Source organism: Nelumbo lutea, chromosome 2, assembly GCF_056320005.1.
Source record: "Nelumbo lutea isolate HS-2025 chromosome 2, American lotus-T2T, whole genome shotgun sequence".
NCBI lineage: Eukaryota > Viridiplantae > Streptophyta > Magnoliopsida > Proteales > Nelumbonaceae > Nelumbo > Nelumbo lutea.
In genome coordinates this window covers 28,146,541-28,290,719 of record NC_142685.1, presented here as the reverse complement: position 1 = coordinate 28,290,719, position 144,179 = coordinate 28,146,541, and the positions used below count along the sequence as shown (strand labels likewise).

At 37.4% G+C, this 144,179-nt stretch overlaps 8 protein-coding genes and 1 long non-coding RNA gene across 15 annotated transcripts; 3 read left to right on the top strand and 6 right to left on the bottom strand.

Moving 5' to 3' along the window:
• The first annotated feature begins 4,672 nt into the window (after window positions 1–4,672).
• LOC148869458 (seed dormancy control protein) lies at window positions 4,673–6,479 on the top strand. The gene is made up of 4 exons (XM_088967401.1): window positions 4,673–4,856; window positions 4,933–5,060; window positions 5,443–5,941; window positions 6,101–6,479. Exons 1-4 carry the CDS (start codon window positions 4,828–4,830, stop codon window positions 6,264–6,266), a joined length of 822 nt encoding a protein of 273 aa, XP_088823527.1. The 5' UTR covers window positions 4,673–4,827; the 3' UTR covers window positions 6,267–6,479.
• Window positions 6,480–34,516: 28,037 nt separating this feature from the next.
• LOC148869457 (adenine phosphoribosyltransferase 5-like) lies at window positions 34,517–40,272 on the top strand. Of its 3 annotated transcripts, none has more exons than XM_088968824.1 (7): window positions 34,517–34,869; window positions 34,999–35,109; window positions 36,424–36,516; window positions 37,600–37,719; window positions 37,861–37,919; window positions 39,303–39,369; window positions 39,854–40,272. In XM_088968824.1, exons 1-6 carry the CDS (start codon window positions 34,779–34,781, stop codon window positions 39,366–39,368), a joined length of 540 nt encoding a protein of 179 aa, XP_088824950.1. In that variant the 5' UTR covers window positions 34,517–34,778; the 3' UTR covers window position 39,369; window positions 39,854–40,272. The 3 variants fall into 3 exon arrangements, with proteins under 3 accessions (XP_088824950.1, XP_088824949.1, XP_088824951.1); XM_088968823.1 differs by having other exon boundaries at window positions 37,570–37,719; XM_088968825.1 differs by lacking the exons at window positions 34,517–34,869; window positions 34,999–35,109 and adding an exon at window positions 36,085–36,307 and having other exon boundaries at window positions 37,570–37,719.
• A 1,995-nt stretch (window positions 40,273–42,267) lies between these two features.
• On the bottom strand, window positions 42,268–50,200 carry LOC148869456 (uncharacterized). The gene is made up of 3 exons (XM_088968822.1): window positions 49,870–50,200; window positions 42,730–42,829; window positions 42,268–42,660 (listed from the first exon to the last, which is right to left on the bottom strand). Exons 1-3 carry the CDS (start codon window positions 49,930–49,932, stop codon window positions 42,530–42,532), a joined length of 294 nt encoding a protein of 97 aa, XP_088824948.1. The 5' UTR covers window positions 49,933–50,200; the 3' UTR covers window positions 42,268–42,529.
• Window positions 50,201–53,946: 3,746 nt separating this feature from the next.
• Window positions 53,947–60,182, top strand: LOC148869455 (uncharacterized). 2 transcript variants are annotated; one of them, XM_088971560.1, is made up of 5 exons: window positions 53,947–54,523; window positions 56,832–56,982; window positions 58,582–58,802; window positions 58,900–59,073; window positions 59,908–60,182. In XM_088971560.1, exons 1-5 carry the CDS (start codon window positions 54,302–54,304, stop codon window positions 59,992–59,994), a joined length of 855 nt encoding a protein of 284 aa, XP_088827686.1. In that variant the 5' UTR covers window positions 53,947–54,301; the 3' UTR covers window positions 59,995–60,182. The 2 variants fall into 2 exon arrangements, with proteins under 2 accessions (XP_088827686.1, XP_088827685.1); XM_088971559.1 differs by having other exon boundaries at window positions 58,579–58,802.
• Window positions 60,183–71,391: 11,209 nt separating this feature from the next.
• LOC148869454 (Protein kinase superfamily protein) lies at window positions 71,392–76,719 on the bottom strand. Of its 2 annotated transcripts, XM_088973656.1 has the most exons (6): window positions 76,582–76,719; window positions 76,386–76,493; window positions 75,238–75,611; window positions 75,034–75,125; window positions 74,411–74,884; window positions 71,392–72,688 (listed from the first exon to the last, which is right to left on the bottom strand). In XM_088973656.1, the coding sequence occupies exons 3-6, from the start codon at window positions 75,601–75,603 to the stop codon at window positions 71,728–71,730; spliced, it is 1,893 nt and encodes a 630-aa protein (XP_088829782.1). In that variant the 5' UTR covers window positions 75,604–75,611; window positions 76,386–76,493; window positions 76,582–76,719; the 3' UTR covers window positions 71,392–71,727. The 2 variants fall into 2 exon arrangements, with proteins under 2 accessions (XP_088829782.1, XP_088829783.1); XM_088973657.1 differs by lacking the exon at window positions 76,582–76,719 and having other exon boundaries at window positions 76,386–76,547.
• An 8,473-nt stretch (window positions 76,720–85,192) lies between these two features.
• Window positions 85,193–86,278, bottom strand: PDE334 (ATPase, F0 complex, subunit B/B', bacterial/chloroplast). The gene has a single exon (XM_088968665.1). It carries the CDS (start codon window positions 86,070–86,072, stop codon window positions 85,410–85,412), a length of 663 nt encoding a protein of 220 aa, XP_088824791.1. The 5' UTR covers window positions 86,073–86,278; the 3' UTR covers window positions 85,193–85,409.
• Window positions 86,279–92,503: 6,225 nt separating this feature from the next.
• On the bottom strand, window positions 92,504–97,143 carry LOC148869452 (uncharacterized). Its single transcript, XM_088968664.1, has 5 exons — window positions 96,502–97,143; window positions 96,300–96,399; window positions 95,903–96,002; window positions 94,137–94,213; window positions 92,504–93,081 (listed from the first exon to the last, which is right to left on the bottom strand). Exons 1-5 carry the CDS (start codon window positions 96,680–96,682, stop codon window positions 92,796–92,798), a joined length of 744 nt encoding a protein of 247 aa, XP_088824790.1. The 5' UTR covers window positions 96,683–97,143; the 3' UTR covers window positions 92,504–92,795.
• A 4,159-nt stretch (window positions 97,144–101,302) lies between these two features.
• LOC148869451 (uncharacterized) lies at window positions 101,303–108,085 on the bottom strand. Its single transcript, XR_016106992.1, has 4 exons — window positions 107,680–108,085; window positions 104,640–104,723; window positions 104,350–104,462; window positions 101,303–101,696 (listed from the first exon to the last, which is right to left on the bottom strand). It is a non-coding gene; the product is annotated as an uncharacterized LOC148869451 (long non-coding RNA).
• A 14,390-nt stretch (window positions 108,086–122,475) lies between these two features.
• Window positions 122,476–139,114, bottom strand: LOC148869450 (Nucleotide/sugar transporter family protein). Of its 3 annotated transcripts, XM_088968084.1 has the most exons (11): window positions 138,778–138,915; window positions 138,276–138,455; window positions 129,016–129,092; window positions 127,579–127,740; window positions 127,348–127,481; window positions 126,855–126,985; window positions 126,708–126,752; window positions 125,741–125,838; window positions 124,981–125,088; window positions 123,186–123,242; window positions 122,476–123,074 (listed from the first exon to the last, which is right to left on the bottom strand). In XM_088968084.1, the coding sequence occupies exons 2-11, from the start codon at window positions 138,367–138,369 to the stop codon at window positions 123,000–123,002; spliced, it is 981 nt and encodes a 326-aa protein (XP_088824210.1). In that variant the 5' UTR covers window positions 138,370–138,455; window positions 138,778–138,915; the 3' UTR covers window positions 122,476–122,999. The 3 variants fall into 3 exon arrangements, with proteins under 3 accessions (XP_088824210.1, XP_088824212.1, XP_088824211.1); XM_088968086.1 differs by lacking the exon at window positions 138,276–138,455 and having other exon boundaries at window positions 138,778–139,114; XM_088968085.1 differs by lacking the exons at window positions 126,708–126,752; window positions 138,276–138,455 and having other exon boundaries at window positions 138,778–139,058.
• Between the last annotated feature and the right edge of the window lie 5,065 nt (window positions 139,115–144,179).

The window sequence follows — 144,179 nt, the reverse complement described above, 5'->3', positions numbered from 1 at the left end:
TAGATAACTTGCTGTTACTAATAACATTTTGTTTCACATGCTTTTTATTCCCTTTTTGTCGTATCATTTTAACGCATTTTTTTCCCCGAATGCTTTGGAAATTTTCTCTCTGCAGCAGGAGAGAGCATTGGAAGCTCGGGGAGGGTTTAGTTACTTTGTGTTGAAAAATGTTGTACGAAGAACGCCAATTTATATGCAAAGCTTCTAAGGCTTAAGGAAGAATTCCCAGAGCTTAATTTCTTAATGCAGTTTATACTGTACACTAATCTAAACAATGAAGTACGCAGCCAAAAAGCTGTCTACGGTTGATTGGCATAGGAAAAGAAACAGTATACAGGAATGATCAATGAAGTACCGCCCATAAGCAAGAGAATGCCAAACTGATCAATCACCTTGTTGGGGCTGAAGGCTCTTGGTATCAGAAATCAGAATAGTTGTTTCTTGTTCCTGCTTTTGCCCAAGAATTTGAAGAGGGAAAAAGTAAATGAATGTATATATTAGCTCAAACATATAACACCTAAATGGAGCAATTGAAACAAAGAAAAAGAAGATAATACCTGTGTTACAGATACAATCATCATGTGGAAGAAACCTTGGAAACAGAGGAACTCTCTTCCTCCCAGCATCTTCTGGCTCTACTCCTTAGAAAATCGACTCCCAAGGGTCACCTCCGGTGCTTTACTGAGGATGTTTGCTGATATATACCTATCTTCGTCCATGTCGCATATATTAAACGCATCAACAAGCACCATTAAGCATAGCTCAACTTGTCGGATTATTGTTGTAAAATATAATAAACGGAAGGTAGAATGGAACTTATCAGTCAACGCTTTCCAAACCCGAAGTACAGCATTGTTGTAGAGTCGTTGTTGAGAAAGTGAGAATTGTAGTGAGTAGGAGGGTTGATCATGCCACTTGGTCACTCTCCTTAAAACTGCATTTGCCCCCTATGGAGCAGTCGGGTGAATGTAAATCAATTATCAAGATAAAATAGCCCATAGGCTTCTACTAGGCGTGCACTCACTTTCCAAACCTGCGCAAACCACTTAGAGATAATGCTCAAAGATGGACAAATGACAGAGAAAATAAAACTATGTTGCGTGTACTAGTATGTGTCACTAGGTTGACCAGCACTCTATTTAGAGTGCTCTCAATCACTCAAATAGACATACAAATGTGTCTTTTCAGAGAAATGTCTCTTCAAAATAGTGCACCTATTTGAAGATACACAAACTCAAAAGCCACCAAAAAGAAAGACGTTTAAAAAATAAAATAAAATTTCAAAAGTTAAACCGGTTAAAACGGTTAAAGGATAAATCATTATGGTGTAGTGCGCCCGTACACACACATACCCACACCTATGACCCAACTTAACTCAACATGGCTTAGCTCGACGTATAGTGCTTTCCTCCTATGGATCCCTACGCATAGAGGAAGCAAGTCTACTATTATACTCAAGTGGGACAAGAGCCTTTTACCCACATGCAAGAGATAAGAGAGAAAAGACAAAAAGCAAAAGCAAAGAGGAGGGAAGTGAGATTCTGCAAATTTTGAATCTCCCTCCAACAATACCCCACAAGATTAAAAATTGCAAGAATAACTGGACAGCCTAAGCATCGAGGTGAGATAAATGTGACAAATTATGTTATAGAGTATGAATAGAGTGACTCCTTCAACCTTTTCTCTTTGTTGTAACTAACTAATCTACCAACCAACTCAACTCACTAATTCCTTAGTGGTTCTTTTGTTATGGAACATTTCAGCCTTGTTCCTTTCTTGGAATCATTAGTGTTTTAGAGAGTCAGTCCTTGGAGCTATCATAGAAGCAGTTGAATAAGAGTCTTGCACTCAACCTCCTCATTTTGCAATATAAGAATTAAATAATTGATCGAATTCAGATATTTATTGAATTGAATCAAGTCATATTTGAGTTCAAATTCAATTAGCTAACCGGTATGAATAGGATATCCTAATTTGACCAATTACGACATTTGATCTATTCGAATTCGGTTCGATTATGTTGCATCTCGATTTTGAAATCGGATTTTCAAATATTGTTGACACACCTGATGATAATGTCTAGTTCACTCTCTATCAATGGCTAAGATGGGATAAAAACATATTATTAGTTATTGTTTTCAAGAAATAAACTTGAAGAGAAGTAGGTTGGTTGGTTCTAGTTCTTGGACTAGGGATGGCAATTGTCTCTATCCTTAATCGCCAATGCCTGACTTCCTCGACCTAATGGGGTAGAGGATGGGGATTGTTTTGTTAGGGTAGGGACAGGGATGGGGATTAATAGGAATCCTCGATTGGGGTTGGGGTTGGGGTCGAGGTTGGGGATGGGGAATGAAGTCAATACCCTACCCCAACCCCAATGATATATTTTAAAGTTTTCTTTTATTTTAAGTAATTTTATTTTTCAAAAATTATGTTGATTAAAAATTTTGAGGACTTGGGTCCCATGGAGAATCCACCTCTATTGGGGGTTGGGGATGGAGGGCAATTTTTATCTCTGACAAAGATCAAAGTCGGGGATGGAGATTTATCTCTAAATCAGAATCGTGGATGGGGAATGTGATCCCCACCCCATTGCCATTCCAGATTTTAGATCCTAATAGCACTCTTTTAGCTTTCTCTTCAAATTAATTTTTTAGTAGTTCACACTCCATATAAATTATCACAGTGTACCAGAGAATGACCATGACCATCTTGTACTAAGTATGGAATTTGTATTCTAATCAATTTTGTTTGATTGCCATTATTTATATTGTAAATTTAGGTTAGTTTTTTATTTGATACTTTTTAGATGTAGATTTGTTATTTAATTTAAGAGTTTAAATCAAATTTTACTTATAAACAATAACCCATTTTATGTATCCTATGACATTATTTGACATGAGTTTTTTTAGTGAAGGTAATTACCATTAACTTTTTTGAGAGTAGAGGTGATTACCATTTGAAGTTCATCTTTTTTTGTTTAATTTTTTTGAGAGTGGGTGGACACATGCCTGAAAAAAAAAGTTTCTATATTGGAGTGGAAATAACCACTCTTCAAATATCAATGGTAGTGGACATTACCATTGACCTTTTGATACTCTTTCTTAAAAAAAAATACTATGCTATTTGCCTGAAAGAGAAGGCCTCCAATAGATAAGATCCCGTTCAATTTTGAATATCAATAAATCAAATTTGGGTTTACCTATCATCTATTTGCAGCCCTAACCCAAATAATAAAGTATTCTTCATGTTTCCATCAATACCCTATGCACATAATGCAAAATGTGGTGTGCCCATATAAGATTAAACCAGTCGTGGTGTGCCCATATCAAAATAAATTGCCCAAATGTGGCATGCCCAAATCATTTTTATTCGTTCAACATTTCAACTTATAAAGGACCATCCATTCTGTCTACCTGACCAAACATTAAAAGCTTTTAATATTGGAATTTATGCCAAAAGAGTATATTTGAGTGAGGAGTAGGAGTGTAGAGCTCCAGTCTCTTATCCACAGCTACTGATACTACAGTTGTATATTGGAAACATCTTCGTATTTACATGTTACTATTCACTGACGGGGAGATGTTCCCAATATACAGTTATGGTGCCATGTGAGTGGGAGATTCAGATTAAGGAGTGTAGGACCATAATTATTTATCTTGCTTACTATGGTTAGTAATTTAATATATAAGATAGCTTGTTTGTGCTTTCTAACTCTGAAATTAGAAGTCAGATTCATTTCAATCTCAACCAGCCACTCATAGTTTCTTACTAGATATTGCAAAGCCTAATAAAACTTCTTTTTGATTTGTGAGTATCCAAAGTTCCCACATATTAGTAAATTCGGTACTGTTGTCACCGTTATAAAGGTCAAGCAATAATGGATTTAAATTTTATTAGAAACAATTAAGATAAGAGAGTTTTTTTTTTTTTTTACTTTTATATTTTGATGATTTAATTTTGAAGTAACTAAACCTCATGTATGAGAATTAAAAGTTTTTTCCTTTGAGCATTCTTCATTTTTTTTTTCGAAAAATAAGCAATTTAGGATGTTTGTTCTCCGCAAAAATCCAAACAGACCTGTATTTGATCAATTACAATTACAAATGGACATGGAAAATTTTGACCCAGCCCGCTGTAATAAAAAAATGGGTTAGGGTCTCTATCTAGCAATACAAACCGGAAGGAGTACGCCCCTGACCCGACCCGAAAATAATTAAAGTTTGATCAAGTACAATTACAAATGGACCTGAAAGAATCGACCCAACCCACAAAGGCACAAACGCGACTTGACCCAACCCAAAAAAAGAGGGCTACGGTCTCCTAGTCCTATCTAACAAACCGAACTAGAAGGCAACATGACCCGACCTGACCCGAAAAGAATTTGGGTTCGATTGGGCCGTGGGTCACCTCTTTTCAAACTGGAATTGATCCGATATCCGAATATTTGAATTACTAGACCCATGTGAATTGGATAGATAAAGATGTTTTTTTTGTAAGAAAACGTTGATATGGTCAAAAACCAGCTCACCCATGCGGTTGATCCATTGATCCGTATTACCCGTGAGTCAACCCAAATCTGAATATTTAGTGTTTGGGCCTTCTACCGATCCGAATTACCCAGATCCGACCCGATTTTCCAGGCTAATTACAGGCACCTCACTGTGACGGTATATTCTTGCGGATTCAGATTTTGCAAGTGACTAAATTATCCCTTCACGTCTCGGTTTCTAATATATATGTTTTCCCGCTCCTCACCTCTTCCATTCACCATTTTACGGTTTTTCTGGTGACAAAGCGAGAGAAGAACGAAGAAGAAGAAGCGCAATGAAGAGATCAGAGTCACAACCTCTCATGTACGATCTCTTCCTTTCTTTTTCGTTGTGTTTTCCTGAACCTGAAGAGTAATCGTTAATCGGATGTGTTTTGCAGGAAATTTCATCGAGGGAGTGAAGACGATGAAGAAGGAATAGAAGTTGAAGAAGAAGCAGATGGAATAGATGATATAGCAGAGCGGTTTAAGTGTATGAGCCTCTCTAAGTGCGACGTTTCCAAACGAGGTATTCAACTGTAAACATCCATCCACGTTCCTTCTCCGCCTCTTTCTTTCTTTCTTTCTTCACCTCCTTTCCCTCTCAGTTCTCTGCTGCAAAGATTTCCACCCAAACAATTAAACCCACATATAGTCCTCTTTTTTCCTTCTTTCTTTTCTTTCCCCACCACAGTCCCTCACTTTTCTTGCCGGAAAATGTTAATTTTTCTAGGCCGGAAAACCAAGAACTTAATCCTTTCTTGACTGGAAATTCGTTCTTTATTAAGAAATTTAAAGCTACCCAATGAATTATCCGCTCTCTCTCTCTCTCTCTCTCTCTCTCTCTCTCTCTCTCTCTCTCTCTCTCTCTCTCTATCTATCTTTCTGATGAATGGTGTGTGCCATGTCAGGGGAGAAATACGGGCAGTGGAGGCAAGAGCAGAGGATACGAGCGGCACAGTTGGAGAAGCGGCTCAAGGCAAGGTGGGCACTGGAGGAGTTGATAGACGAACAGTTGAGAGGATTCGACGCCCACTACAACAGAGCCATGGTTCCCTCCAGGCTCAAGGAGGTAGCCCACCACCTCATGCCCAAATGGACACCTCCCTTGGAGATGGCCTCCCTTACATGGCTTGGCGATTGGCGTCCCTCCGCCATTCTCCACCTGCTCCGCTTACTCTCCTCTTCCTCTTCTTCTTCATTCAGCGGGAGAGTGTTGTCACGGTTGATTCATGAAACACGCATTGAGGAGGCTGTGCTGGACGAAGAGATGGCAGAGATCCAGGCCAACTGCATCCTCCACCTCCCTTTCATTGGCCCAAAAGCTAACAACAAGGGTACTGCCTTGGCGTCTGTGCAGTTTGAGTTTAAGAAGATCAACCGAGTCATCACAAAGGCTCAGCGTCTCAGGTCTCTTTCTCTCTTCCCTGTTTTACTTTACCAATAAAGGTTTTCATTTCAAGCATTCTGCCATGGGTAATTCTCAAATTTTCAGTAGGGGATGGATGGATGGATTCCATTTTCATGGACCCAGAAGAAGACTGATCACTGATGGAAAATGTGTAACAGGTACAAAGCACTGGAATTGGTGGTGAAGAAGCTGTTGAACCAGACAGATGCTGCTCAGTTTTTGGTGGCCTTCGCTGGGATTCAAGATTCAGTCCACCGGTTTGCTACCCAACAGAGGCTCCGGAGAGGTCCTGTCTCCTTGACCATCAAGGACTTGGGTATATAATATTAGCAAGCATTAATTTGCAAAGAGAGGATCCAAAGCAAAAGGAAATGCTGAGAATTCAAAAAGAAAAAGTATAGAACTGATTATTTGTTCATTGGTGACATGCAACTTGGAAATTGCCACTGAGTATTAGTTCAGATTTTGCAGATTTGATGTATTTTGACTATCTTGGTGAAATGTAATAACTAAAGAGATGTGTCTAGTTCACGAAAATGTGCAGATGAAGGCAGCATTTCACACAATTGCACTGAAACGGAGTAATAGGAAGTTGCAAGAGGAGCAATTTAATGCAAAAGAAGAGCCAACTCTGATTCCCAATGCTTAAAGCAAACAAAGAAGGGAAGTAATGTATCATCATATATCAGTATCAGTATTACTGGGGTTCAGTTCATCTCAGTTCCCAAGCTTCCCACGATACAAATATCGAAAAGCTAAGAAGAAATCGAATAGCCACTACAAAATTTTGTGATTTTGCCTGTTAGGTTCTTAGAAGTTCTAAATAATCATCAAATTAAACCAACAATTTTGAAACTTTACCTTTCTTTTAGATGGATTGTGATGTAACCGTTTTCGGCCACGTACCAATGTTTTGTGATGTAAATTTTTTTGGCTAAGTACCTCGTTATTTGACCCGGTGGTGGCGTGCCTTAGTGATGAGCTACATGGTGGTGAACTGCCTATTGGCGAACTGCTTGGTGGAGAACTGCCTGGGGGAAAACTGCCTGGTGGCGAACTGTCCGGTGGCGAACTGCCTGGTGGCGAGCTCCCTGGTGGCGAACTGCCTGGTGGCGATCTGCCTAGTGGCGAACTGCTTGGTGGCGAGCTGCTCGGTGGCGAACTGCCTGGTGGCGAATTGCCTGGTGGCAAACTGCTTGGTGGCGAACTGTTTGGTGGCGAACTGCCTGGTGGCGAACTGCCCGATGGTGAGCTGCTCGGTGGCGAATTGCCTAGTGGCGAACTGCCTGGTAGCGAACTGCTTGGTGGCGAATTGCCTGGTGGTGAACTGCCTACTAGGCGGCCAGTGACTTAGAGAATACTGGAGCTCCCTAGTGCGGCGCAATCCGATTGCCCTCAGCATGAGGTGGTCTTTTTCCTTTGTAGGCAGCGAGAGCTGAGGGACTTGCGAGAACTTCATCTTTTCCTCCTCTTTGTAGGTGGCGGGAGCTAAGGGACCTGCGAGAACTCCATCTTTTCCTCCTCTTTGTAGGTGGCAGGAGCTGAGGGACCTCCGAGAACTCCATATTTTCCTCCTCTTCGTAGGTGGCGGGAGCTGAAGGACCTGGGAAAACTGAATTAGATGTCCCGGGGGTATTTTCCCGGTGGGGGCTCTCTGACGCTTAAGTTAGCACTCTTATTGTAGAGAGCTTTGAAGATAATATGAGAGTGCTAGAGAGCAAGGTTACTTCCCTTTTTTCATCCCCCTCCCCTTTGGGGGGTGAGGTCTTTATATACCGGAGTCCTCACGAAAATGTGCAGATGAAGGCAGCATCACATAATTGCACTGAAACAGAGTAATAGGAAGTTGGAAGAGGAGCAATTTAATGCAAAAGAAGAGCCAACTCTGATTCCCAATGCTTAAAGCAAACAAAGAAGGGAAGTAATGTATCATCATATATCAGTATCAGTAGTACTGGGGTTCAGTTCATCTCAGTTCCCAAGCTTCCCACGATACAAATGTCGAAAAGCTAAGAAGAAATCGAATAGCCACTACAAAATTTTGTGATTTTGCCTGTTAGGTTCTTAGAAGTTCTAAATAATCATCAAATTAAACCAACAATTTTGAAACTTTACCTTTCTTTCAGATGGATTGTATCCTCTAATATCCATGAATAGCTAATACAGATGCTCATTAAACCTTGACCAACAACTTTTAAGTCACAATATTGCAAAAAGGTCAAGCCCTAATACAACGAATTCCTCACTATACCACTGGCCTAGAAATCTGCTAGATCACTAGCTTGTCACCTAACTCCTATCAGAATTTTTCAGTAAAAATCTTATTGAGGGTCAATAGCCATGATACCTGAATTATAGAAGAGACAAGCTCTGGTCAGTAACAGTCTCTGGTAGACAAGGACTTAAAGCCCCTCTTTAGTTCTCAGTAAGATTTATTAATTAGAGATAGATAAAATTTCATAATTTGCACAGAACCAAATAAGAATTTCAAATCAAAATTCCACATTGTTCAACTATTTCATTATTTGTTGAGCCATAAACATGACTGGTTCTTCTCCATGTTGTTCAACTATTTCATTTAGAAGCATAGAACACAGAGCCAAAGAACCTGAGTGACAGTAGGATCAATAAAAGAGTAGGTTTGATTCTCCATTGAATCAATCTACTAAACATGGTCAACTAACAATGAAATAAACAAATCTCTATACCTCCTGAAGCCATTGCCACTTAATGAGTCATCTTGCTCCTTTGCAGTTCAAAGTTTTTTTTTTTTTTTTCTCTAGCCAATACTTTGATCGACTTAGCAGAGACTGTATTTATCTCTTTTAGTATCAATTATCAACTATTATTCTCTTACACAAGATGTTGATGGACACGTCTCTCAAAGAAAAACAAGAAGTAGATTGCTCCATTTATCCAAGTTCCAGATTTTCAGTTCTAAGTCCAATTTTTTAGGTCCGATAATAGTTGAGTTGCAACCATGGCACAAACCGACTGACCATACCCACGCAAACCCCCTTCAAACCAGGTTTAAAGTCTTCTACAAACTCTTAATAATGTAAATTAATTTAAATATAAGCGAAAATGATATTTGGGAGGTTAATATTAGCATACTCATTAAAAAAAAAAAAAAAACAATCCAACCCGACCCAAATTGCATCCTTAATGGGTTAGACACAACAAGCCAATTTAATAGAGTCGTCGTTTTGGACCAATTATCTCCAAACTATATTGAGCTAGGGTTGGTATCATGTGTTGCTTCCCCATGTGGGTCATATGGCCCGAACCTAATCAATCGACAAATGAAAAAAAAAAAAAAATAGTGGGAAGAGGACTTCTGAATGTGTGGATCATATAGAGAAAGCTTTGGCTATCCACGTTAAATATAGTTTGGGCTGTCAACATTGCTCTCCATATGCTTCCTTCCTGACACAGTTTGCCCAACAATGCGTACAAAGAGATTGTGTGAACTAACATGCCATATAGGGAGAGCTTTCTTGACCGCCTAGGCTGTTTGAACTTAGACAGCCATACCCTGCCGTAAAGCAAATTAAGCAGAGTTTTAATAGGTAAGGAAGGACTTTGGTTGGTTGAGTCCTACTACTACTCTGGATCAAGAAACAAGAAGTCAAGAATGCAGTAAACAGTTCATTATTTAACTTAAAACGATAAGTTAAAAGGATGCGTTCTGGAGTTGGATTGTTATCAGTTTTTGGAATAAGCAAGTGTGGAGTGGGCAAGAAGATGACCCATGCATGCAGCAGGTTTCATCAGTGTTAAGGCCTCGGAAGCCTCTTTGGAGCAGCGGTAGTATCCACCACTCCACCCACAGAAGCTTTCAAGGTCTTAACGTTGATGATGAAGGACCATGATCAAATACCTGTAATCTTCGATGGCAGGAATATCTATGATCCTGAGACATACGCTCACAGAAGCAAGAGACAACTGGAGACTGCTTAATCTGAATAGACCCGCACAAGAGGCTTTTAGTCCATCCAAAATGCAATGTATTTTTCTTGCATCTTCATATGGCTGAGAGAGCAATATTTATAACAGCAGTACCCGACGTTAACTTCCCTATTTCCAGGAACGAAAATAACTGAATGAGAACGTTGGGTAGATTGCTCCCCAAGAGACTGAATGAAGGCCCATCAGATTGAGAGTCTAGACCCTAAAATTTGGGGGGTGCAAGTTGGTGGGTTGGACCGGGTTTATGGTCAACCCAGGCCCGGCCCTAAAATTTGGGCTTAAGGCCTGAGTCCGGACCTTTGATGCATTCGGGTTGGGCTTGGATCCAAGCCGGGCTCGGGTTGATTAATGAACCTATTCTAAAAGTATACATACACTATATATGTAGGGGTGCTCACGGTTCGGTTAACCGAATTGGTACTACCGGTTTTTGGAAAATTGGTAACTGAAACCTAACCAAAGTGAGTCGGTTAATCGGTTGACAGGTTTGGTTAACCATTGGTTCAGTTTGTCGGTTTTTCAATTTTTTAAAATTTATAATATATTATAAAAGTATATAATAAATATATAATAAAACTTATAAATATATATTTATATATAATGCATATTTAATAATTTGTAATATATAAGTAATATAAAATATATATAATATACATAAATAATATAAAACATATATAATATACATAGATGTATATAAAATATATAGAAATATATGTATATCGGTCGGTTCAGTTAACCGTCGGTTTTCTATATTGGTTAACCGAAACCGAACTGGTAACTTCAATTTTTTAAAAACACAGAACTGAAATCCAACTGACGGATTTGGTTAACCAATTTTTCAATTTGATTTCGGTTGATTTGGTTTTTCGGTTTTTTTGTTCACCCCTATGTGTATCTATATATGTATATATGTATGTGTGTAGTTGGATTGGACTTGAACCAAGTTTGAACTACCTAAGAACTAAGCCCCGACCTGGCCCAAAAAATAAAAAATGCCCGACTTTCTTGGGCCCAATTCCAGCCTGTGTATAATTTTGGGATGGATCAATTCGGGCTCGGGTAGGGTCTGCTGAAGTTGCACCTCTACAAAATTATGAGTGAAACATGGGAGCAGCTAACTCAACTCTAGCGGTCCCAAATGGCTCGGTTTAGTCCTCAAATCAAATCTATATTGTGGCAAGTCATGACCCAATGAGCCATTTTAACATGTCTCTAGGATTATCATTGAGTTGGGTCTGATTCGGGACAGCCGTGCCAAATCAATTATTAATCAGGACAAAACCATAGACCCAAAACATCCAAATTATTAATTGGGATAATCATGTGACCTTGAATATACTAACAATTATAATTATTATTTATGTAAATAACAACTTAAAATTTGATTGTTGATAATATAATCTTAACAAAAATCAAAGTAAAATAGTATATTATTTGTATATTAATAAATTAAGTGTTTTAACCAAAATTATAATATATATTATCTCTCAAATTTATTTGACAAAATTAATAAAATTACAAGAAAACTAGGAAACATTTATATATTATTAAGAAGATAACTAGTTCAGATCTGAATCAGTTAAAAACAAGTAAGAATCAAAATCGACCCAATTATTAATCAGGACTAAATCACACAACCAGAACTGAAATAATCAGTTTGGTTCAATTTGGTCGGTGGAGTAGAACTACTTGTTGCTTCATCGGCATTTGTTGCAATTTTTTTCAAATGAAAGAAAAATGAGAATGGCAAGAGTAGTACTAGGATGGAGAGTATGATCATATCAGCACTAACGCATTGGATCCCATTAGAACTTCGAAGTTTAAGTGTGATTGAGAAATAGTCAAGGTTTTAAAAACCGACCCAAAACAGAATCACTCTGGCCACCAATTTTTGAGTCAGTAATTCGACCATCCGAGTCAAACGGTTCAAACGGTCTGATTAGATTGAAAAATTATGGCTTTATATCCTTAATGAAGGAAGGAAGAAGGATGAAGGGGAGGAGGAGCACCCTATGTTCACCAGCAACAATAGCGACGATGGCAGTGGTGTCTACAAAAAACGCAACGGCGCTGGCAACTTCGGATCTTTCTAAGATCTCAAATATGAAATCTAAGAACTGAGATCTCAGATCTCAGATCTCAGATCTGCAATATTTCTTCTCTCTCTCTCTCTCTCTCTCTCTCTCTCTCTCTCTCTATATATATATATATATATATATATATATATATATATATATATATGTTCCTGTTCGTGGGATCCAATCTCATATTCGAGTCTTAGTCTCTCCCCTTTTCTCAATCTCTTTCATCCTATAAAAATGCAAACTGCCGCCCAAGTTGAATAAGTCAATGTTTAAACTGCCTGGGTCAGCAGTTCTCTTACCCGAGAACAAGTTAAGGGTGAAATAGGACCGGTTGTCTAGTTAGTTTTTGGGCTGAATAGTCTGACCGTCTGAGTCAACAACGGTTTGAAAACATTGGAGAGAGTAATACTAGGATGGGTGACCTCATGGGAAGTCCCCGTGTTGCATCCCAACTTTTAAATTAATAAAAACAAAAGAAAAATGGGAATGACAACAAGAACAAATCAGAGAAGAACAAGAAATCCTCAAAGGAATCAAAAGAAAAGGCAAGGAAGAGACGAGAGAGAACTCAGAACAATGAACAAAGGAATGGAGTTGTTTGGGGAGGCATCATCATCACCATGCATCATTGAAATTGGGATATTCTCCTCATAGCCACATCTCGCCGTGCAATGGGAACATTTCCTATGAATAATAACACATAAGTACGAGAGATGTTCCCAATGTGTTACTGGTACAAGCTCTGAGGTTAGAGTAAGGAGCACTCTGTGAGTTTCAGATCCACTTCCACGTTGTTCTCACATGAGAAAAGTTTTGGCTATCTAAATTCGAATGTTGTGTCATAGTCCAGGTTGCGGAATCTTGAACATGGACAGCCAAAGTTTTTCTCTGCCATATGTATTTTGCGTTCAACTATGATATGGAAAAAATATGATATCCGAAAAACAATTGACAAATAAATTGGAATCATAAACCTGGTAGCGAATCAAGTGTTGTTTATCAAAATTCATGGGTGGATTTTGATTGATAAAGACTCTTTCCATATCATATCTTTCTTGTATCATAGATTTTCCCACTAATTATTAAAAGCTCACTTTTGCAAGTTCATTTTTGCTACAACAGTCATGACCTTAGATCTATTGCATTGGCACCACCCATATATCAGTTCATCTAATTCAAGGTGGGGGCCATGCAAACAAATCAAAGAATTTAAGGGTCCATTTGGTTTCCAGTTGGAATCGGAATGGTCTAATCCCATAGTCTGTTTGGTTTAGATAGAGATGGGAATTGGACTATGCAGGAATGGGATTTCATTCCCAAGAAAAGAACGGGAATGGGAGTTTGATTCCACCCAACCAAATAGTTGGAATCGGAATAGCTCATTCCAATTCCGATTCTAGACCCCTATTCCTGTGAACCAAATGGGGCCTAATTTATCTTTTTTTATAGTAGAGCTACCACACTATTGTAGCACATTTGCTGAGATAAAACCGAAAATCATGGCCTTAGGTTTAAGTTTATTATGGTGGCCCCACCAACACAGTGTCTAATTCAAGGCGGGACCTTCAGTATGTGTGAAAAGAAAATGCATGGACAAATCAAGCAGAACAGCATGCCTAAGGCGAGAGCACCAAAGGGAGGAACCAGCGGTCCGAACTACCTACCAGCGGTCCGAATTCCCTACTAGGAGCCCAAACTCTCCCTTAGGCCCCGAGCTGAATTCAAAGGACAGTAACCCGAACTGACCTGCCCTATGGCAGTTCAGGACACTCCTCTCCAAACTGGCCTGCCCGATGGCAGTTCGGGACACACCTCCGAACTCAAGACTTCACCTCGCTCACCATTCCAGCACTTCACCTCCAGGACACCAAACTGAACAACCGTACCATGCCTGACACCGAGGAAGTTCGTATCCAGGGGCGGCGCACCTGACTGACTTGGGATCCGACGCTTGACAGCCGCACTCCAAACGGCCACATGCCACTGCCATCTCCAGTTACAGAGACGGCTCCGTCAAGGAGCAATGGCGGTTCTGTCTCAATAGAAGGGATGACACCCGCACTGGCAGAAACACAGAAGTAATCATACCTGACCTAACAACAAGGTATGAAAACTTTGTGCCATCTGGTTTTATCTTGCCTTTGAGAGAATACTAACTTGAGCTTCGGACCAATCTCACCGGGTTCCCCCCGGAGTTCCCTCATCTTCTCCGTTTCAGGCTCCCCGCTGCTCCAGTCAGAGGCAAGGTCGTTGACAGCTAGGACCGGTCGGATTGTGCACCATCAATTGACGCCGTCTGTGGGAATGCTTCTAAAAGCCTCCCTATAAAACTCTCTTACCTCTCTTACATCCTCTTCTTCCAAAAAACTCCAACACCCATGGCTTCCTCCAACAATGCCGGACGTCGCACAGAAATGACCACCACCGGGGAACAACTCCAAGTTCCCGTGGTGTGCATCGGGCAGTGCACCATCCCTCTTTCAGTGGATGGGATCCCCAGCTTGAATGCACAAGTAGTGGTGCCCCTGAACCTTCCACTCCCTATCGAAGCAACATTTGCTAAACCAACTGCTGTCCCACTAGCAACCCGCCAGAACCAGCTGGACGACCTAATGCAATGCATTTGGGCAATGCAAGCCCAAATGCAACAATTCCAGCAGCACCAGGTACTATACCACCTCTCCCAACACCATTATCAGCAGTAATTCCCTCAGCTACCCCTGAACCAGTCACTGCTTCCACCTCGGCACCCTGTTCCGAAGCCGGTTAAGGCCTCCTTCAAGGTGGACGCCCTCACCGAGGAGAAGCTTCCCAACTCCAGAACCCCCCTAATAGCCAGGCCTCATCCCCAGGCTGAAAGGAAAGAAAAATTACCCTCGCCTCGCAGCTCGCAGGTGGGTCGGGGACCTCGCCCACAAAGCCAACACCTCGGTGCTCCAAGCCTGAGTTCCCGCTCACGGAGAGCCGGTTCAGTGCCCTAGCAGCAGACCAACATTCTGGGCCCATCAAGCTCGGCAACACAGAGGCCAGCAGCGCCAGTACCAGGCCCGCTCAACGAAGGCGCCGACGAAGTCGCCGAACTGCCACCCATGTCCTACCCGAGCTCAGAGGCAAGGAAGAGACGAGCTTGGACTAGGTAAAAGCTGCCTCAATTCTCTCGGTTCCTTCCCCCCTCATATCAGAACTCCTAGCAGTCCCCATGCCCAAAGACTTCAAGCTTCCATCTTTGGACAAATATGATGGGTCCTTTGACCCCAACGACCATGTCGATGCTTTCCAGTCACAAATGCACCTCGCAAGGGCCAGTGAGTCATGCATGTGCGTGGCCTTCACCACCACTTTCAAGGGGTGGCCCGCACCTGGTACCGGAACCTAGCCCCCGGGTCAATAAGAAGCTGGACCTAGTTCATGCAGGTCTTCACCGCACACTTCGTTACCAACAAACAATGTCCCAGAACCGAGGAAAGCATCTTCGAGGTAGTCCAGAGGGAAGGAGAATCCATAAAGGGCTACATCAAGCGGTTCAATGAAGCATGCTTGCAGATACCACGATTAGACCTCGCAGTACAGCTCACGGCGGCCAAGAGAGGAGTAACACACAAGGAGTTCAAATGGCACATGGTGGCCAGCCAACCCACGATCGTGGCCGATTTCCTCAAGCTCACGGACAAGTTCATGAGAACAGAGGAAGAAATCAACCAAAGAACTAAAGGTGGGGTCGAGAAAAGAAAAAGAAAAGGTCAGGCCTCCAACCTAGGCGACAGAAGAAACCAGGCCCAAGAGGCGAAGCCAATCCAGCCGTCCTGAGCTCCCTTAGTAGTTCGGATGGATTACACGCCGTTAAACACAAGGCGGACCGAGATCTTGATGACGATCAAGGATGCCCCATACATAAAGTGGCCGCCTCGCCTAAAGAGTAATCCAAGCGAGAGAAACAAAAATCTATATTGTAGTTTTCATAGAGATCATGGTCATAGTACCGAATAGTGTAATAATCTCCGGGATGAGATAGAGAGACTCATCCGTCGCAAATACTTGATAAATTTTGTACAACATAATGATAATAATAATAAGGCAGATTGGCAAGGGGAGCACATAAAGGATGCCTCTGAATCCAGCAGCAGACCGGCCGAAGCCTTGCAACGACCGCCTCCAGAAGAGAGGCCAGTTCAGGGAACCATCCATGTGATAGTGGGAGGTTTGGTAGTAGCAGGGTGCACTTCGGCAACAGCACAGACGTCAGTTTGCGAGGCAGCCCGAGAAGAAGAGAACCCTCCAAAGAGGCCGAAGACAGAAGAACCGATCTTTTTCACGGAAGACGATGCGCGAGGTGTCCACTATCCCCACAATGTAGCCAAGAGGGTGCAATGCCAGGCAGCCAAATATGTCATAATAGACGAACGGTTGTATCGACAGTCCTACACGCTCCCCTACCTGCGTTGCTTGCGACTTGCCGAAGCCGAGCTCATACTCCGCGACACTCATGAAGGACTCTGCGGCAAACACATGGGGGGCATAGCACTCGCCCAAAAGGCACTTCGACAAGGATACTACTGGCCAACGATGAAGACAGAAGCCGTCGAGCTCATCAAAAAATGCGACAAGTGCTAGAACCACGCCAATATCCACCATCAGCCTGCTTCCGACCTGAAATACCTCACCAGCCCATGGCCCTTTGCGCAATGGGGCATCGACCTCCTGGGCCATTCCCGCCAGCAACAGGTGGGAGAAAGTTCCTAGTGGTGGCAGTAGATTACTTCACAAAATGGATAGAAGTTGAACCTCTGGCAACGGTTACAGCCCGAAACATACAGAACTTCTTTTGGAAGAGCATAGTATGTCACTTCGGGCTACCTTGGGTACTAATCTCCGACAACGGCAAACAATTCGATGATATCAAGTTCCAAGAATGGTGTCAGAATATGGGAATTCATCAGAACTTCACATCGGTTGCACACCCGAAGGCAAACGGTCAGACAGAAGTAATGAACAGAGCCATCCTGCGCGGACTGAAAGCACGACTAGACCGAGCTAAAGGGTTGTGGGCGGACGAGCTACTAAGTGTTTTATGGGCTCACCAGACTACAGAAAAAACCGCCACGAGAGAGACCCCCTTCAACCTCACCTACGACACTGAAGCGGTAATCCTAGCAGAAATCGAAATACCTACACTGCGACTAGAAGCATATGACGACCAGACAAACGGAGACAAGTTACGTATCAACCTCGACCTACTAGATGAGGTAAGAGACCTCGTGCACATCTGAACAGCGGCCTGCCAGCAGAAAGTAGCTCGGTACTACAACGCTAGAGTAAAAAAGTGGAACTTCCAAGTCAACGACCTAGTTCTCCGTAAGATTATGGTGTCCGAATCCGGCGTGGTCAAACTTGGACCAAATTGGAAGGGTCCTATAGAGTAAAGAGAGAGCTCGATGGGGCATACGAGCTCGAAACCTTAGAGGGCAAACAAGTACCTTGAGCGTGGAACATCGTTAACTTAAGGCGATACTACCTATAGACGCCAAGCGAAGTGGACGAAATCGCTACAAGAGCCTAAGGGCCAGGATGCCGAGCTACGGAGGAACCTTGGCATAGGCAAGCAAAGAAAAGTCAGCCAAGAGACTCAGGCGAAGTAGAGACTAAGTATTAAACACCGAAACAGGTCGCGTGAGTGCAATAACCCGGGCAAGAAACAAATCGGGCATATTATCAATTCGGCAAATATGTCAGTTCGGGAGAAAGAGCAACCAACACTTAACCAAAAGAAAAGTCCATTCCATTACAAGATAAGGAAGAGTACATTTGATAAAAAAAAATTGGATTTTCCCAAGCCCAGAGCTACTTCTTCATTGTTAGAAGGCACTTCAACGACACCCGAAGGTCCTACCTCGCCCTCAAAATCCGGCTCACCATCGGCAGCGTTGGCCATCTCCTGAGTTATGCATGAAGTGGATATGGCGCTGATATCAAGCAAGGGGTACATGTTCCGGATCATCCACCAGCTCAGTTTAAATCCCCTTCTGTACGAGTCCACCATCAGGTCGTCGAAGCGCGGCGAGACGATGTACTCATCAACGGGCTTCTTCTTGGCATCTTTGATGCCTTGGGAAAAGATCTGCGTTTTCTCCCTTATGTCCTCCTGAAGGAATTCGACCTGATGCTGCAGATCCAGCCTCAAGACCGCCATATGCTTCACAACCACCCCCATGGCCTCGGCATCCCTCTGAGACCTCGCCTGCCTGGCCATAGCAACACCAGCATCCTCCTCAGTAGCATGAGCAGCTGCCTCAGCAGCTCGGGCAATCGCCTCGGTGGCATGGAAAGCCTCTTCGGCAGCTCGTGCCTGCCTCGAGCTCCTTTCCACCTAGGCCGCCAAGGCGTGAATAGAAGAGTTCACCTACCAAAAGGAACAAGTGATTAAGAGAATGACAGCAAGGGGGATAAAAACAAAGAGGCTCGACAAGAAATCTGACTCACCACCATAGCATGAGTAGCGACACGACAGGCGATCTGGTTCAAGGGAAGATCAGTCCACATTGCAATCTCCTCGGGGAAGGTGACCTCCCTACTTTTCTGAAGAGCATAGTTCGGCAACAGCACACTCCTAAATTCCCCTTGAGCTCCCGAGCCTAAAGGCCCAACTCGTGTATGAGCGGACCCAGAGTAAGCGGGAGCACTAGAGTAGGCGGGGGCACCCGTGTGAGTAATCTCGGCATAAGGGGCCCCTGTCGCTTCTTTCATTGAAGGTGCGACCTCGGGCTCCCTGGGCGGATCCTCTGACATGTAGTCTGGTACATGAGGCTCCGCATCCTGGGGCAGCTCGACACGAGTTCGCTTGGTGACCCACTTCCTCCTCTTCATACCTTGGAACAGGTGCCCACCACGAGTCCTCACTGAGTCCATCACTCCTACAAAAAAAAGAGTTCGGCATCAGAAAAAAAAAAATGAAAGAACAAAGCAAAACAAAACCTCTGAGCAAGGAACCTACCCGAACTTAGTGCAGTTGCAATGAGCTTGGCCTCCGTCAGATACTGATGGCATTTTAGCCCTAGCTGTGCCCATTGTTAGAGGCCCTTCACTGTCTCTTTATCAAGAGGGACACCGGAGTCAGGGGCGGCCATCCCCCACCCAGTCTGAAAAGGCCACCCTTGTGCACTTGGCACCCCGAAGTAGTCTCGCTTCCATGTCGGGACCTTGTTGGGAAGTTCGTGCAAGAGCTAAAAACCCGGATGAGGAGATAGGTAATACGTCCGCCTACTCTCGGGAAGAGGACCCGCTTGTTTCTTGAGCATTAAAATAGAGGAGAATATCTCCAAATCTAAAGGAAAGCCCTGTTCGCAAAAAAGGGGATTGTCCCCACCAAGTTACGAATAGAGTTCGGGTGAAGCTGGTCGACGGTAACGCCGAAGTGGTTTATGACCTCGACAATGAGGGGGTGGAAATGCAATCGCAGCCCCACAGCAAGCTGCTCCCAAAATATCACGATCTCATCAGGACCGTGTTCCCAAGGAAAGCTACCCGAAGGAATGAAATAGGCGTACTCCCCAGGAAAATTGTAAGAGGTAATAAGGGATTGGGCCCCTCAGGCGTCATGGTCAAAGGACCAAACCTGTCTAGCATCCAACCTCGATGAGAGGTAGACACCAAACTGCCCGAAGTGGCTCGGCCTACGGGTTTGAATTCATCCTCAAGTTCTACCTCAGGTTCGCTAAGGCCATCGAGGGATGCAACTCGGTTCGTAGAACCTGCATCAGACCCACTAGGAGATCCATCTGAGCTATCCAAGCTAGACATCTTGGAGAAAAGGTAGATTCTAGGAAAGTAGTCACCCGAAAAAAAGTTTGAACAAACTCCGGACACTGGAACAAGCAAAAAAACCTTGAAAGCGAACTAAAAGCCTGGACGCGAGCTAAAAGACCTGGACGCGAGCTGAAACTTGGATGCGAGCTCAAGAAGCAAAGCGCAGAAGTGACAAAGCGACCGGGGTCCCCTACTATTTATACCCACAGTAACCGAGAACCAATAGTGCAGATCAGAGCCAATTTGATGGACCGCATTCGCGCTGACCGCACGTCCCCTGAGACCGAGATGTGATTGGCGCACGTCTTTCTGAAACTGACGAAACGTCGGCGCACGTCTTTCTGAAACTGACAAAACGCTGCGCACGTCTTTCTAAAACTGACAGAACAACCAGCGCACGTCTCCTCGCCTTTCAAATGACAGCAACGCATTTTTTCAAAATCGAAAAGACCCGCTGTCACGTTTCCCAGCGGCGCACTTTTTTGAAATTCGAAATAAGCGTGCGCCACCACGCCTGTCAGCATTTGTAAGCAGGTAGGCACGTCTCCCGCCTTTTGGGCACTCGAGAAAACCAAAGAACCTTGACAAGATTCGAAGTACGGGACAAATCCACCTACCACCTCGCGAAACTCCCCGCGCTAGGGCAAGACCCTTAGCACGAGGAGTGGGGGGCAATTGATGAAAGAAGATTTGGCCCGACCTCGTAATTACGCAACACGTGGCAAAGGCAACAGCTCGACACAACAATGTGCCTAAGGTGAGAGCACCAAAGGGAGGAACCAGCCGTCCAAACTCCCTACCAACGGTCCGAACTCCCTACTAGGAGCCCAAACTCTCCCTTAGGCCCTGAGCCGAACTCAAAGGACAGTAACCCGAACTGGCCTGCCTATGGCAGTTCGGGACACTCCTCTCTGAACTGGCCTGCCCTATAGCAGTTCGGGACACACCTCCGAACTCAAGACTTCACCTCACTCACCACTCCAGCACTTCACCTCCAAGACGCCAAACTGAACAACCGTACCATGCCTGACTCCGAGGAAGTTCGTATCTAGGGGCGGCGCACCTGACTGACTTGGGATCTGACGCTTGACAGCCGCACTTCAAACGGCCACCTGCCACCGCCATCTCCAGTTACAGAGACGGCTCCGACAAGGAGCAGTGGCGGTTTTGTCCCAGCAAAAGGGATGACACCCGAACCGACAGAAACACAGAAATAATCATACCCGACCTAACAGAAGCCACGGAGCGAGTGCACGAAGTGGTTATAAAAGGCCCCCTACCCCCAACAACAAGGTATGCGAACTTTGCGCCATCTGGTTTTATCTTGCCTTTGAGAGAATACTAACTTGAGTTTCGGACCAATCTCACCGGGTTCCCCTGGAGTTCCCTCATCTTCTCTGTTTCAGGCTCCCTGCTACTCCAGTCAGAGGCAAGGTCGTTGATAGATAGGACCAGCCGGATTGCGCACCATCAATTTTGGTGGTCCAACCCAAGTAATCCTACCCAACACACTATTTCAAGGCAAAAACTTTGTCGTCGAAAAATCCAGAACAAGTGCTGAAATGAACAAAGCTATGTTTGGTAAACAAATATAGCGGCACAAACATGGTTTGTAGAGTAAAATAATGAAGATAAATACTTTCCTACTACATCCCTCTTCACGGATAAGAAAGGACAGAAGAGCTCATGTTGGTGGAAACATGCTTACCGACGGTGTCAAACACTGAAGTCCAATATGCTCTGGGCCATCAAAGATGGCTCAAATATTTCAGCAGTAGCCAATCCTTGGATTCCATCCATACCTGGCCATATTCCTCATACTGCTATCCCACATAACACAAATAATAGCTCATACATCAAAGTGGCAGAACAGCTAAATCCCGACCACAGTTGGAATCTCACAAAGCTTCAAGAGCTTTTTGATGAGGAAATCATTGCTCACATGCAAGCAATTACACCTCAACCCAATCAATCTGAGGATATATGAGATATGCAAGCACAACAATTCCGGAGTTTTCTCAGTAAGATCAGCCTATCAATTCTTTAATCGTGCAGAAAGTTCAAGCTCAACCACACAAATTTACTGTGGAAACTTTAAAGTTCCCTACCGTTTCCAATTATTTTGGGACGGATTGCTCACGAAAGATAAAAGTCATAAATGGTTGAGCCGTTCTGATCAGGTATGCAGTTTCTGCAAGGAGAGAGAAGAGACAACATTTCATTTATTCTTTCTCAGATTGGGTTCAACCCAGCTTCTCTTACAACCCAACCAGTTCACATCAGCATATCAGAAGGGTACAAAACAATGCAAAACCAGTTTGGTAGCTCTGTCAAGTTTAAGCAAATTTAGCTCAATCATCTACTTTATTTGGAAAGCAAGTAACAAGTTACTCTTTCAAGGCACCAACACCGATCCACTCCTGGTCGTGCAAAAGGCTCTCCAACACTGTGTTCAAAATGCATCACCCAGCATCATATCTCAATCTCACCTTTATTCTCATTCTACAATTCCAGTCAACTCACTTACCCCTCCATGTATATTGATGGCTCATTTAATCCAGCTACAGGAAGCGCAGGACGAGGATTCATCACACTACAAATTGCAAAAGGAAGTTGATGCTGGGTCATCAATAGCTATAATGCCGAAATACGAGCGCTTCTAATGGCCTCAAAGCTGCAATTTTCCACAACATCAGGCATCTTCTGCTATTTTCGGATAGTACAGAACTAATAGACCTTGTAAATGCAGATCGTCCAGCTAAGCATTGGGTGGAACAACTACAGCGCATCGCATCGCATCGCAGGCATCTCATTGCTGACTTTTTATCTATAAGCTTTGTCCAGTGGCAAAAGTAATTTATTTTTAAATGATTCATGGGCTCAGCATTTCATGGGCCGTGATAGGACTGCAATTAATTGTCGACCTGGGTTAATATGGGACTATCTCCTCGGGTCCAAGCCTAATATGTCATTTATAGATTATAATTCACGTAATTTTTTTTTTTCTGCTAAAAGGATTCACGCACTGTTAACTTCTTTCATTAGACCGGGTCAACCAAATAGACCTGGCTCTATTAGGGGAAACCTGGATAGTTCCAACTTCCAGCTTTTCGGTTTTCAGTCCAATTTTTTGGGTCCGATAATAACTGAGTTGTAAGTTCCAGCAGGCTTAAAGTATTGATACATCCTTTCCGGCACAATCAAGGTGTATAGATATTTTGAACCTTGATGTGAATTAACGTATCAAGTAGGGAGTCTTATTGACAGACCAGGCTGTCAAATTTAGACAGCCAAAGCTTTTGTGAACCTATCGGACCACTACATGCCATAGTTTCTAATCTTCATTATTTCACTACTTTGGCCTAAAAAAAAAAAAAAAAAAAATCAGAGGCAGATTCACATGAACAACAGTGTGAGCAGGTTTCTGATCATTAGACTCCTCCTATACCATCTTTGGATTTAGACATTTTTAGGTAAGAACTTAATTGTATTAAACCTTTGTTTCGAATTTATTCTAATAGGAGGTGATAGTTAAGAACTTAAATGTCCTTTCTTTTTCTTCTTCTTCTGCTGCTGTATTGTTGTTGTCATGGTTCAAAGTATAGATATGCGTGACAGCACCTAGATCTACTGCCCAATCTACCCAGAGCTAGCTTACATTAGGAACATCTCCCCGTGAATAACAACATACAATTAGAGATGTTCCCTATTTACGGATGTGATGTGTTGTAGATAGGCGTAGATAGCATTGTGAGAGTCAAAAAGGCTCATACACACAAAAAGCTACTTCAGGTGTGGAGATTGGGTCATGTTCATCAATGGGCAAGGTATTAACACTGAATATGGGTGCTTATACTAAATTCGATAGATATCATACGATACACACCAATAATATTTTTATTTTTGGAGCATAGGGTATTTATTTGTATTAGTAGTAATTAAAAATACCTAGGTAATAAAACATGTAAACATGAACATGTGATATGATTAAGAATCACATGTTACAAGATTTGTAGTGGTACTCGATAGATTTGTTGTACCCACTGGCTTGGCAATAAAAGGCAAAGATCATCAAAGATGAATCCAGAATGGTATAAACATGCATGAATCTTCTACGTACCATGTGCGCACTAAAAATTTTCATGTTTGGTAGGTCTTTCAATTGATTGCTAAAGGCCAATTTGATGAGTCATTTAACTATATATGTATATATGAGTGTTCCATGTGGCCTTATTAATTAGGTGATAACAATCAACACATTACAACTTTAACTTTTATAGGTCAAAATCTGTTGATTGCATGAACAAATCTGCACAATTATGAAAAGTCATTATGCAGTGACCTAGGTGGTTAGGAAAGAACCGATCGGTTCAAACCAAGAAAAAAGTAACATCTCTACATAGTCTACTGTAACCCAATCACCTTCACATGCATCTCCACTATTCTAATCCCACTAACTATTGCCAACCACAGGTCTAGTATATAGCATTTCTTCCCTATTGGTGTTAAAGCCACAACTGCGATATCAAAAGATAAATTAAAAGAGCCACATTGGAGCTATGCCCAAAGTATAATATATAATATATCTCTAGTGTCATAGATTGTTGCTTTGTTACTTTTTATTCCTTTTTAGGGGTGTTTTTTTTTTTTTAGATTTTGAGAGGGGGGAAGTTGGTCAATGGGATTTTGATTCCCATTGATCAAGAAACCCATATTCATTTTTTAGATTTATGTGGGGACTATGGAAAGTTTATTTTCCTAAGTATCACTTATTCGGATAAGTAATAACCATTTCCTACTCAAGGTTCAAAGTATCGGAAACACCAAGTGTATCAGAAAGACAATTTTAATATATATATCGGGATACGTATGCATATCAGAGAAAAACTAATGCATAGATATGCTTGGAAGCACTATAAATACTTTAATAAATTATAAAATATGCACCAATAACACTAAATATAAGACCTTAATGAGGTGTGTATACATTAAATTAATATATTTTAATGGTTTATGACAAAATATATTGTAGTTAATTACAATTTCATTAAAAATCCTATGCTTAAGTATAATTCTTAAGTTTTAATGTTTTATGGGATGGGAAAAACCCAACTCTCCTATCCAACCATAAAACATTGCATTCGAACAACTTCTAAGTGAAAATATAATCAATAATTATTTATTATTTGTTTCCAAAAATTATAAAAAATAAATAAACATTATATAATATATTCAAAAAAATAGTTATTAAAGAAGAAATTTTAATTGCTTTATGGATATTATAGATCATCTATAGAATTATAATATATTCAATCATTGTGATCAAATGATAAATAATTAATTATTTATTTATTTTTTAATTCTAAAAATATAAAAAATAAAAAATTATTAAATAAGAAATTTCAATTGGTTTGTCAATATGATAGATCATCCATAGAATTATAATATATTCAATTGTTGTGATCAAATGATAAAATATAATTAATTATTATTTATTTTTTAATTCTAGAAATATAAAAATCAATAAATAATAACAAAGAAAATTTCAATTGCTCTATGGATATGATAGATAAATCCATAGATCTAAAACATATTTAGTCTTTAAAGGTAGAGAAAAATTATATTTTCAGATTTTTTATTATTTTATTTCCCCAAATATCTTCATGAAATTTCCATAAATTTATTAATAACACAAAAAAATAGGGAGAATGACCAATACCCCCAGTGTCAGAATTTGTAGGTTCAATATACGGTCAGGGTAGGTGCCAGCTCGGAATTGATGCCAATTCACAAGCGGGCGTGGGCACATAGAGTGTGGATATTGGTCCATTTGAATGTTTATAGCCCTGTAGTGTAAATCAGAAATCTGCATTGGGCAAATCCGTACTTTTTTGAAAAAAATATGATTTTGAATGTAATAAATGTAGATCAATATAAAATTAAACATTCAAGAAAAAAAAAAAGAAATCACGAGATATTATAAAAAAATTGAAAAAAAAAACTTACCTATTTTTGCCATATTTTTTCAAAATTTCAAAAAAATTTCAAAAAAGTTAACGATTCACACTTTTCTTTCAAATTTTTGCAAATATAGCATTCTAGGAATGAGATTTGGGGTTTTAGAATCATTTGAGTGTGAAAGAATGCTTACTTCAGGGAAAAGAAGCTTACTTTTCCCCTTTATTTTTTTTTCAGTTTTTGGTTGTATCTTTTTTGTTAATATGCTACCGATATGCCCTAATACACCCTCAATATGCCTCGATACGGTCCGATACACATGAAAAAAAGACAAAATGTCCGATTTTCATGCATATCCCGTATCTATTTTTTGAAAGATACAATACGATATGCCTTATACTAGGAGTATCATATTGAAATTTTAAACCTTGCTCCTAGGTGGGTAAATTAACTTTGCCATTTAGAGGAAAGTTGCCAATACATGAATGGAACAAAAATACCCCTTTTAATAATGAAGTTTTTATGACTAAAATTATCATTGCCTCATTTACATGGGAAATAAAAGAACATGGGTTATGCACTTACTTGGGTAAGTCTTTCCTAAAAAACACTTGCCCAAATAAGTGAATTTACGTGGGTAAGTGACTTAATGAAAATAGAATGGGGCATTAATAATGTTTTACTATTGCAATACTACACTACTATATTTGGTTTAATAGAAAATAATAGAGAATCGCAAAACTTTGCAAAATTTGTTAGCAACTTTTCCTTAACTTTCTGCTTTTCTCCTCCTTTTTATCAAATCAAGCACATTCTAAGCAAAAACAATTTGCGGATCCTCACAAAAGATGGACTATTATGTGAGGAAGTTCCAAACCCCACCCCAAAAGATTCAACTCAACATAGCTTTGTCCCAACTCTATCAACTCTATGATATAACAATCCTCCACAAGAAAAAAGAAGATGCTGGCTAGTCCGACAATAGTACGTAGCATCAGCCTGACGTGATATATCATGATAGGATCTATATTGGCCTGAATCAATCCAATATATGAGAAATCAAAAGATATTTTTAGATTTAAATGTTGAAATAATGTAAAGTGGGCTGATTATTTTATTGGTTTGCAACTCATGTACATGTTTGAAATGTGGATTATTAATGGGTGTGGTCCATTCGGATGTTAGCGGATGGGATGATATTTGACCAACATTCAACTCAACCTGACCCATATTCTCACCCTAGTTATTTGTCATAGGTAGAATTGTAAACAACATGATTCAGCTATATGGGGTTCGTCAACGAAGAGGTGACTCGATTGGTATGTTAGCTAATTTATTCTAACAAAAATGATCGAATTCTACTATCACCAAATTTGGGGAGAGGGTTTGATTTGAACGTATTACCAAATATCAGGAAAAAAAAAAAAAAGGAAAACTCGTTCCAAGAAGGATAGCCACATAAACAAACACCACTATTTTGTGTCAATGTCACATATTCACACTAAAGACAATTTTGAATAGGTGGCACTTGGGTTCACATTTGAAAATTCATAACCACTATAATATCTATTGACCTAAATGGTCAACATACAAATCATTACATTACATTGATTTTATAACATTATATGCCACATCCAATAATGTATGTGAGCAATCTCTATTTTCAAGTTTTCTAAGCAAACTGTGATTTTAAAAGCTCAAAATGACATTTTGACAATACTAGACACGTAGACATACATGGTTTAACAAAATGGAGTGGGTCTAGAAGACCATGCTATGTATTAAGCTAGTTTCTATTACGAATGACTATGGTATTTAGAGGTGGCAATGGATCAAGGTTGGGTGTGTAAGGTGTCAACCAAAAAGCAATTCAAAAAGCAGCTTATGATGTTTTTAAAACTTAAAAATATAAAAAAAATAAAATCGAGATAAAAATGGCCCAAAAAACCATTATTCACTGGTTTGCAAAATTTTTAAGGGAATATTCCTTATCAGTACCTCTACTTTGGGGGGTTGTGTAAAGTGATTCTCTGAACTTTTAAAACGTATTTCTACAGTATCGTGAACTTTCAAATTGTATATAATAAGTCTATTATCAGTCAATACCGCTACGTGACATCATGTGTGCATTAAATAATTTTAAAATAGCAAAATTATCCTTTATAGTATTCCTTTTACCAATTTATCCGTTTTGTCTAAGTTTAAAAGAAGGAAATGAGAATAAGGGTTATGAGACCAAACACCGATCAACTGTTGAAGCTCCTACTTCCCAGATGTGCAAAAGAACTCAATATTAACAAATGTGACAATTCTCCACCATAGTCGTCCCATATGAAGCGCTACCATTTCAATCTGTTCAGCTCTTGAATTGGTTCATGTGCAAGTGGCAGATAAAGAAAATTAGATGACACTTAATGGATATTTCTATCATTTCACTTATCTATTAATACTAATTAACAGATAGGACCTATTAGACACAATTTGTAAGTCCAAGGTACTGCAGGAAGTTTGGGGACTGACTTGACACAATCCCTAAAATACAGAGTACCAATCTGAAAATTTTCCTATTTTTAATAGCTTGAACTTTTGGAACCTTCTAGTTCTCACCAATATAAATGAAATTATATTTCCTTATTGCTCCTTCCCTTTAAAATTTGTTTAAAATTATCTAAATCAATATAAATATTTTTTAATTGATCAAAAACCTTGATTTGATATGGTGGGGCATGATTGGAGATGTAAAAAGTTAAAAAAGGAAGAGGAAAGAACATGGGGAAAACTGGAAAAAAAAATGCCATTACTCTATGTTAGTCGTGGCTATTTTGGGTCTTGATCAGAGGGGTAGTCTAAGTATAGACCTATTGTTTGGTATATTCTTACATGAAATGACCACTCTGAGAAAATACATTGGAAATGCTAGTACTTGTGCATGCATCCCTATCACCACTAACCCTTTTGATTGGGTCTACCATACAGCACCCTGCCCCTATGGGGTCAACGTTGCATAACATTTACAATAAATAAATAAATAAATAATCTACATTGTTATGTTTGCCTTGCCACAATCTTAGGCTGTATTTGGTTTGAAAGAAATTGTATTTAAACCTGTACAAATTCTTCCTTCTGCTACTTCTTTTTTTACTCAAACACATTATTCAGTCCAAGCTTTTCATTTCTTTTATGTCTTTTATTTTATAGATGGCCCAAACTTGTTGAGGATTCAATTTTCACCATCCTATACCCAATCAAGGTTCAAAGTATTGATACTTAAAACTATGCACTTTTATAGTTTTATTACTTTTTTGTTTTATTTTTTTAAATATGATTTTTATTAAAAAAGGTGGGGTCCTGAAAACCTAAAAGATATGATCAATACTTTGAATCTTATACTTAATATGGTCTTACTCTCAAGTAGAGGTGTAAAGTGGATCGTGTCGAGCAAGCAGCCTATGCAAAGTGTGGGCCGTGCTGTGTTGGCCCACGAGCCGTGTCGCCCTCCCCAATGAAAGATTTGGGAGTCGGCCCAGCATGACCCACAGCATAGGCTCATGCAGGCCCGTGAGCCAAGCCTTGGGCCTGGTCGGGGGTTGTGCATCAGGCCAATGCTATTTATTTAAAAAATGACAAAAAATTTAAAATTTTTATATTTATATGAGTTTGTGTATACAATTGCTTATATATTCAATAATTATATAAATTAGTATATAAAAATAAAAAAAAATATTTATTTTATTAATATATTATATACTATATATTATTATATAATTATAATTTATTATATATAATATATATGGGCCGTGCCACAGACAGGCACAGCTTGATCGATCGTGTCGTATCGTGCCAGTCCATGAACCTAAAACCTCAGGCCCAACATGACCCATGCCAATCCGGCCCAAATTCATGCTAAGCCACGAAGAACATGACCCGATTTACACCTCTACTCTCAAGAAACTAACAATCTCGTTACCATCCTGAATGTAAAATTGCATCCACTGGACCCTCGGGTTCAGCACTTACTTACATGAAAAGAGTACATACACAAAAATATCCTATTCAGTTTGTTATATTTGCAGCATCATATAAAAGCAAGTTCTTAGTGAGCTTAAAAGGAAGGGAGCCTAGTGGACGAAGTTAGGGCTGTATATGGCCTGGGTCTGGTTTGGGACAAGGTATACCAATCCCATTCTGATTATTAATCAGGGCAACAAAAGAGACCCAGAACTGAACCAGCTATTTAACTGGGACAATCGGGTCTGATCCGTTACACTTACAAATTGGTTATAAATTGACCCTTTTAAACAAAAATATAAGGAAATTTGCATAAACAAATGAAATCTGTATATACTATTATGGGTTAATTATTTATATACCCTGTATAATTAGGAAACTACTTAGATGTGGCCAGAACTGTCAAAATCTATGTATACATATTTTGTTGAATCACCCCACATAACATATCTAGGACCACTGTTAATACCTTGTTCCCAATGTTTTTGTAAATGAAAACCCAAAAGTGTTGTGTTAAATGTTCATGTTCTTGGAACCCTCAATAGGGGAACAAGAGAAAGCGAGGAACACCATAAATAAGAATTCAGGAAAAAATTAAAAGAAAAAGACTTTCTTTTTTTTGGGGCTTCGCTAAAGAAACATATAAATTAAATAATTAAAACTTGAAAGAATTAAAAGGAAAAAATAAGCAAAAATTTAAGAAAGGTTGACGTCGTACGCAAAGGGGGCGGAAGGTAGAGTCTCTCTCCCTCAGTCGTTCTCGTAGTCGTAGGTGCTTGGGTTGCAAGGTTGCAGCTACTGCTCTGAGCTTCCCTTTGACTTCAGAACTTTATTATCTAAGGGTGTCGAGGCCTGATAATCGATTAAAACTTTCAGGGTTAAAATGCCCGACAGATCAACCAATTAAGTGGACTCCTTGGTTGAGAGGTCGGATTGGTAGGGAATAATGAAATTGAAAGTGCATTTAAGTAATTAACGCTATTATTTTCTAGGTTAGTAACAGCAAGAACCAGCCCCGGCTTAATTCATAATCTAGACATAAATTACATAACCAGAACTAACATTATCATCAGTTCAGAACTATAGCAGCAAAGTGGTTTTCACATGAACTATAGCAGCAAAAGTGTAGTTTGATTTTGAGTATTCCCAATCTTTTGGGAATACAAATACAAATACATATAAAATATTTGACTCAATTCGGGAGGAGTATAAATACAAATATGTAGAGTGTAAAATCTTGTATTTTATATTATTTTGTATGTAGTAATTTTACTGTACATATTTGAATTTGTACTCTTTTCAAATTGAGCCTTAGGCAGTATTTGGTTGCAATGCATATAAATTTGTACTGATGCAAAACTTTGGCTGCGTAAATAATCTTAGTGTAAATTCTAATATATTTTTGTTTCAAATTTTAGCTTATTTTATTTGATTCCAATATAAATAAAGTAAATTAAGACATGAAACAAAATAAAGTAAAACACAAAACGAAATTAATTGAGAATTTATACACACAATAAGATTAGGTTGTCCCCTTACCCATAACCCCTCAACCCTAGTGATAATACTATTAAATACAACCAATCATAGACTAATAGGTGTTCTCATAAAAATGGTGTTAGGAATGTAGAGTTGTAAGTACTTTTTTTTCTCTTAATTATTTTTTGTTTAGAAATAATGCTGCCACATAGTCGTTTTCTAAGAAAACAACACTCTCTTTTTTTGGTACTAATGCTAGCAGTAACATTTCAACATTGATCTGTATTATCTAACATCCAGGATGATGCCACATCAATGCACCAAAAGTAGCAATGCATCATTTTCTTAGAAAATATTGAATTTTGCGTTATTCTAGACCACATTTTCTTGATTTCCAAAGCGTGGTCTAGAACAATATTTTTTTCTATAAAAACGGTATGAAACAAGAGAGCGTTGTTTGAAAGTACCACTTTCTCTTATTTGACACCTACATGGCGTTGTTTTCTCAGAAAATGCCATCGATGCCAAACACCCACATTATCAACTAAGCTAACAGATAAGTTTATATTTGTTTATGGTGTTTTCTTTTGTATGTTTTGGTTGTGGGTGTATGCATATTGGTGGTGACAAACTGCTACCTAGGGTCTCACACAGCTTAAGGTTGTAGGTTGAATGGTTTCTTTACATGGTATTAGAGCTTATTGGACTAAATGGTCTATTGTTCAATCATTGCCACCCATTACAGTCAATTGAAATTTAACACAAGGTATTGACAGATTGGTACTTGTTCATGCTTTAAACCCAATAAAAGCCAATTCAATAAGCTCACCTAACAACTTAAACTTTTTAAGCACAATATTTGACGGAATGCCATGAATCTCTCCCAATCCAATCTAATCTAATACTATTTAAACAAATATTATAATTGATCATTATCCACTAAGGTTTTTCCCTACTATTACATCAATTTTATTTCTTTAAACCAATCTATTTAATGCAATATCCATTGGATCTGATTCATCAAAATCAATAAAAAAGCGAATTGGCCACTGATGAATTTCTAAGGTTAAAACATGACTTGTAATGCTACTCATAGGTAAAAAACATGACTCCCTAGAAAAGGGGAGTAATTCTAAAAGTCATTTATGACATGGTACTGAATAGGAAACACATAAAAAAGCTACGCTGTTAACTTACATTATTCACCCAAACATATTTTCCCATACAACACCAATGATTCAAAGCAAAAACTATTATTGGAGGAATGAATTCCTCCACCAAACACCCATTGCCATTTTTATTGTCCATGTAGGGTAATATTATTATCAAGCCACCCTGACGTGGAAAGACACAAAAACCCTTTACATGGCCGTATGTAAATTGTAAAGGCAATGATGACAGGGTTAGAGTAGTTCTTTTATTGTACTTGTAGAAGTATAGCTAACATAAAAAAAAAAAAAAAACTATTAATTTGATATTTAAATGCTTGTTTGGACAAAAAACTGATTATTGCTAATGTAAACCCATTTAGCATTAAAATATTATTAAACAGGAAAACATAATAAAACAAAGAATAACAATTAACAAATCTCATTATTCTATTAACTAGTTTACTTTTAAAAGAAAGAAACTAAAATATTAATTTATTATTATTATTATTATTATTATTATGATTAGAGGGTAAAACGAAGTGAAGTTAATAGTTATTGCCATGTGGGGTATTAAAACTTAAAAATACAAACATGTGAGGTTAACTTAAGGTTCCGTTTGGATAGTTTTCAACATTTCTGCGCTAACATGTGAAGTAATCCAAACAGGATTTACTGAACAGTTGTCTGAATAAACCAACGGAAGCTTCTGGGCCGCCCCGGTTCAACCGTTGGTGTCAGCGGGCCGAGACTCTTTGGGGTTTGGAGTTTGGAGTTTGGACACCCGAATATACAAAACAGAGCCAAGTGTCAAGACTTGACTGCTCACTATAATTTGGTGAATACGGTCGAGATCTCATGACAGTGACTATCCATTCAGCAGGTTCAGATGGAAGATCCTGACCGCTTGATCGACAAGGTTTCATTGTAATCAGTCCATAAATACGAAAGCAACATGGCTGTAGTTATCCGATGGGTAGCGTGACACAGGAAAATTACGCTCCCTCTATTCTACGGGTGGGCCCGCGATGGACTGTCTTATTCAATGTGGCATCTATTGCCACGCTCACTAAATATAAATGTGGTACCCACTGCGCTACCACCATCACGGTCCACTATTTATGGTGCTTTGATCGACACCGTACGAGTGGTCCAGGGGACGGGACCCACTCAACATCTAGGAATGTTTCTTACGTTATTGCACCAACTTCAAACGAGACGATCTAAATCTTTTGTGGGTCCCGGTTTATACATATAAGCAATTCCCATGGATTTACGGTTGGCACGGTAAGTAGCGCCGATATTAATGTCGCGTACTGCACGTTGGCACGGTAATCGGTGGGCGATGACATAGATTCCAATCTGACGTCAATCAGCAGAACCCAGCGATGAAGCCCACGGTTTTGTTAGAAACAGGCAAAGGATCTCACAAGATCAGCTTGATATCAGCTATAGAATTCTACCGTGGGATTGGGATCATCTTCTGATGAGACACTCTTTTGATCCTTTCCAGGCGGATCCAATGGTCTGGAAATGATCCGCTCCTGAGAACGTAACTGTGACATTGTATGTTTGCCACGTGTACAAACGTTTTACTGGGACGCCGCTGCGTAACCCTGGGTGAGGCCTATACAGATATAGGCATTATTAAATGCCACGTCAGCGGGGCTACAGAGGAAGACGAAGCTGGGTCCCACCAAAAAATCCCGGATCTTCTGCCATTGGATTTTCTCTGTCATCCAACAGCCGTAATTCGGTCAAATGTCGAAAATGCCCTTACCTCGTTTTTCTGAAAAGGCGAAAGATGTTATAGCTTCGATGCTATTGTACACCCATTTGATACTCCGTATCCCCATCATACAGTTACTGTGGATTCTTCCGAATCTGAAGCATCAAGCCAGTGGGGCCCATTCCGTGCAGGGGGGCCTCGTCGATAATAGCATCGGATTGCCTATTCTTTGCTATGAATGGCTCGGATCGGCATAAAAGTCCGAGACTTTCTTTATATGGAATCTGTAGCAACAAAATTCGATAGATCTCGATGTACTTGATATATTCTCGGTCTGAAAATTCAGAAATAGAAAATTGGAAAAAGAGGATTTATAAGCACTGAGCACTCAGATCTTCTGCAGCAATGGCTTCCCCAACAAAAGTATAGTTTTTAAAAGTACTCAAAATACTCATTCTCTTCTTCTCGCTCACATGAGATAAATTGGATTTCGACTGAGGGAGTTTCAAGTTTGGAGGGAAAACCTGAAAAATTCACGAGCGAGAGCCAGAGCTAGAGCCCAGAGCGAGAGAGAAAGAGAGAGAAGAGAGACAGAGAGGAGAGAGGGGGGAGAGAGAGACAGACAGAGAGGAGGGAGGGAGGGAGGGAGAGAGAGAGAGAAATGTTTGCAGAAGAGAACGGACTTCGGGGAGACCCAAGGCTGCAGGCCATCTCTGAAGCGATTCGAGTGGTTCCTCACTTTCCAAAACCAGGTTTCCGATTGGGTTTTGTTGTATTTCTTTGTTTCTATTGTGTATGCCTTTGAGCTGTAAATCGGCAGCAGCTCTATTTTCTCATTTTATTATTTTTTTCTTGTTTCTCATTGTTGCCTTGTGTTTCAGGAATCATGTTTCAGGATATAACAACCTTGCTACTCGATCACAAGGCGTTTAAGGATACTGTTGACATATTTGTTGATCGTTACAGGGACATGGATATCTCCGTTGTCGCCGGTATTCTTCTCTCCACCTCTCTCTCTCTCTCTCTCTCTCTCTCTCTCTCATACACAAACATATTCCGTCTTTGTCTTTGGTCGTTGGGGTCTCCCTCCCCCACTGCAAAGAGCTGTGGGTTCTGTGATAGATTTGAGTCTTTTATTTGAAAATTGTTGTGGGTGGCTTGAAATGTGGGTACATTGGGTTTGGTGAGTGTTATTTATTTTAAAAGAAATATTTTTAATCCATGGGCTGATTAGAACTGGAATTGCATGTTTGTTCTTTGCCCTGGTTTCCCTTATCTTTTTCTTGGCATTCGCTAAACAACGTATCTCAAGAAATTTCCAATCTACTTCGTGTTTTACACCCCACTGAACCATCGATTTTTGGTTCCCTCTCTCTCTCTCTCTCTCTCTCCGTTTTTAATCAAAATAGAAACATGCAGACTGAATTCGGTTCCTCCACCACCTTTTTTATTATTATTAAATTATAAAAAAATTATGAGTCAGAGACTTAATCTGAGTTCTTTGAACGATTCCGACTCGAAGTTCAAAATACTTTTTCTGGTAATATTTCAGAAGCCTTCATCGCTTCTGGTTCTGTATGTGGAAAGTTCAATTCTTTACAAGTTTTAGGGAGGTTGGTCCTGGGCTACTTTCTAGACGTCACATTTTTGCCACGTGGAGGGATGAACTGGCTTTTTTAATAGCCACGTCATCCCTTTATTTCCGCCTGAATGACAGCGCAGTTAGATAATTTAGAACAACGTTTTTTCGTTCTCTTTCCTTCATATTATATTATAATTTTTTTTTTTCTCTTCAAATAAAAACTTTTTTTTTTTGGTAAAAGTGGGTCGTACTTGGGTTTTCACAATTTCACCACAGGCACAAGATTACTCGGGTCTCCTGGGACGTCACCTGGTACTTGGTGTTGGGCCCATTCAAAGAACTCTCCTAGACGGGCCGTCTAGATAATTCCTCCGTGTCTCGAGTTGCTTGGGCTCTTAACTTTTCAGAATTTCATTTTGTTGTTCACTTTTTCATGTGAAGTTAATTTTTCAAATACTAGTCTATCAATCATGTTTTCAGACTTCCCTGAAATCTTCACTCTGTAATCATGTCTGATTTTCGCAACCATTACATGTATCAATGCAACATCGGTTCTTTGTTTGTGCCTCTGATTGAATCCAATCCCAAGGGGTTTCATGTACACAGCGGTGAATATTAGCTGTATTTTAGTTAGAAAATGTTGTGGCAACTATAATCATTTTGATGGTAATTCAATTACTTCTGTTTTTGACTACCTGCTGGCACTGTTCAAATCTAATTGTAGGAGTGGAAGCTAGGGGATTCATGTTTGGCCCTTCCATTGCCTTAGCTATTGGTGCAAAGTTTGTTCCTCTACGCAAACCGAGAAAGTTGCCAGGTAAATATGTCTTGCATTGATGTTGAACCATGGCTCACCACTACATGCTTTCATAGAGCAGAGACCCATGTATCCTTTATAAATTACAGGCTTGCTTTCCAAGTTGTTTTTCCTGACTCCACTTCTGGTGTTGATGGATTTCCTTTCTATATGTTCAAAGGAAGAAACTTGTTTTTTTTTTTTTTTTTGGGGGGGGGGGGAATTAATAGATTTTAATACAAAAGAATCTGCTGTAGGAGACAGAGTCACAGGTGGTCCGTAAATGTTAAGTTTTGGCATGTATTGTCCTATTGAACATGTTTGATTTACTTCTCTCTTCATATGAAATTTTCTCCTTAAGTAGGAGTTCCGTTAAAGGCACAGTTGATAAGGCATCTGCATTAAATTGACATTAATGGTGGACAGTAAAATATTATCTTCATTTTATATGGTTTTTCTATTGAATGACGGTGTAAGGTTTGCTGTTTTTCGTTCACTTCATTTTCCCATCCGTATTATTTTAAAGATGAGTCCTATCGTCACAGGCTTAGTTCATAGAGGAGCTCATAAACCACAAGACAGAAAATTGAGCCCGAGCCAGACTCTTGTCTTTTTGCACGAAATCCCATGTTTTAATTTGTCCTCCTTTGATTCAAAGTTCCGTGTTGTTCCTGCTCATGATGCCAGTATTTGTCTATTTTATTTGTAATTTGTAGATGCTGATACATGTTTTGGTATTTCGTTAATATTGCACAGATTTGCTGCTGTGGCCTTTTCATATTTGCCTCTGTTTCTGACATTGGGCCTCATATTCATCCTTGAGTTAATATACTTCTCCTACTACTCCTTCATCAATTGTGTGTTGTTAATCCCTTCTTTTATTGCTGACGGGTTTTAACAATGCTTATCTTTTCTATCTAAACCTGATGCTTGCCTTGGCCTTGTGTATGTGTTCTTCTCTCTGTGAAGTGTCTGTGATATTTGAAAACAGTCTACTGTTGTCATCGTTTGATTTTCCTTGCATTTTAAGATTGAAGATTACTTCGTTGACCCTTTCTAAATTTCTATCTGTAGGTGAAGTAATATCTGAATCTTATGTATTAGAGTATGGAACTGATTGCCTGGAGATGCATGTTGGAGCTGTTCAACCTGGCGAGAGAGCACTAATCATTGATGATTTAGTAGCTACTGGTGGTACCCTTTCAGCGGCAATAAGGCTTCTAGGTAAGATTTTCGGTTGTGTTGTTTGTTGTTGCAGACATTGTGCTTGATTCTGTTTTTCTTCATTGTTATTTAGTGAAATATCATTTTCTTTTATCATCTCTTGCTAATTATTTTCGTCTCAATGGATTGCTGTTTTACTAGAACGTGTAGGGGCTGAAGTGGTTGAATGTGCATGTGTTATTGGATTGCCAGAGAATAAGGTAACGGTTGAACATTGTAAACTTAGCTCATCTGTTTCACTTGTTATCTCAAATATTTTCATTTATTTTTCTTGTTACCGTATTGCATTTGTTTTCACCTGTTGAATTGATTATTGGTATTCATAGAATGTCAGCTGAAATGCCTTATGCTTTGTTTCCATTCCCATTATTTTGTAGCCTTCTATCTCTCTCTCTCTCTCTCTCTCATTTTGGGTTCTTGCTTTCCATGTTGCCATTTGATTGAAGGTGTAGACTTGATCTTGGCATGCTGTGACTGTAACTATGTTAATATCGTTTGGTTAATTTTATTTGGTTGAATGACTGTTCCAAATGTTATTCATGTGACATTCAGTCATTCTCCACTTAAGTACGAAACTTTGTCTTAATGAATCTTCCATTAGTTTATCATTGGTTTAAGATTCATCTTTGTGGGTTAGTTGATGGGTGTTGATTTTGTTTGATTGTGAGATCCAAGAGATTGACTGCATTCTCCTACCTGAAATGTCAACCTGCCGTGGTCTTTCAGCTGCCTGGTGTTCTGTTAAATGGCAATGTGTTTTTCTTGCGATGACCACATTCATGTTTTATCAATTTTTAGAACATACAGAATGTGGAGAGGAGGTAACTTCTTTGGTCATTGAAAATGATTGTAGTTTGACCCTTTTCCAATTTCTGATAGCCTCCAGTTAGTAATTGTTTATCTCCCTCATGTGTCCTTCGGTCAGGTTGTCGTGATAGGATAGGCTATTTTAGACTGTGGATGCAGGATTAAGCTTGAGATTTCATATTAGTTGGACCTTTTATTTGGATTCTGAGCCATCTGATATTGGAAGGTAATTAAGAGGAATAGGAAGAGCAATTTATAGCCTACTCTGCTGAGGTGTATGAAGCTTTTGTTTGTTGGACAGAGACATGTACTTTGCTCAAGGGTTGGACTCTGATTCTTTGATGTGGGTAGGATTTCTGGTAGGTGAATAGTGAATACCAATGAAAAAGGATCAGTAGTAGATGTCTTGACTGTTCATCTGATTGGTGAATATTATAGCCACGATCCTTGGAAGAGCTTTACTTGAGAGAAGCTGCAGCTTTGTTTTAAAGTTGGATTATGTGTCTTGGATTTTCTTTTGTTTTAATGGTCGGGGGTTCTGTTCTATTGGTATGTTTGTTGTTGGGGTGTTGGTTGTCAATTGATATCTTGGTGTTCTTCTTTCTTGTTGCAGTGACTTTTATTTTGTTTCCGTTGAAAAAAAAAATAGAGAGAGGATCCATTTGTTGTCCATTTGGAAATTTAGATTTAGTACTATAACTTCTCTTCTGTGAGGCTGCATAATTGGGTTCTTTAAAGTCATTCTTATATGCTTATCGAAGTTGCTTGTTATGCAGGGAGAACGCAGGCTAAATGGAAAGCCATTGTACATCCTTGTTGAGCCCCGTGAACTTTGTTGTTGAGGTATCACTCCATTTTCTGTTGAAAATATGGTTTGGACCTTTGTTTTATTGCATACTTATGTGGTAATTGATTTCTGTTTTATTTTTTACCTCAACAGTTTGGAATGAAAATCAATTTATCATTAATGGTGTTCATTCTTGTCATGCATATAACAACATAAAGTCGGAAGAGTTTAAATCTTTGTCTGATAATGTTATTTCAAAATTTCTTATGCAAGTCATCGGTGATCTCATTTTGCTAGCAATTTTCTTCCTCCATGTATGATATATGTGTGCAGATGTGCATTTTTATAGATTGATATGAATGTGTTGTTCAACACTCTTCTACTTTACATTTCCGTCATTTAGAAGGTTGATGCAATTTCACCTAAATATAGAAGTCATGAAAAGCATTAGTTTTAATACATGGTATCCTGGACTATCCCTTCCCGAATGTTGGTTGCTTTCTCTATTGTCCTCATTGTTTATCTGTTTTCATTTTCCAGTTGCATTCTGTTTGGGGGATACACCGCGGACGGACGGGCTATGATCGGACTATGGGCCCAGTCTCTGCTGGATTCCTGTTGCTAGTCATGGAGCCTTGTAAACAAGCTTAAATCTCAATTTTCTTCCTCTTGTATGAGGTTTGTGTTTGCATGCTCCTTTGTACAATTTTGATTTTCATAATAAATTTCCATAGGAGATTTGCAACATTTTAGGCATTTAAATTACATTCTCATTTCGAGACAAAACAAAATAGAATCAAGTTATTCTTGAAGGGAGATTGAGTAGGGTAATTTATGCTGGATGTAATCTCATAGCTAAATTCTTGAATCAGAAAATTTTCAACAGCCCATATCTATATATCTATGGGCTTTCATTGGGTATGGAGAAATATATTCTCGGGCATTCGGCTCCTCAAAAATGTGTTCCCAGTCTTGTGGGTGTCAACCACTGGATAGATTTTTCGGTCTCTACTGACTTGTATTGTCGTAACCGGTCTGTGGCTGGGCCCTGTATTTTGTGGCTGATCCAGTAGGGCCTTACCGCTCAAGTGGGCTTGAGATTATTTGTATGAATTTCGAATTATTCGACAGTGAAGCAATGCATAGACCATGATGCTGATTCTTCTTCGGCATCATTTGTGCCATGTAAGCCTGTTTTTGAGAAATCGGCTTTTAATCTGGTACTAATTCCTAAGGTTCGGTTATTATTCAATGCCACCTTGGGTGCCATGTCATCATCCTTAAAAAATTGCATTAAGTTAGAAATCAGGAAATCCCCGAAAATGTTGTATCCCCAAAGAATGGCCAATTTTAAGAATAGATTTTTGAGATCGGCGCAAATCTGTGCCCACACCGTTATAACAGCATATTTTAACCTTGCATTGGGAATAATTTCCTCGTGAAATTAAACACACAAGTACGGAGATATTCTCAATGCAAGTCAGTAAAGTCTGCTTGAATGTGTTTTGCGCTGATTGAATCCCAACTCTTGAGTTTAGGCCAATTTCCTGAAATCACCAGCCAACCAAACAAAAATTTCAGCATTCATCCCTCCAGCGTTACATGGCAGTGGTTTCCGGAAAATCAACATCATCCCTTAATCTTCGGCCAAAAGCCATGGGTCAAAATTTACTTGACCCATGTGGTTGATTCATTTGCCTGTTTGACCCAATCATTGGGTCACAAGTTGTACCAATGTTTTTAAAATTGGATCGGACAGAAAACCGTTCTGGGTCTGGTTCTCAGGTTGAATGGTCTGACCATTCAGTCTGAGTGAGCGGCCCGCTCTGATAAAAAAAAAATTAAAAAAAATCAACCAAAAAATGGTATCAGGGTTGATGGATTGATGTTCAACTACTCAGATCAATGGTTTGCTGATCAAATCAGTGGTTTTTGGCTAAAAAATGGTTTTGGGGTGGAATGAAATCAATCAGGTGACTGGTTTCTAGTTTTTCTAGTTTGATCATTCGGTCCAGTCTGGTTTTGAAAACACTGGGTTGTATATTAAATGTTTTTACAAATTTTTTAAGGCTTTGTTTTTGGGAAATTTCTTTCATTATTATCATTTCTCAATTTTCCTTAAATACCTTTTTTTTTTTGCTTCAAATGCGGTTTTTAACATTTTTTACTAATAAGCAATTTTGTATTATAATTCAAAAATGTATAGGGATGATTTGGTGAATTTAGGAAAAACATCTAGAGAGAATTAGAAGTTTTTTTCTTTTCAAACATTTTTAATTCGTTTTTTACCTATGGGAAATCATACTATATCGGCTAATACACCTAATTACACTTAAATATGGGTTGGATACGCCCCCGATAGAAGGTCGGTATGATAAAAAAAATACAATACAAATGATTTTATAGTATTTTCCATGCGATGCTTTAAAGATATGATACGTATTGATCAATACAAACTAAATACATAAGGCTACGGAATGGAAATAGCACACGAGATACTTGTACAAATGTAGGGCAACGCGCAAAAGTATCTGATTGTCCAATTAAAGGTTGATACTATATGTCCAATTTGACGTGGCATCATTATCTTAGGGTCACTGAATCATTAAATACATGGAGCTTAAGTAATTAGACCACATTTTTGAAACCATTTATCTAAGTTATTAATTCAAATTCAATCCAATTAAGGTGATCCGAATTTTGAGTTCAATTCATTTTACTAACATGTATTTATTAGTAAAGTTGGTCAGTAGTCAAGACTCGATCTCAAGAGTCTCACAGGATTTATTCCGATCATCTGCTCTGGCTAGTTTAATTTGAATCCAACATGTTATGCAGCTTTGCACCTATGTTCAGGATGCTACCATCACCATAAAATATGAATTCACATGGTTTCAGGCAAAAACGATCTAGTGGACCCATCCATTGTAAAAACAAGGGTCATAACAGATTGATTAACATTCTAAAATTAAGAACAGCTCATATCATCATCAGGGATAAAGGAATGAATTCGTCATCATCATGACTTGCAATTTGCAAAGCCATGCTAATAAAACTTGGAGGCTAAACAAGTTCTGTCCAAGCAGAGAAATTGTGAATTTGTGATACAGGATATCAAGGTAAAACTTTATAATCCTAGGAAAAGGGTTAGCTTCTTCAAGATTCAGCCATTCAGTGCTATAAAAAAAATTCAGTCATTCAGAACTCAGAACTGGACTAAACAATAAAATTCTGGCGGCTAATGGGGTTCATCACCACCGGCGGTCCTGCTGTACGAGGCCATGCTTGGAACTTCTTATCAGTTTCTTCCCACCAGTCCTTGCTAGTAACAGTTTTGGGGGTGGTGCCTGGATTCAGAACCCAGTTATATTAAACAACCGTGAAGCAAGAGGTTCAATAAGATAAGACAAAGTTACCTCCGAAAATCTTTTGGTCAGCAATTGCATCATCCAGTGCATATGCCACTGCAAAAGATCCCAAAACAGCACCCACAATGTACTTGGCCGCCATGTCACACTGCAACGATTTATAAATTAACCCAATGAAAGAAAAAATGGTTATTCAACAAATTCTAAAAAGCTCATCATATACCAAAATTCAGTGGAAATTGTGCTAAAATGGAGGGACAGATGGAAATGTAGAAGTTTGCCCACAAGGAACATTGCAAGAAAAGGATTCCCAGAATGAATAATAAAAGCACCAAATTTACCACTCAGGGGCTTAGCAATTTAGAGGGAGAATACAGAAAGAAAGCCAAGGTCCCAGTTGAACATTCTTTTTTGTTTGGTACCCAGTCCCAATCCAATAATTTTAGCAAAGGAAGACAATCTGTATGGTTGATTCTCTAGCCAAACAAGGGGTAAATAGGGGGCAGCTATACTGGGTTATCTATAAATTGTTGTATTGTGGAGAGGTAGGTATATTCACCTCCCCTTGGGGTCCTATTATGTACATATACTCTGTTTATATTAATGAATTTTGCTACTTGTTACCTATAAATAAATAACACACACACAAAACCTGTATAGCCTGCAAAAGGAGATGCCAGTGCAGGGACTACACCAGCCACACCTCTCAAAAAAAGAAACATGGTTCTTAAACATTCATATCCAATAAAAAGAATACCTTAGTGCAGTGATCTAAAAGGCACGCCTCAGGCCCACAGGCAAGGCGCATTTCAGGGTATGCGCCTCGCCTAGGTCCCAGGTGCAGCCCTTTCAAAAGGTGTACGCCTGGTGCACCTAGGCGTGCGCTTGATGTGCCTTGCGCCTCAGCCCAGGTGTGCATCTTTTGAAAATTTGATGCCTTTTTGCTTTTTTTGGACGTAGCGGCGGGGCCTAATATGGACTTGTTTGGGCTTGCCTCGAGGGGTGTGGCACAAAGGCAGCTCGTAAAATCAGGAATGTAATATGTTTTACGTTACATTAGCTACGTGAAGTAATGCAATTGAGTGAAAAAAGAGATTGGAGGTTTTAAATGCTTGAAAATGTTTTATATGTTTGATTTTATTTTTAAATTCTCATTTGAATATGCTTTACATCTTATGTTTATGTATTTTAATTTTAGATAATAGGTTTTTTAAAACATTATTTTAAAATTTAAGTTTATATTTTTATTAATATTATGTATAATATTTTTTTAATTTTCTGACATTTTTTTAGCATTTCTTTTTATAATTTTGTGCCTTGCTTCAAAAAGGCACGCACCTCGCCTTGCGCCTTGCACCTCATGTGCAAATTGACCCCTGCACCTTTTTTGCACCTTGCGTTTTTAAAACACTGACCTAGTGGTATAGTGGTATTTCAAAGACTTTTTTATTTAAGACAATATTTTTTTGATAAATTTTACTTATTTAAGCCAATATTATACAACACTAAACATTTTTCATGAAATAAAAGTAGAAATATCAATAGATCCAAAGCGCCCGGTCCAGATGGCTTCACAATGGCTTTTTATTAGGATTCTTGGGATGTGGTTAAAGAATATCGGGGTGTTTTAGGAGTTTGCAGATAAGAAAAAGGTAATCCCTAATGCCACTTTCTTAGCCCTAATTCCAAAGAAGATAGATGCAAAGGACCCTAAGGAGTACAGGCCGATTAGTTTAGTAACAAGCATCTATAAAATCCTGGCCAAAGTGTTGTCTTTAAGAATTCGAGTAGTACTACCTCCACCATTAGTCAAGCACAAGGTGCTTTCATGCAGGGAAGGCAAATAACAGATTAGATCCTAATAGCATATGAATGTGTGGAGGACATGAGAAAGTCGGGGAATCAAGGTTTTGTATGTAAGTTAGACTTAGAGAAGGCTTATGATCTTGTGGACTGGAGTTTTTTACTAGAGGTCCTTGGATGCTTCGGTTTTGGAGATAGATGGTGCAACTGGGTAAAGGGTTGTTTTAGCTCCTATCATTACTTAGTCTTGATGAATGGGGTGGTCAAAGATTTTTTCTCAACTTGTAGAGGCCTTAGACAAGGTGACCCACTCTCCCCGTTTCTTTTCACCTTAGTTGCAGATGTCTTCAGTAGATTAATCACTAAGGTAGATAGGGAAGAGGAAGTGAGTGGCTGGAGGATAGGAAGGAACAATATCCGGGTAACCCACCTACAATTTGCTGATGATATCATAATATTTTGTGAAGGGGGTGACAGGCAAAAAGTGAGGAGGTCTCCAATTTGAAGATAAACTTAGATAAGAGTTGTAATGGTAGGTGTTAATATGAGGGGATTATTCAGTTTGTGGCAGATTGTTTAGGTTGTTCCGTCTCTTCTTGGCCATTGTAGTACTTAGGTCTCCCTCTAGGGGCTAACCCAAAAGAGAGTAGTTTTTGAACCCTAGTGTTGGAAAAGTTTGAGAAAAGATTAACTACTTGGAAAAAGAACTACATCTCTATAGAGGGTAGAGCGACTTTATTGAGAGCTACCCTAGCAAGCCTACCGGTCTATTTTCTCTTCGTTTTCAAGATTCCTAATAGGGAAGCTAAGAAGTTGGAGAGATTAATGAGAAATTTCCTTTAGGAGCCAGGGGAGGAAAAGAAAGACCACCTAATCAACTGGGAAATAGTTTGTAGGAGTAAAGAGGAAGGTGGCTTGGGACTAGGAAGGTTAACTCTCAAGAATAAAGCTCTTTTAGGAAAATGGTTGTGGAGATGGCCTAGAGAAAGGGAGAGGTTGTGGCATGAAGTGATAGCTAGTATACATGGTAGACTGGAAAAATGGATGGGATGCGGGTGTATCACGTCAAGCTATGTTGGCATCTCCTTGGAAAGCAATCCAGAGTATCCTCCCTCAATTTCTCAACTTTGTCAGGTATGATATCAATTCCGGCATCTCTGTTTTATGTTGGGAAGACACTTGGGTGGGTACTGTTGTCATTAAGGACCAATTCCCATCTATCTATTCTATTTCCTTTACAAGGAAAAAGCAATCTCTCATTTTCTCCCATCTCCTATTTCACCCCACTCCTTAATTTGAGACTTTGGCTTTCGGAGAGGCTTGAGGGATGATTAACTTAACAATGTTTCAGGTCTATTGTTCCTTCTTGGCAGTGTCTTTCTGGACCCTCTTAGCTTGGATGTGAGATTATGGTCTCCTCACCCAAAAGGCTACTTCACTTGTGCTTCCTTTTTTAAATCTCTTTGCTCTTCTCAGGGACAGTGGGGTTTTCCAACCAAGGAAATATGACCTAGAGCGGTTCCACCTAAAGTTATTATTTTCTGTTGGGAGGTGTTTTATAGGAAGATTAATACCTTGGACTGCTTGCAGAAGAAAAGGCCTTCTTTGTGTTTGTCCCCTAACTGGTGCGTACGTTGCAAGGCTAGTGGTGAGGATTGCTCTCACTTACCTGCATCTTGTTCCTTTTTTTATGCTATTTCGAGTTGGATTTTCTCTTTGTTTGGAATGCAGGTGGAATCTGTCCACAACTTTAAGTCAGTTGTTTGATCCTTCCTTTTTTGTGTGGCTTACAAAAAAAAGAAAAATAATGTGGAGATGTATTAGAGAAGCTGCCTTGTGGACAATCTGGGAAGAAAGGAATGCAAGGGTATTCAAGGAAAAGGAAAAAAACATTCAGGCTGTTGAGGATAGTATCTTGACTAGGGCCATTCATTGGTTAAGAACTATGGACTTATTTCATACATTCTCCTTTGATGATTTTTGGAGAAACTGGATAGTGGTGGCTAACAGCATACAAGGAAGGACAGGGAATCTGTAGTGTGGATGCCTCCGCCTAAAGGATGGGCAATGCTGAACTTTGATGGAAGCAGCCAAGGAAACCCAGGCCCATAGGGGATAGGAGGGGTGCTAAGAGATAAGGAGAGCAAAATATTAGAATTGTTTTCAGGCCACGTGGGAATAGGAGACTCAAATAGAGCTGAGATGTTAACGGCGGTACAAGGTATTCAAATTACAGAACAATTAGGAGTTCAGCACTTGGTCGTTGAAGGGGACTCTAAGATTGTTGTGGGATGGTTGACACACCCAACTTCAACTATGTGGCGACACAGAGACCTGTTAAGGAAAGTCAACTGGCTCATAAGAAACATGACTGTTACCTCTCTTTGGGTGGGAAGGCCAACAAATACCTTAGCAGATGGGCTAGCTAAACGGGCTTCTAGGGAATGTTTATTTTGGACTGCTCTGTAATTCTATTTCTGGTTATTTTTGTTTTTAAATTGATGTAATACTTGCTGGAAGAGGTAACAACTCGTGCCTCCTCTAGGGTCTCCTGTATTGCCTCATATTTCTGGTTTAATAAATTATATTCATTCATAAAAAAAAGGGTAACTGGCTATAGTGTGTGTGTGTGTGTATACGAGTGCATCTATCTATAATTAAGGGGATACTTGCTGCGGTTTTTGTGCAGTTCATAAAAATTAAATCTGATAACATAATGTTAGCTTGTATCTTTACCCTTACTTGCACACATGCATAGGACATGCCCTTGCACTAGTTTAATAAAATGGAATACATCTACAAGGTACACAAATATGCAAGGAGTTGCCCAATTGAAGCAGCAAAAAAATGCCACCCACAGTCGGGGGGGGGGAGTCTTAAGACGTGGCTTAAACACAACACAAGAACCCATTGATGTAGATTTTAACGATAGATAAATCCAAAAGAAAAATACATCCAGCAGCCAATTACAAACTACTGACATAGCAGGGCCATTTGGCCCCACAAGAAACCTAGAATAAAGAACAGAGAAACCATCCCCTTCAGAAAGGACAATCTACCACCCAACTAAACTCCTAGGAATAAGATGAGGGAAAATGCATAGATCTAATCATCTAATAAACATCTGATAGCCCTCAATCCAAAAATTATGGAAGCACAACCAAAACAACTTCTGGTAATTTATATCTTCAAATCCTTTAAAATGGCAAACCAACTTTTCTATGGCCACCTTTGCTTGCCACTAGCCCCAAATTAGAAATTCTTTCATTTTGTTCCTTCTATGAGCTCCAAAAATCTCCCAGATATAAAACTCTCACAAGGTCCTAACTTAAAGGGCAAAAACAAATTCTCCAACTTCTTACGAAATCTGCTAAAGATCGCAAATTGCAGAATGTAAAGGATCATTGTTTACATCAAAGCCACCATGAGTGTTTCAATGCAATAGAAGATGACCTGAATCTTCATATTTACTTCCACCTCTAGCAATGGCAAGCATGTGAACATTTGTCATAAAACTCCCACCTGTCAACCAAACTATTAGTTGATTACATATAACTCTGTAAGTATATTGTTATTGGGCAAATTCCACATGAGAAAGGTCTTAGATAAAGCAATGTTCTTCCAAATCTTGGTCAATAAAGTCCTTCAGCCTGTCCCACAAAAGTAGCAATGCTTAACCAGGTAGGATCATATATCCTAGTCGAAACTTGTTTTCCATAAACAGCAACCCTAAAAGGTAATACTAATAAAAAACAAGTCTAGAAGGTATTCCAACCATATTACTCATAAAGACTAGAAACTGAAAGATTCTCTATCCTAGTCCAAGCTTGTTTTCTATAAATAACAGTTCGGAAAGGTATTCCCTTTTGGCCTTCTTATGAATCATAAGGACTCCAAATTGTCTGGGTGTTGATAAACTGAATTAAGATTTCAAGCATATGAATGTAAGATGCTATCATAAGAAAAAAACGTTAAATATTAGATTTTTAAGAAAATTCAGAAACTGTATCCAGGGATAAGTATACTAATAGTACCACAATAACTTCGGTTAAAGGTGAAAATGAATGGTTAAATAATCTCTATGAGAAATTGAAGCTCAGCCTCAAAAATAGCCTATGGTAATTTACACCTTTTAACTTCTTCAGAATGGTAATACCAACTCTTAATGACTCATAATTTTCTTTCAACCATATCTAATGCATTTCAGTTACTTAAAAAATCTCTGGTTTTCTCCCTTCCACACCACAGGAATCCCAAAATACAGTAACCCATTAAGGTCCTAACTTAAACGGCAAAGGAACTTCTTATCAAATGTATCTAAGAATCTCACATGGCAAGCATGTTGTCATAAATCAGACATGGCCAACCAAGACATTAAACATGAGAATTTCATCAAGAGATGTATTCAGCATGTGTAAGGAAACCTAATACGTGAATCTGTCCTTCCAAATACTGGCCATAAATAGAAGTCCTTTGATGTGCCTGTCTAAAAAGCATGAAGACTTAAATGGATAAACTTTCAAATTTCCCATCCAAACATTTTTTCCCCCAAATAATAATCCTAAAAGGAACCTTTTTTTTTTCTGTTCAGGATACAAAGTTCAACATCAAGTCCAACTCCAACTACAATAATTCTTCTAAGAGTATACAAAATGTCTGAAAGAAATATGAATGGTTGCCAATAACAAAAATGAAATTATAAAAAACAGCAGAAAAAATAAGTTAATAACAACAACAACAACAACGTAGATACAGATGTTTTATAGTTCATGAAGCAATAAATATCATATATGTACCATATAAGGTTTTATGTATATTTGGTGAGGCTTGTATGATTGCAACGTAGCTGAATGGCTGGTTTCTATATGTCTACATTTTTTTATCTCGTGTTTGGGTTGGGGGAGGGGGAATTAGGGGGATAAGCTGTAAACGGGTCAAATTCAGAATGGTATACCTAGAACCAAAAATTGATACAATTACATGTTTAGTATATTATGATTTTTCTTTCAATCTGCTTAATTGGATTCCAATAAGACTTGACTTGAGTTCTTATATCATAAGAATTGAACAGCTAAGTCAATTGGAAGCTCAAAAGATACAGCAGGAATTACAGGAATTTTAAATCAAAATATAAAGTGAAAAGACAAATGATATAGGAAGAGTCGAAGAGAGAATCCAATTCCTAATCTCTCCGCTTCAAAGCCTTTGCTAAAGGAAACAAAGGAACAGCTCAGGACCCAGTTTCCATTAGCAGAAACGAAAAGAAAAATGAAAGGGCCGGAGCCACTTCTGGTTGAAAAATAAAATGAAAGAGGGTTGCGTCGCCTTATCCGTTTGCAGAGAAGAAGAAGAAGAAGAAGAAGAAGAAGGAAGAAAGTTCCTTACCAAGTTTGGATCAGTGGGATCCCCAAGCTTCTTGGCTGCGGGAGAAATTCGATGAAAAACCATAGTGAAACCCTACTTTTATTTTTCTTTTTAAAATATCACAAATTTCTTCCATAAATATAGTTACGTGGCTGCGGCTTTAACACGTGTAAAAATATGACTGAGAGTACTGAGTGGAAAGCCGGATATACTCCTCACACCGACCTCACATGCACATCTCACCGTTCCCAATGCAGGGTGGGATGTGTGTGAGGAGCAGATCCCAATTCAGTGAGAGTGGTTGACGTTCACATCTGCCACGATTCCGTGGAGAATTAGAAAATGAGGTGAGAAAGGGAAGGCTGATTTCTGACAAAGATAAAGGAGTTGTGGGAATTCAACAAAATGGAACCAAATAAAAGGGTGTTGTTGGAATTCCATTTTTTCTGATGTAGCATTTACGTGACATCATTTTCTCAAAAAATAACATCCATGCCAAACACGATTCTAATCTTTTCCGCGCTAAAGAGCAATATGTAAAAAGATGGAGGCTCTTAAAACCTGTTGAAATGGCTGAAAAGTTTTTCTTAAGAAGCGACTGAAATATTTATATACAACTTTTTCTCTTCCTGCTTGAATGGTTCTTAGAACTTGATCACTTTTTTTCTCTACTTTGGGTAGGGAAGAGATGTTGTAATAAATATATTTTAATGATTTGTTGCTGTAGTATTGAAGGACATGATGGATATGTTATTAGTTGCAATGTTGGATTATAGATCTTAGATTGCATTTGATGAGTGATATCGATTTCCAATTGTGCTGCTTTCTTCCTCTTGGTGTTTCTCTCTTGAGTAGAAAAGAGCATATTGATTTATCAATTTCAAAGGGTTTAAGCATCAGATTTTGAAACTGTATTTAGTTTTCCAATAATGAACAGATACATTATCAGTATTTTTTTTCTTTTTTTTCTTTTTGAATCATATGCTAATAGATGCTAGAAATTCAATTAGATTTTTAATTACTTATATTAATTTTTTCCTTCATTTTTAATCTCCCAGATATTCAATCAAGAATCATCCAAGCTTGTGCCCATAGCTTTCCATATAACACTCGCCCTGCATATGCATAGCAAGGCCTCGCACGCTAGTTGTTTTCTTTCTAAATGAATCATCGTTAAATCTACCACATTAGCTTTATCTTCAATATTTCCCTTTTTTTGGCAAGTAGCAATTAAGGGGTGTTTGATAACATGGTTGGTTTTGTTCTTTCTGTGGTGCATCTTTAAGGGCATTATGGACATTTTACAGACCTCAAAGGGAATAATAGAAATTTCCTGTTCTTCCTGTGTAACTTGGTCTCTACCTCATGGCTTCCTGATTCCCAATCTCGAATATGACGTAACTGAATAATTTGTTGAATGGATTTGATTAAGGGTGTTTTCAAAAAAAAAAAAAAATTGTTAGAGTGATATTTGACCACAAGGTGCTAGCTCGGACAACATGGGAAGATGTTATTGAGTCTCTCAGCTTACATTCAATAATCATATGCAAGGAGAGAGAGAGGGTATGGCTCTCTTACGCATTTATACCTATTCATTGGCACTTTCCCCACCTTGGCATATAGGGATGGCAATAGGGCAAGTTCATGGAGAGTTTTGTAAATTCTAGACTCCACCCGCCTCCCTAAACCTCCCAATCCGTACCCTTCCCAAAACTCATAGCATGTTAGATTTTGAGAATCTAAATTCTTTTTGCATATGAAAATGCAAAACCCTTCCTCACCACCCTCCCCATAGAGTGTGGGGTGGGTCGAATTGGCAGGTTGAGTCTAGAACTTGGCAACCTGCACCTAATTTTTTATTGTTTCTTGTATTATATAAGAAATAAACAATTAAAATAGCATGGACAAACATTAAAATTCACAATTATTTAATTAAACATATAAAAACAAATAAACTATTAATTATCCTTCACATAAAATTCAAAATATTATTATAGACAACATATAGTACATAAGTTCATATGTCTTCCAACAATATGTGGGTTGGGAAGGGTCGGGTTTAGCCTAGTACCTTATTCTACCTTAAAGGTTTGAAGCAACAAAAACAAAACCAACCATGTTGTTAAACACCCCATAATGGTTTTTTGATATTTGAAAATAGTATTAAATCTTAATTTTTGTTTGTTTATCATGCAAATTTCTATACTCGTGCAAATAAGTTCACTTAAATTGTGCTCTATTTTTGTTTTAGGTTATACATACTTTCTTTTGTTTGTTTTGAAGGAATACAATTGAAAGAAAATGATGTGATCCCCACCTTATATGAGAGTAAATGAATATATAAGGAAGGTTGTTTGTACGAAATGAGTAGAATGAGACGTAAATTGATGTGGTTCTACTTTTTCAACCGGAGGAAGGCGGTGCAAGTTTTACATTAGTTTTTGAAGTGCAATATTTGCACTTCTATCCATGCAAATGAAACTAAAGGTGCAAATTATGCATAGGCAAGGGTTCAAATCATATTTACAAACACTCGTGTAAATTTAAATCAGATACAAAATTCACATATACTTCGAATTTTCATAGAACCTAACTTGATACAGCTTCCTCTTGTATTAGACCATATGTTCTTACCTATGATATAAGTATTTCCTTCATCTAGCAAACAAGAAAAAAAAACTTGATACTAGTGCTTTCAACTTTTCCTTGACTCAAATGGTTGAAATTGTTTGAACTACCTGGCTATTTATTTTGGTTTAATTTCCTGAAATCCGGGGTTTGATAAAAATCGTTGATATGGTCATAATCTGACTATTTATTTTGGTTTAGTTTCCCTAAACCTGAGGTTTAATAAAAAAAATCATTGACATGGTCATAAACTGTCTGACCTTGGTGATAGAGCCATTGATCCGTTTAATCCATTCACTAGGTCACAGGTTGCATACCCAATATATCTTCAAACTTTTTGAGGCCATAGCTTTGCACTCAATTGTCTGGTTTAACTAATCTTTATATCGATTTGGAGTAACTTTCCAAGATATATGCATTCCAGGGATTTATTGGGCCTTGCCTCGCTATTATTATTATTTTTTTTTGCCAAAACCTCCATTTTTTGGTATCAAATCCCAAAATTTAATATTTTTATAAATAAAAATATAAATATAAATTAAACATAAAATGATACATATATTATGTGTAGAATATATACTTATATGTATGTATCTATGTATATATGCTGACATATCATAGTTTGACATAATTGGTTAAACCATTGATTGCAACATGGAGGCATTCAGCCTCAAAGTCAAATTTTAAAACACTTATCCAATTACTTTTTTTTTTAGTAAGCTCAGTTTGGAAAGAATACAAATATAAATATATATACAATGCAAATACATACACATTAATACAAAATATAAGGTTTTGCACTCTGCATATTTACGTTCATACTCCTTCCAAATTAAGCCTTAGGCTCAGTTTGTTTGTAGTGGTGTAAATGCAAACGAGTGTAAATGGTTGAATGCAAATTCTGGTTTATTTTGCTTTTATTTTATTTGTTTGTGGGAAATAAAATAGGAAATGGAGGTCAGGAGGATGACATCAAATAAAAAAAAGAAAGAATGGAGGTAAGAGGGTTATTTGTTTGAGGATTAGGTAAGTAGCAAGATGATATGTCCCCACTACATGAGAGTGGGGACAAATTTTGCATTAATTCTTGAGATGCAAAATTTGTATTACCAATGAATTTAAATGAGAATGACTGGCCCATCTGGACCGGATCGGAACAAAAACACCCCTACTAGGTATTAGCATCTACACCAAACAAAGAATGATAGGCGGCAAATTTGGGCCCAGAAGCCCAAACCCATCTCTCCTCATTATGCATTAGACCTAGATTTACTTGAAATTCATAATCAATCGAAGCCGTCCAATCAATTGAATTTCTGTGGTTGACCAAAACCTAATAGTCCAGATTGATGACAAGTTAAAACGTTTCTCAGTAACTCAGTATTGAGTTGACTATCGAGTCGAGTTAACCCCTGACAAGGCACCGCTTAGGTGCTTATCGCCTATAAATACGGAAGGCATCCGTTCAAGGAGAGAGAGACGGAGGGCGAAAGCGAAAGCGAAACCTGGAGAGAATAAAAAGTTGAGAAGCCAAACTTTGATTCTGATGAACCAAAAAGCTTTGAATCGCATTTAACTCGACGGACCAAACGAAGAAGAAGAGTTAAGAGTTAAGAAGCAGCTTCTCAGAAACCCTAACGCCCCCTACCCTCCCCGATCGTCATCGTCTTCGTCGTGGTATTCAAAGATTGAGAATAAAAGTCGGAGGAAGAGGAGGGAGGGATCATCGACTGTGAATCTGCATGGACGAGGGGAGACGGTTATAAGGGGGGGGGGGGAGCGAAGGATTCGCTGCGAGTTCAGAAGACGAGCAGACTATAGCAACATGTCTGCCATAGTGTGTGGCAAGAGATCTTTCTTTGAGGACCTGCCAACAACGACCCCTGTTTCTTCTTCTAAGAGAATCCGTTGCTCCTCTTCTACTTCTCCGATTAGATTCTCTCCCCCTAGACCCATCTCTGCTGCCTTGTCGTCGTCTCCTTCGTCGGCCGATTCTACGCCTTTGCTCAATCATCTCAGAGCTATTTTCCCTGGCATGGATGATCAGGTTGCTTATTTGTTTAATCTCTATCTTTCTTTGTTCAATTTTCTTTTTGAATGTCAGTTCTGATTGCTCGGGGTTTGTAGCTTTTTATTTTATTTGATTTATTTTTTATTGCGTTCGTTCCGGCGTTAGATTATTTTCGAGGAAAAAAAGAGCCTTATAAGGTCTTTTCAATGTTTAAAGTTTAAATTTTTTCGTATGAATTGCTGATGACGAAAAAAGGGTTTTCCCCCAGTATGATAGAAATGATAGAAAATATTTATATATATTTTTTGAAATCCAATAAAAATGTTTTTTTTTTTTTTTTTGCAATTTTCCTCCTGCTTGGCTGCTTCTACTTGTATTTAGATTTCCTGAGGAACAAAATTGGTGCTTATGATCTTTTTAAACCTCTGTTTAGACATGATGCGCTAATATTTCCAGGGTTCTGAGGTTTGTCATGCTCTTCTGATAATTATCCCGTAGAAATGAATTTAATTAAGAGAGTTATTGAGGGAAAACAATTCTGGAGACATTAAGAGCCTTTGGAAGCCTGTTTGCTTCGCGATGGCTTTATGTGGGTGATGGCGCTTGAAAGTTAACTCGTCTTTTTAGCTTTTATTCAGGAAAGTGGTGAAGCTGTAATTAGTGAATAGTTTCTGGGTGTACTTTGTTTTTGTGCCCACAACTCTTTGTTGCATCTCTATTTTTAATCTAATGAATCAATTTTGTGTTGCTGATAAAAAAAAGTGGTGAAGCGGGGGGGTGCTTTCTCCAATGATGGCAATGGCATGATGCCCTGCGAGGAAATACAACCAGTGGATCACCTCATTATCAAGTGATTGGTCGCTAGGCTAGGGAGTAGCAAATTAGAGTTGGTTCTGTAAATATACTTGTTCTCTTCTTGTTTATTGCTTTGGTTGTCCAATTGCAATGGACTATATCTTGGAATTGTGGTATATCTTTCAGAAATGTTAACTTCTCTTATTATCTATGAGTCACTTGAAGATGAGAACGGATTGAAGGTTTGAAGTTTAATATTCTGGTGCCTTTTGTATTTGGGGGGAGGGGGATGTGGTGTTTCTTAATGGTTCTTGCTTTAGAGGGGTCCAATGTTTGTTAGATGTTGTAGCATCAAGAGGGTTAAGAAGAACTAATATTGTCTTCCTCTTTACTCTTTCAAATAAGTTTGATCTCTCTCTCTTCTCAAGAAGATTCATGAAGTTAAGTTTTGATGATTTCCGACTTGGCAGCTGGAGCTTCTTTGTGATTGGGGATGGCTCAATTTATTTATTTATTTATTTATTTTTGTTTTGTGATTCGATTCCTGTAGTTGAGGTAACTAGGTAGCGCTTTGTTATTTTGGCCTGCAAGGTGAGTAGATGTTTAGGTGAAAAAGTGGATATATAATTTATCAAAAAAAGTGGATATATAGTTGTATACTTATTTTACGAATATGCTTTATAAAAAAGGCATGCATATAACCATGTATAAACATTATGGAATTTCTTGTTAATTATAAACTATTAAACTACAACTTAAATTAATAAATGATGAGATGTCAACTTACTCTGTTTTTTTTTTCATAAATAATGACAAGGTTTTTTTAATAATCTTTCCAGTTTAAAGGAAAGCACATTATTATAGACATAAGAACTATGAACATCAAGCTTTTTCCTTACATTCACTCTTATTGGCTGGAAATGGGTTACACATACTCGCATCAATACATGAACATGGTGTAATTAAGTATTTCCCTCCATTAAGATGCTTACATCCACAATATACTTGTAGTTGGTTGCCTAATTGAAAGGGCTCCAAAATGCCTAGGCAATTACATATTAGATACCTAAATGATTCTTCAACTGCACTGATTAGATTTAGCTTTGTTATGCTAAATATACTGAACCTTCTCAATGTTTTGAAATTTCTCAATCTTCATGGTGATGAATTAATGATAATAACAGCAATTATGTTCTAAGTATTTTCTTGCCTTTCATCTAGCTGTTAATCTCTTGAGAAAAAAAATTCTGGTGGTTTAATCCTTTAAGATCTTTTGGTAGACAAATATTGTTTTTGAATGTTGTCGTTTTGTGAGAAAAGGGATATGCCCCTGTAGTTTGGAAAATGTGAGATAATTACAAGGGTGATATCACTTTTCTCAAGGCTTTCTCTGTGTTAGGTGGCATGATTTAGTTCTTCTTTTCTTTCTTTGAAAATAGAATTGTCATAAACTCATGGAGAGAATATATGACATGCGAATTTACTGTGCTAGTCTGCAAATATTTGGGTGCTTGGTTTGAATAACTAATCATTTAATATCCATTTACAGCTTCTTGAAAAAGCACTGGAGCAATGTGGAAATGATCTAGATTCTGCTATCAGGAGTCTGCATGAACTTTGTTTAGAGTCCGGGGATGGCAATTTGGGTGCTGCTGCTGAGCCTGATGGAAATATTGAAAATGCTCAATTATCACCACAAGGTATGCAAATGATAGTTTGGTCTAATTAAGTAGCTCAATTGAACATAATTTTTTGATTGTAGGCTTTTCTTCTACATAAATATTTTACACTTCCCTGCTGGATATTGGTTTTTGGTTTGTAACAATCAAGTGTGAGGAGACTTTGACATTTATTTGCCTATTTAGCCCCATTTTGTGCTTATATGGAAAACATAAGTTTTTCTTAATGGGGTTTTTATCAAGTTAGGAAGAACAAGAAAATTTTCACCCTAATTGTACGATGATGGATTCATTGAGTTCATTTGTTGTTGTTATGGTTTTCAGTTGAACTATTTTGATTTTGTGGCCCTTTTGTTTCTAACTTTCAATTGATTTTTATCATCCGTGATCTGAAGGAATTTGACCAAGCACGTAAAATTCCCATTAAGATCTTGTTTTGCAATTGTTATCTGGTGGCTATTTTTCCACCTACATGTTTTTAATTTAGTTTCAAATGAGAAAAGGAATGTCTCATATTTGAGGTGCTACTTCGATAAGAAACTTCTAGTGATTTTTTCAACATATTAATTACTATGTTACTCAAATGTGGTGAGGATATGGTATTGGATACAAAATTTATACTTGAAGTTGAAGTATCTGACATGATGACACACACTTGTACAGGTATCCAGGTATCATAGGTTATTTACTAAAAAAATATGATGTCTGATATCCTAGCAATGCAAGATATCATTAAATTAATCAGCATGCCTCAGTCTCCCATTCAAATTTGTGCATTGAAAGTTTCAGAGCCAGATGAAGAAACTATAGAAAACAATGCTAATCAATATATTTCTGTCTAAATAGTATCTTTGTAAGGCGTGTTTAACAATATGCATATTTGCCAGGATTACAGAAGGATCTTTATGGGAAGCTTTGAGATAAACCTTGTTTACAATCCTTAACCTGTTTAGTTCTCATATCATCTGTGTGGTGGTTAGATGATTGTATATCCAGAATACTTGAGTAAATTGATTCTCCATGATCTGGTTAATGAAAGAAGTTGATGTGTCTAAACTATATCCAGAAGAATCTTTATGGGAAATCTTGAGATAAACCTTGTTAACAATCCTTAACCTGTTTAGTCCTCATCTAGGAAGTGCTTAGATGATGATTGTATATCCAGAGTACTTGAGTAAATTCATTCTAACTTGATCTGGTTAATAAAAAAAAAATCATATTAAAAGTTGATGTTAACTATTAAATCATGGTAATTCAACTTGCAATTGATCAGGAGTATTTGTTCTCAACTTGGGAATCCTTTAAGGTATGGACACTTATACTGACCTGCATCTTATATAATGACCAAGAACCAAGGTGAATGGTTGTCCTACTCCAAGAGTATTTGAGAGAGGAACGTCTTATAGGAAGAGTTAGACTCCAAGAAATATAATCTAGTAGTCGAGTTAAAATCTGCAAACATAAGGATTTTGGTGACCTAGGTTTTTTGGAGATTGAAACTGATGAGATGAGCTTCTTCTTCAAAGTGCCTTTATATATTAGAACCAGATCATTTAATGCATTCACTGTTTAGGATTTGCATCTTTTTACTTTTGACTGAGGAATGATAAAATTTAGCAGGTGTATTGAGTACTGCTGAAGATATTGTATCTTCTGAGGAGCCACTGCCTTCAAACAACCTCCTAATGGATGGCGCTGAGTGGGTGGAGCTGTTTGTTAAAGAAATGATGAGTGCTTCTAATATAGATGATGCCCGGGCCCGGGCCTCTAGAGTGCTTGAGGTTTTGGAGAAGAATATATATGCCCGTGTGGGTTCTGAGGCAGTACAAAGTTTTCAAAAGGTAGTTATTTGTCGTGTCCATACCTTTCAAAACTTTGCTGTTAAATGCTTTACTTTATTTTCCAAGGCATAGTACTTATATAGTGTGCCGTTGTTAGGAAAATATGATGGTGAAGGAACAGATGGAAGTATTGATTCGAGAGAACAACATTCTCAAGCGAGCAGTGGCTATCCAGCATGAACGTCAGAAAGAGTTTGATGATCGAAACCAGGAGTTGCAGCATCTGAAGCAGCTGGTGTGTCAGTGCCAGGAGCAGTTAAAGACGCTTGAGGTCAGGATATTCAATCAAATTAGAATGACTATCTTGGAATTTTATGATTTATAGTTCCTCCAGAAGTCATGAATCAAATACAAGAGAGGCTGGTCATAGGTCTTCTATTTGGGACAACTTGTAGACCAGCCAATGGTCAAGGATCAAAATATCTGCGTTGGTGGTAATGGTGACCCATGACCACCAACGCCAGATCGGAGGGTTTTTAAAGTTAGGGATGATAGAAGGCATCTCTCTCATGCTTGATAAAAACAAGAAAAAATAAAAAAAAAAGCAATAGTATTAATTCGATATTTTGTTCCATGCCCATGACTCCATTACATGGGTGTTCTGCGTTTCTTTCCTGACTTGTCACATCAAATATCTACTTAAACCTGGATTTGGTCCAATCCCATCCTGTCCAATGCGAGTCCATTACAAATGGACCTGGTCCAATCCAGTCCAATGAATATTTTGTACCATTTTGGACCGGTCCAGTTCAATGTCTGAGACTGAATCGTCCAATCTGTTCAAATTCATGTTAATTTAGATTGGTTCCAACTTAAACCTGGTCCATTGACACCTGTGTTCTTATCTTTCTATCAATGAATCAGATATTGGCTCAAACCAATATAAATTCATTAGGGACGGACTAGGTCCAATCCAATGTCTTATTGGTTCAAACCAAAACGGGTCCATTGACACCCCTACTCACAAGCCTTTTAAGAGAATTCCAAAGGTGGAAGGGGGAAAATGTTCCCCCTTACTGCATTCTTGCATTTTCATATGTGTGCATGTTCCTGGCTACCTTTATTGCTGATTTCTGACATCAGGGTTGTTTCCTTGTCATTGCAGATAAATAACTATGCGTTGACAATGCATCTGAGGCAGGCTCAGCAGAGCAGTTCCATTCCAGGGCGTTTCCATCCCGACGTATTTTAATAAAGAAATAGAAACTGGAAGAATTCCGGTTCCTAATTTTAGTTAACGTTTTATTGTTTGGGAAAGGATCAAGTGTGTGAATATTCATTTGTATTAAAAAAAAGGCGTAGTGGTCATTGCTAATTGATGCTGCTTTTAGGTTTTATGTGAAGGCAGGTTATAAAAAGTTCATATTTTTACATTCTCAATTGGATTTTAGCTTTGTATAAAAAGTTTTTTTTTTGGGTAAAAAACAAAGAAAATGAAGGAAAATACAATGTCAACACACAATAATAGAAAGGGTCATTTACTAAAATAATTCTTATAGTTTTATGGATTTATTAACATTTATTTTATAATTAAAATTTTATTAAAATATGACTTATAATTTATAATGGATTTAATCAATTTTTCATTAAATGATAGTAAAAATGACATTGTTGACTTTAATATTTAATATATTTTTTATAATACAAAAATAATAATATTTAATTTTAATTAAGTTTATTCATCAAATTGATCAATTTGATCAACTTGACTTTACTTGGTTTTCTAGTATTTTAGGTTGGTTTTGGTTAAAAAAGTTCCCAATTTGACCAAGTTGGATCAATTTCACTTTGGCCATTTGTAAATCAATTAAAATCGAATGACCTATCCATGGATATATATTAATATTTTATATTTTAAATATAATTTTTAATATGGAAAAGTGAGAATTTTTTCATATTTTTTAGTTTAAAAGGTTGTATATCAAAAATCTAATTTTTAAATATATTTTTTAATAATTACATTATAATTTTTAAAATTTAATTTAATTTTTACGTTTAAATCTTTTGAACTGATTGACCAAACCAAACAATCGATCCAAATTGATACAATTTGAGTGGGTCGATTTTCACAAAAGGTCAGTCGGTTTCAATTGACCAACTCCTTAACCCGACCATGTTAATTTGGTTGGCCAACGACCAAACTAAATCAACTCATGAACATTTATAATTTCATCTAAATTAATAGTCTCATATTTTGATAAATAGTAATTGTTTAATCTCCAATAATTATTGAAAATTTATAACGAAAATACATAATAATTGAAAATATATTGATAATGAAAAAATACAATAAATACTAAAAATATATTAATTTAGCCAATAAATTGTATAATCTCAAATAACAGTTTAATCTCTAATAAATATTAATCAATTTAAAATTTTCAATAATAGTAATTTAATCTCCAATTATTATTGACAGTTTTCTGTTAGATAACAAAATAAAATAAATTTATACATAATCATTGAAAATACACTTATCACAAAAAACAATAAATAAGTACTAAAATAAAATAAATATAGATTAAGAGTTTAAAATTATTATTGATAGATATTACTTTTTTGAATGCTATTTTCTCGAATGATGACTTCATATAAGTGAAATTAGTTATTTATAACATTATGTAAAAATATTAAATTTTTATTTAAATACTTAAATAATATTTAAAGTATTTAAAATTTAAAATATTAATTATTTATTGAAATTAATTATCCATAAAATCATAATTTACACTATTATTACATAATTTCTTATTAATTTTGCAATATATTAAAATATTATTAATTTCAATATTATGTTATAAATATTTTTCTACTTTGAAAAAAATTTCAAAATTTATTACATGTTTTTTTTTTAATTTTAACTATTTAAAATATAGTTATGATAAATATTTAGTTATTTAAATATTTAAATGATCTATAAATATTTTAATTTTTTTTATTTTAATTTTATTTATTTAAAGCTATTACATATTATTAAACAGTTGAATAACATTTAAATTGATAATCTAGAAAAACATAATTTAAAGTTGTTAGTACATTATTTCGTGATATATTTTGTAGCAATATAAAATTATTATTTTTTATATTTTAAATAAATATTTTAAATTTATTATATAGTTTTATAGAATATTTAAATAATTATTAAATTTTTAATCAAAACTTTCTCTAGATACATATATAGATAAAAATTAGGGGAGAGTATAAATAGGAATTATAGATAATTTAGGAGAGAAACTCTACTAAATTAGACATAATTTTGGAGATAAATAGGAATTAGAAATAATTTAGAAGATAAATGGGAATTAGAGATAATTTTGGAGAAAGTGGGGATGGTAGTTTAGGAGAAATTTTAAGAGAAGAGATTATTTAGATTATTGAGAAGGTGCATCTCATTGGTTGTTTTGAAAATGACATCGAATAAAAAAATAAAAAAAATCAAAAAAGGAGAAAATTTCCTGATCGTTTTGTTTTAATATATATACTAGCAGGGACACATTCGGTGAACGGGATTTATTAAGAGAAAGGTAAATAATAGAAAGGGTCATATATGAAAATAACCCTTATACTTTCATGGATTTACTAAAATCTACCATATAGTTAGCATTTTACTAAAACACCACTTATAATTTGCAATGGATTTAATCAATCTTCCATTAGATGACAATGGAAAATGATAATGTTGACCCTATTGTTCATTTAAATAAATTTAAGCAAAAGAAAATATAAATATTTTTGCCCTTAATAAGACACGGGCAACCACTCTATTGGCTATATTTGGTCAATTTTGTTTTTTATACACAAAAGTGTTAAGGCTATTTTTGGAATAAAAAGTCATGGGCCTAATGGCAAAACAAAAACTCTTTAATGAAATGTTGATTAAGTAAATAAGTTGTAAAATATATGGGATGTTTTAGTAAAATGAAAACTGTAAGGTATGTTTAAGTAAATATGTAAAACTACAAGGTGTGTGGAAATGGCAACGGGGTGAGGATCATATTCCCCGTCCCTAACCCCGATTCTGAAATTAACCCCCATTCCCGATCCTCGATGGGGATGGGTTCCCTGTGGGGACCCAAATTCCCAAAATGTTTTCAAATAATAGTATTTTTTTAAATAAATTTATTTTTTAAATTATAAATAATGTTTTAAATATGTTTTGATATATAATATATAACGGGGACCTCAATCCCCATTCTCGACCTCGACCCCAACCTCGACCAAGGATTCCTATTAATCCTTGTCCCCACCCCCACCCAGCCAAAATAATCCCCATCCCCAGCCCCATCAGGTTGGGGAAGTCAGGTCCTCGTCGAGCATGGGGAAAATTGCCATCCCTAAAAGTGTGTTTTAATAATTGACCCAAATAGAAACACATGACAATATACTATTGTTTTATATTTTCTACTTTTTAAATAATTAATAATTATTCATATTTTATATACTACTTTTAATAAATTTTTTATAATTCAAAAATAACAACAATTAATTTCAGTTAGGTTTATTTATCAAACTAATGAAATCGACCAACCCGATTAACTCGACTCGAGTTTGTCAGTTTTCTAGTATTTTAAATTGGCTTTCGTTCAAAAACTTTCCAATTCAACCAAGTTGGATCAGTTTCATATTGGCCATTTGTAGACCGACCAAAATCAAACGACCTCACCGTGGATGTATATTAATATCATATATTTTAAATATAATTTTTAATATGGAAAAGTGGGAATTTTCCCATATTTCTTTTAAATAGACTGGCCAAACCAAAAAAGTCGACCCAAATCGATACAACTTGAGTGGGTCGGTTTTCACAAAAGATTAGTCGGTTTCAGCTGACCAACTCCCTAACCTAACTTGGTCAATTTGGTTGGCCAAATAGCCTACGACCAAACCGAACCAACTCATGAACATTCATTATTTCAATTAAATTAATAGTCTTATCTCTGAAAAATAACAATAGTTTAATCTCTGATAATTTTTGAAAAATTATAGCAAAAATACACAATTATTGAAAAATACAATAAGTACTAAAAATATATTAACTTAGTCAATAAATAGTATAATCTCAAATGATAGTTTAATCTCTAATAAATATTAATCAATAACTTATAACAAATATACAATAAATACAATAAGTACAATAATTATTGAAAGTTTTCTGTCAAATAACAAAACAAAATAAATTTATACATAATAATTGAAAATACATTTATCACAAAAGACAATAAATATTAATTTTAGTATATAATTATATAATAAATACATATTAAGAGTTTAAATTATTATTAATAAATATTGTTTTTTTGAAAGTTATTTTCTCAAATTATTACTTGATATAGGTGAAATTATTTATTTACAATATTATGTAAAAATATTAAATTGTTATGTTATAATTGTTTTTCTACTTTTTATATATATTTTTTAATTTATTACAAAATTTCTTTATTTTAACTATTTAAAATCTAGTTATGTTAAATGTTTTGTTACTTAAAATATTTAGTTATTTAAATACGTAAATAATATGTAAAATATTTAAATTTTAAAATATTAATTATTTATTGAATTTAATTATCCATAAAATCTTAATTTATACTATCATTACATAATATCATTATTAATTTTGCAATATATTAAATTGTTATTAATTTCAATATTATGTTATAATTATTTTTCTACTTTGAATAAACTTTTTAAATTTATTACATAATTTTGTTATTTTAACTATTTAAAATCTAATTATAATAAATATTTAGTTATTTAAATATTTAAATAATTTATAAAATATTTATTTTTTGTTATTTGATCTTTATTTATATAAAGCTATTACATATTATTAAATATTTAAAAAACATTTAAATTAATAATCTGGAAAAACATAATTGAAATTGTTAGTACATGATTTTGTGATATATTTTGTAAAAATATAAAATTATTTTTTGTGTTTTTAATAAATATTTTAAAGTTATTATATATATTTATTAGAATATTTAAATAATTAAATTTTTTAATCCAAACTTTCTTTAGATAGATATAGATAAAAAGTAGGGGAGAGGATAAATAGGAAAAAGATAATTTAGAAGAGAAACTCCCTACTAAATTAAAGATCATTTTGGAGATAAATAGGAATTAGGGATAATTTAGAAGATAAATAGGAATTAGAGATTGATGGTGGACAATCCGGTTGGTCTTAGCTGTCGGTAACCTTGCCTCTTACGGAGTCGAAGGTGCCTGAAACAAGGAAGAAATTGGAGATTTCTGGGGAGGAACCCGGTAGGAATACTCCGAAGCTCAAGTTAATACTCTTGAGAAGGCAAGGGAAAATAAGAGATTTCAAGACCAGAAAGCACAAATATCACATACCTCTTTCTCTGGAGAAGAAGGTCTTTTATAACCACCTGGTGCACTCACTCCCAAGTTTCTGCCAAGTCAGGTATAACTGCCTCTATGTGTGCGTGTGTGTGTGTGTGTGGGGGGGGGGGGGGGGGGCAGACATAACCGCCACTGTCCTCTCTGTCAGGGATGTCTCTGCCACAACTGAGATGGCGGTAGCAGGTGGCCGTTACGACGCGATTGCCATCTGTCAGATCCAAACCAATCAGGCGTGCTGCCTCAAGGTACGGTTTCACAGTTGTGTGACCTGGAGCTGAGGTGCCGGAGTGGTGCACGAGGTGAAGTTTTGAGTTCGAATGGGAGTATGTCCTATTGTCCTGAGGTGCCGGTATATGGTCCAGACTGACCCGAGGTGGGCTAGTTCGTGCTCTGCCCCTTGCGGGCTTCTCTGTTAACCTCGAGATTCTTAGGGAGAGCTCGGGTTTTACCTCCCAGGAAGTGTGGGTTCCTTTTGGGGGGCTCGAGCCTCTTCTTGGGGAATTTAGGAGCTAGGGCCTCTTCTTGGGATATGGCTGTGCTATGTCGCAGTGCCGAGCTGACGTTCCTGCCAGGTCACCCCGGTTTCTTCCACGTGTCGCACAACCAAGGGGTCGGGCCAAATCTACCTCCATCAGAGATAATTTTGGAGAAAGTGGGGAAGGTAGTTTAGAAGAAATTTTAGGAGAAGAGATTATTTAGGTCATGGTTTTTAAAACCGACCCAATGATCGAACCAGTCAGGGGTCCGGTTATCGGGTCGAATGATCTGACCATTTGAACCGAACGCTCAGCCCGTTCTGACAAAAAATAAAAAAAAAATCAAAAAAAGGAAAAACTGTCAAAACCGTTCGAACGATTAATGCCCAGTTCAGCAGTTCACTGACCAAAATCAATGGCTTTGGGTGGAAATCTGGTTTTTGGGAAAAACAGAACCGATCACCTAACCAGTTCCCAGTCCAACCATCCGGTCCGATCCAGTTTTCAAAACCATGATTTAGGTCATTGAGAAAGTACATCTCACTGGTTATTGAAAATTGAGATAGAATAAAAAAAAATGTTAACCGCTTTGTTTTAATTGGTTCTTTCTTTCTTGTAGATTTATAAATAATTTAATTTGAATAGGACTCTTATCATTATCTTTGTGACAACTTTACAGTTTACATGACAATGGGGCAGAGTAGATTAAAGTATGAGTAAAATTGAGTGCTCCTTCTGTGGGCCTGGCCGGACCGGGTGTCTAGTTCGCAGCTTCCATAATGTCTCTTCCAATTAGTTCAATGAATTCTAGCCCCAAATTGTAACGGTCTTCGTCTGTCGATTGATTTTGGACAAGGGTAGAAAGACTGAGATCCATTAACCCTTGGATCAAATGGATAGACTTTGAAAAATAAATGGCTGTTCTCTTGCATTAAATTGCTTGAAAAGAATAACTGGGCACATCTGGTGGTCATTAGATTGTTTGGTATGAAGCTCATACAAGTGCTCAAATATTAAAATCAATGCAACACCGAAAAGTTGAATAAACAATTCATCTTAGTCCTGGTCTTATGTTGTTTCGGCAATCATAAAATCAATCTTTCCATTGTAACTAGTTATAGATAAAAGCAGGACAAATTTTATATATAAAGAAAGTTGGAGATTTGAATTGTTAATGCATGTCAATGAATAAAAAAAAAAAATTGCAACTAGTTGTGATGCTACTAGTACTAGTTCCAGCAGGATATAAATTCCGCCATTAATTCGCTCCAACCAGCCTACTTCTTGAAAAATTTATAGTTTTTTAGGTGATCAAATCGGTCCAAATATGCATAAAAACACATGATGTATTTCTCTGAAAAAGAAAATCTAACAAAAAGATGTTCTTACCGGCCGGAATGGAATCAAGAGAGAATATGGTAAGCGGTAAGAAAAAAGAATGTGATGAATTAATTTTTGGTGATGTATCAGTTTTTTGTATTATGTACATCGTCATTTTGTCTGCTTTCAAGTGGTCGATGACTCAGAGGCCAAAATGAACTTTTGCTGGATGAGGACCTGGATGCCGAGCTGATCAGGCCGAGCTAGGCAGGTTAGGTGCCGAACTGACTGGGCCGAGCTAGGCATGTTAGGTGACGAGCTGCCTGGTGGCAAGCTGGATTGATTGTTGAGCTTTGTAGTTCTTTAGAGACCTGCAAGGAAACAATGTCCGATGACCCTGGGTGGCTAACCCAGCGAGGTCGCTTCGATGCTTAAGTCATTACTATCATAGTAGACCGCAAGCTAAAAATCACAAAATATGAGAGCTAGAATATGATTACTTCCCCCCCCCCCCCATGTCATTGGGGTTGGTGCATTTATATAGGCATAGTTTGGCGTGGGCTTCACGCACCGCATCCAAGATTTTCGAAAGTCGTCTAAGTGGTTTGAGATTCCCTGAGACAATCGCTATGCACGTTGACCACCCTCCGGATCGTTCGGCACGTGAGCCAACTTCCAAGGTCGTGGAAGTGTTAAGATATACATGCCGAATTTATCGGCGAACATGTCTTGTAGGTCACTAGATTGGCTCCTATGCCAGGCCACCAGGTCACGCTAGGTCTAGCCCGCCAGTTCGCGCCTATGTCAGGCCGTCAAGTGGAACACCATCAACTTGGCTAAGGCAAATTGTTGCCTAAGTGGTTCCGGGTGTCACCTACTTGTTCTGAGGTGCCATGTGTTACAATATCATTGGAGTGCCAAATCCGCCCTCATCAAAATAGAAGGTAGAAGCAGAATCTTCATCAACGTTAAGACCTTTGAAGCATTTGTGGATTGGATGGAGTGATGGACACTAGTGCTGCTCCACAGAGGTTTCAAAGGCCTTAAACACTGATGAGACCGGCTGCATACATGCGTCATCTTCTTGCTCAGTCTACACTCGCCCCACTTCCTCATTCTGAGTTTGAGTTAGAGATGTCAATGGGTCGGATCTGGCTTGACCCAGAGTGTACCGGTCCCAACTCCCAACCCAATTAGTAATCAGCATAATATTTTTGACAAATTATTGTAATTTATTTAGGTTCATATTATTTAATATTTTGAAGTAATTATCATCCTAAGTTCTACTAATTTCTGGTAATTTCTACTATATAATAATTTATGTAATTCTTGGTAAATATAATATTTTATGGAAATTAGTGGTTATTTTTGGCTAAGTTCTACTAAATTCTGGTAATTTCTATTATACTAATTTATGATAGTTCTTGGTCAATATATACTTATTTTTTATACTTATTATATGATAGTTTATTGGTCAATTAGTGGAAATTATCCATATTATATAATTTCTACTAATTTCTGGTAATTTCTATTATATACTAATTTCTTGGTAAATATATACTAATATATTATATTTATTATATGATAGTTTATTGGTAAATTATAGTAATTTATCAATTTTATGTAATTTAGTGGCTATTTTGGACATTTCTACTAATTTATGATAAATTTTGGCAAATCATTTTAATTATTTAGGATTATAATATATGAAAATTTCAAGTAATTATCATCCTAAAGTCTTCTAATTTGTGATAATTTCTTTTGATTTATTTTTAGTAAATTTTTTTATAAATATTGGTAGTTTATGTCTAATAATGGTAATTTCTTTTAATTTATATTTGATAATTTTTATAATTATTTGGCAATTGTTATTGTTACATTATTTGACAATTTTAGGTATAACAATTATCAATTTTCAAAAAAAAAAAAAAAATCAAATAGCGATATTTTTAACTTACAATATGTAACAATCTTCAAAGCACAAAATCTATAAATATAAACCAAAGCAATTCAAGGTTCAAAGTATCGCACATATCGGCCCGTATGGCCAATATGTATCGTGTCAATGACTTCCCGATACACCCCTACAGGGGTTATTTCGGGTCAGCCACTGGTTCAAAGGGTAACTAGGCCTTGAACCAACCCCTCTGAACTGATTTCCAAAAAATAAGTAAAACATAAAAAAAGCACCAACACAGGGCGTATCGGCCCGTATGGCCAATACATATCGTGTCAATGGCTTCCCAATACACCCCTACAGAGGTTATTTCGGGTCAGCCACTGGTTCAAAGGGTAACCAGGCCTTGAACCAACCCCTCTGAACCGATTTCCAAAAAATAAGTAAAACATAAAAAAAGCACCAACAAAGGGTGTATCGGCCCGTGTCGATATTTAGAACATTGAAGCAATTCATTAAGCTAAATGCAAATAGCATTTTTAACTAACATTATGTAACAATCTTCAAAGCACAAAACCCAAAAATTTAAACCAAAGAAATTCAACAACACTATTTTTGCTGATTTTTGTTAACATTATTTATTAAATATTTAATTATTAACAACATTTATCAATACTAGTAAATAATTATACTATTTTATTAAATAGTTAGTAATGATAGTTTTAATAATATTATTTATTTATTTTTAACGTAACAGTAATTATTAAATTTATGAATATGATTTCTTAACAATATTAATTAAATTAATAATTACCAATATTAAATTAAATTAAGTATTTATCAGTATTAGTCAGTAATTATAATATTTTATTAAATAATCAATAACAATACTTTTAATAACATTTTTAATTATTTTTAATATAATAATAGTTACTAAATTTATTAACAGTATTTAATTATAACAGTATTAATAATTTTAATTTAAAGTAAAGTTAAAGTAAATATCTATTTATTAACAATATTTATAATAACAGTAATTATTAATTATATTAACTAATTATATATTTATTAAATTACAGTAATAATCAGTAACTATTAAAACTGGGTTACTAAATTTATTAACAGTATTTATAATTTTAATTTAAATAAAATTAAAGTAATATCTGTTTATCAACAATATTTATAATAACAATAATTACAAATTATAATCACTAATTATATAGTTATTAAATTACTGTAATAATCAGTAATTATTAAAACCGGGTCAAAATAAATAGATAACAGTATTATAATCGGTAATGGCAGTAATTAAAAGGGGAGTATATAATCACTAATTATATATTTAATAAATATCGGTAATGGCATTAATTAAAAGGGGAGTATATAATCACTAATTATATATATAATAAATATCGATAATGGCAGTAACTAAAAGGGGAGTATATAATCACTAATTATATATTTAATAACAGTATTTATTAAATTACTGTAATAATCAGTAATTATAATCACTAATTACTGCCAGTTGGCTAAATGAGAAACCACCCCTTTCGTGTGTGTGTGTGTATATATATATATATATATATAAAAGATACCCATAACTGAAACAATTATAATAACAACTTAGAACTTCATTTTGATAAAATAATTTTAACAAAACTGAGAGTTGGATATTAAACTGTTGGTAAAATGAATTCAGATTGGTGCCCCACAAAATGGAGTCCGGATTTCCTGTTCACACAAAATCTGCCCATGTCAACCCACACAACATTGCAGCCACACAAGGAAAACATCTCATCCTCCTACATAGTGTTATTGCAGGGGGAGATGTTCCCAATTCATGAGGGTAGTGTGTTGTGAGTAGACATGGGCAGTAGATCCGGAGTCCACAGAACGCACCCCACATGCACATTTCAACGTGCATTGGAAACATCTCACGTACTTGTTATGGGCAGATGTTCTTGATATATGGTCGGGATGTGCTGTGGAGCACACCTGGGGCATGCTGTGGGGTGCCGATCTTGGCAGCCTCACACTTAGGCTGTGTTTGATTTGAAAGAAAAGACAAAGAAAGGAATAGGGAAACTTTATACAAGGTTTGTACAGGTGTCCCTTCCTTTCCCTACCTTTTTCCTTCAAACCAAACACAGCCTTAAGGACTTTTCTTTCTTTTTTTTTTTTTTTTCTTTTGTAAGCAAAAATAAACCAAAGAAAACTTCATTGATGTCAAAAAAGCAACCAACTAGCTTTGATGCTCAGCATTGCATAAATTTTGAGGTCTGATAAATACCAAAGACACGCAATTGTTCAGAAAGCTACTGCTCTGATTGTATGATACACGCTTATCCATTTAAATCTAAAAGCTTATTGAAGAACACAATAAAATGGGTCTTTCAGGCCATCAATTTAAGACCGTTTACCATACATATAACACCTTTTGCTTACCACCAATGACTAAACTACTCTGATGATGGAGAGAGAGAGAGAGAGAGAGAGAGAGAGAGAGAGAGTGAGAGAGATCACCTATAGAATCTGCCGTCAACCTTCAACCACAACTTGTTCATAGAAATTGATTAGTTTCTTTGTTACAAGGGTGTTCAGATCCTTCAGAGAAAGAATATACAGAAACCACATACAAGTTATAGCACCAGTCTGTAAATAAGCATGTATAATCACCTGTCTTTAGATTTATGTACAAATAACCATACTTTTGCACTTAAAGGTGGGTAGCCACTCTATCAGTGTTCCAGCTTCCTACCACATATACAGTAAAATTGTACATAGGCCTTGAAATAGCAAACTTGTTCACTGGATCAATTCTCTGAGCGCCTCAGCAAATTTGCAAACCAGGACCCGAGGAAATACTGGACTACCTAGCAGTCGTAGCAACTCCTTCCCTGAAAAGCATATTTGCCACTGAAGAAGGAATCCATGCAGTGTTGCCCCCTGTCTGGCCATCCACATGTTGGCCATCACCTTGTATCGTAGTCCCCCGACCCTTCTTCCCCCTGCCTCTCCCCAAGCTCTTGCCAACAAAGAAGCCTAGTTTCATGGCTGTGAACAGACCCAGTGCAATTACAAGTGGCCTAACAGCCCAGTGAAAGTCCTCAAGGTGTTGATACTTCTTTACCACCCCAGGACTTGTTTCGAAAGACACCACTTCCACCTGTGCTGGGTCTGCTAAGAAGCTGTTGCACGAATTGTTGACCACCAGTCTGCCTGGAAAGCCAACTACAAGGCATCCATTTGGTAGAACCCGTGAAATCCTCCCAGTGGCCCATTTCCCTCCCCTTTTGCGAGGCCACTCAAACCTGGGGCTGAACACACTTGCCTTGAGCCTCACAAATTGTCCCACGCAGTATGATTCAGCCATCTGGAGCTCTGAAAACCTTCCCTTCAAAAGAGTTTCTAGTCCAATAAAGCCAACTGCTACACTGCCATCTCGCTGGATGGAGTGAAGAATGCCCACAGGTGAGTGCTTCCTGTCTTCCTCCTTCACCCTTACCCAGTCCCCTGCTGCCAAGCCAGAGGTGACCCGCTCCACTGTTGATGTGTGAACTCTCAGAGGATCATGGATTCCATGCACTCTCACCAAAATGAATCCATCTTTGTCAGTATCGCTTTCCAAACCAACTACTGTTCCTTCTGGAATATGCATGCTTTCGTGTTTGCATGAGTTTGAGGACTTCCTGGAACGCACTGTATCACCTACTTGGAGATGATCCTTTGAGAGGAACCACTCAGTCCAACCATTAACAACTGTTTTATCTGTCAGTGTCCTGTTTCCAAGACCAATCCAGCTGCCGTCGGTGTAGACTGCACTCTGAGAACTGCAGATTTGATCACAAGTTACTATGTAAAATAAATACACGCATAATGGATGAAATATTACTAACAGTGGGCCTGCAATGAGTGGGTTCTACTTGTGTGTGCCGGGCAAGCACAGGTAGGGGACTTTGCATGTATGTCCAGCAACATTCCTAACTTCTAATATATCAGTTAGGAATATACAGTAAAATGAAAAGCGAACAGGAGAAGAAGGGAGCCTAAAGAAGAAAAAATAACAAAGTTGGTGAAAATAAAGTATCAAATATGACGATAACTTCCATGAGAAGATGGTCTGATTGAAATACGTGAAGCAGGAGGGTGTTTAAAAAAATTGGGGGCCTCTATTCTCAATGCTAAAACTAGGAATACTATAGGACCATAATATGTGAACATTTATAGCACCCTAAATGTTTCTGTTACTTGAATATTTTAAATTATAGCCCTCAGACTAAAGAGCTTCTTCGTAAGCCGCATGGCTATCTCTCCTTTCAGGAAAAAGTATCTATTCTCATAGCACTTTTATTGTACAGAGGTAGTTACCTCCACTTTCAAAGGCCTTGAATACAACTTGTAATGCTGGAACTTAGTAATTTAATGAATTGAATACTGATTACTGATCAAAAACAAAAAATAAAAAATAAAAAAGAAAAAACTTCTAACTTGAGAAGAACATGAAGGAAATAACAGAATATCAAAAAAAAAAGGAGTGCCCACTGTTAAAAGGGATTAAATCAAGATGAAGAAGAATCATTTCCCCCCAATGTGCATGCACAAAAATAAACATGTAACTGAAGAGAAACTCCAGAATAAGATGCAGATTTTTGTCAAGGTTAACCAATTAAATGAAAATCAAGACATCACAATTAGCAACAAATGGAGCTTGTAGATGTAGTGAAGAAGACAAGAAGGAAAGACTATATGAAGCAACAAAGAAATGGAAGTTATAGAATCTGAAATGCCTGTTCTCCTTAGGTGGCCTATCAACACACTCATCATCATCATCCAAGCCTTGTCCCAACTATATGGGGTCAGCTACATGAAGACTACCAGCACACTGACTATGTCACACACATCATACCAAGTGAATCCATTGTCTAGAACCCAACCCCTGAGATTGAACCACTTTTACCTCCAGGTCAATGGATCAGTGGTTCCACCATCTGGGCCAATAGATCAACCCATGATCTCATAAAACAATGTAAGAATTAAAAGAGATAAAGTATCATATAAAGTAACCAACCCCATACAGTTGGGAAAACGCTTAGATGATTATCATCATTATAAAAGCGGACCCACTAAATGGGTCAACGATTCAGGTTTCCACGTCAATGGTTCATTGACCAAGCAGGTTATAGGTTGAACCAAACCAGAATTGTCATCAGGTAGCATGTTAACCTGTCAGATCTTCTGGGTTAACAGTGGATTGAAAACATTTTTTGATGAATAGTGGATTGAAAACATTGATTGAATCCATTTTTCCTTTCCCCTAGTACTTATCCTATTCAAGATCTGATTAACAACTTCTGTCCATTACCTTCCCTCTTTCAAAAAGGAACCTACTACTGAGTGTTTAACATGACTATTACCGGGACGTAGGTAGCGTAGACTCAAAACTGGAAAACCTTTAGCATATTTCATGTGGTGTCAATATCAGGGTGTCTTTCCTTAAAATATAAATTTACCATGAATCATTTATAATATAGAATGACAAAATTAAAAGCTACCTTTTAAATGCATGTAAAATGTCTGACATCAAAGGCCGACTTCGAAAGTCATACTCAAAGCAACCACTAATAACATTCTCAACTGCAGGAGGCAAACCAGTAGGAATATGCGGTTTCTCTTGCTTTGTTACAACTAAGTGATAAATCTCATCTATTGATCTCCCAAACCAGGGTTGAGTCCCAGTTAACATCTCCAGAATGCTGCATCCAAACCCCCATGAATCGGCTTCAAAGGATATTGGGCCTCTTACTTCTGGTTGCCATTGCTCAGGAGCCATATAATTTGGAGTTCCAAATCTGAGAACCATATCTGAACTGGGTAATGGAATTCCAAGAAGTAGAAAAGGAATCCCAAAATCTCCCAAAACAGCTTGGTCATGCTCATTAAGGAGGAAATTGCAAGGCTTTAGGTTCAAAACCAGGATTCCCTTCGAGTGCAGTTCCATAATTCCCTGAGCCAATTCAATCCCATACCTGTGGACATTAGCATAATTTGAGGACTGTATACCTGGCCTTCCATAAGTAACAATTTTATATGTTGGAATTTGGAAGTCCAGAAAAAGAATTGGAAAAGAAAAAGACCATCTCCTCCATGTATCTCAGAGTCCAATTCACTACATCACCTCAAAACATCAGGCAAAGGAAGCTTGTTTCCTTTTAGACGAGCCATTTTATCTCCAACTGATCCCTCATAGAACTTAATAGCAATGCAAATCTGTCAAGATATTATAAACAAAGCAATCATGTAATTCTATCAGCAAGTAGGCCCACGAAAATTACCATTTTTTTTATGAATGAAAATTACCAATTTAAAAGAAAACACTTACTCTTCCACTTTTAATAGAGATACCATGAAGCCAACAAACACCCTTTAATGCTTGGCACCTAAAAAACAAATCTTCAAACTTATTCAAAAATTCCTGCATGTGATCCTCCTTGATTGGATGCAACATCTTGACAGCCACTTCATGATACTCGTCATAGTCTTCAGTGGACTGGTGATGAGTTGCTAACCAAACATCACCAAAGGGTCCTCGCCCGATCCTGTGCTTTAGTTTCAATGCTGCAGGGTCAATCAATGGGCTAATCTGATTTGGTGTAGCTACAACAGTTCTGACTTGTTCAGTGTCTTCCTCAAGAAGCTCATACTCAAAAGAGACAGCTGGTTTAGTGGTACCAATTTGTCCAGCCATTTTTCCTACTGGAATAGCATAACAAACAATGTAACTAATCTGAATATCGCTAACAAAGCTTCAGGAAATATCATGAGGCACCAAGAAAAAAACTAACTTTGAATGTTGTTCACTCTCATTTATTTGGGAGAAACAATAAACCTTGGAATTGAATTTGAAAAAACTAAACGAATACTTTTTAGCTTTTCTTATCTGGAGAATTTACTGATCAAAGCAGAAACCAGAGAAAATGTCTGATTTCCTATAAGTGTTTATCAACACAGAGGTTGCTAATACTAATTTTGCCTCTTCAGAACCACTTATCCAGTTTTGGGTCATATTTTGATCAATTTGGCAGTGCAGGCACCCAAAAACTTTCTATAGAGAAGAGAAGCTACCTCAAATCACGAAGTTACAACAATCAATGCTCCTTTAGAATTAAATATCCTAGCTTTAGATAGAACAAATTCCAGTATATGAAACTTTAACTCTATAACTCTCTGGGTCATCTCGTTGCAACATCATCTCGGTCTCACAGCGAGTGGAGCTCAACATCTAGAGATTTATCTACCATAATTACCAAGCAGCAAGCAGTTCGTTTTTGGTGATCGATTATTTCATTCTCTACGGTAGAAAATTTCAATCCTTAATCTACCCCCAATACTAAGAACTGTGAAGAAAAGGTAGAAACAGTAGGTACCAAAATATGAAAATAAAACTAAAACAGTAGATACCATAATAAATTAAGCATGAAGCAGATTAAAAAAAACGAATTTTAGATTGGAAGAAGTAGTAACACTCACCGATTCAGAGATAGGTTCTGAAACTCTGCTTCAATTATAATCAGAGATGTCGACGAATTCAAGTTGAAATATAGAGACTACTTTTCTACGGATTCATCTGCCTTAAACCTGCCAGAACAAATGGTTCAGCAAACAATAGATTAACCCAAAACAAGAAAAACCAAAAAAAGAACTGGAAGAAGAAGAAGAAGAAGACCCTTCAGAACGATTCACGGTTAAGAATCTGAAAGAGAAAGGAAAGATATCAGAAGTACAGACCACTGCTATATACAGAAAAAGAAAAACCGAAAATGTTAAATAATTTGCTTTTATATTAAAATAGAAATAAATGCTTTTTATTCTATTATTATTATATAATTATTTGGTGAAATATCATATCATCTGGTACTACCGTTCTTATACTATTATTATTGGGTCATCAAATCTAGACCGTCCAATCAACTCATTGACCAAGTGTGCCTCGGTGGTCCATTTTGTCCATATCTTGTTGACATTTTAGTTTATAAATCCGGCCGTTGAAAACGGATAAGATTTGGTTGCTTAGAGTGTTGGACAAGAACATGAAACCACCCATTTAAATAGTCGCGCGGTACACAAATAGTGATTTGCTGTCCATTTGCTTACACGTAACCCAAGCTTTCATGGGAAGGCGTGCAAGTTGTTCGCAGTAAACACGTGGCAATTCTTTAGACACACACGTACTCCCTCCATGGGAAATTGGGAAGGCGTTGCTTTTACGATTTACGAAGCTTAGGAAGTTAGGATTCAAGTTACCGGCTGGCTTGTTCCGTTGAGACTTTGAGAGCAGTTTCTTTCCTGGAAGGCAGAGCTACAGAGAGTCGGAGACTAGAACAAGACTCGTAGGTCTGGGGCCCAATACTTTGCCAAGCGTTGATGATGAGTGGATCAGCCGATCAGAACCAAACATTGGGGATGGGGCACGCTATTACCATATTTGAGGAAAAGTAGAAAGAAAAATCAGCGTGACAATGGACTGATCCGACCGATGGGTCCACGGTCCACTTCCACTATCTCTTTGGCGTTTTCTAACGAGTTCAAGTTGTATTGAAATTCTTTTCTAACGTATGACGTAATGTAAATTGAGGTCGCATCTCCCCAACAGAACGCGCCTCAAAAACGTCCCACATGCACATCTCAGCGTGCATTGAGAGCATTTTTCTTAGAAGATGTTGTCAATATACGGTTGGGATGTGCTGTAGGACGCTTATGGGAACAGGTCTCAGTCCTGAACCCCCGTAAGAGGTATGGTAAGAATCGTTCATCTTTCCAAAAAAAAGAACCGTTCATGGGTTTTTCAACACAGAGGTTCTGTAGGGCCCAGGCCCGGCCCGGAAATTTGTGGGCCTAAGGCCTGAACGCAAAATCCAAGACTAAGCCCGTATATTTGTAGGCTGGGCTGTGTTGAGCATGCGAGTCAGCTAGAAAATGATCATCCCTAAGCACTAGAGGTTTAATGTTGGCCGATTTGGGACTGACCAAAGGTCTAAGCATTCAAAGCATAGGATGGTGGGCAGACTCATCTTTAGGGTGCATTTGTATTGTAAATACAAATATGTTCGATAAATATGTAGGTTCATGAAAAATGCAATCTTGGTTTAGCTTTACACTGAAGTTAAAAGGGCTTTTGGTTTTGATGAGTAAAACACAAATTATATTGTAGCCTCATTCGTTTTTCGCAACGTTTTTAAAATTGGACCGGACTGGACGATTGGACCAGAAAAAACGGGAAGCAGTCACTTAACCAGTTATGCTTTACCTTAGAACTGTCTTTTGACCAAAAACCATTGATTTGGTCAGTAAATCAAGGACTCAGGTGGTCAAACCGTTCGAACCATCCAACGGTTTTTGGTCATTTTTTATTATTTTTTTATTTTTTGCCAAAACAGGCCATTTGTTCGGTTTGAACAGTTGGACCATTCAACCCAGGAACCAGGACCCCTGAACAGTTTGTTGTCCAATTCGTTTTTAAAACCTTGGTTTTCCAAGAAATAGGGAAGGATAAATTGGTAGGTCTCACACAAAAGAAATAAATCTGCATACATTTTTCGGTATTAGTAAGTTCTGTTGAAAAGAACATTTCCCAAGTGACTCATTTACCTGGGGAAGTAATATTCTCCTCAAACTTGGATAAATTACTTGTCCATATGCATGCTAAAAATTGCTAATAGGTGATGAAAGGATATTATCCCTTCTAATGTCAATTTTTGAAATAAATCAGTCACTGTACAACAGTAAATGCTTTTATCTGAATAAGTGTTTCATAATAAACACTTGTCCGAACAAATGCATTTACCCAAACACAAATGCAACCTAAGTGCAGAATTGTATCATTTTGAATGCAAATATTTATTAGAAGTTGTGATAACTGTTATTTTTTAATACACAAATGCTTCTTTTCGAATGTTAGCACAATTGAACTTAGTAATTTTGTATATATATTACACTGCAAACAAATGCAATCTTAAATTTAAATTAAAATGTTCAATTTATTTACAATGCAAATTCAGCACAAATACAAATTTGAACTTAGTAATAATTCAAATTATATCCTCTATCTTCGCAAATCAAGATCCGTGAAACTGAAAATTCCATAAAAAAATCAAGATCCATTCCTACTAGGCTATATTCCCTAATAAGTTCAACCTAGGCCAGCCCATCATCATCTCTAATTCATCCATTCAAATGATGTGATAAATGATAATAGCTCGTTTAATCCATTGATGGTAATAAATAACTTACAAGGGTAAAATATAGGGATGTTCATAAAAAATCGAAAAACCGAACTGAATCAAGAAAATCGAATCACAAAATGCAATCAACTGAACCGATTGGTTCGGTTTTAGTTCGGAATTCTTAAAAAATTAAAGGACCAGTTTGGTTTTTGGTTAACTAAAAAAACCGGTAGTTAACTGAATCGACCAATATATATATTTATAAGTATATTTTATATATTTTTTAATATGTCATATATTTTCTATTTATTATATATAAATATATATACTTATATTATATTTATAATGATATATTTATAAATATATTATATATTATATTTTTTAAATATTTATAATATATTATATATAATTTATTATTTATAATATATATATATATATTTATGTAATATATATTATAAATATAAAAAGCTGAAAAATTGAAGAGCCAAACCAATCAAAAACCGAAACCGGCGGACTGATTAACCGGTGGTACTAATTCGATTTTGATTTGACAAAATTGAAAACCGGTACCACCGGTTCAGTTTATAAAAAAAGGTCCATGGTTCGGTTAACCGAACCGTGAACACCCCTAATAAAATATAAAACCTCCCCTGAAATTTTTTATTATCATAAAAAGCTATCCTTTAGTTTTATTTTTTATAAATATCTACCTGAATTTTTTGATTTAACAAAAACCTCTCTTCCATCACTAATCCAAACGGAAAATGTATAAATTTATAAAATTACCCCTAATTAATCATTAGGGCATCATTTTTTAATTTCCAAAATTGCCCTCATTCGAGCAACACCACTTTCACGAAAATTGCCTATGTGTATTGTATATATATATATATATATATATATATATATATATATATATATATATATATATATGTTCATCAATTCAAAATTTAACGAACTCTTGTTATTTAACATCCGTTCATTCAGGTGGACTCCAAAAGTAAATATTTTTGCTACCAAGTACCAACTAAAACCTCGGAACATGGTTTTACCAAAGCGACAGAGAATTGGACGCTAAATTTCTGTCCTTTTTATTTATCAAAAGGTAGAATGAGTATTTGGAAAAAAAAAAAAAATTGATGCTTCACTCTAGTATAGGTGTTTGTTAAAACGAAACCAAAAGAGACTTTTTATAAAATATAAAATAAATTATCAAATTTGATTATGTGACAAAATCAATTATGTTTTTAAAATAATGATAAAATAGTGAGCCGAATTTTTATTTGACCAAATTACCCCTTTATAAATCTGCAAAAGGGAGGGCGGAAGTCGCTATTCGTCGTCTTCCTCCTCCCGAAAACAAAAACAGTAACCAAGATGCTCTGATTATATTGTGCGGGTTGCTAGTAAATCCCAGAGTGGCTGTTGCCTCGATGGGTATTTTGATTCAAACCACTACCTCAATTTACATCATTCCGTCTTCTCTCAAGTGTCGGTAACAAACTGGTTCTTTCCGTCTCCACAAGGGAGGCGGAAGTTAACAGAAGCTAAAGGTGGGTATTATTTTGCTAGAATTTCTCTCGTTTAGCTAAAGATGGGCATTATTTGGATGATGGATAACAATAAACAGAAGCTACCACATGTGTGTAAAGTATTGGCACAGTAGCAGACCCCAGATAGGATTTTCAGTCAATTACTCATGGATAATGCGCTTCACAAGATCCGTTATTTGCATAAACACATCATTGTTTTCCCCTCTTTAACCTGTTTTGCCATCACATTCAGGAATTGGGATCTCCACTCATGTTCTGACCTGTGGCTGTGAGTGAAATCATCTTTGTTTTTGGGGAGGAGAAAGACGATGAACGGTAACGCCATCCTCCCTTTTGATTTGCAAATTTATAAAAGGGGCAATTTGGTCAATGAAAATGATTTTTTTACCTGTTCATTGTTTTTTTAATATATTTAAAAACATATACGAATTTGCAATTTCATGAAACTTCATTATTTTTTTTTTAAAAGCTCTAATTTAATGATTTAAGGGACCGTTTGGCAAGTATTTTTAGAAAGATTTTTTATAAATTTTAAAAGTCAAAAGACTAGGTGAGATTTTGCATCAAGATTTTAACAGCTTGAAGGTTGTTTGACTAAGGCCTGTCTTTTGCATGAAAATGAATTAAAAAAAATGTGAAAAGTTCTATTTAGAGATTCCAAAAAATAGTCTAAAGTGGGCTTTCCGTATTTTTTAGCAACTAGATCTTTTTCTAATCCAACAAGAAAAAACCAAAACACAAACTGCCAGGCTTCTAAAAAGCCGATGGCTCCTGTGAAAAGGCACACCAAACAAGGCCTTAACCTATTGATTTGACATCTAATTCAAATGGGACAAATCAAAGGAAGAATGACACTTCAGCTTAGGGTCTGAATTTTTAGGCTCAAAGTATAGTTGGAGTAGGTGCCTCATGTATAAAATGGGGGTATTTGATATTTTGAATTTTTATATTTCTATACTGGAATTCAGAAATCTACAATGAACCTATCCTTACATTTCCATAAATCCAACCGAAAAAGCCTAATGCAGATTTTTTATTCAGAAATCTACAACGAACAAGCCTAATGCAGATTTTTTATTCCTACTACAAAACTATAAACATTCAAAAGGTCCAAAAACCTTAATCTATGCATTCATATCCACCCATGAATTAACATCAATTCCGAATTGACACCTACCCCAAATCTACGGATGCTTTTGAAGGGGGTGTGGATAAATAAATTGGGGAATTAATAAATGAATTATGAGATGAAATGGACTAAAGGCCGATATTTATTTGTACAAAACTTTATTTGACACATATTTTAGTGCAAGAATATGGAACATTGCAGTCTAAAATTGTGAATTATGGCCCTCAATTTATTGATATAACCCCACCTTAACATAAAGTGGGACCAGAACAATGCATCAAAAGCCATGATTTCACAATTTTAATCCAGCGCTTCTCCATATGGAATAGCTGATTTATTCTTGATATTTTAAAAATGTTGTTGTATTAATTAATGGATTCCAAGATGGTACCATAAAAGCACAACATCTAAGATGCCGTAGCCAATCAGTTGTTACTTGTTACAGCTATATAGTGTAACGGCGGTGGGATAGGATAAATTTGGGTTATCGACCGGCATCATAAAAGTAGTAACTAATCACTTGGATTTTCATTTAAATTTGCATGAAATTTGATTGGTCAAAGCTTTTCTGGTATCATGTCTTTTGGCATTATAGTTTTTTCCTAATAAAAGAGGATGTTGGTTGAGGGAGGAATTTGAAATCTCCTATCATGCCGCATTTTATTATTCTTCTATTTCTCTTTCCGGTTGGTGAATATTTTGCATTTGTTTTTCCCTTAAATTTAAGATCAATTCTAGGTTTTTATTTAATAAATCACCTGAATCGATTTTCTATCATTCAAAAAGGTTGTATTTTATACCATTGCCACTTCTATTTACAATGTTTTCAGTTGGTCATTACAAATTTTAGAGAAATCGCCTTATCATATAACCATTCCCACTAAAAAAATATGAGCATCATATTGGATGTTGCCATTTATAGTAGAAACACCAAATTTGGTATTTCCTTAAAAAACAACAATGGTACCAAATGTTGTATTGATCAACCTAAAACTTGCAAGTAGAAATGACAATGGTACCAACTTAAATCATTTTGCACATAGAATAAAAATTTGTCCCATGTGACTGATGAGGTCGAAAAAATGAGGCTTCTATGCCTTTGTTTGGTTCAGTTTGTGTGGGTAGAACGATAAACCAAATCCCTATATTCGACAGTTCAAAGAGGGCTGTATTGGTGGAATTCGGATTTGCACCTCACACCATCCTTACACTACATTGCAGATATGTGTTGGGAACATTCCCCATGAATGACAAAATACATGTGGGGGAGATGTTTCCAATGTATAATTAAATGTGTTGTGAGGTTGGTGCGAGGAACTAATTGTGTTTCATATTGATGATTAGTTCAGATATGGTTTCAGTAGTTTATTATCATATCTTTTTATCATAGATTTACTAATTTATTGCACAATATTATCATATCGTGGTAGTGTTGCTACCACTTAAGCAGATGCAGCAATGCTAAATAACATTTATTGTTTGGTAAGGTGTTTCTTACCACCGTTTTTCCAGAAAACGGTTTTTTGTTGGATTCTTGTTTTGGAAGTTCCTTTTGTTTCTATCCTTATTGGGTTTTGCTTGTGAAGACCTATTGTCCCATATTGTTTAGGAAAAGAGTTGGACTGAGTATATTACTAGATTTGCTCTCTCTATGGGTCCGTGTGCACCACACATTATTGTGGTGCCTTGCACATTATTGTGGGAGATCTCTCTCTGAAAGGACACTTTTATGTACTGCCCATACAGGTGACTGAGAGCACTCTATAAATAGTGTTAATCAACCCGGTGGAACAAAACAAAACATCACACCACCACATTCCTCTTCATTATATGAGCATCTTCCATTGGTCATTTGCAAAGGTCTGATAAGTGAATGCACAATTACCAGAAACCTTGTAGGTTGTTTCATCTTGAAAACCAATTTGCAATTACCCGACTGCACCATTGAGGAAAAATATGGTTTTAAGGAGAGTAACTAAGTGGCATGATTCAACCCATTTTCATACTGCATTTCTCAACTTATCAGTACCGGTTTTGCAACATTGTTGCACTTCAGGTTCAAAAAGCACTGAACAATAAGTTCCATTCTCCCTTATAATTACTATTTTACAACATTTTTCAGCCAAAACATTTTCTTAATGTTTTCTTAAAAAATGACCAACCAAACAAGGGTTTCGACTGGTAAGGTCAAATGCTTATCTAGCACCAGTGTGGAATTAGTTTTGAAAAACGGCAATGGTGACAAACATCCCCTAAATAAAAATTTTAAAAACTCAAAATTTTCCTCATTAGTTAGAGATTTAGTACCCAAACCAAATTTGATCCAAGAACATACAAAATTTCAGGATAAAAGGACAAAGTTTGGGTCAATGGCTGCAATGTTTTGGGTTTGGGTGTTTATCAATTGATACCAGTCAATTACTCAAGGAGAATAACACCTAAAAATTGTAATTCCTCTCGAGGCACTTCTTTTTTTTAGTATAACTAATTGGAAAACTGATAAAAGAGTCCAACTACAATGCATTTATTGCATATTAAATCAAAATTCCAACCAATCACATTAAAGACATCAGTCGTCTATTTATTTTTCATTAGTTAACGTTTCACAAGGTGTACTTACCATTAAAGACTTTAACAATGTATCAGTATCAACGCTAAATATTCAACTGTGTCACTTTTCAAGATTTTTGCTTCATGATACAGTCGGTTCATGCATCATAAAATTTGCCTTGACAAAATTAGGATTCATAAAATCCAGAACAACAGAATTTAGTTGCTTTGGGCTAATTCCATTTCTACAGACTCAAATATAACCTGATTCTATTTTCTGTTTGAAGAGCAAGCTTTTTGAGAAAGCCTCTACTTTGCCTTCCGGTGTTGTCTAAATTCTTAGATGGAACCATATCTTTGATAAGGTTCTTTCATTTAGTCATTTATGTAATGACTCATATCAGCCCCAAATGGTAATTATGATATACAAATTTAGTATCTTCATAACAAAGGAGAAATGGCTACTTCCCCTGCATGACAAAGTGCCAATTGATCAAAATTTGCCAAATGGAAAGAACATGAAGTTGGGTTACTTTCACTAGGGTGACATAACAAACAATTGGAATGCTTTCTGACTGCCAAACTCTCTCCAATTGAAAGAAACCCTAGTAATTTGAAACTCTAACCTGAAGTTGAGACAGAGGTTAGAGAATTAACACCCTAGAGTGATATTTTTTTTTCATTGGTTCAATCTACTGATTATTGGCAATGGAATGGAAACTAGCTTTTTTTTTTCCATTTCTACATGGGTATAAAGAACTAAAAGTAGCTCCCTTACCCTAGAAACTGAGTGTTTTGAGTCAAGAATTTGTGGGCAATGAATATGACTATCGACTGACCATGCCAAGAGAAAGGTTTCATTCAGATCAACACAACACTAAATTGCAATTAAGAGGTTGACTAATAAACCTTATATTCATTAATACAAACATCATTTACCCTCCTTTCACTTGAAATGATGATGAGGGGAGAGAGAATATCAGGAGTTTCAATTTTTCTCCGATTGAATACACAGAAAACTATCTAACAAAACAAATATACCTATTTTCATTTCATCGTCAAAAAAAAGAACAAAAGAGATGAGTCAAAGGGAATTACATTAGATGGGGAGGACCTTCTTGACAATCTCATCACTGAGAGCGGCAATCTGAGAGTCCAGAGATTTGATGGTCTCTTCCTTCTGCTTCTCCAATTTGGCAAGAGCCTCAGCCAACTCTGCCTCCACCTTCTTCCTTCCCTCCGCCAGATTCTGCTCCACCTCAAGCGTCGTCTCCTTCTTCATCTGATTCAAGGCCGCCGATATCTCAGCCCTCGCTGCCTTCATGATAGCTGCAGCCTGCTCCTCCAGCTGCTTCACCTCTCCCGAGGTGTCCTTGACGCTGTTAAGCTTCTCCTTAATCGCTGCGTCCCTCTCGTCCATGAATTTCCCAAGCGGAGTGAAGTAGATCTTGTCGAGAGCAAACATGAGCAGCAAGAACTCAGCCATGATCGCCGGCAGTGTAAGGTTGAAGTCGAACAACGCCGCTTTCTCTATCTCCGCTGCGAAGGACGGCGGCGCCACGGCGAAGAAGGCTGCAGCAATCGCTGCCGTGGATTTGAGGGAAGAGGACAATGAGACAATCTGGCGATGCTGATGTTCTGAGATTTTGATCTTGGGGTGAGATAATTGGGAAAGTTGGAGTCTGGGTTTTGTTGTCGACGCAGTTGGGAAGGATGAGGCTGTGATTAGGGCTTTGGAGGAGGCCATGATCATGTTCGCCATGGCGATTATCTTCGCAGTAACGAATTTTCGATCTGCAACTCTCTTCTTCTGCTGTGGTTGTGTTTTTTTCTTTATTTTCAGGGGATTTTTGGCTGGGGTTTGTGTGGACTGAGAAATGGAGTGGGCCTAAAATCCTATCTCATTCTACGCCGCACAATTGATTGAAGATGAACTTCAGTTGAGCCATGGCCTCAGCAATTAGGACTAGGAGTGTTCACTCGTCCAAGCCTCGGGTTTTATCCGCATCCATGTTTGCCTTCTCGGGTAATCAATAAAGAAGGGGATCTTGTTGTACGGGTGGGTCCGGATAATCTTATTCGGATCAATTAGTAGATCGATTCGGGAATGTGGACCAGACAGACCCATCAAAGCATTCGGGCATTAACCATTTAAGATTCCTAATAAATTAATAAATTGTAGGGGTGGGCAAATGACCAGGTTCTAGGTAGGCTATCATGTGGAATCGAATGTAACTGAACCACAAAGGTTAATTAAAATTAATCTTAAAACTAATCTTGACAGAGTAGATTTTGATTTCAAAAAACTTGAACTAATCTTTACAATGTAGGTTCTAAGTTATGCTTTAAAATTAAACCAAACTGACCATCTCATCCTTGTGATAAACTATCACAATACAAATAATGCTTGGTTAGTGATGTAATTGTTTTCAGCCACGTACCAATGTTTTGTGATGTAAAATTTTTTGGTTTAGTACCTCGTTATTTGACCCGGTGGTGGCGTGCCTTAGTGATGAGCTACTTGGTGGTGAACTGCCTATTGGCGAACTGCTCGGTGGAGAACTGCTTGGGGGCGAACTGCCTGGTGGTGAAATGCCCGGTGGTGAACTGCCCGGTGGTGAACCGTCTGGTGGTGAACTACCTGGTGGCGAGCTCCCTGGTGGCGAACTGCCTAGTGGCAAACTGCCTGGTGGCGAACTGCTTGGTGGCGAGCTGCCTGGTGGCGAACTGCTTGGTGGCGAACTGCCTGGTGGTGAACTGCCTGGTGGCGAACTGCCTAGTGGCGAACTGCCTGGTGGCGAACTGCTTGGTGGCGAACTGCCTGGAGGCGAACTGCCCGGTGGTGAGCTGCTTGGTGGCGAACTGCCTGAGGCGAACTGCCCAATGGTGAGCTGCTCGGTGGTGAACTACCTGGTGGCGAACTGCTTCGTGGCGAACTGCCTGGTGGCAAATTGCCTGGTGGTGAACTGCTTGGTGGCGAATTGCCTAGTGGCGAACTGCCTAGTAGCGAACTGCCTACTAGGCGGCCGGTGACTTAGATAATGCTGGAGCTCCCTGGTGCGGCGCAATCCGACTACCCTCAGCATGAGGTGGTCTTCTTTCCTTTGTAGGCAGCGGGAGTTGAGGGACCTGCGAGAACTTCATCTTTTCCTCCTCTTTGTAGGTGGCGGGAGCTAGGGGGACCTACGAGAACTCCATCTTTTCCTCCCCTTTGTAGGTGGCGAAAGCTTAGGGACCTCCGAGAACTCCATCTTTTCCTCCTCTTCGTAGGCGGTGGGAGCTGAAGGACCTGCGAGAACTGAATCAGAGGTCCCGGGGGTATTTTCCCGGTGGGGGCTCTCCGACACTTAAGTTAGCACTCTTATTATAGAGAGCTTTGAAGATAATATGAGAGAGCTAGAGAGCAGGGTTACTTCCCTTTTTCCCTCCTCTTCCCCTTTGGGGGGTGAGGTCTTTATATACCGGAGTCCTCGCGGGTTAGGTGGGTGAAAAGCCTCCAAATGGTAAGACTCGTCGCATCCTATCAGAATCGGGGTACGGTGGTGAACTCCTCGAGGTCGTTAGGCTGGCGCTTGTGTCAGGCGGCCAGGTTGGCGCCTGGGCCGGGTTGTTAGGGGGGCGCCTGCGTCAGTCGGTGGGTCAGTGTCTAGGCCAGGTCGTCAGGTCGGCGCCTGTGTCAGTCAGCGGGTCAGTGTCTAGACCAGGTCGTCAAGCTAGCTCCTGTGTCAGTCGGCGGGTCAGTGTCTAGGCCAGGTTTGTCGATGGGCACCTTATGGGCGGCTTAGCCGGATCATGCGCTAGGCTGGTCCAGGTCGGCCAGGTCGCGCAGGCCGCACGCCGCACGCTAGGCCGCGCGCGCGCCGTGCTGGTCGCGCGTGCCGCGCGCAGTTTGCATAGGTTGCGCAGGCGCGCGTCAGGCCGCACGCAGGTCGCGCCAAGCCGGCCAGACTAGTGCCCGGGTGGGTCACCAACTTCGTAAGTTTGTTGGCTGGGTGTTTTCATAGTTGTCACGATGTGCCACGTGTCACAATTTCACTAGAGGGCCAAATCTGCCCTCATCAATAGCCCCCCACTCCCGAGCTGATAGTAACTTAGCGAAGGGAGTAGATTTCTTTTGGCCCGTAAGTCGATGAGCTAGTAAGTGCTGATCCAATTACTAGTGTGGCCCGTAGGCTTTGGGAGCGACTCGTAGTTTACTCTTCTTTGACTTTTGCCCGTGCCAGAGAGGCGACCGGGTCTTTAGTAGTAATGTGGCCCGTAGGCTTTGGGAGTGACTAGTGGTCTACTCTTTTCTAACTTTGCCCGTGCCAGAGAGGCGACCGGGTCTTAAGTAGTAATGTGGCCCGTAGGCTTTGGAAGTGACCAGTGGTCTACTCTTTTCTAAATTTGCCCGTGCCAGAGAGGCGGCCGGGTCTTAAGTAGTAATGTGGCCCGTAGGCTTTGGAGTGACTAGTGGTCTACTCTTTTTTTACTTTGCCCGTGCCGAAGAGGCAACCGGGTCTTAAATAGTAATGTGGCTCGTAGGCTTTGGAGTGACTAGTGGTCTACTCTTTTCTGACTTTGCCTGTGCCGGAGAGGCGACCGGGTCTTAAGTAGTAATGTGGCTTGTAGGCTTGGCCTGCATCAGCTTCTAATGCCAGTCACCTACTCCTTCAAGAAGCTACTAGGGGCTCGACCTTCGGGGGCAGCACTACTAACTTTAGGTTGCCAACTCACACGAGAGCCTTGGAAGGCTCGACCAGTAAGGGCACCTATGTAGTCAGTTGGCCGCCAACTCCCGCAGAAGCCACGAAGAGCTCATCTTTGTAGGGGGGACCTTGCGAAGAGGACTGATGTGGCATTATCTGAACTGAAAGTAAGGTTGGTAGAGCTACTTAGTTCGTTAGCTCCCTGCATAGTCTCTGAGTTCATAAAAAATGTAAACTATAAAGCGATAGCTTCAATTTCTAAAAAGTGAGGACTTAGTTTTGGCAAGATGAGAACTTAGCTTTTGTAGGATGAGAACTTAGCTTTTTGTAGCGTGTTCCCATAGACGGTGCCAATTGATGTAACCGTTTTTGGCCACGTACCAATGTTTTGTGATGTAAAATTTTTTGGTTAAGTACCTCGTTATTTGACCCGGTGGTGGCGTGCCTTAGTGATGAGCTACTTGGTGGTGAACTGCCTACTGGCGAACTGTTCGGTGGAGAACTGCCTGGTGGCGAACTGCCTGGTGGCGAACTGCCCGGTGGCAAATTGTCTGGTGGCGAACTGCCTGGTGGTGAACTGCTTGGTGGCGAACCGCCTGGTGGCGAACTGTTTGGTGGCGAACCGCCTGGTGGCGAACTGTTTGGTGGCGAACTGCCTGGAGGTGAACTGCCTGGTGGCGAACTGCTTGGTGGCAATCTGCCTGGAGGCGAACTGCCCGGTGGCGAGCTGCCCGATGGCGAGCTGCTCGATGGTGAACTGCCTGGTGGCGAGCTCCCTGGTGGTGAACTGCTTGGTGGCGAACTGCCTGGTGGCAAATTGCCTGGTGGTGAACTGCCTAGTGGCGAACTGCTTGGTGGCGAACTGCCTGGTAGCGAACTGCCTACTAGGCGGCCGGTGACTTATAGAATGCTGGAGCTCCCTGGTGCGGCGCAATCCGACTACCCTCAGCATGAGGTGGTCTTCTTTCCTTTGTAGGCAGTGGGAGCTGAGGGACCTGCGAGAACTTCATCTTTTCCTCCTCTTTGTAGGTGGCGGGAGTTGAGGGACCTGCGAGAACTCCATCTTTTCCTCCCCTTTGTAGGTGGCGGGAGCTGAGGGACCTCCGAGAACTCCATCTTTTCCTCCTCTTTGTAGGCAGCGGGAGCTGAAGGACCTGTGAGAGCTAAATCAGAGGTCCCGGGGGTATTTTCCCGGTGGGGGCTCTCCGACGCTTAAGTTAACACTCTTATTGTAGAGAGCTTTGAAGATAATATGAGAGAGCTAGAGAGCAGGGTTACTTCCCTTTTTTCCTCCTCTTCCCCTTTGGGGGTGAGGTCTTTATATATTGGAGTCCTCGCAGGTTTGGTGGGTGAAAAGCCTCCAAACGGTAATACTCGTCGCATCCTGTCAGAACCGGGGTACGGTGGTGAACTCCTCGAGGTCGTCAGGCTGGCGCTTGTGTCAGGCAGCCAGGTCGGCGCTTGTGTTAGTCGGCGGGTCAGTGTCTAGACCAGGTCGTCAAGCTAGCGCCTGTGTCAGTCAGCGGGTCAATGTCTAGGCCAGGTTTGTCGGTGGGCGCCTTATGGACGGCTTGGCTGGATCATGCGATAGGCTGGTCCAGGTCGGCCAGGTTGCGCAGGCCGCACGCCACACGCAGTTCGCGTAGGCCGCGCGCAGGTCGCATAGGCGTGCAGCGCCGCACGCAGGTCACGCCAGGCCGGCCAGACTGGTGCCCGGGTGGGTCACCAACTTCGTAAGTTTGTTGGCTGAGTATTTTCCTAATTGTCACGAGATGCCACGTATCACAATTTCACTGGAGGACCAAATCTGCCATCATCATCTAATAAATCCAATTGAATCGCAGTATAAAATCGCTTTAGTTCAGCATCTGCACTCTTACCAAATGCAACCGATGTGTCTATTGCGCCCAATATGCAAACTAAAAACAAAGCCCAGTGACCAAGGTCCCATCTATTGTGCCCAATATGCAAATGGAAAACAAAGCCCAATGATCAACGTACAATATATTGGTGATCAGGCTGCATATCGTATACATCAAGGTTCAAAATGTCGCACGGTATCTGCAAATATTGTAGGATACATATCAGTTTTTTAATCCATCAACGCTCAAAATGTGTCATGCGCACCACATCAGCAATTAAATGGAATCGGAAAAAAAGTTGCATTTGGCATTCTTATTTCTTAAAAAATGTTTTGTAATTGGAAAGAAAAGGTTTCTTGAAATGTCAAATTGGTGTTTCTTAAATCGCCTGCATGATCCTTGATACATTCAAATTTGAAAAAACTGACTAATTTTCTAAGATACCAACAAATTTGTCATTGTAAATATGTCGTAATATCAAGTCAAATTACTTTAAACATCAATCAGCCTACATCTCTTTTTTTTTTTTGTGTGTGTGTGTTTTTCAAAAAACAGGTGAAAAGAAATACTTGTGAATCGGGGGCCCACTTATGAAACAGAATGCTTGTAAAATGCACCGCTGCGTACACCATGCAATATGCCTACTGTGAAAACATCAGTCTATTGTTTATGTTTAAACATTAGAACCCCTCCTAACATGTCTATTGTGAAAACATCAGTCTGAAAAAAATGAAAAAAATAAAAAAAAGAGTTCCTGACCTTTTAGATCATGCAATATGCAAAAAATGCATATCATGCATGTCAATATTTTAAACTTTGATATACAATATGAAATGATTCTGCACAAAAAAATCTGAGAACATAGCATCCAGCTGCACATTGGGAACATCTCCCCCTGTACATGTATGTTAATTCACGAGGAGATGTTTCCAATGTGTGACTGGATACCCATGCCTTTATATTGCTCGCAATGTTTTTTCTTTCAAGAGATCCAGTCTCTTACTATGGAGGGGACCAATGATTCATCAACCTGGTATCACAACATTGAACTCTAATTTCAATGGAGAGTGATCAGCTTAATAGTGACTTGTTAGCTACTAGGTAGACTTGCCATTTCACAACAGCTGAAGTGACTGAAGTTAAAAACTCATTGCATTGTATTTTAACGAATAGGGACTTATTTGGGAGGGTTGAATCTTTGATTGAGCTGCTTTAAAGAAGCCACTTAAAGAACTTCAGCGGAAAGCCATATTTTTTAGACCAGATCTCCTGCAAGTAAAAACTCTGTGCATAGAGCATCCAAGCGTACATTGGGAATATCTCCCATACATGTATGTTAAATTCATGGGGAGATGTTTCCAATGTGCAGCTAGATGCTTGTGCTTTCAGAGTATGCAAAATTTTTGCTAGCAGGAGATCCCATTGTATATTTTCAACTTACTATATGAGTACGGGGATATTTTTTCTGTATCTTTGATTCTTACATGGGTACAAGGATTATTTGTTATAATTGGCATGATGTCTGCCCACCTGTCATAGCATATTTCTGTGGCTGATTATAATTTATGTGGAATCTGTCCATCTGCTTTACCAAGTTTCTTCTGTTCTCTCTTTCAATTGCAGCAAAACTGTAAAAGATAAGGTTCAGCAAAAAAGTATATCTTCAATAAAATGGACATAGCAAAACTCGTTTACAATCAGTTAAGCCTGATGCATTTCCAGATCATTTGCGCATCAGAACCTTTGTAGTTGAAAACATGGGAGTCAACCCAAGAACATCTCAATTTAGACCATAGAGCTGGCTTTGGAAGTCTTTGTTATTTATGTTCTATGAATTACCTACATGCATGTTAGGTGCCGAAAACCATTCCATTTCCATTGTCTTCCTCCAGTGATGGGTTACCTTCAAGGCTATGTTGCCTTTCATAGAAAAACTTACACATCCAATGCAAACCGTGAAGGGTGAGTTTTCCCTTGTATCCGTGTTCTCATCTGAAGCCACATTCTTGAATATGGAATACATCCTCTCAAAAACTGAGATAAATTGAATTCTGAATGTTTGATGAGTTCTCTCTCATCATCTTCAGGTTGATGGTAATTTTCATTCTTATCTTTATCTTTATCTTTCTCATCTTTATCGCCACAACTGTTATTATCATGACTATCATCATCTTCAGCAAGCTGTACAGTATCCTCAACAGTATCCGACCCTGATGACAACCTATAGAAAATCATTTTTAGTACCAATTTTACCAAGCATAAAGCATAATATGTAAAATGATTTGTAGAAGCTACACAGTCAGGATGGGTTAGTTGGGTTGAGGTTTTCAGGTTAGGTTGGGTTCAAGTTAGCCCAATTTCTTCGCTCCTTTATAGAAAATAAATTGTTCTCACTAAGCTTTTTCTTTTTAGGATTGACTGATTAAGATAAACTATATACATGGACAAAGTTATGGTGCTTTAGGAGTCCCATACTCTTTTTTTTTTATGCTTGGAGTCCCATACTTTATACCAAAAAATTATTGCCTCTAAAGTTAAAATTATTGGTACATATACACATAAACATGCACGGATGCATACATGCATATGTACATTACACATATTACACATTTATATAGACAAATATGAAGACATGTCAGTTTTGGGTTGGGCTAGGTTTCCCAAGGCCTCAACCCTAACCCAACTCATCTCAAAGTCAAGTCAGGCCATAGTTTTCAACCATAATCCTCACCCAACCCAACCTGATTTTTTCGGGTTGGGTTCAGGTTAAATGTTAACCCAGCCCAAGTTGAACCCCTGAAGGAGTATATCAGCAGCCAGAACCACCTAACCAACTAAAACCACAAAGAATCTAGCCTAAAAATCAGATTGCCCATCCTACACTTGGATTTTTATATTAGATCTTCACAAACATCACCATTTAACAATCCAAACAGATGCAAACAATTGCAGATTTTATAATGTCATCATGTTGATTTTTCAGGCCATTTATTTGAGCAAAAATGAATGAATCTAAAGCTAGTGGCAAAACCACCAAAGAGTTTATATATATAAGCTATTGGCACAGGGTCATGTGAGTATCAGCTTGCTCGAAACCAACTAAGCCCAACCATGGGTAGCCAGGCATGGTTTTAATTTTCAGAGCAGATCAATGAACAAGCTAGACCAGGACCAAAGAGATACTTGCATGGCCCATTAAGATTACACATATTCTCTAATTATTGATAATGATAGCATGCAACCACGAAAATAAAAAAGTTATATAGGGGGCCTTACATTCGGTTCCCTTTACGATGTTTAGATCGTCTCTTCCCTGACTCAAAGCTAAAAGAAAGTTGCCTAACAAAACAAAGCTGCATACGCCAAAACAATAAAGATTAGCAGAATAAAAAAACTTGGAAACATTAAACTTCTAGAAAACATATTCCAGTTCATCTCAAGCATTCAGAACCAAGTAAATAAAAAGGAGAGGAAACTAAAAAGAGATTACAACACAAAAAGGCCATAAAACAGAACCAGGACTATTTCCAAGTATATGAAACCAAAAAAAACTGAAAAAGAAAAGAATGTGAAAAATATATAACATTAATTAAGCCTAGTGGAGATTTAAACAAAAAACTGTATGACACATAAACACTTGCAATTCATCCATATAACAGCCAGAGAGTTCGCTTCTGATGGAACATAAAAGGGTCCCACACATTAAAAGCATCTAATGCCTTCACAGGGAAAATTTATTTTTAACCACCAAATAACAGCTAGAGGGTCTATTTCATAATTCATGAAGGTGTGTGGACAATATGTAAAAACCATGTATATGATTAAACATCAGATAAAGAACTTCCCCCTCATAAATAAGGGAATCCTCACCACTTGAATGGCTATTGTTACTCAAGAACAGTCGTTTCTTCTCTATCAATGTAAAACTCCATGAGTTCCAATAAACTGGAATAGATTTTCCTTTTTGTGCTGAAAATTAACTTGAAAAAAAAATACAGATTTAGTGGATTCAAGGAGATGGTATAACCTGATTCACAACTATGTCTGTTGGAAAATAGCGTTCTCTATTCCTACCCAATTGTAGATGCACCATACTTTGGTATCATGTAGCATCTACTTGGTACATTTTACAACTACAAGGAGAACCTTCTAAAGTCTATTAGCAGTTCAAGAATAAGACTTAAACTAGAAAGTGAAAAGAATTTGGCCACCATGTGATTGATGAAGAGAAAGAAGACCAAGCATAATAGCTTCTACTTGTGGACAAATTTGGGTCAGCTTCATTAACATACAATCAAAATAATCAATAATGATATAGTATTCCTTAGATCTCTATTTTCACAACCATGCATGATCAACAGGTACAATAATTCAAGCTTCCTATTTACCAATCAAGTGTTCATGTAGTATCATTTCACTGAAGTGTAATCTATACTCCTTATGAAGAGACATAAATAGATCTTTAAAATATTCACCCAGGTTATTATGTATAGCAGGGACCAGCATTGGGTGACCTTTTTACAGTTGAATATAAGCAAATGACTTTTTTTTTTACTTTTCAAAAAAAAGTCATTTTCTTATATTCAACTGTAAAAAGGCCATTACTCAATGCTGGTCCCTGCTATGCCTATATGGAGTCTTGGGAGGAGTGAATCAGATACAGACCTAACATCCAAGGATTCTTTTTGCATGAAATGGACACTCTCAGACTTTAAGCCACATTTGCATGCTTATCAGCCCATGATTTTACAATCACACCATCAAGTGCATGGATATGTTTATATAATACTAATTGTTTGCTAAAGTATTTAATAATCAAAGTAATATGATAATTATAAAATGAAAGACCGATGCAGGCCATGCTGCTTACATTCATAATAAATGAAATTTTCACCCCGACAAATCTTATGTTCATATTTTAATGTACAAATCTTATGTCCAAGCATTGTGTAGCCCCTTGTAGCAAATATATATAACACTGATGTCACCAACTCACCATACATCCAAAAAAAGAGTAAGAAGTACATTTGACCAGTGCACACCTGATCCCCATCCTTGATCCCAAAATTTCGGAGACGTGCTTTGTCATTAATTAGCTTCTGATCTTTAAAGCACAGGCAGAAATGGCTCCAGACATGTGCCCTGCATTTTTACAGATTTTAGCAAAAGTTTGCATAAAAGTAGTAAACTGCATAAATTCTCAAGGAAGAACAAGCTGGAAAAGCATCCACCAGGGCCATCACAAATTCAAAATTGGGTTCAGGGACTACATTATTAGCAAAACAATCAATGAATCACTTTCCTTTTAATTTCAATAAGAAAAATTAAATTAATCCCAACTCTAATTCAATGCTGAACCTATAATTATTTTTTCTCCCTTTCCTTCCTTTTCAAGGATTGTTTTATTCAACTCAGTCTGTAGATTGACAATGAGCATACCAAGATATGTTGTCTTCTCCCTCCTTGATCGACGTACTGAAGACATCCTCCACTGCCTGCTTAAGTTCCGCCACGGAACCCATTTTTGCAACTTGAACATCTGCTTAGCATTTAGAATCCAAACAAATTTAGCACCGAAGACCAAATAAAATGCGCATATACATTACGTTTCAAAGAAATGCAGAAGTGAAATTGCAGTTACCGAAGCATGAACCATCCAATTTGAGAATGGTGAGCCTAAGGGTCTGTTGTGGGAGCTTGTAATACTTAAAGCTCCGGAGAGGGAGGTCATCACTGTGGAGCCGCGAGAACGACCGCGTACCACATTCAGGCCTATCAACCGAAAGCCTAGGGCTTTCGTCCCATGCAATTTTTAACATCATATTCACGGAACCCGTCAATCCCTCCTTTTCCCCCTCAATCAAACGCCGACAACTCAGGCCTCCGAGATTTCTCTTCTTAACTCTGTATTTTATGAAAGGTTTTCCCGCGGTTTCTCAGAGACATTTACAGGGTCTGAACGAGATTCCTGAGAAGGAACGACACGCATCCCTTTTGGCGGGTTGAGGTTAGGGTTAGGGTTTGCATTTTTCTTTTCTTCTGGATTTGCTTAAAGGCTCTGTGTCGACGACGACGAAGAAGAAAGAGCGACGGGAAAGGTTTGATCTGAAGAGAAGGCGGAGTGATTGGGGCACATCTGGTTTTGATATATGGGGCGCATCCCTAGTCAAAAGACAAAAAGAACCAAAATTTGTTGCAACAGAAGTCAAAATACAGGGGTTTATTTTTCTTTTGAAACGTATACTAGGTGTACCTTATCAAAAAATGGGATGTGCCCAGATCATTCCCTTCATTTTATTATTTTTATGTGCTATTTTCCGTCGGTTGGTTTGGCTTCGAAAAGCGGGGACGGTTGTTAAGAATATGTCAACAGTCAAACCTGATAGTTCTCAGATGTGCATAGGCTGAATTTACCGTTTTTTCCTTTCATAGTTCATACTGCAACCGCACCGTTATGGCCATACTCGGCCCCGGCCCATGATCACCTGGGCCGAATCAAGGCTTTCTCCTGTCCTTTTGGTCTATTTTTCTATTAAAATTTAAAACATATGTAGGAATACCACGATTGGATATATATCGCATGAGTCATGCATATCGACATGACACACTTCCATATTGGATCGTATTGCATTATATTAGTGGATATAGTTTGATATACATTAATACATAAGTATATTGAGTACTTTTGGATTGTTTGTCATTTTTAATAAAAATTATAAAATAATATTATAAAAATTGAAATAAATAATTTAAATTTTTATTTTTTCAAATAAAATAAAAACTAAAAATTACAAAAATATTTTATCTACCTTAGATGATTTATATATTTTATTTTACAAATAATTATATATTAAAAATGAAAACATAGCTATTACTTGAAAAAATAGAGTTATTATATAAAAATACTAAATAAATAAATTTCCCCAACAAAATTAATGGAAAAAAAATTATAATTTTAAAGCTGAAATGAATGATTTAAGATTTAATTTACTCAAAAATTTTAATAAAAACTGAAAATAATAAATAATTTATTTTATTTACCTTAAACGATTTATTTGTTTTATTTTACAAGTATATGTAAAATAAAAGCATTATATGTTAAAAATGAAAACATATTTTAAAAAAAATTTATTTAAATAAAAATACAAAATTAATGAATATTTCCAAAATTAATAAAAATTGAAAGAATGTAATTATTGTATGATGTTTGAATGTTTTATAGTCCTGACATTGTTTGTTGTAATATTTCTCTTTATATAACCTATTAAAATATGCATTTCTCATGTATTTATATTTTATTCATATATAATTCAGCTTTTGGTTTGATATTATTAATATATTTATGTGATTTATAAGCATTTCTCTATCATATTCAAGCATTTTTGTATGTTTTATCCGTATCTATAACTATATTCATATCTAATTTATCCGATACAATATCCAATACCTATTCTTTGATACTTGCGTGTTTCCAAACTGAAATCGGCTTTAGTCTGGGCAAGTTAGCACGCCGTCCCACATTACAAGAAAGAGCCACGCGTTTCACGCCATTTGGAGTTATTTCTTTCCCGCTTCACTCTCTCAAGAACCGAACCTATCGAACCCTTATCTCCAATCGGTGGCGACCAACGGCATCAGCGGCGACCGGAGACAAAACACAGTAATTCTTCCTTCCTTTTTGCTTTCTTCCCAAAACATAGTATTTCGTTTTCTCCCATGAAAGACAGGTAGGGCTGGGAGAGTTTTTCTCCATGTTTATACGACGATACAGTACACAATATAATATTGAAGCACCTAAGATTTGTTTTTGGTAATGGGAAGCAAAAGGAAGGAATTACCCGAGATTTATCGCCAGCGGAACAGTCGCCAATGGATCTGTTTGTCGCCGCCGGTTGAAGAGAGAGAGAGAATATCAATGCCATTAACAGGCTAGGGTCAGGTCTTTTATTGGAAAAGACAAAATACTGTATAAACGAAGGATTGCCTGTGATTTATCGCCAGGGATGCCATTCGTTGCCGCCAATTGAAGAGGGAGAGAGTGAACAGGGGTTCGGTTCGGTTTGGTTCATGCAATTAATTTCATTTGAGACTCGAGCTAAACGCCTCGTACGGATTAAAAAAAACATGAGCCTATAAACATGTGGCGCGTTCTCATAATGTGAGAACGGTGTGAGCACGGATCCTGCAAAGATCGAAGCGGTGTAAGCCGAACTCCAGTTAAGTGGTCTGATGAACCTGGTCTAAGCGGTCTTAGAAATTCAGCTCAGCCATGCTGTGAGGCAAAAGCGAGTCGGTATAGCTAGTACAGCTGATCTCAGACTCAGAGGGGATCTTCTTGAGGACAATTATGATTCAACGACCTATTTTACAAAGTTCATCACCCAGCCCAGCCTATACCCGCATCAAGTTCATATACAAATACAGGCTGGGACTGGGCCAAGCAAGCCTTAGGCCTGATTGGCCCGGACCAGCCTAGAAATTATACGTGTATATAATATAAATGTAGAGCATTTTTTGGTATTCTAATATATATAGCATTACATCTTATATATTTGGTATAATATCTTACACACGTATTTCTTTATAATAATATGTTTTTGTGACAATGGAGGAATTTATATCTGGTTTTCCTTCTTAGGCTGTGTTTGGTTGCAGTGCAATTTTATTTGCACTAGTATAAATGTAAGAAAAAAATGTAAATTCTTTTTTAATTTTGTTTTGGATTTTACTTTATTCTGATTCATGTCTTAATTTACTTCACTTAAACAAAATAAGCTAAAATCTGAAATAAAAATAGGTCAGAATTTATACTCAAATCATTTGCAGTGTCATGGTTTTGCATCAGTGCAAATTTATTTGCATTGCAACCAAATACAGCCTTAGGTCGGGAATCCTCGCTGTAATTCAATTTTCGGTTGTATTTGAGTGAACTGCCTTTTTATCCTGAAATGTATATATATATATATGTATGTATACAAAGGTATGTATATATGGTATAGTAATATGCATATGATATTTTACCAAATATATATGGTATTATATATTTATATATACACAATAAATTTTTAAATATATTTTTCTATAATTTTGAATATTAAAGTTGATTTTAATTCATATGGATCAGCATAGATGTCCATCCTGGGACCAGGCCCAAACATGTAATATCAGGCCCGAGGTGGAGACCAGGCTGGGCCTGGGCAGGCCTTAATTCTCTATTGATACCCTGTAAAAACCCAGCCTGGCATAGCCCATGATCATCCCTACTGTTTGGAGGGCTAAAGGGCAATGGCTTCTAGCTTTTCAAGGTGGGCCCCACATGAACAGCCTATAAATTATGTTTGATAACAATTTGAAGAGCCCAAATTCCTAAAATGAATCATTTCTGGCTCAAGACTCATTCTTCAAGTAGTGATTCTCTGGAGCAGAATTTTAACCAAACATGGCCTGATTTACCATCTAGATTGATTAAATAGTGACTTTAGCTTGAAAGTCATGTTCATAATTCAAAAACTGCTAGCATATAACACTTGGATTTTCTACTGAAATGGCACCGGAAGAATGGAATGGTGAAACGGGATTAATGTAGCTGACTCCATATAGTTGAGACAAGGCTTAAATGATGTTAATGATGATTAATGGCTGAAATATGAATGCTATTCATTATTTTAACTTAACTAGACTTAGAAATTTGAAATAAACAAAGAAACAAAAAGAAGAATAGAACTTGTACAAGAACAAATGATATTTATATTTTCTTCTCAGAGAATTTGTAGCACATTAAATATCCATGATAGAATGGGCATGTAATGAAGCTTCCAAGTCAATCTATTAAAGGGTGCAATTTAGATTGGGTTTGGCTTAGTTTCAGGTTAGCCCTAGCCCAAAACAATGTTTTAAACCATCTACGCTTATACTGATCCAACACAATCTTCAACTTGAAGTTCTTATTCTAACCCAACTCGATCGCCAATGACCCAAAAGCTGTGATGGTCATTTGGTGTCCCTCCGTCAGCCCTAGATTTTATCATTACACTAAGCAATGACCCCTCATATTCTTTATAAATGCAAACGCAAATTATGAATACGAGCAATACATGGATATTAAATTATAATGTTATTTTAGAAAATTCAGATTTAATCCTCATAGAACCGTTTTCACATCATCCTCACAGTTTTTTGCAGCTGTTCATTGAGAACATCTCAATACTTGTATGTTTTTATTCATGGGGAGATATTCCAAATGCACGACTGCAAGGAGATGTGAAGATGGTGTGTGATGACCAAATCCCAATTTTTATTATAGGGGGAACAGTCCATCACGTGTTTGAAATTGTGCTTCATGCATTTGCACTTTCTCCTAACAATGCTAACCAAATTTTGTTTAACATACCCAATTATTTTTCAGGCTTGATCAGGTTGGGTTTGAGTCGACCTGAACCAAGTTTTACCTCCCACTTGTAAGCTCATGCTTAAAGGCTTAGTTTGAAAATTAGAGTACAAATGTAAACATATACAGTGCAAATACATACAAAACAATACAACATACAAGATTTTGCGCATTACATATTTGTATTTATACTCCTTCCAAACTGAGACTAAATGAGAAATTATTTTAGAAACTGCAATTATGCTTCCTGTTATTCATCAATGCAGACTATATGTACTTCTCTCAAACAGCTTGAAAGATAAGATTGGAAAGCAATGGAGAGCCCGAAAGAGACAAAACTTTGGCTATCTACGTATGTTCCACGGCTTGTGCTGCATGTCCACAGGTTCTCTCCACATGACGTAGTCCAATACATCCATGCATGCATCCTATAATTCCTACTTGCATGGCTAGAAAAAGGTATACATGAAGAGCATGTTACATGGAGAAGGGATACACGTAGCATGTTAACTTTGTTCGATGTTTGTATTTGTACTCTTTCCAAGCTGAGCTTAAGCATAATAGCAATTTATAAACTATAGAATTTTAGAGATTGATACATTCATTTCTCAATTAAATTCTCTAGTCTCTTTCCCTTTCTTCTTGAATTCTCTGGTTTTTCAAGGTTTTAAAATCATTATTGACCTGGATGGTTGGACAGTTTAGCCTAGAAATCGGTGGTATCAATTCCATTCCAGCCCTAAACTGTTTTTTTTTTTCAAAAACCGTTGAATTAGTCAGCAATCTACTGATCCGGGTGACTGATTCATTTGGACCAGATGGTTGAACCACTGATTCAAAAACTGATGGTCAGAATAATTCCAGTTCCGAGTCAGTTTTTAAAACATTGAATCTTTTAATTTCCGATGCGTTTCCACACCCACACAACAATTAAACCCTTTTGTAGGCTTGTTTACTCATTCCACACTCAACTCACACATCAATATACATTAATACTTTCTAATTCCTAGAGATCATCTCTAAACCCTTTGGCAACCTATCAACCTTAAAAGACACACTTAGACTCATTAAGCATTTGTTTGGTATCGATGTCGTTGCTCCAGAAAACGGTAACACATCAGCGCCATGTCGGAAAAAATGGTACTCCAGGAAGTGTTTGTTTGTTTGGAACCATTTTTTTTATAAAAAATGGTGCTCCAAGCCACGCCTTAGAAATCAAGAAGGTGTGGTTTAGAGCAATGCTTAATTTGACGCTTTCTCATATTGGAGCTCATTGACGGGGACGTGATGTGACAGTGACATGGACTTCCTATAATGGGTACCAATGCTGAAAACAGATATGGAGCACTGGTACTAAGAAGAAAATGTTGTTGTTGCTTCAGGAAATGTCCTACCTGGAAGCAACGTTTCTAAACAAAAAAAAAAAAAACACCCCACACATTAGTCTGCAGCATCAATGCCAAACATATACTAATATTGTAGCACTAACCAATGTAGCACCAACAATTAATACCTCATTATTGCACTGCTCTAGAAGATTTCTTCTCAAAACAATTAAATGACCCAGCAAGTGTAAAATTTCTGGATACCCCTGTAATGCACTTTGGCTTTGACATCAAACATTTCTTCAAGTACATCTTCTATACAACTCCAAAACAATTCTTATCTTGATCATATGGTGACAAGCCCAATGCACTAATTGCTTATCATCACATTCTTGAATGAGATTAGATTTTGATCATATAATTCGTCTGTAAAACAACTTCATTATTGGAAGAAACATACCTGTCCTTGTAATGTCTTATTCCTTCATAACATTTAAATTTTTTCCTTGACCTCTTTGGGTCTGTCTTTATAAGATCTTTTATGCATGGATCAACTGTCAGGATATATTCTTGACACTTTATAGTATATGGTTCATCTAACATGAACCAATGCTCTATGTTCTCGTTGTTCTAACTTTTCAATTCTCCACAGACTAGAAGCATATATATTACTTCTCAAGATGAAATAGCCATGCTTTACAGACTCACTATCCTGTAATAGTTTCCTTTCAAAAACTAAAATCTTTTTTAGAATAGCACATTGACTAATACACTAGAAGCATAGTCTATGAATTGCCTTTTTGAAAAGCTAAATTATTTTTATTTTTACTTTTAGAGACCTATGAATAAAGTTCTTTTCACATCCGCTCTCTTTTTTTCCTTTTCTCTAACACTTTTTCTTTCTTTTTCCAATCTCAGTATTCTTATTATTCTTATCTACATGTTTCATTTCCTCTTTTTCTCTTTTTCGTTTCTTTCTCTATCAATTTTTATTCCTTTTTCTCATCATTTTTCAGACAATTATCCATATCATTATAAGGAAAAAAAGTTCAAGAACAGAAAAATCTTGGAAGAAGAATATTGTACTCATAAAATGCATAAATCCGATCAGCCTATATTATTTTGCTCTAATATCACTATTAGCATTGCTAGGACTTCATGGTATGGTACTAATACTATTACTTTCTCGATGGACCTTTACAGTGGCAGTTTTTTACTTTTTCTAATGGAGTGCTCCTAAGCAATATATCAATTTACAAACTAGCAAATTGCAAAGATATAGAGAGATATGTCTCTACAAGCACTTAAAAAGCCAAAAAAAAAAAAAAGAAAAGAAAAGATAAAGGAAAAAAGAAAGAAAAGCCCATAAAGGCTCCCCTTGTATTAATATAAATGGCAATGACTCTCAAAATCTTTTCTAGCTAGCTAGCATCTCCCTTTCTTATTTTGTTCTCTCCACTTCTTTTATTGGTTATTTCTTTCATTTATGTGTCATCACCCACACAATAAACAAACATGTATAGCCTTGCTTAATTACTTGCTTAACAGACATTAATGTTTATCAATTGTTCCTAGAGATGGGTTCAACAAAGCTTCAAGCAATTAATGCATCAACCTTAAGCATGTAACATCCCTAGATTCACTTACAATGCATTTTCAATAACTAATGTGACACTAAACGAGGCTTTATAATACTTATTAGATGACTTCACAAAGTGCATTAGTTCTCAACATAGCACCATTCATTAAGATAAACGTTTAGGTCAAAAGATCTTACCAAGGTTGCTTATTCAATGTACTAAGAATTCTGCAAACTGGAAAACCATTGGAATCCTTCCAAGATCTTTATCAAATCAATGAGAGTCAATCCTAATAACAAAATAAAATGGCCTGTACACACACACACACACTTTAAAAGGTTAAGGTAGTATAGTGCCATCCATGAAAATGACCAGCTTATGAAGTGATATATAGAAGGAAATGCAGCCGTAGTATATCCATAAGAACAATAGAGAATTGATTGGATAGAAACAAGAGACCAGCTTAATTAAGGTGCCAATAGCTTACCTTTGAATAGAGCAGAGGAGGAAATATGTGAACTTTCTTCTCAAGGACGTTAATGTCACCGGTTACAGGTCACTGATGAATGATCTAAATGAGAAAAGTGCACAAAGAAGATGTTACATTTATGGTATAGACTCAATCCAACAGAATAGAAGAAACATAGTTGTACATGATCTGTTCAGCAAAGCCTTAATACTCTCTATGCATCAACCTAAATACAAGGATGATTCAGGTAAACTAACAATTAACCTAAAACAAAGGTCCTAAATGAAACCAAGATGTACATGAACAGCTCCAGTGGAAACATGTTTGTCATTTTAGTAAATATCTTTTGCAACTTCAAAATATAATTACTGTCTTCCTAAGGAAGAAGGAAAATCGATCAATCTGCCTTCAGAAAAAAGGAATAAAATATAAAGCTTATGCATACTTATCCTTGTTATTCATCTATTATCTGAACTAAGCATACCAGATAAATGATAGAAGTTGTTTTCCAAAAAAATAAAGAACGATGGGAATTGATTCTTCCATTTAGGCATCCACCATTTCCTTGTTCTGATTGCTTCTACTTCAGATGTTTCTAAGATAATATCACATCAAGGAATATCAGTGAAGGAAAGAGTATCTATATAGTTTATCCCCGCCATTAATTCTCATCAGCATTCATCTTTTCTCTTTTTGTTTTTGGCAGTAATTCATACTCTTAATGGGTATCTAGTTCGACTAGTTTGAGAGAGAGAGAGAGAGAGAGAGAGAGAGAGCAAAACCTGGTTTTTAACCCAGAAAAGAATCATGGAACTTTCATTTAAATCCATATTGCATACATTTATACTAACAAACCTGCGTCTCCTAACTAATAGGGCAGTTAGCTACTTTTTCACCTGCAAAACAGTACCGTTTTTAATGTTTACAAGGAGCAAAAAAATTATTGTAAGAGGTAGAAACTTCTTATGATAATAAAACATCAATTGTTCTTGCCATGTCTTCTATACTTAAAAACATATTTCCACATATATAATAAATTTGTGTCAGAACTCAGAAGCCTAGGATTAATACGAGAAAAGAAATATAAAAAGATAGATAGATGGACAAAGACAGACAGATGGATGGAATGATGCATCGATAAATGGATGGATGAACATGAAGGCGAGAGAGGATGAGCAACCAGCTGAATGGAAAGTGATATTGGCGCGGCTCAATCTGAGATCGTTTTTACGGTTCAAGTGTAAAGCCGTCTTCGGATTGAACCTCACCAACATCGCTTTCTTCGCTTGCCCAACACCCACCAATCTCTTTGGAAATAAGGAAAAGAAAGAAATTATCTTCTATCATAGATGCAACATGAAACATGGGGCCTGAATATCTTGTGCACTAATGGATTGTAGGTGTTGTAACTTTCAGATAACAAGATTGATACTGACTTGCCGAAAAGGGGGAAAAGAAAAGGATCGACAAGGAATCTCAAATAGGACCCATTTCCCTCGAAATGGCAACGTGATTATCATTAGAATTATCACTAAGAAAAAAGCCATGGATTGGTGGAGATGATAGTGTTGTTGGTGGTTGGGTAGTAATGGTGAAGTGGAAGCCGGAATCATGAGTGTTTGTTTAAGATGTAGAATTCAGGTGCAAGGGAGATAAGGGCAGAGGTTCTGGTCGGTGATGAGGATCAATGGGCTTGTCTGCTAACTGTTCATGCTATAGAAGCTTAGAGTTTGAGTTGCACTTGACTCTATATCTGCACCGGATACTAAAATAAGAGAAGAGAAAATATGGAGATTGATGGCTAATGGAGTAATGGAGACTACAACTTAGTTTTCCATTAAGTGCTGATAGAAGTGGCAACAGTGGTGATGGAAATGGTGATGATATCTTGACCATGGAATATGATTGTGACACTTATTTGGGTTTTGAGAGGAGATGATGAAGGTGACAATGAGATGGTATATGTGATGTATAACATGGCCGTTTATAGTTGTGTAGAGAAGAATAGAATGAGTGAAAAGACATGGCAACTGATCGTGAATGAAGAGAGAGGTGACCTGAGACGGAAATGTGTCTGTGTGTGAAGAGAAGAGGAGGTGCAAAGAGAAGAGGAGAGTGAGAGGTTGAAGGTGGTGATGAGTGGAAGTGAGTGAGGGGAGAGGGGAAGGGGAGAATGTATAATGGGTGAAGTTGCCTCGGGATGGTAAGGTGGAGAAGGTGAGTGGAATGATATCAAGGGGAGCAACTTTAGCGCGTGTCATGCTTAGCTTGTACTCATAAAATCAAACTCCCCCTCTTGCGCATGCACCTGCAATATTCTCCACCAAAAAACCAAACGACCCTTTTTTGTCCGTACCCTTCTCTTAATTATTTTAATCTCTTTCTAAGTTCACGTTAGGAGCTTAACATGTTTGCTCTTCACAAATACAAACATATATTCTCTGAGAAACATATTCATTTTGGCTTATATATCACCCTCAATATGATCAAGACATCTATGGTGAGCAACCCAAAACATTTCAGGTAAAAACAGCAGTGTTAATAGAAAATACAACCATAGTTAGAACCTCTGTTTTGAGTTTTTGGTGATAGCCCATAATTACATTTATATAATATAAAATACCCATTTTGTGAAAACACATATATAAGTAGTAAAGGTACTTGTATCAAATAGTTGGTATACATACATTCAGAACATGCATGATTCTTAAATTCTTCACTAGATTAATTAGATTTGATTTGCAACTTTTCTGTCTCTAACTATTATATCTTTGGCCTAATTGAAGCTTCATGTTTGATAAATAACAAGACCCTATACCTGCTACAGAGCTAGTTAGCTAACCAATACAAATGGATATCTCACACCTGTAAGCATGTATGTAGAAAAGGTTTTTGTTGAACTTTTTGCGAAAATAGTAAAGAATCCACATGTAGCAATAAAGAAGAGTCAGAGATATTGATAGAAAGAAGTTGAGAGAGGGGGAGAGGGGATCTTGGGAACAGGAGCGCAGAATGTCAGCCAAGGATTGTCTAGAAAGAAGTTTCGGAATGTACGTACAAAGCTCTCTCCTTCACTCTTCAAATCGCCAACCCAAAGCGGAGACACCGGCGCTAAAAGAGCCCTGCCTTGGGCCTGCACTGGGGGACATACACCTTGGGCTGCTGCCCCTTAATTCATCTCTCCATGGTTTTTTTAAGGGTCACTTACCCTGCCCTTCAAGATTTTAGGGAAGGGCAAAAGCCCCTTTTAAAAGCGTGTACTGGAACAAAAAATAAGGGGTGCCCTTCAAATCAAATCCATTTACACCTCTCTCTCTCTCTCATGATTTATGTAGCTCAGTTCGCGTGACACCACCGAAACAGATAACCCCACGCCTTAAACCATTTCTCATCTTCTTTCCTCAGTCCTCAGTCCTCACCAGATCCTAGGACTCTCTCTTTCTCCCTTTCTTTCTCTACAACCTGAGAGAAGGGAGGTCAAAATACTATTAGTTAAGGGGTAGACAAAGCGACACCCATGTTTTACTCGTACTATCAACACTTTTCCTTTTTATTGGTGGGCCAAATTGAGAGTCATTCTGTTTTCTTCTTTTTTTCAATTTAACCAGTAATAAAACACACATTCTTTCCATACTTAGGCCAATTGAAGAAAATGAACGACTTCATAGTTGGCATTAATCGGCTATTGTTTCATGCTCTGTGGCAAACCGGCAATGTTTTAAAAACCCATGCAGATAATGAATCGTTTTTGCCTCTAGGTTGTAGGTTATTGTTTTGACGTCTATATTATATGAATAAAATTATATTAAATTAAATTCTATTTATAATCTATATACACATCTATCACTTTATGTTTAACTTATATTTTCATTTCAGTTTTTTTAATTTTTTATTTATAAAAAATTTTAAAAATTAAATTTTGAAGCCAAAAAAGGGTTTTTTAGCAAAAATAACAAGACAATATGTCTTTCCACACTATTGAAACACATAGATCTTGAAAAATTGTCCAAAATCAAAATAAAAATCATCCCAATCAAACAAACAAATGCGAAGTTACAACCTCCTGAAATTTCAGTACATCTTATTAACTGACCCGTAACCTATTGACCAGGTCAAACAGATTAATGATTCAACAACCTGAGTCAAACAGTTTTTTATCAAGTCAATTATTTAAAAAAAATGGTTTTTATAAAAATCAGACCCAAAATTGCAAATGGGCAACAGTTTTGACTGTTTTTTTTTTTGAAAACGTCAGTTTGTAGAGCATGTATCATTATTTTATATTTGTTTAAAATAATAACCCATCTAATTAGTAATTAGCATTAATCTCTCTTTCTCATTCAAAATGGAGATAATGAAGCAGTGTAACAGTAAAAATAATCCTACCAAAGAAAAAGACAGTAACAATAAAAGCCTTTGATGGGTTATGTTGCAATCGTGTAGGGCAATTAGGCCAAAGTCAGTTGTCAGTTGTGGAGTCAAGAAAGACAATTCTCTATTGTTGCTATACACCAAGCATCTAACTTTAAACCTCGTATCCTTCCTCTCTGTTTTTCTTTTTTTTTTTTTTTTACTAGTTCCACTCTTTTGGTATAATTCTTATTTACCCCTTTTATCTTTTCTAATTTCTCCTAACTACTTACCTTATTGTAATATTTGACCCAGAAGGCCTGCAGCTTCAATGGCGTCTGGTAACCTCTCCCATCCAACTCAAATGTGTTAAGCCTGAGTTCTCATTTGCTCATCTCTACCAGCTTATGATGGGTTATCTTCCTTCATATTTGGTCAACGAGCTACTAACCCTGCAATCCTTTCTTTTTTTTTTAATTTTTTCGTAAGTCCATGCATACATAGTTGTAGGAAATAAAGTCAAGAGAAAAACTTACTGGGTTCGATAAGAAATTTTTTATTTGCTTGAGAACATGTGAGACCCATATGTGACCCAACAACTATAGCCCACATATAGGAGGACCATGGGATGGGGCCAACACATGGAATGGAGCCATACAATGGCCCAACATGTCGTCGGACCATCAAGTTGTCTCTTGATGATGAGGCCCATACGTGAACAACCAAATGGGCCCATGTATAGGACCATTGGGTGGAGCCAAATATGGAATGGGGCCATACAATTGGCCCTGCGTATATGGTGCAAACTGCAAGGTGGGACTAACAGACAAACAAATCGTCTTCTCTGCTCTCTTTCTTTTTCTTAACATAGGTCAAACTTTATCTCATGCTAACACTAGATTACATGGTCAAAATAGCTTTGATACTATCTCAAAGAATCATTCAATCTAAAATCTTAAGTTGTTAGGTGAGGTCCTTGAATAAGTGATGTTCTCTAATAAAACTGGACAAATAGAACCATATCCACAAAAGGAACTCTTCATAAACACCTTAGTTTTTCCAATTCTCAAATTTTCTCATTCAAACCTTTTTAGGGGAAAAGAAATCTACATTGAGACCCGTTCCACACACAAAAAAAAAAACGCTGAACAATAAATCAACACACTGAAACACAGATAGTTTTCTGTCATGATCCTTTCTGGAAGTAACACATTAGATCATTTTTTATGAATTCATACATTGCTGGAAGACTAGAGAACTGGAAATCAAAATGTGAGATGTGTTCACCGCAAGATATCAACCCATGTCTGTGCCAGGCCCAGCGCTTAAAGTCGAATTAAATTTTGACATTTTGCATTTCTCCAATTTTCATCATTTTATCAATTCTTTGGGAAACCCAGAAAACAAAAGGCATAATACCTTCTGTAGGTTATGAGCTCCAAGAATGACAGCTTGCTGCTTCCCTTCAAGTTTATAGTAGGCATACAAACCAGATAAAAGAAAACTGCCCAAAAACATTCAAGTGGAAATAAAACGTTACATATGGTTCAAGTTATCAAGACCAAAAAAAAAATATCTCAAGCCAGACAGAACAGAGTACCATGAAGAAGACAACATAAAATGAAACATAATGAGATGGTTCACACTTAACATCAAATGGAAGCCCACCAAACAGTAGTGATGTAGCCCACAAGGCAGAAGAAGAACAAAGCTGCAGATTGGCTAGCCTGGAGCGCTTTTGCTGTTTCTTCTGTCCTTTCTGGTTGTATTCCTTTTATCTTAGATTTATAGAATTTTTAGACCTCACTCCACCTCATAATTCAGATTTGAACTGCAGACCTACAATAATTTAAATTTATAAATAACTCCACTTAAAACACTCATACCGACTCATGAATTAGCATCAATTCCGAGCTGGCACTTATTCTAAACTGTAGTTGAGTTAGGATTTCTGGGTTCTTCTGATCTGTGGGGAAGAATTATTATGACCTTTGGCACTGAAGTTGAATTTCCTTCAATATAAACTATTCAAAGGATTTTAATAAACAAGTTTTAACTAGAATAGAATTTCTTTTGGGCATCTCTACCTTTTTTTTATTGTGCTTGTTTTCACCTCCTGCTAAAGTGTAGGTTCAGGGTTATCTCCTTTACGGGTTGCAAAACCAAATGGCTGGTGCCTGGTAACTGGTATATGCATTAAATCAGCTCACATTGTTTCACTATTTTGTTATCGTCCGTTGACTTTAGTGAGATTCACTCCGTTAGCCAGTCAAGTCTTATCACGAGGCAATCCTAAAGGGCTTTCTATAATGTGAATCGTTTTTCTTGTTGTCAGTTTTAAAAACAAATAAAAAATTTGTGGTTTGAAAATAGATTATTTTTTAAAACAAAAACACAAAAAAAAAATATGTTCTCGGTTGTGTTTTTTTTATGTTTTCAAAATTAAAACCAAAAGCATGTTCTTCAATCTGATTTCAAAAATATATTTCCATCTAATTATTCAACTTCATGTTCCATGAATCATATGATTTCTATACTAGAAAATTTGTTTTTGTTTTAAAAATCAATGTTTTGTTTTTTAAAACAAAACCAACTTATTTTTCCTTTTGAAAACAAAAACAAAGTTCAAGAATATGTTTTTGTTTTTGTTTTTTTTGCTGATGTGGCGATTCTAAAAACAAATGAAAACAAAAGCATTCATATTATAGAACACCCCCTAAAGCTGCATTTGTAATTGGTGTAAAACGTCATCGATGTAAAAGTATATTGATGATGTTTTACACTGAACCGTGAGTTCATGACTGTTGCACTTTTGAAAAGTGTGATGTTATCGATGTAATGTTTTACATTGATTTTTCTTTCATTCTCTTTCCTCTCCTCATTAATCTAATAAACCAAAAGCAATTTGCTTAGGGCTGATCATTTTGGTCCAACCCAGATATGTATTAGGTCTACAAAGTTCATGGCTGGCATTGGCCCATCCCAGCCCGTAAAAAAAATAACAGTTTAAAAATTAATTAATGAAAATATCATAAATAGTTAAATCACCTAAGAGAGAGAGAGAGAGAAAGAGAATTCTAAGTCAGGTCCCACCAGAAAAACTTTGGTTGTTTTTTCAAAACAGCTTGGGCTGTTTTTGTAGTCTACATGAATGGCATCTAATCATGAGTCTGGATGAAAAGGTATTTAGACTCAACATTCTTTTAATTGAAAAGACAAATGAGGACCTAAAATAACTAAGGTGTCATGTGTAGAAGCTCCCAAAACAGCCCATGTTGTTGCAAGCTAGGGACAAAAATATTAAATTCTTTCACTCGGTTGCAAAAGAAAGGAGCAGTAGGAACAAAATAGAGTCTCTCAAAGTTGCAAATGGGGACGGGTTGTTTTCAGAGGAGGATATCTCAATAGTACTAGAGAACCACTTCAGAAATATTTTCAACTCCTCAAAACCAAAACTACAAAATGAGTTTCTTAGTAGTGCTTCAGCAAAGTTGAGTGAACAGGAAAAGGAAAATTTAGAAAGGGAGGTTTCTAATGAAGAGATTAGGGAAGCATTATTTCAAAAGGCCCCTAAGAAAGCCCCAAGCCCAGATAGATATCCAAATTTATTTTTTTAAAAGTTTTGGGGAATTGTAGGAGGTGATGTGATCAATGTTGTTAAGAGTTTCTTTGAAATTGGATACTTACTTAGAGAGTTTAATGAAACATATATAGCCTTGATCTTAAAAATTAAGAATCTAGAAAAAGCATCTCATTTCAATCCTATTAGCTTGTGTGCTTCTATTTATAAAATCATAGCAAAGGCTTTGGCTAATATGATCAAACCATTGTTAGGCAATTTGATAAGTGAAACCCAAAGTGCCTTGACACCAGGCAGATGCATATAGGACAATATTCTGATATCTCATGAAATAATATATTTTATGAAAAACACCAGAGGAAGAATTCATTATATGGCACTCAAACTTGACATGAGTAAAGCCTATGATAGGGTGGAGTGGAGCTTCCTGGAGAAAACTATGATAAAGATGGGGTTTGGAGCAAAGTGGGTAAGTTGGGTCATGAAATGTATAACTATAGTTTCCTACAGAGTCTTGGTAAATAGAAACTCTAGACAGAAATTTTTTCTAGAAAGAGGGTTGAGACAGGGAGATCCCTTGTCTCCTGACCTGTTTTTACCTTGCTCTGAAACTCTATCTTCAAAGCTCACAGAGCTAGCTTCCTGGAAGAAAATAAATAGCATTTCAATTATCAGAAATTGTCCAACTGTCTCTCATTTGTTTTTTGCATACGACAATTACATGTTTTCCAAAGTTGAACTGGGGGATGGGCAAAGTATATTGGATGCTCTCAAATCTTATGAGGACTCAAAATCTGAGGTTTTTTTCAGTAGAAATTTACATCATAGACTCCAAAGATTATTGGCAAGATTTCTTAAAATGAGTAGAATCTCCCTCTATATACCTAGGGCTTCCCACAAAAATCAGAAAATCAAATAAAGCTCTTTTCAATTTTCTAATTGAAAGAGTTGAAAGATTACTCTCTAAGTGGCATGAATCTTTACTTTCTCAAGCTAGAAAAGAAATATTGCTAAAAACAGTGGCCAATGTCATTCCAAATTATACCATGTCCTGCTTTCTTCTTCCGAAGGAGGTGTGTAATGAGTTGAAAAGAATCCAAACTAGATTTTGGTGGGGGATCAAAGGAACATAGAAAAACTCATTGGGTATGCTAGGAAGTCCTCAGTAAAAATGAGTTTGCAGGAGGGTTAGCATTCAGAGATCCTTATTGATTCAATCTGGATCTGCTAGCAAAGTAAGCTTGGAAGATATGCAAGGATGAGGATAATCTTTGGGTAAAGATTATTAAGGCTAAATACCTAAAAAGAAGAAACTTCCTTACTGATAAACTGCCTACCAAGGGATCTTGGGGCTGGCAAAGTATGGTAGCAGCAAGAGAGGTCCTCCAAAAAGGAGCTTGTTGGATAGTAAATTCTAGAACAAAAGTTAGAATTTGGGTTGACCCATGGCTACATCAAATAGAACCCTTTAGAATTATCGGCCCTAGACCAAATAACCTAGATTTGATTTTGGTAAAAGATTTGATGGACGAGAATAGTAGAAGTTGGAAAACCAAACTGGTTGAGGAGAATTTTGGAGAGGCTATGCTAAAAACATCCTAAGTGTAAACCTAGCTAGGGGCAACTGGGAAGATAAGCTTAAATGGACCTATCACCCGAAGGGAATATACACTATTAAAACTAGGTACTATGCTTTAGTCTCAAACTGTAGCAAACCATCAATTGGGGGTTGCAGAATTTGGCAATGTAAGGGGTATGGGGAAGAAACAATGGGCTGAAATCTGGAAAGCAAAAATCGATCCAAAAATAAGAAATTTCATTTATAAATATTCACAAAATGCATTAGTTGTGAAAGAAAACCTCTTCAAAATAAAGCTCTCTAATGATAGCAATTGCCCAGTATGTCTACAACAATCTAAATCCATTTTACATTGTTTATTAAAATGTGAGAATGCTAAAGCATCTTGGTTTGGATCTCATATTAATTATATGGGATTTAGGGGAGGATCTTTCACTTCTTTCAATCAGTGGCTCTAGGTTTGGTTGGATTTGTGATTAAAAGACAGAGATAGAAAGGATGAATTGCTTTCTTTTTCATTTCTATTATTATGGAATATATGGAAGGCTAGGAACTGCAAAATTTTTGAAAATATAGATCCATTACCTAGAGTCACCCTTGCGGTATCTTACAGGATGTGGAGAGAGAGAGTGATGATTTCCCAAGCAGAATTGCAAGATTCTTCTCTTCAACATCCAAGCCTTAGAAATCAAGGTACCACTTTTTAGGAGGCACCAAAAGTAGGAAGGCTTAAGCTGAATGTAGATGGGAGCTTTTTGTGATCTAGGAATTCAGGTTTTTGTGCAGTGCTAAGGAATGTTGATGGGATAGTGATAGCGGCAGTTTTTAGCAAATCATCAGCTTCATCTCCCATCCAAGCCGAAGCGATGGCAATTCTCAATAGTTTAGAAGCTTTGAGCATGTTCAAAGAAGAAGACATATTAGTGGCATCTGATTGCCTAACTCTGGTGCAGGCTTTGAAGACAGGAAACTTTGATTTGGCTTTGGATGCAAACTTTCTACGCATGGATATCAAATTACTTACTGAAGACTTATCTATCTCTTTTAGTCATGTAAATGGGTCTTGTAACATTGTTGCACACATGCTAGCTAGAAAAGGTCTAAAAGAGTCTGGGTTGTTTGTCCATGATCCCCCCTAGGTGGGTCCAAGATATGGCCAACCAAGACTTAATTAGACCTTAACTTGTGCTATTTGTTCTGCTGCTACTAGACTTAATATATATTTTCTTGCTAGTTTCTACCAAAAAAAAAAAAGGCAAACAACTAAAGTGATCTCGGTCCCACCCCTTCCATCATTAGCTTATTGGTGAGTTGTCAGAAAATCATAATTTGAAACCTAATAACTAAAATTAATAAAAAATTACTAAAGTCAATAAATAAACTTTAGGAAGCGCTTATCTAGAAACTATTAAAAATTAAGAAATTGTTAACAATTAGTGGTTCAAAAATTAAATTAAAATACATTCGAATTCTATTCACAAATATCATAAATAGTTAAATCACCTAAAATAATGAGGGGAGAGAGAGAGAGAGAGGGGTTAGAAAAAAGCTAATGCCCAAATTTCTTTATAGTGCAAACAATTTTCCACCAAGGAAGATGAAAACCATGTAAGCTGAAAAGAATAGCATGAAAAGCAGTATCTGAATGAAAGAGGTAGGGTGTGAACCAACTTCTTGAGTGATACAAGAGTAACTGGATTATCAGCAAGAGCCCAGTGATCAACAAACATGAGCATATCATCTGCAATAAATATCAATTGAAATTTGAAAAAAAAAACAGTCAAACTGTAGGATTAATTAGAATCAAATATAACTAAAGTACAGAAAGAAAAATAAAATAAAACATCTAAAAACATTTAAAGGAAGGTGAGGCTAGATGTAAAATAATGCTTAGGTGATAAATAACATACCTTAAATTAATTTTATTGCAGATAGACCCTTATATTGAAGGGCCGAAAGGTCTGGAGATTGGTGGTCGAGACCAGGGTCTGCACAAAGGACATCTCTATGGCATCTTTGGAAGTACTCAATCTTTCAGACACCCCCCACCCCAAGGAAACTTCAAAGACCATCTCATTAATCATCATTGAAGGTGACTCAAAGTTGGTATCCATATTGGCTCGACCCGCCATAGAGACTATTGAGCATTAGTCAAGACTGCTACAAACTAAGAGATCAAACTTCAAAAAGGTGTAGAGTATAGGTTTGTTTATCGCGAGGCAAACCAAGCTGCTGACTTTTTGGCCCACAAAGCATTTTCAAGTGCTAAAGGGTTTGTTCCTAACAATCTTGGTGACTTTCCTTGGTCTCTCTCTTTTATTTGTTTTAGCAATGTTTGGGGACATGATACCCCCATCTTTTGTAGTTCCCTCTGGTTCTATCAAAAAATAATAATTTTATTGCAAAACCCCAGGGGCAAAATGTTAATAAGCCATCAAACTTCATTCCACATATTTTATTAGAAATTTGAAACTAGCATCGAAGGTTTTTTTTAACTCATTTCAAGGTGAAACAAACAGAACAAAGGAGAATTGGATTCGAAAGAAAATGAAGAAGGTATGATAGAAATTAGGGGAAAAAAGCAAAATAGGCATAAATATATGATCACCCTATAAGGAGAAAGAGTGATAGAAAAGGAGGAGCCACAAGGCCCACAACCTGCTAACCCCAGCCTACACATGAAGCGCCATATGAAAAACAGCCACGACCCACAACTAAAAATAAAAGAAAAGAAAAGAAACTAAAGCTCAGTTTGTTAGGAGTACAAATATAAATATGTAGAGTGCAAGACCTTATATTTTGTATTATTTAACTAAAAATAAAAGAAAAGAAAAGAAAAGAAACTAAAGCTCAGTTTGATAGGAGTACAAATATAAATATGTAGAGTGCAAAACCTTATATTTTGTATTATTTTGTATGTATTAGCACTGTACATATATGTATTTGTGCTCTTACCAAACTAAGCCTAAAATCCAAACAATGATCCAAACTTAAAACCTTCCCACTCACTAGACTAACTCCTAAACAACAATTAAGCCACTCCCACTTGCACCAACTACATTGGACCAAACTATCACCAGGTTAGAGTTTCACACTATCTTTGAACACCTCTTTCTGGAGTTCAAATATGCCCCCCACCACGTCCCACAGCACATCCCCACCGTGTTTGGGAACATCTCCTGATGATGACACCATCATTTCTGGTATTATCATCAAGAGATGTTCCCAATACACGGCAGAGATGTGCTGTGGGACATTGTAGGGGGCTGATTTGATCTCCTCTTTCCAAAGTGTACTAGGAATATATGATGAAATGCTGACAGTACACATCTAAATTGGTTATCTATAGCTCTTCCTGCTTTCTTTTTTCAACCTTTTTGTTTCTTTTTTTTTATATAGAATGGAAATGAATCTGCAAAATTTCTTCTGGGAAGTTTGGATGCTTACAAATTTTACATGTTTTATGTTCATAAATGCATGTATGTGTGTGTATATATATATTATTTATCATTTATATATTTATATTAGTCGACCCCCCATATAGTTGGGACAAGGCTTAGATGATGATGATAATGACAATGGTATTTTTTTGTATATAGGTTGGAAAAGAATTTGCAAAAGTTCTTCTAGGAAGCTTGGCTGCTTACACATTTTACATGTTCTATGTTCATAAATAGTTAAATACATGTACATGTGTGTGTGTGCATATATTATTTCTATTTATCATTTATAATATCCGACCCCATATAATTAGGAAAAGGCTTAGATAATGATGATATTTACCATTTATATTAGTACAATACTTCGTTTTGGTATATATGAATTCACAGTATTTCCAAGTAACAGCCACATTTTTATAACGACGCCGGATCTCCTGCCCACGAGAACTCTGCCCACACCTATCCACAATACACTACCCCCATGAATTGGGAACATCTCCCCCTGCATAATATTATGCACAGGATGAGTTGTTCTTCATGTGTAGCTGCGATAAATGTGGGCAGAGTTCTAGTAGGCAGGAGATCCAGACTCCTTTATAACAATAAATTTTCATTTAAAGGCAGATTGAGAGTCATTTTGTTTTCTTTTCTTTTTTTAATTTAACCAGTAAGAAAACACACATACTTTCCATACCTAGACCTATTGAAGAAAATGAACGACTTCATAGTTTCCATTAGTCAGTTTTCTTTTTAAATTTTCTAGGTCTGTGGCAGTGTTTTAAAACCGTACCCAGAGGCTGAACTGTTTTTGTCTCCAAGTGGCAGGTCATCAGTTGGACTATCTTTATTATATGAATAAAATAATATAATTATATTTTACTTGTAATATATGTATATATGCATTATTTTATGTTTAATTAAATTTTTATTTAGGTTTTTAAATTTTTATTTACAAAAAACTAAAAATTGGGTTTTGAGGCCAAAAAAGGGTTTTTGGGCAAAAATAGTGGGTCAAGATGCCTTTGGCACATTGGAATGCATAGATCCCAAAATCACCATAAAAATCATTTTAATCTGACAATCAAACGCAAAGCTATGGCCTCTAAAAATTTCAATTTATCTAATTGGCTAGCCCGTGACTCAGTGACTAGGTCGAATGGATTAATGGCTCAATGGCCCAAGTCAAACAGTTTTTGATCAAGTCAATTGTTTTTTAAAATTTTGGGATTTTATAAAATTGCAACCAGGCAACAGTTTAAGTCAGTGGTGGGTTGAAAACATGGGTTTGTGGAGCACGTATCATTATTTTATATTTGCTTAAAACAATAACCCATCTAATTTCTATTTAATATTAAAAAAAATCTCTCTCTCTCTCTCTCATTAAATAATGGAGATGAAATGTAGTGTAACAATAAAAATAATCCTACCCAAAATAAATAACTGCAGCAATAAAAGCTTTTGATGGATTATGTTGCAATCGTGTAGGGCAATTAGGCGAAAAGTCAGTTGTCAGTTGTGGAGACAAGAAACACAATTCTCTACTGTTGTCAAGGTTTTTAAAATCGAATCGAACAATGAACTGGTTAGGGGTCTGGTTTTGGGGTCGAACGGTCTGATTATTCAAACCGAACAGATGGTCTGTTTTAATAAAAAATTAAAAAAATTAAAAAACAGTCAAAATCATTAAACGATTCGATCACCGGGGTCAGCAGTTTATTAACCAAATCAACATTTTTGAACAAATTAACAGTTTTGAGTGAAATGGAACCAGTGACCAGTTCCTGGTTTTTCTGGTCCAACAATCCAGTCCGGTCCAATTTTGAAAACTATGATTGTTGCTATACACCAAACATGTAACTTTAAACCTCGTATCCTTCATTTTTTACTTCCATGTATCCTTCCTCATTTGGTAGAATTTTTATTTACCCATTCTTATCTTTTTCTAAATTCTTCCAACTTACCTTTTGATCCAAAGGCCTGAAGCTCCAATGACGTCCGTCAACTCAATTATGTGTTTGGTGGCAAATGTAAGCCTCTAAGTCCGACTGTCCGAGTTCTCATTTGCCCATCTTTCTCTACCAGTACTGTTTCTTCATTCTAACCAATGAGATGAGCCCCACCTCAAAGGGTTCATTTTTCATTTGATCAACGAGCTATTAACCATGCAATCCTTTTTTTTTTTTCATTTTTTTCGTAAGTCCATGAATACATAGTTTTATGTAATATTTTTCTTTTTTACCTCAAAAAGTCGAGAGAAAAAATTATTGGGTTCGAGAAGAAAATTTTATTTGCTTGAGAACATGTGAGACCCATCACCCGTACGTGAACAAATAAATATAGCCCACATATAGAAGGACAATGGGGTGGGGGCCGTGGGGCCAACATATGGAATGGAGCCATACAATGGGCCCATATATGGCCCAACGTGTCGGACCATCAAGTTGTCTCTTGATTTGAGACCCATATATGAACCAATAAATGGGCCAATGTATAGGACCATGGCGTGGACTGTGGAGCCAAATATGGAATGCGGCCATACAGTAGGTCCTACATATGGTGCGATCGTGCAAACTGCAATGTTGGACTACCGCACTAACAAATCGTCTTCTCTGCTCTTTTTCTTTTCCTTTTAACATAAGTCCAACTTTAGCTCATGCTACAAATTTGACAAAGTGGATCCGTGGATGTGCTTAATTAATCACCAGTAGACTGTTTATATGGGCTGGGTGGCCCGGCCCCTGGATGGGCTTGACTTCAGGCTTAAAAGTCAAGTTTGATTATTTTTCGGATTGGGCTCAAGATTTGTCAAAAAACCTGGCCCGGTTTTTATAATTTTTAATTTTTTAAACCCTAAATCTCTAATCCAACTAACATTTTCCCAGTTTCTCCATCGATCTAACTTCTCATTCTCACTCTCAGAGTCTCAGTTCCCACTCTCAGAGGCAAACTCACTAATGCAAGCACCGACGATGTCACCAATGATTCCTCTCTCTCTCTCTCGTTATCTTCAGTTTTTGGTCTGTTAGTTTTAGTTCTGTTTTAATGAAGTTTTAGTTTTCACTCTCAGAGCCTCAGCTCCCACTCTCAGAGGCAAACTCACTAACTCAAGCTTCGATGCCACCAACGATTCTTCTCTCTCTCTCTCTCTCTCTCTCTCTCTCTCTCTCTCTCTCTCTCTCTCTCTTTCTCTCTCTCCGTTATCTTCAGTTTTTGGTCTGTTAGTTTTAGTTTTGTTCAAATAAAGTTTTAGTTTTCACTCTCAAAGTCTCAGTTCTCAGTCTTAGAGGAGAACTCAAGCAACGATGGACTCAAGCATTTTGTTAGGTCGGGATCGGGCCTGGGCTTCGGGCCTTTTATGAGGACCAGGCTTAGGCCCAAGTTGTAGGTCATTGGTCAGGCTTTGAGCTCAGGCTTGGGCCTGAAAAAATTCTGTTAACGAAGAGTGAAAGCCAGGCCCGGCCCATGAACAGGTCTAATCACTAGCCACTAGCATGGGTTTGGGTTCAACTTCAACCCAATTCACTTGACCCTGATTCATTTAAATAAAATTTAATTGCTTGGGTTCAACCCAAATCCGCTTGATCCAATTTAATCTGTTCAACCCATTAACCTTATAACTACTTAGTTTATGGTACTTAAAACTAAAAACTAACTCTCTTTCAAATTTTAAGAAATAAGTTGATCATGGCTTTGTGGTAACAATGGTTGTTGCTTACACAAGTAGTGAAAGTTCAAATCACATTACATACATATTATTTTTATGAGGAGAATAAAAAGAAACTAATCACTTGAAGCCATTATGTTCGGGTTTTGGGTTTGGGCGAATCACTTAGGTTCAAATCGACCAGACCAACTTGAACCATCTAACCGGATTTAATTCGATCTAACCACGTCATGAATAATTGAACTATTTGGATTTAAACTGGACCGGTTTGGCCATGTATTGGTTTAATCTGGACTGGGCCAAATAGAGTTGAGCATGAATCTGTATTTGGGACCAAGCCAGCCGACCCAAACTAGATCGAGATGGGTCAATCAGGCCAGGTCCAAACCATTTAGGTTCGAATCAAGTTGGGCCCAAACAATATGGATTCAGAACTGTCCAACCAATCCAGATCAAGTCAGTTTCAGCTGGACCAGCCCAAATCATGTTGGCATGGGTTCATATTTGGTATGGAGTCACCTGACCCAAACCAAATAGGGGTGGGTCGAGCATGCCATCTAGATTCATATCAAAGTTGGTTCGGCCTAAACCGGTCCAAATCAGGTCAGATCAGGATGCCCCAAATGATCTGATCTAGAGTTGGATCTGGTTGACCCAAATCGAATCAGTTTAGATTGTTGGGTTGTTTGGGTTGATTCAAATTGGGAACAGTTGGGTCATTCACGCCAGAATCAAATAGGACCAAATTGGGCGATTAAACGAATTGATTGGACCATTTGACTGAATTTGGATTCATGTGTATTTGGGTGAGCTATGTTGACTTGAATCAAAATTAATTTTAGTCAATAATTAATTACTGAAAATTAATAAATTAATTATAAATTGTTTCCCTCAAATGAAAAAATTAAAGAAAAATGGCTAAAAAATTCACAGTTGTATTATTAGTGATTAATCCAATGAATATCCACAACCCGACCTAACCCAACCCATTTAAATTGATCCAATTGGTGATTCAATCCATTTCCAACCCACTAAGTAAATGGGTGGGTTGGGTGAGAAATTGCCACACCTACCAGCCACATACCAACAAAGGAAACTCTTGATAAACACCTTGGGTTTTCCAAGAGAGTGATTAAATGGTAAAGAATCTACTCCAGCTCACTAACTAATTGTCAATTTTTCTCATCCAAACCTTCTGAGGAGAAAAAAAAAATGCTGAAGAATAAATCAACACACTGAAATAGAGAATTTTCTGTCATGGCCCTTGCTGGAAGTAACACATTAGAGCATTTTGATGAATTCATACATTGCTGGAAGACTAAAGAATTGGAAAACAAAATGTGAGATGTGTTCACTGCAAGATATCAACCCATGTCTGTACCAGCACTTTTAGTCATGTCATACATTTTGTCATTTTGCATTTCTCCAATTTTCAACATTTTATCAGTTCTGTGAGAAACCCAAAAGGAAAGAGATAAAGACATACAAAAATAAAGCTACCCACGAACTTAACATGCCTTCTCCGGTCAGGTTGCCATCTCAGATTCTCAATCACTATTCTGCTTTCTTGAACCCCAAGATGAGTACGATGGGGCAAAACCGCAAAATAAACAGGCCATCAATTCCCCTAATAAGCAAATCCTTGCACAGACGCTCTACGGCTCTAGGAGTTTGTTATCAATAACCAAAATTAGACGTTGATAAAACTCCATGACTGTGCAACCTGACCAAATAATGAGCGCGCTCCATGATAACAGCTTGCTACTTAAATCCCTTTAATTTTACAGTAGGCATACAAACCAGAACCAAGAAAACCAAGGAACTGCCCAAAAACGTTCAACTGGAAACAAAACATGACATGTGGTTCAAGTTAGCAAGACAAAAAAAACTCGGGCCAGACAGAGTACCATGAAGAAGACAATATGAGACATAATGAGATGTTCACACTTACAACATCAAATGGAAGCCCACCAAACAGTAGCCAGCCAAGTCCTATGGTAAAGAGATCCTAAGGGTGACAAGAACTTCAAGCATCAAATCATGAATGACATCAACATTATAATTTATAACTACATTAATGCAAATGAACAAGGTCCAACCAATCTCCTAGGCCAGAAATTGAAGTAGAAAAATGATTGCAAGCATCTATGAATCTTCCAATTGGAAATTTGGCGTCCAGATTTTTATTCCAATTGTCCAAAGAGAATGTGCTGAATCAAATTAATGTCAATGTTGTCAGACTTGGATCAGACCTGGAACCAATGGCCTTTTCAATTTTATATAATTCTAGTTTTCATATTTTCGGAAAATCCAGTAAAGCCACTATGGACCAGGACAGTTCTCTGAAAACCAGACAAGTTAAAATGAACCATCCAATTCTCAATGAACCACCCAAGTCAGCTAAGTGTCGATTAACAAATTACAGTGGGAAGTTTCAGATCTGCATTTCATTTGTGAATATCATCATCATCCAAGCCTTCTCCCAACTATATGGGGTCAGCTATCATTTGTAAATATCAAGATACAAATAATTGAACCACATATATATATATATATATATATTTGTGCAATATATCATTATATGCAGTATTATATAGATGTCAAATACATTAAATTATGTATTTTTAACAACAATAATAGTCTTAGGGTTCAGCCCAAGACTCCATGCATGGAGAAAAGAATAATGACCATCTGACAGTCCCAAATTGTCTAAATAAATATTATATTTTTTTAATAATGGCATCATGAGTTACGGGGTCAACCCAGTGGTCAAATGATTTGACCTGTGACCCAGTAAATTTTCCAGGCTTGTGAACAATATGGAATAAGGTTTCCCAGTAAAGTCAGGGAGGGAGCCTCCCCTACAGAAGCCCGACAATCTATACCACATGGATGAATGATGAATCCTGTGGCTAATCCAATCCATCCCCCAGATAGAAGACCACCTGGGTTGCCCATGTGTTCACTCCCTAATCCACCTCTGCCCATACTTTTCTTTGTATGAAAGTTCTGCCAATTGGTAATGGCCATCCAAGTTTTTTATTTTTTTTTTTCACTGAAAAGTTACCTAGGATTTATTTGAACTCGCAGCGAAGTTTTCTGGGCCCAAATTTTTACCATGCATATAGGATAGAGAGTAGAATAGGGGAACTCCTTTTGAGCTCCAAACTGATTTGCCACGTGGAAGATTCTTTGGTCACTAAAGGAAGCTCTCTAAACTACTTTTTTTTTATGAGTAAAGCTCTCTAAACTACTTGAGGAATAGGTTTGATAGTAAGGTCATTTAGCCAATAAGTCAAAATGATCCAGGAATTTCCCACATGGCAACTTAGTTTATGGCTTAAAAGGTTTCTTTCTGTTGATCTGTTCCCCTCCCCATCCTTTATTTATGGAAGAAATTTCAGAAAAAAAAAAAAAAGCATTTGATATACGTTCAAGCACAAGGCCTTCTCAATAGACATCTACAAAGAAAAACTTAATATTTAAATGGTCATTGTTAATTAGGCAAAACTGCTATTCAAGGCAGAGCATGAGGCCGATGTCAACCAGGAGAATGGACAAGTACCCAATCCAGAGGATCTCCTATACAAATAGTTAGGGTTGTTCAGGTAGCTTTCCAAATTGATTCAATTGGGAAACCCTTTTTTATCAGTACTGAGATACCATTTTCCATAATATATAGCATGGTAGATTGAATGTTTCTTTTCCTTTATCACAAGGAACTAGTAAAAGATTAGTAAACAAACCTTGAAATTACCACATATTGTCTGTGTGAGTGCTGAATTAAGGGTTGTATTCAAAAATACGCTGTAGTTTAACAAGAAAGCCAATATACATGAAAGAAGCATGATAGCCTGCGGAAAGAGTGCATCATTTCACATTAGGACCTCTGACTACATTCTAGGTCTGGTAGTAGAAGACTAAAGTTCACAAAAAGAACAAACAGAAGTCATAAACTTTCTCCTACATTCTACATATAAGTAACTAACTTATTGAACTGGAAAATCATGGTTCCCATGCGCCAACTTAAAAAATAAAAGCAGTACCACTTGTAATAAACACAAAAATGAAGGCAGTGAATGCAAATATCAATGTATATATGGTTCAAAAATATTCCTTTAATTGAAAATGAAAAGAAAATGCACATGAAAGTATAACTGTTCAAACAATAATAACAGTGAGTACTTTTGCCACTGGACTGCCATGACACAATTAGTTTAGAAAAGTGATATAAAAAAAGTAAATAATTCGCTAAAATGAGAATAAATATCAGATAAGCAAAGTATGCAGATAATAAGGAAAAAACCCATGAGCTACAGAAAAAAAAAATATTAGCTTGCATAAGTTGCTTGAAATGCTGGAGTGGACATATCAAAGAACTAATAGTATAAAACCCTAGCTCCTCCTGTAAAAGTAACAAGGTTTCGACTTTCAATACCCTCAAGATGTCCTAAGTAAGAAATAATAATGTTATAAGGAAGACATGTTTTGCTGTGAATGAAAAACCTGAAATCCAGGAGAATATAAATGAGGAAAGTTCATTGTAATTTCCAAGTCACCATGAAAAAATGTCCATATTAGCAGTACTGGTCCACATATTATTCCTGCAACAAATACAAATAAAATGTAAGAAAAAGTTCTTAAAGCCCACATATACCATTTGTTACTTGTTCAATAAGTATATACATACATAAAATACCACAATTATGTGTATACTGTATAGTTATTACTACTCATAAATTTGTCACAATTTTATCTTCACAATATTTAATGCTGTTATTAACGTTCTTACATCTTTCTTCTCTTCAAGCTCTAAACCCTACCCTTATCTACACCTTTTGTGGAGGATAATTATTTTTTTGTGAATTAGTTTCCAGAAAAACAAGAAAAAAAAGATTATGAAACCCTATGCATGACTTTGAATGTGGAGATCTTAACTGGTACAAATGGTTGAGTCATGTACATAAAAGACCTTTGACAACACCCATAAGAGGAACCGATCCTCTCTCAGTGGAAGGTGACTCAAGAAATGCTATTTTGTGGGCTAAAATTCAGGCTTCAGGCCCATGGAAACTTTCTCACTTGCTACATGAAATCCACGATATTTCTTCTTCTTTGAGGTGCAGTTTCAGATGGATTCTTAGAAATCTGATCAAGTGGCTGATGGTTTAGCTAAATCTGGTTTGGTAAGCAACTTTTTACATACTGCAAATATGACTTTATTAGCTGTTTTGGGCTCTAGTTCTTTTTGTTCTCTCTAGGACCTGTACATCCTCTCATGTACACCCTTCCTCCTTTTGTAAGTTATCTCTCTTCAAGTAGGGGTAGACCAAAAAGGACATGTGTTGAAATTGTGAGAAACAATTTTAAGTGCTAATAATTTAACAATGGATATGGCATTAAATAGAACAAAATGGCAAAACAGGATTCATGTAGCCAACCCCATATGGTTGGGATAAGACTTGGATGTTACCATTGCACCACATCAGCCCAAAGCTATTGAGTCCACTAGATTTCCCTGAGAACATAGTAAAATATCACACGACAGTAATACAGTTTCCATTTTTTTATCAATAATTAAGTTTCAAACTCCAATAAGAATAAAGAACAGATAGCATACCAATCCGGGCTATAGTCGCAAGATATATTGCTGTAGTGATGTTGGCCATGAAAACAACAACATAGCCATAAGAATCAAATGACAAATCTCGAGCTCCAGCAATAAATGCTCCAAGAACAATCAACCCCACACTGATGAAGCCCTTGGATTTTTCCATTAAGGAGTTAGAAGCATGAAATTTTAGGTAAAATCAAATCAAAATGAATTCTGGTAACCCAAAAAAATATAATAAGGACAAAATATGCCAAGACCAATTGGATTTCATATTGAAGCATTAAAAGGATTAATAATGTCATGTAGAAAAATCCAGGCTATTATAGCAATATTTCACATAACCACCTCAGACAAATAAGGATAACTGAATACTGTTTGTCACCTTACATATACTGACCCAACTACAGGTTCACACATGCGCACTCGGCATGTTTAGTTTCCAGGACACCACTGACACTGTATTTTCTAGAAGAAACAACAAAGGGATAGAGCAGTTCACCTGCCAACAACTGAAGATGAATACTTCTGCCTTGTCAAAAGATATTCCACTATCATCGTGAATACCACAGTAGTCCGCCTAAGAGTGGTGTACATAGGAACATTTACTCCACGTACAGATTCCATTGAAACAAGCTTTTTAAAAAGTGAGAGGAGGAAAATTTAAGTATTGTCAGCAACTGAAAAGAAACCATAGCCGGAAATTCTCCACCAAGGAAGATGAAAAGCATACCATGAAAAGCAAGTATGTGGATGCAAGAGGTAGGGTGCGAACCAACTTCTTGAGTGGTACAAGAGTAACTGAATTATCAGTTAGAGCCCAGGGATCAACAACTGTAAAAGAAATAATCTTCCAGAACCTCATTACATATAGAAGTAAACATGAACATATCATCTGCAATAAATATCAATTGAAATTTGAAAAAAAAAAAAAACTTCAGTTTCCAAACAAACTAAGAGTACAGAAAGAAAAAACCATCTAAAAACATATAAAAGAAGTAAGGTTAGATGTAAAACAATGCTTAGGTGATAAAAAGAAAACATATCTTAAATGGATTTTATTGCAAAACACCAGAGGCAAACTGTAAATAGTTAAGCCATGAAACTTCATTGCGCATGTTTTATCAGAAAACTGAAACTGACACCAAAGTTTTTTACCCATTTCAAGGTGAAACAAACAGAACAAAGGAGAATTGAATTAGAAAGAAAAGGAAGAAGGTATGGTAGAATTTAGGAGGGGGGGAGGACGCAAAAGATGCATAAATACATGATCACCCTATAAGGAGAAAGAGTGACAGAAAAAAAGGGAGATACAACCTGCCAACCCCAGCCCTACACATGAAGCGCCATACAAAAAAACAGCCACAACCCACAACTGAAAAAAAAGGAAAGAAAAAATAAAAATCCAAACAATGATCCAAACCTAAAATCTTCCCACTCCCTAGACTAACCCCTAACTAACAATTAAGCCACTTACACTTGCACCAACTACTGAATCAAACTATCACCAGGTTAGAGCTCCACAATATCTTTGAACCCCTCTTTTCAAAGTGTACTAGGAAAATCTGATGAGAATTCTGATGATCCATCTAAACTGGAGACCTATTCCTCTTCCTGCTTTCTTTTAAAACTTTTTTGTTTCTTCTTTTTTTTTTCTTTTCTTTCCTTTTTTTATATAGGATGGAAATGAATCTGCAAAAATTCTTCTGCGAAGCTTTGATGCTTACATATTTTACATGCTCTATGTTCATACATACACACACATTCTGTATATTATTTATATTTATCATTTATGCTAATCAACCCGATATAGTTAGGACAAGGATTAGATGATGATGATGATATTTATCAATTATATTGGTACAATACTTCATTTTGGTACATATGAATTCATAATATTTCCAAACAACATCCACTTCTTTATACCAATAAAATTCATTTACAGGCAGAAATCAAGAACAGTGTTCTGGTAGGTTAATGGTTGCTTCCTTCTTGGACATCATTAAATTAACTTCAAACTGAAGAAGATGAAAATTGAATACTTTAATATGTTTATATGGAGTAGTTGTTAGACAATGATGAGTAGCATAAGAAATCAAACATTATAACAACTCAACTGTAGAATGTATATGCTATTCAATAGCAAGAAATTAACTTGATAAGGAGCTACCTGAGATAGTGTGATGACATTTGCACACGGGAAATTATATGAAGAAAGAGCTGCTTTGTTAAACATTACCAACAGTACTGCAAGCAGTGACCAAACCAAAGTAATCATAAAATATGAAAACAGAAAATTGGAGAAATCACAAAAGCTCAGAAAGAGAACAAATATGGTAATAGAAGCCCAACTCGTTAAAATTTTAATACCAGCATTGCCATTCAAATAGTAAATGAAGTCCCTTAGAAATCAAATCAGTGTCAAACTAGAGAAGCACACAAAAAAAAGAACAAGTGGAAATGGACCTCATTGCAACATCTTGACAAATCTTATATTTACTCTCAAATATTTAGATATAAATAATGAAGAAGAGAAACAGGTGACTATAAATAAATAATGGGGAGATAGAAAGAAAGAATCACATCAACAAAAAACCGAAGTGTTTTTTTTTTCTTAACTGCAGGTCATCCACAAATATGTTTAGCAGTAAGTAAAATACGGTTGGAACTCAAGGAGAAACCTGAAAAAAGAAACAAAATAAGCACAGAAGTATGAACAAAAGATCCCATGAGAATGAGACTAAAGTAATATTGTAGCCTGTAAGTGAGAGTACACTCTATGAGTGCACACACAGAATTGAGAAAATAACTTAACCATCCTTTACAATTTAGAGAGCTAAGTGGGAAAACTATGCCCAACAACTCAGTGAAGCATTATTCAAACTATATGAGGCATAAGCTACAAGAATCTTGTTTCGTGTTCCATTCCGAGGGTCATATCCTCTATTAAATTATGAGTCCCCAAACTCTTTTTAGCCTTCAACCAACACCAAAGCACTCATTGCCACATCATCAACAGTATTTGTCAAACCTGACAGAACCATCTTAGCTAACTCTCCTAGTCTCAATACATCCATTTCAACATATGATCTCAACAACAGTCATTTATGTACAAATTATTCTCAATTCCCCATGGTTATGTGGTTGGGGAATCATTGATATTATCTTTCTTTTTTATTGCCAAGACAATTTTATTAAGGATGAAAAGAGAATGAATATGAATATATATATATATATATATTACCTGCATCCAAATGGTTTTTTCTTGTTTCCCACTATCCAAATGTTTATGGCATAACTACTTGTACTCACCTTATAGAGTTTCCCATTTAGTTTTGTTATACCAGTAATGAGGTAACATTCAGTAGGTTGAATGTTCATGAACAACTTAGCCAAGTTCTCCGGCTACCATCTATGGTCAGACAGGCAAAGCAGATAGTTAACCATTGTCCAGAAACTTACCTCCACTGCTTCATTGGTGATCACCCAAGGCATTGGATCAAATGGCTACCATGGGGGGAACTGTGATACAATATCACTTACCACACTCCTTTCCAGGCCAAGTCCAGAAGTCCTATCTTGTTCGCATTCAGAAGATCAAAAAGGCTAGTTATGATCACAAGGATCACAATGTCTACTACCAGGTGAGACATTTAGTTTATCTCCGTTTTCATCCTTACAAGTAAATTTCAATGGCAAGGAGAACATGGAATAAGATAGACCCCAGATTCTTTGGCCATTTAAGATACTTGAGAAAGTGGGTTCAGTTGCCTACAGATTGGAGCTTCCCTCCTCTAAACTACCACCCCATCTTCCATGTCTCCTTAGTAGAAATAACTGATTGCATATTTAGTTGAATTTCTTGTGAAGGGAAAGAGGAGGAAAATCAAGATTTCAGCAGTAGAGAAGAAAAGAGGAGGAAGTCAACCAGGATTCTTAGATAAACCCTAGCCGCCAACCCCTCATTATAATTTATACTTAGCTTAAAGGATGAGATATTACAAGGATGCCCTTAGTAGGGCGGCTACTAATGTAGCTGAACAGTCACAACTTAAAAACATAAACTAATGGGCCTAAAGCCCAACAAATTCCTAACTAAATAACTTAAAATAAGAATAAAAACAACTAGGCCCAACTCAACACTCCCCCTCAAGTTGGGAGTAAATGTCACACATTCCCAACTTGCATAGATCATGCTCCAGTTTGTTCTTTGCAACACCTTTTGTGAGAACATCAATGAGCTGCAGATCAAAAGCAATGTATGAAAGACAAACTTCTCTAAAAGTCACTCTTTCTCTGATAAAGTGTCTATCCACTTCAATGTGCTTAGTTTGGTCATGCTAGACTAGGCTATGGGCAATGTTAATTGCTGCCCGGTTATCACAGTACAACATCATAGGTTCTTCTACCTGTACACCAATTTCTTCTAATAGGAAACGGATCTAGAGAAGTTTTGAAACTCCATGTGCCATGGCACCGAATTCAGCTTCAGCACTTGATCTTGCCACCACTATTTGTTTCTTACTCTTCCATGAGACAAGGTTACCCCTAACAAGGGTGCACACTCCTGAAGTCAATCTCCTATCATCAAGGCATCCTGCCCAATCTGCATCTGTATAAGCCTCTAGTTTCAACTGTCCATGATTAGTAAACAATATGCCTCTACCCGGGTGTCCCTTCAGATAAGCAAGAATCCTGTCAACTGCCTCCCAATGTTGGACTCGTGGAGCATGCATGTATTGACTTACCACACTTACTACATAAGAAATGTTTGGTCTTGTCATACACAAGTATAGCAGCTGACCCACAAGTATTTGATATCTCCCAATGTCCTTTACTGGCTCACCTTTTGATGCATTGATTCTATGGTTCTGATCAACAGGGGTACTGATTGCCTTCGTTCCAAGCTTCCTTGTCTCTTGAAGAAAATCCAAGACATACTTCCTTTGAGAGATAAAAATTCTATGTTCTAATCTTGCAACTTCAATGCCTAAGAAAGATCTTAGTTCTCCAAGATCCTTAATTTCAAATTCTTTATGTAGATTTATTTTCAGACAATCAATCTCACTTAGGTCATTCCCCGTGGCAACAATATCATCCACATAAACAATTAGGACTGACACCAAAGATCCCCTTCGCTTCACAAACAAGGTATGATCGGATTGAGTCTGAGTGCATCCAAAAGCAATCAAGGCCTTTCTGAATCTGTCAAACCATGCTCTGGGAGATTGTTTCAAGGCATAAAGTAACTTCTTAAGCCTGCATACCTTTCCCTTTTCAGCATCACTGTAGAGCAGGAAGATCCATATACACTTTCTCTTGCAGATCCCCATTTAGGAAAGCATTCTTCACATCAAGTTGAAACAAGGGCCAAGAGTATGAGGCAGCAAGAGAAAGAAGTATCTAAACAGAGATCATCTTTGCGGCTGGTGCAAAGGTCTCTAAGTAATCAATGTCATAGGTCTGTGTATACCCTTTTGCAATAAGTCTTGCCTTGTACCTTTCTATACCTTCATCTGCGTTATATTTTATTGAGTAAACCCATTTGCATCCAACTATCTCCTTGCCCTCTAGTAGATCCACAATATCCCATGTTTGATTCTTAATCAAAGCTGCCATCTCTTCCTGCATAGTTGTCTTCCACTTAGATTTGGAGAGAGCCTCACTAACACCCTTGGGTATAGACACAGAGTTAAGAGAGGAAAGAAAAACACAATAGGAAGGAGAAAGTCCATAAGTACTATGAAATACAATGAGCAGTACACTTTCTCTTCCCTTTTCTGAGAGCAATAGGAAGATCGAGGTTATCTGTAACAGGGTTAGTAGAATCAATGGGAACTAAAACAGTAGCGGGACCAAGAGGAATACCGGAATCCATGTCAACTGAATCAGGAGTCTCCAAGGAACCGGCAGGAAGTGATGTGAGTTCTGCCATAGTGGAACCAACCTCCTTGTGAAGTCTCTGTCGTAAGTAATGCTGAGAAACATGACGCAAAGGAGGTGGTAAGGTAGGTGACACAAGAGGGTCAAGCACAGGAGTAGACACAAGGACTAGAACTGGGAGAGGAATAGACTACTAACTCACTTCCCCAAAACACTCCCCCTAAGAAGGATTCTTTGAGAAGAAGTATGTAGATTCAAAAAAGGTGACATCTATGATAACATACCAGCTCCCAGAGATTGGATCATAGCAGCAATACCCTTTCTGATTTTCTGCATATCCAAGGAAGACACACTTCTTTGCCTTGAGATCAAGCTTCGAGCGATGAGGACCAAGGATATGTGCAAAGCAGACACACCCAAACACCCTGAGAGGAATATGAAACATTTTCCCCTCAGGAAAAAGGAGACTCAATGGGATGCTGAATCCAAGTATACGAGAGGGCACCCTGTTAATCATATATACTGCTGTGAGAACTGCATCACCCCAAAACCGAACTGGAACTATAGATGTGATCATCATGCTTCATGCAATCTCAACAATGTGTTTGTTCTTCCTTTCCGCAACACCATTCTGTTGTGGACTGTAGGGACAACTGCTTTGATGGACAACACCATATTCTAATACATATGAGGCAAGGTGTTTTTCAAAATATTCCCTGGCATTGTCTGATCTGAACACCTTTACTCTTGTTTCAAACTATGTTAGCACCATCTGATGAAATTGCCTCACCAAGGGTGGTACTTCATCACGGGATCTCATTAGGTAAATCCAAGAGTATCGTGAGAAATCATCCACAAATAAGAGAAAATATCGATAGCCTTCCATAGAAGGAACATGGTAAGGTCCCCACACATTAGAATGAATAACATCAAAAGAAGAACACCTTTTATTACTAGGTTTAAATGAATGTCTACACTGCTTTCCAAATTGACAACCTTCACACTCCAGAAAAAGGTAAATGGCCCAAACGATTATGCAAAAGCATAATTTGACCCACAGACCCTGACTCACTATCCCTGCTGACATGATGACTCTGATGAGGAGGAAGCACATACAGGAGGTAGATCCCATTCACTTCACGACCACTCCCAATCATCCTCTTTGAATCCAGATCCTGCAAAATACAATGACCAGGAGAAAAAATTATTGAGCAATTCAGGTTCTTAATCAAACTACTAACAGATAACGAATTAATACTCAATCTGGGAACATGAATGACAGAGGGTAGAGGAATAGAATCACTAATCTTGACAGATCCCTTCCCAGCAATGGGAACATGGGATCCATCAGCTGTGGAGACCCTATCTCTGCCAGAACAAAGCTGGTAAGAAGAAAAAGTAGTAGAACTATGGGTCATGTGCTCTGAGGCTCCATAATCTGTAATCCAAGGAGGTCCCTCCTTACCTGAAGTAGAAACATAATTTGCAGTGACGTGTGAACTACCTATGTGAGCAAAGGAAGTAGAGTGGATTCCACTAGTACCACCTGTACCTTGTTGTCCACTTGCTGCTGAACTGGAACTAGTTGTATCCCGCTGGTTCAGAAGTTGCCCATACCTCTCAAGTTTGGCCCTTACTGCAACAGCTGCAACAGACTCCAGAGCAATTGTAGTAGGAGGGGCCGGAATGTCACCAGCAACTGCCATATAAGCATTTCCCTTCTTATTTTCCAATCTACTCGGCACAAGATGTGGGTGAAGCCTCCAACAAGAACCTCTTGTGTATTTAGGCTTCTTACAGTAGTCACAGACCAAATCTCTTTTATCTTCCTTCTTGATTTCACTACCACCCCAATCTCCACTTTGTTTAGGTTTCACAGTACTCACCATGGCAAACTAATCAGAAACAGGATTTTTCATCATCACATCTCTCCTGCTCTCCTCCCCTGACACAAAGGCATATGCCTGGGAGAGGGTAACATTGTCCCTGGAAAGAAGATGTTGTCTTGCAATATCATACTCAGGATTAAAGCCAGCAAGAAATTCAAACACCCCATACTTCTCTAGATGTTTATGATAGGTAGCTACATCCTTAGTGGTTTCCCAAGCAAATGTCTCTAAATGGTCAATCTCCCGCCACAAGGTTTTAAGGGCTGAAAAATAGGTTGCAACAGGTCTATCTCCCTGCCTTGTAGAAATAATCTGATTTCTCAACTGATAAGCCCTAGCAACATTCTCCCTCTATGAATAGGTTTCTGTAACCCCATCTCATATTTCCTTAGTTGTATTTGCCCATAAAAAATTTTTACTTATATGGGGCAAAGAATTACACAACCAAGTCATCACCATATAATTCTCCTATACCCATCAGGAGTTGCTAGTTTCAGGTTTCACTTCTTCACCAATGATATACCCTAATTTCTCACGAGCACCAATGGCCATCTTTGCAGATTGTGACCATTTTAAGTAATTTGCACCATCCAACCTAACTGTAGTAATGGTCCCAATCCCGAAAAGGTCTCCAGAACCTCCTCCAGCTGGTTTCATTTCACTGTCAGGCTTATTTTCAACTCCATGACCCTCCATGCTTCTCAAAAAGTGTAAAGAAAATAACTGAAATATGCAAGAAGACCAAACGAAACACTTCTGAAACCAACAACACCTTTCTGGTGTCCTAAATTGCCTTCCCACAAAAGATCCCTTTTCTGTAGGACGGGAGAAGAGAAAGAAGAGACAGTCGCTCTCTCTAGAAGCCTCCAAATCAGGCAAGACTTGAACCGCCCCTTATAGAAAACTCCAAGGAACCCTAAAAAATTAGGGCGCCACTTCATAGGTCAAAATTGAAGAGTCCAACAGAAACAGGACTCTTCCCCTTTCTCCAGTTTTTCCCGATTTTGATGAGAAACCCTAGACCAGCTACAGGGCAAACAGATCCACCAAAAAATCCAAAAGCTGGGCTTACCTGAGATCTTCGATCAGCCTCTTAAATCACCATGCAGTCGGCCGATCTAAGGCCGCATGAGAAAACAACTCAAGGAACCTTCGGCCTGCTCTAATACCAAGTAGAAATCACTGATTGTAGATTTAGTTGAATTTCTTGTGAAGGGAAAGAGGAGGAAGATCAAGATTTCAGCTGTAAAGAAGAAAAGAGGAGGAGAAAAGAGTAGGAAGTCAACCAGCATTCTTAGATAAACCCTAGCCGCCAACCCCTCATTATAATTTATACTTAGCTTAAAGGATGAGATATTACAAGGATGCCCTTAGTAGGGCGGCTACTAATGTAGTTGAACAGTCACAACTTAAAAACATAAACTAATGGGCCTAAATCCCAACAACTTCCTAACTAAATAACTTAAAATAAGAATAAAAACAACTAGGCCCAACTCAACATCCTTCATAAAAAAGCACATCAGTTGCAACATGATGTACAGCTCCACACTTCCAGACTTCTCTGGGGATGGCCACCTGCAAGTAGAACCATACAAAATCATAGATTTTGGATGGGTCAAGCAAGGTCAGCACATCACTAAAGAAGCCGAAGTGTTATGGACCAACTTACCTGCTGAATATACCGAATGGGAACCTTTCAAGCAGATGCAACATGAATTTCCCCACTTCAACCTTGAGCACGGGGTTGACCTTCACCACAGGGGGGATGGGGTACTCTTAGGTCCATGGGCTTACCTTCATGCCCAGATGGCCCAAGACATGTCAGGTTCTACTCAAGGAAGAGGCTGAAGAGACCATAACAAGGCAACTGACAAGAGGGAGTTAGTTGTAACCTCTTTGGATCTGTTGTAAGCCTATAAAAGGGAGACTGTTACAATTGTTGGGCAAGGAATTGAGTTCTCTCTCTCTCTCTCTCTCTCTCTCTCTCTCTCTCTCTCTCTCTCTTTTGTGTTGGGCAGTAACCTAACATAGGCATACAACTACCTAAATCTAATTTACTAGAAGGTATACACCTTAGAATCCCTTGTTCTTAACCAAACCTAAATAATGAATATGTCTTCTTAGAGGTAGATCCTAGCAAATGATTTGAAGAAACCTCCCTTTTATACACATCCTCCCCAATATAGTGGTCCATGTGAAGTGTCTTGGATCAGAGTACTCCAAAACCCATAATATTCAAAGTCCAAGCTCAACTTAATGCAATTAACTCTAAATTTTAGGTGCTATCATGTCCAAAGCCCCAAACTGAACCAATCCATTCTTTAAGCAGCTGTTTGGCATCGTTGCCGTTTCCTGGAGCAACGGCGCCACATCAGTGCCACGTAGAAAAAAATGGTGCTCCAGGAAACAGCCATCTGTTTGGAACTGTTTTTCCATAGAAAACGGTGCTCCAAGCCACACCTTGGAAATCGGGAAGGCATGGCTTGGAGCAACACTAAATTTGGTGTTTCCTGGAGCTGCAGCTCGTTGCTACCAACAGGGAAGTGATGTGGCACCGAATAATGGGTAGAAGTGCAGAAAACATTTCCTGGAGCATTGGTACCAAACAGAAAAAAGTTGTTGTTGCTCCAGGAAACGTCCTACCTGGAAGCAACGATTCCAAACAAAAAAAAGGCACCATTTTCAGAGAAAACGGTGCTTCCAACCCACACATCAGCAGTGCTGCAATGGCAGCATCGATGCCAAACATATGCCAATGAACCAAGCTAAGACAACAGGTTTTTTTCCCACTTATGCAATGATTTGTAGGTATGCATCAACCCAATCTGTGAATAAATATGGCCACCATGGATTTCAAGGAAACCCTCCATTGTGCTTATTTTGATCTATCCCACCACTGGTAGTGTTAATCAACAGTACATCCCACATAAACATATTCCAAAGCAACTCTTTTAATCACAAATTCTTATTGATCCACGTACAATGCAAAATGTAAATAAATAAATAAATAGTAAATAAATACCTATGACAATCTTCTAATGTAAACCTAACATCGTCTGCCTTAGCCCACTTAAGCCTATTGAAATTGGCCAATCTTTCCACCTTGGTTGCAACTCCCCCATATATGTTCTTATAAAATAAATACATTCTTGCCACTAGTATTTTCCTAATATCCACCGGATTATCCATCTATGCGCCACATCTCAAGTAAGACACGCCAAAAGGAAAAATAAGGATTACATAAATATAAAATATTCTTCCCCTTCTCTGTAAACTTATCCGGACAATCCCAAGGAAGGAAAAGTCTTTCCACGTTAATTTTTACTCCATAAGTCTTTGCCTGGTTCACTGTATTTCTTATTCTTGATTAACTGCAGTTTTCTTCCTGTCACAACTTTGTGCACTTGTGCTGAAATTTTGATACTTTCAGTACTCCACTATCTGAAGTTTCGCTATACTCCCAGATTTTGTTAAAAGAAAATAATAACCAAGACAACCCAGTTTTCCCCGGAAATAATTCGTACTTCAGCATTACAAATTCTTCAAAGAGTTATAACAGTTACCCATGTTGCCAATGACATACTTTCAGATAGAACTCTGTATTCCATGCATGAAATCTTCTCAAAGAACAAAAGAAACTGAAGTCCAAATTAATTACCATATGCTCTGGAAGATAAAGAGAGAACTACCATGACTGAAATTCCAAAGTCAATCTCCAAACTAACACAAACCAAATCCTCACTACGTTCCATTCAGTGACTCCACAAGTCATATCTTGCCGCTAATTCGAAGAATTATAAGGCAACCCCCTTGCACAGAAGAGTAAACAAATTTGATCCTACAGGTGGGGATAGAGAGATACAGAAATTTCACTGTGTCAATGCAAAAGCTGCCCAACCAAACAAATTGAAATAACAGAATGGAGATGAAAATACAAATGGGTTAAAATTCTTTCATAAAGGTGATAACTGTCTAAACTACACTGAAGCAGAAAAACAATTAAGAAAAAAGAAAATCGACAGAACACCGAAACAGATTCCAAGAGAAAGGTGGAGAGAAAGAAAGAGAGACAGAGAACGAACGTAAAGACAAAGACTAAATTCAAACCAAAGCAATGAAGCTTAATGGGTAGGAGCAATGAGGATTGAAAACTAATAAACCTGCACAAGTCATGTAAGAAATCGAAGCGTAGGCCCCCCTTTTCGTCATTGCGGAACCCTTGAAGAGGTCCTCGTCACCTTTCGGACGATCGGAAACTGGTAACAGTAAATTCTTCGATGAATTGGAGGCCATGCTTAGAGATCTCAAAGCTCTCCTCCTTCTTCCTTCTCTCTCTCTCCCGGAAAATTTGTAGATCAGAGGATTCAGAGGCAGTTGCCGGAAAGATTCAAAAAAATAGAACGCAAATGGAGGAAATGGAAAAGCAGACTCTGCGTTCCCTCCAAATGAAGATGGTGGCAACTGGTCGGGTTCAGTATGATTTCGTCGCAGTCTGGGTTGGTGACACTTGTGACGATGGTTGTAATCGTCGTCGTGTGTTGAACTATTGATTATTTCTCCTACCGACCCGAATCCGGATATAAAATGTGTATACCCAACCCATTTTGGAATTACTCGATATTTTTCTCGGATCGAGCTCGGATCTAGTCCCAAGTCCCAACAGCCATTGGCCCATTGCAGCGTGCATCGCAGCATCTCCAATGGTTGTTGGGACCATGTGTTGGTATCAGACCGGGACTCGCCCGAAACGTTCGGATTTGATAATGGCAAGAGATTAGTTGGAGCACCCGTTGAACGCCTCAAGCCGGTCTTCTCATATGCAATTCTCTGGATCTACGGGATTTATAATGTTGACTCTTTCTGGCCCCTTTGTAAATTGGGCTTATGTTTCTGTTGGGTCGGGTAGGACCATCTGGAACGATTCATAGTTCTATCGAACTCGGATTGATCGGACAGTTAAAACAGTACATGGTGACTCCAGTGAGTTCTTCAAGTACCGTTAGCTAAACCAATAAGCCGGTGATCGATATATAAATCTGTCGATGGGTCGGGTTCACCTGAAACAATTGGCTGGTTAGCACCGATTCTTGCTGTTAACAATTCATACCCGAACCATTAATATGGTTAATAATATATAAGGATCTCTTTTTTTTGTATTTTTGTATTTTTTTATTTTTATATTTAAAAGTAACTTTCATAAATATATAAGATACCATCAAAATTACATTTTATAATATATAAAGAAGGGTCAATTACAGATTGGTACCCTGTATTCTGGGGGTAGTGATAGATATGTACCCTGGATTTTCAATTACAACACTTATATCCTGAACTCTCAAAAATAGACACTTGAGTCAATCTGTTAGTATTCCGTCGGTAAACATTACATAATATCAAAAATACCCTTCTTGTGTATTTTTTAGATCATTTTGCATAATAAAATCATCATTAGAGAATGTTGTCGTCAGAAAATTTGAATCTATTATTTGTTGTCCATGTGAAAACGTCATTGTAGGGAGACATCCGATTACCTAAGAATGATCTCAGAAATACACAAAAAAGGGTATTTTTGGGATTATTGTAATGTTTAATTGACAGAATACTAATGGATGGACCAAAGTGTCTACTTTTGAGAGTTCAGGGTAATCAAGTGTTACAATTAAAAGTTCAAAATACCTATCTATCACTATCCCCAAGGTACGGGGTACTCATCTCTAATTTACCCTATAAAGAATTCAGTATTTTACTATGGGATTTGTTAAGGTTATATGATCAAAATGTAGTTCTAGTCATTATTATGATTGATAATTATAGATTTTGAGTATAATTAGGCTAGACTCGATTGTTTTGATTAATAATTGATTTGGTTTTGAGTCTTTCTTATAGTCAATATTAATAATTGAAATGCATCTACTAATTTCCCATCCTAAACCAGACCTAGGCCTAGGTTTGTGTACAAGTGCAACCCATAAATATATGCAAATATATATTTTTTATTAGTAATATATATATATATATATATATAAATATTTTATTTTATATTAAATATTTTTTTGTGTAAAAAATTATATTATATATATGCATGGGTCAATTCATATTATATTACACTCATTATGATTCAACTCATGTATGAAAATTGTCCTAAGTAACCCTCATTCATCTCTTTCCAGTTAGTCGAATTGCCGAACCTCTCTTCTCTTCACAATGACTCACATCACATCCTCACACTCTCAGGTAGTCATAAAACCGACAAACACTCACCAGCACAACCAATAAACTCTGGCAGACCGGCGGTGAGTCTTCTCTCTCTCTCTCTCTTACAGACACAAACCGACTTCACTTTTCATTGTCAAAATCTCAGCTAACTGTCGAACATAGTCACCGGTGTTGAGTCCTCTATTAGGTCGGGCTTTTTATCAGGGCTGGGCTCGGGCTCGGGCCTAACAAAATCATGTTTATGAAGAGAAAAAGCCCGACCTGGCCCATGAACAGGTCTAGTGGTGGTCGAGGTTCCTCAAAATGTATGAAAGAGAAAATGGCCAAATCTAGTCAATGAGAGATGGGGCCAGACCCCCCTAAAGGGATTTAACTCTATACCCTTTGGAGAGGGGATTAATATGTCATAGTTTTAGTGATTTTCTTCAATGGAGGAGAGAAAGAGAAATGATATGTTGTTTGTGCGTATGCACACTAGAGAGAGGGGGATTTAGACCACCCATTTGGAAAATGGACTTTCCTTAGCCATGACATGTCATCAAGGGTGACCAACAGTTAACCACTAATTTATAAGATTGGTCATTGGAATGGATCAATTCAATTTTGTCTCAGGATTGATTAAGCAAAGTTTGATAGAATTCTTGTTTCTCCTTGAAATGTTTTATTTTTCTAATCAAAAATTTTCATTAAGGTTGCATTGGGTTTGAAAGAAAAGGTAGGTCAGGATTCCCTACATTTCACATCATGGTTTTTAAAACCAGACTGGTCCGGATGGTCGGACCAAAAAATCGGGAATCGATTCCGTTTTCCCCAAAAACCGGATTTCCCCTCAAAATCATTGATTTTGGTCAGCGAACCACTGAACTGGGCGGTTTATCGTTCGAACCATTCAAATAGTTTTGACCATTTTTTATTTTTTATTAGAACAGGCCGAGCATTTGATTTGAACAATCAGACCATTTGACCTAGTAACTAGACCCCTGACCGGTTCGATCTCTGAATCGGTTTTAAAAACCATGTTTCACATCCTTTCCCTACCTTATCTTTCAAACCAAATACACCTAACAACGTAACGAAACAAATGAGAGACACACCTCCAAACTAACAAACTTAAATAACCCAATAACTCTATGACATCAAACAAAATTACAAAAATTAGTTGAGACCACAACACTGAAAAAACAAGACCAAAGGTTACTCCACAAGACACACATAAAAGATATATACTTTCTTCCAGCAAACAGTTAATGAGGTCCAAAGTTTTGGACATCACAATAACAATTGCATCACCACCCAACAAATCCAGTAGTCACTTTGGAGGTCAAAAAAGGTGGTGGGTTGACTAATGAAGCCCTTCACAACAAGCTTATTCACCACCGTGTTTCCATATCTTCTCACTAAAGAGACCTTTATTCTGTCATTAAGAAGATTGAGAATATCTTTCATAAGAAGACAATTGTTCTAACACAATAAAAAAATTTATTGTTAATCAATCTTGACTACTGCATGGTTCGAATTAGAAATCCACAATTCTTAAGTCACCACACAACATTCTCAAATTTCAAAAAGTTCTCTTGCCATATCTGATGACCATAACAAAAGCTCTAACACCTTAGTTTTAAAAGTTGTCATCTACATTCGTCTTTATAATTCTAGCACTTGGAGCTTACACAAAAAATGTAGTGTTTAATTATTGGTAAAAAGGGCACAATTCTTGGGACCCTCAAGACATTTTGGGTTTACCAATAATAATGTAAAAGCACATGTGCAAATGATTATTAACCACACATTATATATGGTATAGATATAGATTTGGATTTTAACTTTTATGATCCACACCAAACTCAATAAAAGTTTTGCTTTACTTAGTAATAGATAAATTGTTATTCATAATATACCGTTAACTTTAACGATTGGTGTCATGCCCTGAACCTAAGTCAAAGGCATGACAGCGCTGCGTGTTCTTTGAACATGCAAGGCTATCTTGCTTAAAATCAAAATGAGAAATTAAAAGATAATGTTAAATGTTTCAAAATAAAGATATCTGAACTTATTAAATAGTCATCGCATCAAACATACCAAGAAAAACCCAAATGGGATAAAAAAAAAATCTTATCCAACTAATGATTAATTTCAAAGAATGGTTCCTATAAAATATAGAGGGAAAGAAGTGCACAATTAACTAGTGAGATATAAATCCTGATTTTAAGTCTAACCTGCTAGCGAAATAAGCCCTCTACTCTTTCCACACTCAAGCAAACTATAAAAGTTACTCCTTGGCATTTGAAAACGTTGAAAGAAATTGAATGAGTACACTACTCAATAATTGGCAGTCCATCCAACCGGTTGGAAAGGTTGGTGTTAAAAATCATTATACAATAATTAATATATAATAGAAAATCTTTTATCAAAAAGCTCAAATAGATTAATATATATTTTTATTAAAGGAAATAATAACCCAAATAGTTACAAAATAGAACTTACATATTGGGAAAAACACAGTGAGAAACACATAATGTAGAATGCGTAACAGATATCATATAATAGATACAAAAGGTCAACTACAACCACTATAACCCTAGTGGCAAGGTCTAGAACCACATATATGCCCTGTGGTGAAGGCCCAAAACAAATTAGCCTATGATGTCATCGTATTCATCCCCAAATGGTGGAATCCAAAGAGTAATGTAGACAGATACAACAATCCACACATGGGTCTCAGTAGCACATTAAATAATAGTAGTTAAAACATATTCAACTTGAATAACAAATATTTAGGAAAAAAATCAACAAAATATTTCAAGAAAGATGAAGCATCAAATGAATCATTTAAAGTAATTAACAATGTAATTAGCATAAAACCAACCTACAACTATTTAAAAGTTTTGCTTATAACATATCATTTCATAAGATCAAATAGTTTCTCTTGCTTAATCCTATTTTATATAAAAAATAAATAAATAAATGCATATATACACTTTATGGTTTAATTAATATTTTCAAAACTAACCAAAGAGATGAAATGTCGCTTACCTGGTATGCTAAATCCCAATATCTATACCAAGTCAGGGTGTGCCATGAAAGCCAATAAATAATAAATAGATAAATAAATAAAAAATATTATAACAAATCCAAATTGTAGATGTTATGCGAATGATGAATATGCCTTTAACTTTTTGCCTAAATCCTACTAAATTTAAATGGTTTATCACTTGGACTTCTTAGTTTTCTATTTTTTTTTTTTTTAATTTCCAACCAATAAGCTCTCGGGACCAATTTCCAATGTTTATAACTCATTTTCCAAGGACAAAATTCATGAATTTATACTTCAAAAATAGATCCCCCA

What these genes read in the sequence shown, in the direction of transcription:
- LOC148869454 (XM_088973656.1), bottom strand. Translation starts at nt 75,603, where the DNA reads ATGGCTGGACAAATTGGTACCACTAAACCAGCTGTCTCTTTTGAGTAT. An exon ending in TCTCTATTAAAAGTGGAAGA is followed by an intron (nt 75,126 to 75,237) that starts GTAAGTGTTTTC and finishes ATATCTTGACAG; the next exon opens with ATTTGCATTGCTATTAAGTT. An exon ending in ATTTTACATGCATTTAAAAG is followed by an intron (nt 72,689 to 74,410) that starts GTAGCTTTTAAT and finishes TCAAATCTGCAG; the next exon opens with TTCTCAGAGTGCAGTCTACA.
- LOC148869456 (XM_088968822.1), bottom strand. Translation starts at nt 49,932, where the DNA reads ATGGTTTTTCATCGAATTTCTCCCGCAGCCAAGAAGCTTGGGGATCCC. An exon ending in ATCCCACTGATCCAAACTTG is followed by an intron (nt 42,830 to 49,869) that starts GTAAGGAACTTT and finishes AAATCGTTGCAG; the next exon opens with TGTGACATGGCGGCCAAGTA. An exon ending in TGACCAAAAGATTTTCGGAG is followed by an intron (nt 42,661 to 42,729) that starts GTAACTTTGTCT and finishes TTCTGAATCCAG; the next exon opens with GCACCACCCCCAAAACTGTT.
- LOC148869452 (XM_088968664.1), bottom strand. Translation starts at nt 96,682, where the DNA reads ATGATGTTAAAAATTGCATGGGACGAAAGCCCTAGGCTTTCGGTTGAT. An exon ending in ATTGGATGGTTCATGCTTCG is followed by an intron (nt 96,400 to 96,501) that starts GTAACTGCAATT and finishes AATGCTAAGCAG; the next exon opens with ATGTTCAAGTTGCAAAAATG. An exon ending in CATCGTAAAGGGAACCGAAT is followed by an intron (nt 93,082 to 94,136) that starts GTAAGGCCCCCT and finishes GATTTTCTATAG; the next exon opens with GTTGTCATCAGGGTCGGATA.
- LOC148869450 (XM_088968086.1), bottom strand. Translation starts at nt 138,910, where the DNA reads ATGGCCTCCAATTCATCGAAGAATTTACTGTTACCAGTTTCCGATCGT. An exon ending in TGCGACTATAGCCCGGATTG is followed by an intron (nt 126,753 to 126,854) that starts GTATGCTATCTG and finishes CTATGTTCTCAG; the next exon opens with GGAAATCTAGTGGACTCAAT. An exon ending in GTGGGCTTCCATTTGATGTT is followed by an intron (nt 123,075 to 123,185) that starts GTAAGTGTGAAC and finishes TTTTGTTTCCAG; the next exon opens with TTGAACGTTTTTGGGCAGTT.
- LOC148869458 (XM_088967401.1), top strand. Translation starts at nt 4,828, where the DNA reads ATGAAGAGATCAGAGTCACAACCTCTCAT. An exon ending in GTGCGACGTTTCCAAACGAG is followed by an intron (nt 5,061 to 5,442) that starts GTATTCAACTGT and finishes GTGCCATGTCAG; the next exon opens with GGGAGAAATACGGGCAGTGG. An exon ending in ACAAAGGCTCAGCGTCTCAG is followed by an intron (nt 5,942 to 6,100) that starts GTCTCTTTCTCT and finishes AATGTGTAACAG; the next exon opens with GTACAAAGCACTGGAATTGG.
- LOC148869457 (XM_088968823.1), top strand. Translation starts at nt 34,779, where the DNA reads ATGTTTGCAGAAGAGAACGGACTTCGGGGAGACCCAAGGCTGCAGGCC. An exon ending in TCCTCACTTTCCAAAACCAG is followed by an intron (nt 34,870 to 34,998) that starts GTTTCCGATTGG and finishes CTTGTGTTTCAG; the next exon opens with GAATCATGTTTCAGGATATA. An exon ending in TTGGATTGCCAGAGAATAAG is followed by an intron (nt 37,920 to 39,302) that starts GTAACGGTTGAA and finishes CTTGTTATGCAG; the next exon opens with GGAGAACGCAGGCTAAATGG.
- PDE334 (XM_088968665.1), bottom strand. Translation starts at nt 86,072, where the DNA reads ATGGCGAACATGATCATGGCCTCCTCCAAAGCCCTAATCACAGCCTCA.
- LOC148869455 (XM_088971559.1), top strand. Translation starts at nt 54,302, where the DNA reads ATGTCTGCCATAGTGTGTGGCAAGAGATCTTTCTTTGAGGACCTGCCA. An exon ending in CAGTACAAAGTTTTCAAAAG is followed by an intron (nt 58,803 to 58,899) that starts GTAGTTATTTGT and finishes TGCCGTTGTTAG; the next exon opens with GAAAATATGATGGTGAAGGA. An exon ending in AGCAGTTAAAGACGCTTGAG is followed by an intron (nt 59,074 to 59,907) that starts GTCAGGATATTC and finishes TTGTCATTGCAG; the next exon opens with ATAAATAACTATGCGTTGAC.